The following is a 101,998-nucleotide window of genomic DNA, read 5'->3' as shown; positions in this document are numbered from 1 at the left end:
ATTTTGGGGGACATCAGTGGGAAAACCAGGTGGGAGGGACCCTGTCCTCCTGGCTCCTGCTCCGGGATGGTTTCTTCCTCTCTCCCGAATCCCTCTAATACCCTGGGCTGGTGCAAGGGATGGGGCCATGCCTGGCTCTGCAGCTCCTTTACCCTTGGACTTCAGTACGTGGTGCAAAAATAGCTGTCAAAAAGGGGAGAGGTGACCTTTGTCATTTGAATAACTGTTTGCTTTGTCAGTGCAAGCACAGTATGTTTAGGGATTTTGTGAAAAGTTCCATGGGGCGCTGAGCCAGGACCAGACAATTTTCCCTCTCTCTGGCGGCAGCCGTGAACCGCACCCGGAAAGCGGCCTCCTAATCCCTGCGCAGGGAGGTGTTCGGGAGAGGAGGTGCCTTCCCGGGGGTGCAAGTGGAGACTCTCAGCTTCCTCGTGTGTCTGCATGCCAGAAACACTCCGCTGGTTGCCTGACCATGGGATGGGAAGGGGAGGCTGCCGGAACGGGATGGGATGGGATGGGATGGGATGGAATGGGATGGGATCCGAAGGGAAGGGAAGGAAAGAGGTATGCTGTAGGGATGGGATGGGATGGGAAGGGGTATACTGCAGGGATGGGATGGGATGGGATGGGATGGGATGGGATGGGATCCGAAAGGAAGGGCAGGAAGGAGGTATGCTGTAGGGATGGGATGGGATGGGAAGGGGTATACTGCAGGGATGGGATGGGATGGGATGGGATGGGATCCGAAAGGAAGGGAAGGAAAGAGGTATGCTGTAGGGATGGGATGGGATGGGAAGGGGTATACTGCAGGGATGGGATGGGATGGGATGGAATGGGATGGGATCCGAAGGGAAGGGAAGGAAAGAGGTATGCTGTAGGGGTGGGATGGGATGGGAAGGGGTATACTGCAGGGATGGGATGGGATGGGATGGGATGGGATGGGATGGGATGGGATCCGAAAGGAAGGGAAGGAAAGAGGTATGCTGTAGGGATGGGATGGGATGGGAAGGGGTATACTGCAGGGATGGGATGGGATGGGATGGGATGGGATGAGATCCGAAGGGAAGGGAAGGAAAGGGGTATGCTGTAGGGGTGGGATGGGAAGGGGAAGGCTGCAGGGATGGGATAGGATGGGATGGGATGGGATGGGATGGGAAGGGAAGGGAAGGGGTATGCTGTAGGGATGGGATGGGAAGGGGGAAGCTGCAGGAATGGGATGGGATGGGAAGGGATATACTGCAGGGATGGGATGGGATGGGATGGGATGGGATGGGATGGGATGGGATGGGAAAGGGGAGGCTGCAGGGGTGGCAATGGACTCAGGAATGCCACAAGCTGGTTGGGATTTAACAACAAATCCTCACATCATGCTGCTCCTTTGGACACACAAAAGCCAAAGCTGAAAACTCGGCCCCCTGCCTTCAGGGCCTCGAGCAAGGTGCCCAATCTCTTCTGCCCCAGGGGGGACAAACAGGGTTCCTGGAGGAGCTGAGAGCCCGGCCGGGGGGGCCCGGAGAGCGGGGATCGGGGCGGCCGGCTGAGCCAGGACCCCCCTGGCCGTGCTGGGGACACCGAGCCGCTGCAGAGCGCTGCTGCCCACAGCCGAGCGCTGCCGGATCCCAACAGGTTCAAACCCAGGGAGGGCTGGAGCACTGTCCGCGGGTAACCGAGCCTGCACCTGCCACCACGACCTTTCTGCCCGGCTTGGCAAACCCAGCCCAGAGAATGAAATTAGAAGCAATTAAAAATTAAGCTTGGCTCAGGCTCAGATCAAACTTTCTACCAATTTTAGCTGCTTGTTGCTTTGGAGACAGCATGCACTGGAGTTCAACCAGTGATGCAACACGGAGAGGGGGTTTCTGCTGGCGCAGGGCTCTTCGGGCCAGGAATAGACATGAGGGTGGCTGGTGGCCAGAGTGGGACGAGCCCGGGTTGGAACCAAAGTACACGCTTAGAGCAGAAAGCAATGGGCACGTCCTGAAGTACTTAACATCTCATTTGAAAACTGGCAGCTTTGTTTTCTGCTTCTTAATTAATTCTTGCTCAATTAATTCTTTTCCTCTTCCAGAGGAAAAAAGGAGCTTTGGTGGCCAAGGAGAGAAACAAGACACAGCTTACCTCTTCCAGCAAAGACCCCCAAGACCCACCAGCCAAGGAGGGACGTCTGGAGCCCCCGCGGAGCCGCCGTGACGCAACGCGGGGGCGGGCTGGGGGCCGGTGCGGCGGTGCGGGTTTGCTGGCCAGGGTGTCACCCCAGCAGCACCCAGAGAGCTTCCACGGCCTTTCTGGCCCACCTCAGACGCTGACTCACGGGCGGCACAGCTCGACGCAGAGCAAACAGGCCCGAGGTTGGGAGCAAGGACAGCAGTGGGCAACGATGCTGAGCCATGGCGCACCTGCCCCTCGCCTCCCCCGGAGGGCAAGCCAGTGGCAACAGGCCCCTCAGCAGCACCCACGGGTGCCGGCCGGCTGCAGCCCCGCAGTGAGCCTGTCACTGCCTTTGCCACGCCTCAGCAAAGAAGAAAACCTCCCCCCTAAAGGCATTTCCCAGCTGAGGGGTGTTTGCACCCCAGGACGGGACCGGGCGATGCTGCAGGGGCTCTGCCACCACCCTGCAAACTGGCCCTGACCGATCTCAGGCCGATCCGGTCCCCTCTGGCAGACGCAGAGCCCCTGTCCCGGTGCCACGCCACGGCCCCGACCCCGGCCGGGCGGGTGTGCGAGCCGGTGAGCCACAAGGCCATCTGTCACCCAAGGGATGCTACAGCCGAAAAGAAAGTAAGCCACCAGCTGCCCGTGCCAGCAGGGCTTTGATGCAGAAAAGTGGGAAATTTCAGGCTTTGCAAAGCCCACGAAGGTTTCACTGTCCTCTCTGATTTCACGTGGAAGGGGCTTGGAGAAGGCAAGATGCCATGGTGATGGGCAGTCATCTAAAAGCCCGTGACAGCCAGCAGGCTTGGGGCAGACAGCCTGGCTGGGACACAGCCTTTCTCCTTTGGGTGCCTGCGGTGGAGATGGGTGCGAGCAGCAGTCGTACTTGGCGGGTGTCTGATTCCTCGGGCCAAATGTCTACACGGGGCTGAGCCGAGCGGCGCCCTTGCCTGCGGTGTCTGCACCGACCAGGTCGCCCTGACGTTCAGCGAGTGCCTCGGGTCTTAGACACAGCTCCAGCACTCCAGACGGCTGCTGGGGAGGCAAATGCCACCCGCCATTTACATTACCCTGACAATATCCCCCATAACTGACCAAACGAATCATGCAGGGCTGGGAGAGCTCCCTAATTAGCACAGTTATTATTAGCGATGTCAGGACAGGTTTGCAAAATGCAAGTTCGGAGTCCCTGTCCCCAGCGGCAGGGTGGTGAGTGGGATGGTGGGACCATCCCACATGACCGGGATGTCATCTGTGTCACTCAGGGGAGTCCTGACTGCATCTGGACCATGGGAGCAGGGACATCCCTGGGTACCAAGTGGGTTGGACAGGCTGGACAGGCTCCGGTGCTGGCACGGGAGCCTTTGCATGGGGATGAGAGGCGCCACGTTGTCCCCAGTCTTCCCCCATGAGCCAAGAAGCCGCCCTTGGCTCATACCCAGGCAAATCCCAAGGGAATTGGGACCTTCATTATTCAGGCCAGGACTTCTGGTGATCCCAACATCTGGATGTTCAGGGAGAGAAAGGCGAGAGGCTCCTGCTGTGTGGAGGAAAGCATGCCGGCCGTCCTGCAACGCTGCCCCTTCCCCAGCCCCCAGGTCGCTCTGGCTCTTGCCTGCGAGCCGGCGGCTCCGCAGCCTCTTTGCCGTATGTAGGACATCCCCGGGGCGCCTGCAGCAGCTTGTGCGTCGCCAGAGCTCCTGCCACTTCTGCTCCCCGTTGAGCGCTTGGAGAGGCGCCTAATTCATCCTTTCAGAGCAGAGATAAGATGGATTAAGGCCCGCTGAACGCTTGCCAAAAGAATTGCCATTAGGCCCTGGAGAGCTTAATCTCCACCAGACTAAAAGCAGACAGGCTGCGCCGCAGCTAGTCCTGTCTGCCAGGGGATAAACACCCCATGCAGGATTTCAGGGAAAGCTTTGGAGACTACAGAATGCATTCCAAAGTGTACATGCTGTCCAGAGCACCCAAGGCTGGGTGCTGAGCCCCACATTCCCCCCGGCACCCAGGGGTGACGTAGCCGAGTGTGATGCAAAGGACCATGTCAGCTGCCGGAGTTTCACACCCCGTGCTTGATTCTCCCCTTCCACGAGCTCGTCTCCGAGGCTCCTCCATCCCAGCAGCGTTATCTCCTGCAGATTAGCTCTCCGAAGCTGTCCTTGCCCGCGTGCTTCTCAGCTGACTCACATTTGTTATTTCCTGCCCCTATCTCTGATTTCCTTTTTTGTCCTCACACTACCCCTCCCCAAGGTCCAGCTCCTCTCCAGGTATCCCTGACCCTGCTGCTGCCTGGGGACCAGCTTGTTCCCCAGCCTCCGGGCTGATTTCAGAGGACGGTGATGTCCCTTCCCATGGAGCCGGAGCACTGAGGGGGACAGAGCTCCCTCTCCCCGCCGGTGGTGATGGTCAACCCCAAATTCACCCCAGGTGCGGCCCGGCACCCTGCCCACGGACACCTCCATGGCCACGCGCGGGGCCGGGGTCAGCGCCGTGCCCCGCATCACTGCCGGCCTGGGGAAGGCAGCGCCAGGCTGGCGACTCACCCTCGCCTGGGAAGAGGTGGCGAGGCTGGCCTGGGGTTTTGGACCTCTTTGAAAAGCTGGGCCAGGCAAGCTGGTGTTTGCATTTTAGTCAAATCTTGGTGGTGAGCAGCAGGGTGTGTGCTGGGTGCCGGCCACCACGGGGGAACTGGCCCCACCGGCTTCACACCGCAGCCTCCAGCTCTCGAGATCCAGGAGAGAGGGAACAGTCCCCGTCAACCGCATCTCGCTGGAGACCTCCGGCTGTCTGGCCGTCCTACGAAGGGGATTTTTCTTTTTTGTGCTGGACCCTGGGAAGAAGCAGGGCACTGGTGGCATCCCGGGGCAGTCCAGGAGGGATGGGACTCATTGCGCCTCTGCCCTGGTAGACGCTGACACCCCCGATGCCATTTCCTCCAGGCTTTTGTGGCTGGGAGGGGTCTCACCAGCATCCCGCTCCCACCAGCGCCATGTGGGTAAGTCGGGCTCTATTAATGAACACACACTAAAACCTCCAGCCCCCAGCCCTGAGCCCTTCCCTCCAGTGCCTCGGGGCGCTCCTCGCCCCCAGCTTCTTTCCTGCAGGCAACGAACCCTCCATCTTCACTGCGGTCTCCCCCCAGCCCTCCCGCAGCCGTCCTCTCCCCTTCCTTGCCTGTCCCCTGCCCTCGCGTCCCACCAAGCCGGCAGCTTCCTCTGGCCAGGGGAGCAGACGGAGGCTGGGCACCGCTCTCCCCTCTCCACCGGCATGACGCAACCCGGACTCCGTCGGCGGTGACACACTGTCCCAGCCAAGCAAACACAGCTTGGAGCCTCCTGTTGCGTTGCGACAGCCTGCACGGCCCCGGCACCCACAGCCAGGGACAGCCCATGCCCGCGTCCGGCAGCAGCCCGGGCTCCTGCAGCAGCGGCTCCTCTGGTGCAAGAGCTGTGGTGGCATCCCCCCAGGGCCACTTTCTGGCAGGGCTGAGGCCAACCACCAAGACAGGCGAGGGAGGGCTGAGCTCTCCCAGTTATCCCGCCACAGACTGGGATGCAAGGGACCTGCATCCCAAGCTGTCCCCATCCCCACCGGCGTGGCAGGAGCCCCATGCCGAGCCCAGCCGGGGTTCCACGGTGTCTCTGCATCCTTGCCTGCCTCTGCACCCGCTCTGCCCAGCCCTCTCCTCTGCCCCCCGCAGCAGAACAGGGCTGTTGGGGACATTAGCTGATGCCCCGGGGGCATTTCGGTGCTGCCCCTGCATTCTCTGGGGACACGGCAGGCGGAGAAGGGGCTGAGGCCAAAGTGAAGCTGTGGAGTCCATGTGGCACCGGGCACTGGGGCTCTCCCAGCTCGTGGGATGAGCCAAGGCACCAGCGTGGTTCGGAGCTGGAACCGAGGGCACCGGCTGCCCCGGGAGCGGTGACACGGGGACCGGCATGGCCAGAGCCACCACCGCCGAGCCAAGCCGGCGACAGCAGCAGCATGTCTGGGGTGCGATGCCAGGGCACGGGAGCAGGCAGTGAGCGGCGATGGCAGATGTAGGTGAGAGTTAAGCTGTGCTGGGGAAGCTGAGCCTTCCCCACGCTCTCTTGATGTAATATTTGCGGGAGCAGCATGTTCCAGCAGCACCATAAACACAGGAAAGGAATAAACTCGCCTTTATCTGCCTGTGGGGCCTTGGGACCATCTAAATTAGGAAAGCAAGAAAAAAACAACCACCCCAAAGAGTTTGTTTTCTAACTGAACTGAAAAACAGAGCAGAAGCTGGGAGGGGGAAGTTCAGCCCAGACAGAGCAGGTGGGAGCCGGGACACCTCGCCTGGCGCCGGTGCCACCCCACACCCACTGGGGACCCTCTCCCTGCCACAGAGCCAGCCTCTGCCTGGGGACACGCGCCCAGAGCACTGTCCCCAGTCACAGCAGGTGACGGCAGCCCCGGCATCACCCTCGTCCCAAGGGCGGCAAAGGATGCTTGACTGGGCTGGAGGGCTCCGGTGTCGAAACGATGGGGTTGCTTGTATGCCAACACCCTGCCTGTACCCCCGCCCTGCCTTTTTGGGCAACCTGCCTGGAGCTGTGTCTCCTCTCCTGGGCCCCTCACAGCCCCTCGCTGTCCCGGTGCTCCAGCAACGGTCTATGTGCCATTGCTTCAAGAGTCACACTTGTGTTACAATCCTGGCTGTAAGTTACTGATCTGGCCCTAACTTGGCTCAGTGCTGTCCCTTGCATGGGTACAAGCAGGTCCCCAACCCTCTGAACCTCGGTCCAGCACCTGGCATCTCCTGGGCATGGACTTAGCGTCAGCTCACTCAAAATGTACTATTCTAGGTCATTTTCCTCGCAGAAGCAGCTGGTATTGCAGAAACTGAAGTTCTTACCTAGGGATGATTATGAAAAGTTTTCATCTAGATTTACCCAACACCCCAGCAGGCTGTTACCACTCTTCTCACCCCTTCTGTCCCAAATCTGGGAAGTTTTATGGAACCACCACCAACCATCACCAACCTATTGCCACCCATCACCAACCCCTCACCACCAATTGCCACCCATCCCCAACCCATCACCACCCATTGCCACCATTACCAACCCATCGCCACCCACCACCAATCCATCAGTAACCCATTGCCACCAGCCATCACCACCCATCACTAACCCATCACCACCCACCAACCCATCACTAACCCATGACCTCCCGTTGCCAACCAATGCCTCCCATCCTCACTGGGGACCAGACCCAGCTCCTGGCCGTGATGGCAAGCTGTGGCCTGATCCTGCACAGCACTGTGCGGTGGCTATGAGGACAGTGCCTGTTGGTGAGGGTGAAGCGCTGGCGGCAGTATGCTGTGGGGGAGCCCTGCCGGGCCCCAAGGCATTTTGGGCTCCCAGATCACAGTTCGTGTTATGAAAATCATAAATTATTAATTGCAACTGGGAAATGAAAGGCTGCGTGCTGCTGCCTGCGCAGACCCATCGTTCATCTCTGGGCTCTGCCCACTTAAAGCAGGTCTCACATTTATATTTCATGAATGCGTCCCTCCGAAGCACGTTTTTACAGCAAAAAGAAGAAATAATTCACGCTCTGCGCACAGAGCCCACGTGGACGGTGCATGGCCCCAAGCATCCTCCTCCATCCCAGCCAGATCCCCGTGCTGCTGCACAAGAAAACCCTGCCCCGGTGCTGGATCCTGCCTTCTGCTAAGATTTAGGACAATCCCTCAGGGTTTGTCCTAAACTTTGGAGGCAGGCGTGCCAACAGGTGGGTTGGCGCAAGCCAGCTCTGTTGAGGCGGGTGCAGGGAGTCTGGCACGCAGAAAGCCGACCTCTGAGGAGGTTGTCTCAGCCTGGAAAGCTCATCTGGTCTTGAGCTCCAGCTGCTGGCCTGTCAGAGCAAATCCACATCATGCCTCGTTAAAAATTTGGGGCTCAGCCCAGGCACCCACCCCAGATGATGATGCAGCGGAGGTGGGGGGCACCCACAGAGCACCCAGTGGTCGACGGACACCTGAAGACCTGTCCTGAAGAAACACCTCCTTGGCTCAGGGGTTTGCGCACCTGCCAGGTGCTGGGCTGACCTGGGACCTTTCCCTCCCCCTGCGAGGTGGTTTGGGGTCTCAGGGTGATGCTCTGGGTACCCAGGTAGGACATGTTGGGTTGTGCCCTGTGCAGCTGCAAGCAGAGCGTTCCCCCCTTCAGCACCCAGGGATCGGCCGCCTCCCGTGGGCGGTTGTCAGCTCAGGTTCAGATCTCCTATCGCCTGCTTCAAGGAGACTGTCTGCTTGTTTGCTCTTGCCTGAACCCTTTAATTAACCTGAATTAAAATGTCATTCAAACCGACAGTGCCTGGCTCCCTCCGCGCTCCCTTGCAGCGAGGATGTTCGTTACAATTACCGCCTGTGCAAGGAAATTACAGCAAAACTCCTGCACTGCCAAGGTCCGGGGATGCTCCACCAGCAGGACCCACAGCCCCAGGACCGGGCTGGGATAACGACAAAGAGCCCATTCCCATGCAGCTTGCTGGAAACAGGGGCAGGTGCAAAAACAACCCCTTAAACCTCTGGGAGCACGGGGCCGTGCTACAGGGATTTAGTCCCCATCCAGCCTAGGGATGATGGGGACAAACTCCTGACCGTGGGGCAGTGGCTGCTGTTCATGGGTTTCGGGTGGGACCCACCAAAAAGCTCCTTCCCCGGAGGAGACGCAGCCCTGGGATGGGTCGCCAGAGCCGTGGGCTGTCTCCATCCTTGCCTGGGGTTTCCAAACCTGTAGTCATCCCAACCTGGTGCTGGGACTGGTCCTGCTCTGATGGGCAGGGACATCCCATGGCCATCAGGCTCATGGGGCTGTGACAAACCCTTCCTTCCCTCACCACCCGCCATCCCCTGCCCGAGATGCAGCTTTTCTTGGAGGTGAGTGGAAATGCACAGAAATCCTTATCGTACGAAGGGAGACGATGAGCGTGGCAGGGTCAAGGACCATTGCTTTGAGCTTTTTGCCCCTATTAGTGACCAAATGGTGGAGGCTACTGCGTCATGCAAAGGTTATGCAGCTCCATCCTCCTCCAAGCAAGAGCCCCAGCCCAGGAGCAGCATTAAGGGGGTGTTAATGTGAGCCCCTGTGCCCCACGTCAGGGGCTTCCATCGGAGGCGAAAAGAGTGAAATGCAAAGTGCAGCCCGAGCCTGGCCCCATCTGCCCAGGGTTTGTCCCAGCGCTGTTCAGCCTGCAGCCGGGTGCTCCCCATCCCGCGTCCGCACAGCACACCACCGCGGCTGCAGACATGCAGGTGGACGAAACGCTGCTGCTGAAGCTTTCAAGGGGCAGAAATGCAATGCAAAGGCCAGCCAGAGCCAGATTTTAAAACTAATTTATATCTTGACTTTTTCACTGGTTTTAGCACAAGCTGTGATCCAGTGTGTCTGGATATACTCAGTCATATTTGCATGGGGAGAAAACCCACTTTTCAGTGTACTTCTGCAGCCCTTTTCCAATGCCTTGGGTATCCTGTGGTATTTCTGTGCTGCGTATTCTCACTCGTCCAATGAATAATCAATTTAACTGCCATATGCACTGCTCATCGAGAAAGAAACTGCTTCTTGTTAAAGGTGTGAAAGTCAGTCATGTGTAAAATTAGCTTAGCCTTTTGCTAAGTCAGATGGGAATTGCTTTCAAAGCAATACAACCTGCCTGGACTCTCAAGAGCTCAGCCATATTCCACACCAGCTACTGCTTTGCCGAAATGGAAAATATTTTCCCAAAATATGGGAGGAGGGTGCTGGGGACTGGGGAGGGGAGGGGAGAGCAGTCACCAGCACGAGATCCTAAGCCGTGTCCCTGAGCTTTGAAATACTCAGCCAGCTTGAGAGGAAATGTCTCAATGTCCGGGGGGAAATGAGGGTGGCTGTCCTCAAACAGCACCCGCGGGTGCCCCATGGAGGGTGGCCCAGGGCTGCGGGTGACCCTGGACAGCCCCACTCCTGGGCTGCTGGTCCCGTACGCTGCAGCTTCTGTTTCTTTTTGTTTTGAAGAAAAATGAACTTCTGTGGTGGGATTTGCCACCACTCCAGGGATTTGGACATTGATTTTCTAATGGGGATTAAGAATTCAAATCCCTTAAGCAGCTTTTGCAGCCCCATCCTTCACTCCCCTCACTGCAGAGACCCCCGGCTGGCCCCACTCCAGCGTGGACGGTGGCTGCAAAACCCCCATGCCAGCAGGGCCCTGGGCACGGTGGCATCACCATCGCATCGCCCAGGACCCACTTGCCCTGGGGGTGATGGAGACACGGCTCTGCCCACCCCCGGGGCTGAGAGGCCAAAAGCAGCCTGGCCAAAAGCAGAAGGTCTCGCTGCCTGGCTCCGTCCCTGCTCCAAGCACAGAGCATTTGCTGGGGCTGTGGCCAGAGCAGCGAGAAGGGTTTTATCATCCAAGACCAACATGGGCTTCAGTAAAAGCCCTGATACCCCCTTAAACGTCTTGGGTTCAGCTGTGCCCCTGGAGTCACCCTTCCCTAAACCGCAGGGTTCAGCCTCTGCCCCACTCCGGTGTAGGAGGCCCTTCAGAAATGGAGGTTTAAGGCTGGTTCCCCCAGCATCAGACACTCCTGCCAGGGCTGAGGAGCAAGTACAATGTCTCCACTGCAAGAAGCTCCTATAAATAGGCTGACACCATTTCCTTGCTTAATTACCAGGGACTTTTAGGCTATTTCCCACTATATTTCGGGTTCTGTATGTTCCTTTCCTTCCGACTTCACCCTGGGCGCACATCTCAGTGTCATGGTTTAACATGAGCGGAGCTTGCTGGAAGGCAAGGGACAGCTTCAAAAGGCCAACTTCAAGAGCAATAAACCCAAGAAGAAAGGTTGACTTCCTGCTTCGAATGGAGGGAGAGGCTTTGGGTGTGCTGTTTCCACCCAGGCAGCACACAGGATGCTTTGCAGCTACCTCGAATGCCACGGCAGGTAGCAGAAATCTGGCAGGAGGCAGCTGGCAGGGCTTCCTATCTGGCAGGACTCTCGGCCCCAGGGCTTGGCCTCAGGTGGCCCACGGGTGAGGGGAGCTGGGTCCCTGGGGCATCAGGTTCCATGGATGCGTGTTCCATCAGGAACCATGGATGCGTGTGGACCCCCTCCAGGATCCTCCCCACCAAGTCCTCTCCCCAGCCAGGAGATTTGGAGGAGAAAGGTGTGAATTTGGGGGAGTCCACCTTGGCTGTGCCCCGGTAATGTGGCGGGTCGAGCGCAGGGTGGGGGTGCGGTGTCCCTCTGTCCCCTGGTGTGACAACACTCCTTGTGCCATCGGCATCGCCTCGTCAGCTCCCCCGCCAAGGGCAGAGAGGAGGAGGATGGCCCCAGCTCGTGCAATCCCAGTCTGTCCTCACCCTGCCAGGGTGCCCTGGGACAGCGGGGGCTCCTGTCCCCAAGGGCTTTGGGACATGGGGAGAGGCAGGGGCAGTCCCGAGCCCACTGCCGGCTGCACCATAGCCTCTCCACTAAGTCACAGCGGGAGGAGGGTGAGCAAGCGCCCAGGAACCTCATTAGCAGCCCACCCCATTAATAACCATCTCCATGGTGATGGAGCTCAGAAAGCCATACTGCAGAGCGGCTCCTGCGCTGAGCAGCCCCTGCGGCCAGGCTCGGGCACACCAGGGCCACGAGGCCGAAGGCTGCACTCCTCGGGGTGCAGCGCAGTTCCTCCCCCAGGCCTGGCAGAGCTCCCCATCACGCTGCAGGCAGCCACAGGGGTTGGGGAAAACCAGGGATGTCTTCATGCCACAGCCCTTCTGCCTCCCCCGCATCACTAATCCTGCTGCCCATTCCCAGGGTGGTGGCTGCTTTGCTCTCCCCTCCTCCTCCTCACATTCCCAGTCTCAGCAGAGATGCCCCTTTAGCCCAGAGTTTGCCACTAGTCCCTGAAAAATCCTGCAAGACCCCAGCCGCTTGGTCCTGCTCATGCGTCCTTGCATCGTCCCAGGCCAGCAGCTCCCATTGCTCCTGCCTGCCCCCACATCTCACGGCATCTCATCACTCCCCATGGCATGAAGGAGGTTCCTCCTGCCCTGAACCACCCACAGCCACCCATGAAGCAAAGCCTGGCTTGGGGAGAGAGAGGAAAATGGGCTGCACACCGCTCCATCGGGCTGCTTTTTGCATCCCCCATCGCTGCCGACAGCCCATCTGCAGGCTCTGCCGTGCCTCTCCTGCAGAAACTCCATGGGATTTTGTAACCGTAGCAGCAACTAAATGATTTGACAGGTCTTTCACATGACGTGGGGTGGCCAGTGACCGAGCAAGATGACGATGGGCTGGTGCGGAGCAGAGCTCAGCGAGTGGATGAGCGAGCATGCACCCGCCAGAGGGGGTGGATTTTCTGTGCCAGTGGCCACGGTGAAGTGTGCCAGATCTCACATTAACACAGCGATAAATGTCTGCAGGCACCTCAAACCAGGCAAAAACTCTCCTCTGCCCACTAGGAAGAACAGGCAGCAGCTTACTTGGATTTCCTCTGAAAAAAATGCAACTCCAGACAAGCACGCATTTGAAAAGCGTGCATTTCCCAAAGGCATTAATTGAGCATTTAGGGCCCAAGACAGCGCAGTTAAAGCCATGCACAGGCACCAGTGCTTTGGAGAACAACTGTTACTCACTTACTTCACATCAAGCACGTGTGTAAATGCCGCGTGTAAATGTTCACTGCAAGACTGGGACCGGCCATGGTGTGCTTGGAGCAGCGTCTGCTGAGCCCTGGAGCCGCGTGCTGGAGATGATCAGCAGAGAGACCAGAGGCAACTGCACCGGCCGTTTGCTGGCACAGCGTCCCATGGCAATGCTGGGAATGGAAATCCCTCAGGAACCGAAGCCTGGGCTCACCAATGAATTAGCAGTGAAAAAAGGCCAGGCATATTAGGTTCTTCTATCTAAAAAATGTTCCAGATGTTCACGGCTCTGCTTCGTGCTGTACTGTGCCAACCAAGCCCCCCCCAGACACGGGGAATGCATGGAAAGAAGAAATGCAAGAGAGATCAGCTCTCTGTGGTTTGCACAAGCTCCTCCCCCTGTTTCTGAGCAAGGAAAGCAGCAAATTTGGGGAGTTTTGTCAACGCTGCCTGGAGAAATGCTCAATTTGGTTGGAGGCAGTGAAAATCAGCAGCAAAACTGTACGCAGCTGGGGTGGTAGCAACAGGCTTTGCTCAAAGAGGCATCCTTGAGCTTCCCGGTACCCTCCAGGGAGCACCCTCACCTCCCACCCCAGCTGCCAGGGCAGAGGCGCATCGTTCACCCTCCTTCCCACTGCTATCTGCTGGTGAATCGCTCCTGGTTCGTTGGGTGACACTTCCACGAGGCCTGGACTGAGGACTGGAGTTTCTGCAGCATTTCCCCACTGCTATGGAAGACTCACGTCAGAAAGCTCAGGCTGGGGCCAGTTCCTTCGGTCTTGGGAGAGACTCTTCCCTTGGGGTGTCAGGAAGGGGGGTCACACTGGGGCAGGACCGGGGACCCATCTTCCCACCGGGATGAGCAGCTCACACCAGGACACCAGTGGTGCACTGGAGATGGAAAATGCACCTGGTTCTTGGCAATATGTTAATGGAAAGTCCAAGGTGGACAACGTTAAAATGAAGTGTGATCTCCTGAGAAACAGTCCCGACTGCCCAGAAGCTGCATCTGCCCGTGCAGGATCCCGGGGTTCGGGGGCTGCACAGGGGGATGGTGCTCCCTGCACAGCGCAGCCATGTCTGGCCCGGGGGAGAGCAGGATGTTGCCAAGATTTTGCAAGCACAACAGCAACGTTGGATGTACAGACCTGGCAAACCAAAGGCAAGTACCACTGTCAACACCCAGTACCAGCACCCCATACCCCGTACCGGGAGCAGCTCCCCATACCCAGTACAAGGACCAAATGCTCATCCGCAGTACCAGGACCAAGGCTTAGGATCAATACCCAGTACCATTCCCAGTACCAATCCTCAGTGCCAGTACCAATACCCAATGCTGACTCCCAGCATTGAAGCATCAAAACACTGATGCCCAACACCATCCCCAGCACAAATACCCCATACCAGTACCAGTGCACGAGGCACTGGTGTCCCAGCTGTCGGTCCACCAAAAAAGTTTAGGGTTTGACCCATTACCGCACAGACTTTCCCAGCTCCTCATCTCTGGCGAAGGAAAAGGAATAAATAAAATCCATAGTGCAGGGAAAGGGGCTGGGGGTGGGCACAAGCCCCCTGATCGCCTGGGGCTGGGCTGGATTGAGGCATCCTCCTGCACGTGGCACTGTTAGCAAAGAGCCACGAGAGCTGCTACCCCCTAAACACTCCGAGCACCCCAGGGCCGGCCACGTCCTCCCACGCCTGCGCTGGCCACCCGGCCGGGATCTCCAGAGGAGACGAGCTCACGCAATAACCCTTCTTCCAGGCACTCATGCGGTTGCCTTCAGAGCTTTATGAATATTGTAGCAAGGCCATTCCTTTCATCTCGGTTTCCTTCCAGGGAGCCCCAAACCTTCTGCACATTCGTTTCCACCTCACTATTCCTCTTAATTATTTAAACTCGCCTTCCCGAAAGCGGAGCCCTTCCATTATCACTCCTTCCTCTGCAGCGCACATGGAATTTGGGGACTTGCAAATCCACTTGATTTCTTTGCGTTCGTGCGGAGCGGCAGGTTTCCGCAGGCTCCCCTCCCCGCTCCCCCCCCTGCCTGACCATGGGCCACGTTTGCAGAGGCCTTGGCCATGAAAACCTCAGAGTCAAAGCAGAGCATCGGTGCTTTTTACTGGGGTCCTGGATGCCACGGTGTTTCCCAATGTGACTTGGATTATTGCCATCGCTCTTCTTGCTGCCGGTCCTCCCCCAAAAGCCATGCACGGGCCGGCTGTCCCTGCGCCGTGGTTGTACTGACGTGGTTCACAAGCGGCACGTAAGACACTGGAAAAATCCCTCGCTGCTCTGTTGCCAGCACCCATCAAAGCTAAGAACACCTGCGAGGGCTCCCTGTGGGGTAGATCCCATCCCTGCCCCTCAAATGAGATATCCCCAATTAATTGCCTTTTAACTAGAAGATAGGAATGCCGAGCCCAGCTCCTCACATACTTGAAGTTAAAGCCTGGAGGCTCAAAAAGCTGTCAGAGAAATGCAGTTTTCAATAACATAGATACATAATAATACCTTCTCTGTCTACTTCTGAAAGGCGGCAGCTGCGTTTGGGCATCGCCACGCGTGCCCTTCCACCGGCACAGGGACACCCTGTGCTGCCAGGATCCCGCCACGGCTGAAAAGGGGGGGTTTTGGTGGAGCTCCAGGGGGTGCTGGCGGGATGTGGGAGCTGTGGGAGGGGGTGACTCAGCCGGGTTTAACGCCCTTCAATCTTCTCCCGTCATGCCTGAACCTGCCGGGTGCTCGGCAGCTGGGGCTTCGCAGCCGGTTTCCGACGGCTGCATCGGCCCTGCCCTTGCGCTGTGCCGTGGCTGGGCGCGAGCGGCGTGGCCGGGCCGTTTGCTGGAGCAAGACACCCTCAGTCAATGCTTTTTCTCCCCGTCCTCCTGCTATTTATGGGTTATTCTCTGGTTATCACGTGCCCCGCTAATGGTCTCTTGATTTGGCTCATCTTCTCCAAGGCCACTGTGGGACGGTTGGGGTCTTCTCCCCCCACTGCGGGGCATGAGGAGGGTGAGGAGGTGCAGTGTGTGCAGTGAGACCGGCCACCTCCACCAGCAGCGCTGGTATTCCTGATACTGTTATTCGTGCATCTACTGGCACACAACTGCAGGCTGGAAATGGGGTGGGGGCTCTGAGGGGAGGCCAGCATGGAGGAGCTGCCAGAGCCCTCAGCCTCTGACACCAACAGCAGCATCTCTGGAGCAGGGACAGCCTGCTCTGAGCAGCTCCCGGCTTCATAACCCCCCAAAATACTCCAACAGGGGCACATGCAACACCTCCGGGGCTGTGGCAGGAGTATCCACCAGCACCGGGGTGGACACCGGTAAGTGCCACTGCAGCATCACTGATCTGCGACCCTGTGACACCAGCCCTGCAGGAGCTCCGTCCCTTCCCAGCCTCCTCGCTTGCTTCAGGCCAGTCCCCAGCAGCGGGACCCCCCGCACGTTGTGGCCTGGGCCAGTGCTCGCCTCCGTGCGTTACTCCCTGAATTAATCATCAGCCTCGTTCTGCACCAGGCTCCTTACTTAAAGAGATTTTTACACATTAAAAATTAACAGCACTAAATGATTGATGGTCAGGCACCCCCGCACCCTGCGCTCTGCAGCAGAGCTCAGACAGCTCCAACTTTGCTTTCCCCGAGGGCTGCCACGTGTCCTTGTCCCCAGGTATCCGCTCTTTCGGCATCATCTGGGGAAGAAAACCAGCACGGCAGTAACTCCCCCCCCTGCAAAAGTGACCATTAGCTACATAGAGCTGCTGTTCGTCTGCTGGAGATGTTTTAGGTGGTGGAGCATCCTCGGGGCCCTGGGATGAGCCCATCATGGCAGTCACCCCTGGGAAGGTGCACAGACACCCGGGCTGTTCGCCGGCCCCATGTGTGCATGGCACAACGCACGGTGCGGAACAGCATCGCAGGCTCTGGAGTGGGAGATGCAATTTGGGGCCTTCTGCTTCCCTCTCCCTCATGTCTCCAACTCTCCACGTCACCTCGTGCCGTGGCCAGGCATTTGGGAGCAGCCGTTGAGGGGCTGCGTAGGTCAGGGTGGGGAACAAAAAGCTTCTTTGCACTGACCTAGGCTGTGTGGCCTCTTGTCCCTCCTGTCACTGTCTCACCAGCCGTGAAGAGGTCTTGCCCTCACTTCCTGGCAGGGTCTGGCTGCCTCCTGCCCCCACTCACCCACCTCCAGCACCCACCCCATGCACTCACTTCCAGCACCCAACTCTCTCACCTACATCCAGTACTCATCTCAGGCTCCCATCCTATGCATGCACTCCCTCACCACCTCCAGCACCCACCCTCTCACCTGTCCCATGCCCCCAACTCAGGCACCTGCCCCCAACACGTCCCCACACCTCCAGCACCCACCTATGCACCCACCACAAGCACCCGTCCCCAGCATCCACCTATGCACCCACCCCATGCAGCCAGAACCCACCCCATGCATCTACCCCATGCACCCAGCACCCACCTCCAGCACCCACCCCTCCGCCCACCCCATGCCCTCACTTCCAGCACCCAGCCCATGCACCCAGCCCGGGCACCAGCACCCACGTATGCACCCGCCCCCAGCACACACACCCAGCCCCCCCCGCCGCCCCCGGTCCCCGCAGCCCGGCGCCCCTCCCCGCGGCGGCGCGGCGGTTCCCGGGGCGGCACCGCCCCCTCCCGGCCGCCCGGGCCCGGTGCCGCGGGCAGCCGCCGCCTGCGCGGGAGCGCGGAGCCCTGCGGGAGCGGGGAAGGGGCGAGGGGGACGCGGGTGGCGGCGGCTGGGAACAGGAATGGGGACGCGGCTTCGGGATTGCACCGCCGGAGCTGCGAGCGCGGGGTCACCGCCACCCTGTCACCCCATCACCCTGTCACCCCATCACCCTGTCATCCCATCGCCCCATCACCTCGTCACCCCGCCACCCTGTCATCCCGTCACCCCGTCATCCCGTCACCCCATCACCTCGTCACCCCGCCACCCTGTCATCCCATCACCCTGTCATCCCATCACCCCATCACCTCGTCACCCCGTCACCGCATCACGACTGCTCCCGCTGGCTGCTGCAACCTTCTCCCAAAGCCCCCCTGGCCCCAGCCCCAGGGGTTCACACTGAGCAGGACCCCGCTGTGCTGCCCACCTCGCCAGCGAGCCCAACACCCCTTCCCGCGGACTCCCAACCCCAGTTCTGCCGTGGTGCCCTGCTCCCTACCCCAGCTCCCCCCGCCTCTGCTCCCCTCTGCCCTGGGCCCACGCGCGGTGAAACGTGGGGCTTAGGGCCCCTTGGCCACCCCGTGGCGTTGCCGTCCCGCTCAGAGCGGGGCTAGACGGTCTGCGCCAGCCGCTGCTCCAGCGCTCGGCCAGGTTTTTGCTCCCCATATCCTGGAAGCCACATCGATTCGGGGGACCCTTTCTCAGCTTCACGCTCCCCCCCAACTCACTTGGCTTTGACGTGGGTCCGCACCCAGAGCCTGTGTTGCATCCCCTAAACACACATTAATCGTTAACAAATGCCCCTCTTTTTGGGTGTTTACTCTTGCTGGGTGCCAGCGCTGCTGGGTGTCCCGCGCTCAGGGGGAGACATGCCTGGAGGGCACCCATGGGTGCTGCTCCACCCTGGAGCAGTGCTGGGAGGGCCGGAGCAGCACCCCCGCCGCCCGCAGTGCTCAGCCCGGCAGCCCCTGGGTGCTGGTAGCGCTGTGGATGCTCCCCTGCCCCATGTCCTGTGGGTGCGGGGCTGGGCCATGCTGTCCCTCCTGTCCTGCTCCTCGAGGGAGGAGGGACGCAGGCCCTGCTCCCCGTGTCCCTGCGGAGCTGTCCCTGTCCCCGCGGTGCAAATGGGCTTGGGCCAGCAAGTTAGGAGGCCCCGACTTCACCATGCATCATTTGCAGAAAAACCTCCTGTAAATCGGCCACCTTCTAGCTCCTCTCCGCTTGCCAGCAAAGAAAAACACAGCGGGGTGTCAGCAGCGGGGCCGTTTCCTTCGCCGTGGTAGCCAGGATGCCTGGGCTCCCCGGATGGAGGTTGGCCAGGAGGGAGCTCTCGGAGGTGATGGCGGTGGTGCAATACTTGGGGAACCTGTTTCTGTCCAGCGGATGGGAAGTTCCCGGCGGAGATTCGAGAGCAGAAAGCAACAGCCGGGAGGAGGATTCATGCTCCAAACCAGCCCACGAAGGAGAAGGAGCGGGAACGCTCGTCTCCTTGGCCCCGCTCCCCTGTCACCGACTCAATGGCCCGATTGTACGCTGGGACCAGATGCGCTGCTTCGGGCGGTGGCACAGAAAGGCTTTTCTGCTGCCTTTCAATGGCAGATCTATGCCGTTCCCGCCAGGAAGGTCTCGCTGCACCGCCCTGGCCCTTGCCAGATCCCCGGCGGCCGGGAACCTGCCGGCTGCGGGGCGCCGGGCAGAGAAGGGCGCTCTGTGTCCCGAGACACACGCGGCCTTTCTCGGCTTTGCTGGAAATGTCAAAACGGAGTCGGATGCCGTCAGCCCAAGGGCTCTGCGGCGGTGGGGGGAACTGGAAACAGCTGGAAATAACTCCCCACGGAGAGACTGAGAGGTTGGTTTGCTGGTGGCTGTGGCAGGGCAGAAGGGCATCCGCTGGGCAGGACATTCCCGCTTTGTCCTAAGGACTCGGCTGGCGTCTTTACTGGGTGCTAGAGGCCAGAGAGCCCAGAACAAGAAGGTGTTTTGAGGCTGGCTTGTCCCCCTGCTGCACACCCATCCCTGACCTGCTCTGCAGAGTGAAGGGACGAGCTGGAAATGGGTGGATGAAGCTGAGCCCACGTCACCCACAATGTGGTGGGGACATCCGTGTCCCCACACAGCCAGCGTCCTCCCCTCTCACCAAGAGCTAGGGATCTCAGAGCTGTGCCAGGGCTGCTGCTCCTGTGCAAGAGCATTTCCCACGGGGATGGGGCAGCAGCCTGGAGTCCATCCCGTTGCGGGACCGACGCCGAGGTTGCATGAATTCACGGGAGCAGATGTCCTCCCTAACCGTCCGCTTCCAGGAGGGACCCCATTTGGGGAGAATCAGTGTGGGCACTTGTTTTCAAAACACATTTTGCAGCCCGCCGGCTACAGATGGATATAGGGATACAGCCCCGAAGCCCCAAAAGAAAAATGTCCATTTTTAAAGAGTGCTGAGTTTAAGCCAAGGTCACAACTTTTCAAGGCGCCCCAGGCTGCAAACCCTCCGTGCACAGCATGACCTGGGTACCTGGAAAGTCCCAGACCTGGGAGCATCCCGCTGGCGGCTCCCACCGACCGTTGGGGAGTGTTCATGGCCATGTAACGGCAGGAAGCCGCCGGCCGGTGGGGCAGGCCCCCCCGGTGCTGCTGGCAGGGCTGGCCTCCGGCCAAAGCAAATCCTGGCTGCGGAAAGCCCGCACGGCATTTTCCTCAGCCCTGATAAGGCTGACCTGCAAACGCAGCCACAAAAAAAAGCCGTCCCAGCCTTCCCCGGGCTGGTTGGGTGCTGTGCCAAGCCTGCGAAGTATTGCCCGAGATAAAAGCCTGCGCCCGCTGTGCCGCACAGGCACGAAATGTCACCTGCTGCCGGCTAGATCAGAGGGGACGCAGGAGAGGGGACGGGGACAAGGGCACACTGCACCTGAGCGAGGGCTGGTCTTGCAGGGCCACGCTGGGGACGAGAGGGCGCACAGGGTCACACACATCAGGGGGATGTAGGAGGGAGCGGCGTGGAGCAGGAGGTCCCCAGGGAGCGGGTGACATTGCAGGTGTTCTGTATTTTGATGCAGCTGCCACAGCACGGCCCTAAATCAGGTTCAAGGGAGTCCCCGGGAGGTGATGGGGTGGTGGGAGATGGCAAGGGGGGAGGCTGTTGGCGAGGGGTCTGTGGGGTGGCTGTCCCGCTGCTGGGGTACGGCTTCCCCCAATGGCTTCAGCCTCCGCCATCAGCCCCTTCCCCGCCGGCCTGGCCAGGTCTGAGCCCAGTGTGGGCCTCCGGCAGCCCCTTGAGGACCCTTCCCCAGGTCCTGCCGGCCTGCGCACGGCTGGAGAGCTGGGGAAGCGGCTCCTGCTCCGCTCTCAGGTCCTTTGTTTTGCTGCAGCGTCCCGGGGAGGAAGGATCTGAGCAGAGAGGCAACAAGAGGAAACGAGTTTCCTGCCCGCTCCCAAACCTGCAGGCAGAAAACAAGGACATCCTGCCGCGGCCAGGCTGGGCAGGGACGGCCGAGCCTGCTGGGAGGGAAGCGTGCTGGGCTGGTTTATTTATGCAGCGCGGAGGCGTTCACGCCACTTTCCTACAGGGACTGCCCCAGGCAAAGCCCTGGCCAGCCTTTGCCCGTGGGTACCATGCCGTGCCCGGCCTGGCCAGCCTGTTCGCGGGGCCGTGGAGGGGGCAATGGAGCTGGGAGCCGGGCTCAGGCGGGGGTGGCGGGGCTGGAGCAAGCGGAGATGAACTCAGGCAGCCAGGAAACGGCTGGAACACACCCCACCGGCTGCTCTTCCAGGTGCACCCTGAGTACGCACAGCTTCCCCCAGCCCAGAGCCACCACCCGGACACCCAGGGCTTCGGGAGCCTGCTGCCCATGGAGGGGACCAGGGTGCCCAGGGGTTTGGGATCCCACTGCCCAGGGAGCAAACGGAGTTGTCCAGAGCTGCACGAGCAGGACGGCTCATGCTGCAGCTCACGGGGCTTGCAGCCCTGCCCCACTGGCATCTCCAGCAGCGTTTCTCAGACTCTCTCCATCCAAGGGCCACCTGAATGAGGCAGGATGACAGCAAAAGCTTGCTCGCTGCCAGCTGAAAGCCTGGCCAAGCTTTGTGTGTTTTCTCATGTCCCGACACCACTCAATTTCTGTGCTGTGTGCGGAGGGACATGGACACAGCCTGTTCTCAGCCTGCAGCCACTTCCAGCTCCTGGGGCTCTGTTCCCTGGCACACTGCAGAGGAGCACTCTGCCACGCTGGTGCACGTCACAACACATGCACACACGCACACAGGTACTCCCTTTCCAACTGCCCTGATGGGGAAACTGAGGCACGATCACATGCATGGTCCCAGTCAGGGCTGGCAGAGAGCAAAGGATTGGGATTCAGAGGGAAAGCCATTTTCTGAGACCCTCTTCTGACCAAAGAAAAAGCTTTTAAATGTTTCTGATTAATTGAGAACTCATTAGGTCCCAGAGCTTTTTGTTCAGATGGATGCTCTCAGGAGGGTCAGGGCCAGTTTCCCGGCTAGCGCGAGGTCCAGGGCCGGGGACAGCCGTGCTGGGCCCTGCCACGATGCCATGAAAGTCTGCAGAACCCCAGACAGCTGAACCACAACATTCCAGCACCAGAAAAGTATCGGGTTTTGGCAAAACTTCCCCTACAACAGCAACAAAAGCCTGGCTGTACCTCCTCCTCACCACCCCATGCAGGGTGATGAGAGGGAAGCTGAATACAAGGGCGCAGTCCCAGGCTGTGGCAATCCCTGATCCTTACCTGCATCCTTACCAGGACCGAGCATCCGGATGGCACGAGAGGAAATGGCCTCAAGTTGCGCCAAGGGAGGTTTAGATTGGACATTAGGAGAAATTTCTTTACTGAAAGAGTGGTCAATCCTTGGAACAGGCTGCCCAGGGACGTGGTGGAGTCACCATCCCTGGAGGTATTTAAAAGACGTGTAGATGAGGCGCTTAGGGACATGGTGTAGTGGGCATGGTGTGTTGGGTTGACGGTTGGACTCGATGATCTTAGAGGTCTTTTCCAACCTTAATGATTCTATGATTCTTTGTCTTTCACCCACGCAGCCACCCACCTGAATATCCACAACCTCACGGTTGCACCTTTACTAACTTGAAGCTCGGCACACGCGCGGGTGCAGCAGGAAAGTCGGCAGGCGCTGCCATTTGCCCCCAAGCCTGGGTTCGGCTGCGGCTGCCGGGGGCTGCCGGCGCAGGCAGGCAGGTGCCACAGCTCGGACCGGTCCTGGGTCGGCGTCCCTGGCCTGGGGTGAAGCCGCTGCGCCGGCGACAGTCGAGATTTGGGAAGTGCTTTTCTCCGTGCCACTCCCCAGATGCAGTTGTGATTTACAGGGGGTTAAATCACCAACCAGCCCTTGTGACTTCTCTGGCCACGTCTTCATATTTGAGATTTGCAGAGTTTCTACAGAAAACCGTGAATGTTAGAAACAAGGACTGTCCCTTGGGTTTAATTCTTCTCGGTCACCAGAGCTTAAAGCTGAGTCTGATCGGTGCAGGGAACAGCTCAACACCTCTTGTTCAAAGGCTGCGGTTCAGTTTTACCCTGGAACTATCTCTGAGCTGCCACAGTTCTGTGCCCCAGCACCAAATTTAGGCAGCCCCAGGTCTGTATTTCCTCAGGGGCACTGGGTTCGAGGCCCCCCCACTGTTTCACAGCTCTGCCCGGGTGCTGGGGTGGCAGCAGTCGCATGGGCAAGGCCTGGCACCTGCAGAGCTGGGGTGACATTGCTTTCCTAAGCTCATTTTTCCTCAACTCCTCCTTTACGTTTTTTTTTCCCTACCTTCACAAGGAGGAAACAAGAATTGCTGTCTGCTGATGGGTGACATTTTTATTGGATGTCCAAGAGCAGGAGCGAGGGACCTGGATGTGCGCCCTTCGTGGAGCTCTGAACCAGGACGTGGGGCATGAGCTCTGTGGCGCAGCCGGCAAGCGGACACGGGTGGGACTTCACTTATTGTGCCAGACTTTGCCTTTCCAGATCTGGATGGAGAAGGCAAGCCGCACGGCTACAGAGGACCCGAGCAATTTCTTTGCCAAGCAGTCAGTGAATCGACAAGAGCAGTGCTATTCTAGACCTGCTTTGGAGACAGAACAAGGGCATGAAATCACCAAGTTCATTACCACAGGATGCCGGAGAGGCCAAGTATGTAAATGGGTTGGAGAGAGATGAAGTCTGTCGGTGGAGGTAGATCCATTAGGGCTATTAAGGTACTTCCACCCGGATGCAGACTCTTTCTCAGGAAGTCCCCAAGCTGCCAACCGGCAGCTGGAAGGGACACCGGGAAGCACATCTTGTTTCTCCTGCTCTTCCCGTGAGTAGTGTTACAGAAGAGCCGGCTGTGGAAAAATACCCGGGGGTTCAGCAGCTGAAAAGGAAAGAAGAAGAAGCAAAAATCCTTGCTAAGGGTGTCAGCATTGAAAGGGGTTGGAGCAGTTAGTGAGGGCAAGCTTTAAGGCGTGAAACTGTCAGGGGTCCCTGTGGGATGGAGGATGGCCCAGACCTCGGCGGCTGAGCGACCGGCGCGCGAAGCAGGCGGGGAAGAAAGCTGGCAAGAAAAGGAGACAAACAGCCTGCTGCTGGGACAAGGGAGGGCTGCCAAAAACCCAGCGGGGCCAGGCCTGGGGAGCCCAGCCAGGGTGAGCGGCACAGGGCTCCTGGCCATGGGTGGGACGAGGGCAGGCGGCGCACGGGGGCCAGGCAGGCTGGGGGGGCGGCTGTGCTGGGGGGGCGGCTGTGCTGGGGGGAGGATGGCGGAGCGGGGAGCTGGACCCCAGCCACCCGCAGGCCCCCAGCCAGCAGTGGTGTTCAGCTCAGGGCAGGGGATCCCCCAACGCCTGGGTGACATGGGCAGGGGATCCCCCTTTCTCCAGGGTGACTATCCCCGAGGTGGGCAGGGAAGGGACATCCCCATCCCCAGGGTGACTGGAGTAGGGGCACCCTGTCCCCAGGGGTAACCAGGACAGGGGATCCCCCATCCTCAGGGTGATCGGGGCAGGGGATCCCTCATCCCCAAGGTGATCAGGGCAGGGGATCCCCCATCCCCAAGGTGATCAGGGCAGGGGATCCCCCATCCCCAGGGGTAACCAAGGCAGGGAATCCCCCATCCCCAGGGTGATCAGGGCGGGGACACCCCTTCCCCAGGGTAACCAGGACAGGGGACCCCCGGGGTGACCAGGGCAGGGGACACCCCTCTTCCCGGGCTCACCGGGACATCCCTTCCCCCCAGGTGACCGGGACAGGGGATATCCCACCCCAGGGGGGGCACGGGGACAGGGACCCCCACTCTCCCGAGGAGAGGGGGGCGGTGGGACCTCCGTGCCAGGGGTGAGCGGGGATCCCGCCGGGGGTGAGCGGCCCGGGGGCGGTGCCCGTCCCGGCCGGGGCCCGGGGGCGATCCCCGCCCGGCCCCGCCCCGCCCCGGCCCGCTCCCGCCCGGCCCCGCTGCCGGCCCGCCCTCGGCCCGGGGCTGCGGCGGGCAGCGCTGCCCGGCGCCGCGGTGCAGCCCAGAGCCGCCGGGCCCGGGAGGGCGGCCCCGCGCGGGGCCCGGCTGCAGCCCAGGCGCCCGGCCGGCAAGGTGAGGGGCGGCGGGGACGGGACGGGACGGGACGGCGGGGTCCGGCCGGCAGCGGCGGCTCCGGCTCCGGGAGCGGCTCCGGCGGCGGCGGCAGGGTGGGGGCTCGTCCCGGCGGCGGCGCCCCGCAGGGCCCCCGGAGCCGCCGCCGCCGCCCGGGGCCCGCCGAGGGGCCGCTCCAGAGCCCCCGCGGCCGCGCCGGGACCGCGGCGGGGTGGGGCGGCCCCGGCATCCCCCGCCTCGGGGACTCCGCCCGGGTGGCACCGGGAGCAGGAGTGGGGCTTCTGCCCGCACCCAGGAGGTGCCTGTACCAGGGCCGGCGGTTCCGGGCCGTCGGGGCCGGGCTGGGCCGCCCACCGCGGCTGGCGGGGGCGGGGAGTGCCCGGAGGGTCTCCTGGGCTGGGGGCGGGCGCCCCGACGTGCGGGGACGTGCAGGGTGCTGCGGGCACACCGGGGTGCTGGGGGTGCTATGGGGCTCCCGGGGGCGCTGGGGACCCGCAAGGTTGGGGTCCTGTTAGGGCTGGGGGTGCTGTGGAGCACCCAAGGGTACAGGGGACCCCCAGGGCTGGGGGTGCTGCAGGCTCCCTGGGGTACTGGGCACCTACAGGGTGGGGGGTGCTGTGCACCCCGGGGTGCTGGGGACCCACAGGGCTGGGGGAGTGGCAAGGCATCCTAGGCTGCTGCAGGTCCCTCTGGGGTGCTGGAGGGCACATGGGGTGCTGCGGAGTGCACATGGGGAACCTGCCATGGGGCTGTGCCCGGCACTGTGCGTGTACCCCGACTGTGCCCGTGCACCCTGGGTGTAAATTTAGCCATTTCATCCCTGAGCGCTTCCTCGCAGCAGGGCGATCCCAGGCCGTTGGGGCTCGTTGCTGACCCCATGTGCTGTCACCAGCCCTGAGGGAGTTGGGGAGGTGGAAGGTGCTGGTGGGCGGCTGTGGCAAAGGTGCAGGACAAGTGGTAGATGTTTTCTAGTGGAGATATAGAAGCCCTATGGAGCTATAGGTGTGACGGGGCACGTAAAGTTGATCCCCATGCGGCTATGTCTGCGTACGGACCGTGCGCCTGTTGTCCAGGTGTTGTGTGAGCTCGGGGTGGTCCCCAAGGTGCTGGAGCGGGTGCAGAGCCCAAGGCCTTCCGACCAACCAGGCCAATGATGACGACAACTCCAGAAATAACAGCCCAGCCCTGAAATGAGGCTGTTGAGAAGATCGAAGCGTTTCCCTTTCCCTCCCTGGGTCAGCGCCAGCACACCCACCCGCATGGGATCCGGCTCCTCTGGGAGCAGCCCCAGCCTGGACGGCATGGCCAAAGTGGCCTGGGTGAGCGGGCACAGGGACAGCAGGTGGCACGGAGCACGGGCCGTCCCCTACAGCCCCAGGGCAGGGGATGAGGACAGGGTAGGTGGCCGGGAAGCTGTGATGAGCCCCGGATACCTCCCGTCCACACCCAGCCTGCAGGGCTGGCGGGTGACACTGCAGGTGACGGGCACGCGTGACGGCTGGGTCCGTGCGAGGAGCCCAAATCCCAGCAGGTCGCTGGCAGCGGAGGAAGCCGTGTGCTTGCTCAGTGGTTTCCCTTTAACTTAGTAACAGCCTCGGCCCCAAGCTTCGGGGCTTATCGCCTGTGCGCAGCTTCGAGGGAAGCGTGCCTGGCCGAGATAAATCAAGTCACGCTGGCCAGGGCTGCTCTGGACTCTGTTCTTCTCACATTCCTCATGACCTCAGTATTTTGGCTCAGGAGGAGAGCCGGGGAGAGCCCTCCCCGTGTCCGGCCCCGGCCACGCCGGTGGAGTGGCTCGGACTGCACAGCGGCGCATGGCTGAGCGGGGGCGGGGGCTGCCCCACTTGTGTCCCTGGCAAGGGAAAGGGCCCAAAGGAGTCCCGAGCTTTAAAAATATCTCCCCCAGGCCTGTCCCCTGCCAGTCTGGGACCCAGAGGGGGGATTGATCCATGGACCACAAGGCCGGGGTTCCCAGGGGGCTGGCTGGGGCTGGGGCAGGGGTGCCGGATGGTACCTGAGCTGTGCTGAGGTGCCCAGGCTGCCCCATCCCTGACACGGCTTTTTATTGTAATTGAGTGGAGCGGCTCCAGTTTTGGCCCCAAGTTTCCTGTGTTGGCATGGGTACGACGGCAAGAGGGGGAAATAGAGGTGCGAGCCCAGGGCGAAGCGTAGCCCTGGCTCCTCAGGGAAGATTGGGTCCCTGCGCATCCTCCTCCTCCTCTCGCTGCCAAGCCTCCCCAGCAGCGCTTCGCTTTGTACCATCCTGCGTTTCTGCGGAAACACTGGGGCTAGAAGCAACGCTTTCATTTCTTCTGAAGGAAGCTGGGATGGTGCGGGTTCCCCCGCCTCCAGCAGCCGGAGGTCCCTGTGCCCAGCCCCAGTGCCCAGGGGAGCAGCCGAAGCTGCCAAAAATCAGCCTTTGGCACCAAAGTGGCCGGCACGGTCTTCCCGGTGGGGACTTCAGCCCAGGTGGAGAGCAACTTCTCTTTGAATCGGTGCCGCGGTGATGGCAGCCGGCTGGGGACAAGGCTGGCTTTGTGCGGCCAGGCCGGCAGGTGCCGGCGGTGGCTGGGCCACGGGTGTGGGGACTTAACCCTCTCGCCACTGCTGCACGCCAGGGCCGTCTGCCTCCATTGCTCATCCTCGCTGGCTCAAATCCAGTCTGCCACTCGCCTCACTGCCCAGCCCAGCAGCCCAGGGGCAGTTCTCACATCACGGGGAGCCCGGAGGGGTTTGCACATCACAGGGACCCTGTCAAGGTTTGCACACTGTGGGGACCCGGCAGGGTTTGCACATCGCAGGGTCCCCAGGGCAATTTGCACGTGGTTGGGAGCCTGCAGGTTTCATCTCCCGGCCTGGCCCTTTGTTTTGGAGCTGGGTAAAGGCAGAAGCTGCTGCCCTGGGTCCAGCCCATCCCGTTGTACCAAAAGTAATGGGGGCTGAGAGCCATGGGGGAGCTGCGGGAGGATCTCCCCCGGCTTTGGGGATGGGCAGTGCAGCCACACGGTTGACAGCAGCTGCTGGCATCAGCTGAAGGGGCAGGACGAGGTGGCAGGGGGGACGAGCAGTGCATCCCCGGGTCAGCGGAGGGGACAGCGGGACAGTGCTGGTGGAAAGGGCACCTTTGCCGCAAGCGGGAGGAGCGGTGCAGGAGACATCCCGGCAGGGGTCCCGGCAGAGGCGGCTTTTCCTGGCGCAGCCCCAGGCAGGACAATACCCGGCCGGGCGGCGGAAGGGAGCTGCCGGCCGCTTCCCCTGAGGAAACGCACCCACTGGCTCCGGCTCCTGTTGCTCTCCCTCTTCCTCCTGTTTGATTCACCGCATGCACGGAGCCCAGCGGGAAGTTTGTCCTGGCCCCGGCACTGTTTAATTACCTGCAGTGCGGGCCGTGCGGAGGAGGAAGCCGGCTGCTTCCTGGGGCCGCAGGGATTAGATGAGGTGGGGGGCGTGCGGACCCTCTTAGGTACAAAGCCGGTGGAAATGGTGGGGTGCTAGCACAGAGCTGGGATGTTCCCAAAGGAGGTGGAAGGGGTGCTGGCACAGAGCTGGGATGTTCCCAAGGGAGGTGGAAGGGGTGCTGGCACAGAGCCGGAATGTTCCCAGGAGAGGTGGAAGGGGTGCTGGCACAAAGCTGGGATGTTCCCAAGGGAGGTGGTAGGGGTGCTGGCACAGAGCTGGGATGTTCCCAAGGGAGGTGGAAGGGGTGCCGGCACAAAGCTGGGATGTTCCCAAGGGAGGTGGTAGGGGTGCCGGCACAGAGCTGGGATGTTCCCAAGGGAGGTGGAAGGGGTGCCGGCACAAAGCCGGGATGTTCCCAAGGGAGGTGGAAGGGGTGCTGGCACAAAGCCGGGATGTTCCCAAGGGAGGTGGAAGGGGTGCTGGCACAAAGCTGGGATATTCCCAAGGGAGGTGGAAGGGGTGCTGGCACAAAGCCGGGATGTTCCCAAGGGAGGTGGTAGGGGTGCCGGCACAAAGCCGGGATGTTCCCAAGGGAGGTGGAAGGGGTGCTGGCACAGAGCTGGGATGTTCCCAAGGGAGGTGGAAGGGGTGCTGGCACAGAGCCGGAATGTTCCCAGGAGAGGTGGAAGGCGTGCCGGCACGAAGCTGGGATGATCCCAAGGGAGGTGGAAGTTGGGATGTGCATCGGCTGCAGATGGGTTGGTAGAGGAGTGGGAGGGCCCCAGATCCGGCCCAGTGGCTGACGGGAAGCGTCTCATCCCTACCCCGCTGGACTCAACCCCTCGACCCCGTGCGCCGGGGCTGGCGGTGGGAGGCTGCCACGTCGCCCGGGTGACCAGCCGGGGCTGGGGGGCAGCAGGCAGCATCGTCGCGGGCAGCGGGTGCGAGCCAGGGGCCAGTGCATCATCCTCAAGCTGGGCCGTGTGATGGGGCGGCCACAGCATCTCTGCTAGAAAAGTTTGGATCCTCCAGTCATCACGGGCTTTGGGATGGATGCAGGTGTTTCTCTGCAGCCAAGGCCGGATCCTGCTCCCTTCTCTGGGCAGCACTGAGCCCCAGCTTCCCTTAGGGCTGTGTCTGAGCTGCCTTTCCTCTGCGGCACGCCTCCTCCCCTGCTTTCTTCTAAAAATAGCCCGGTGCCAAATGCTTTGCCCACCGACAGCTGCACAGCCCCACGGCCACCTGCGCCCTGTGGGCAGGGCCACCACATCCCTGCCACGCAGGGACCCCACGGGTCCCTGGAGGGTGACGCCATGCGCGGCGGCAGTGGGTGCTCCCAGGGTGCTGTTTGCCCCCATCCCGCTCCCACCAGGAGCGCTTCCCACCTGGGCCCCGGCACCCAGATGCTGTGCCAGGTCCCAGCTGGATGCTCACAGCTGGTGGCCCCCCCAGCTCACCCGTGGACCACAGCCGCGTCCCGCTGGCTCTCCTCCAGCACGCCCGTGCCTGGCTCCTGGGAAAACCAGGCTCCCATTTCATTCCCCTCTGCCTCCCGCCATGCCTTATCCTGCATTATCGACAGGGAAAAGCAGCCAGCTCCCTCCTGGGGGTCACCGGCCCTCGAGACACCCCCAAGACGGGGGTGGGCAGCGCAGGGCACGCTGGTCCTGCTCAGCCTGGGCGGCGAGGACGGACATCACACCCAGCGACCAACGGGTGCTGGCAGCTGCCTGTGGTCACGTAGCTTTGCAAAAGCATCGATTCCCTTTATCCAAAGCAAACTTCACTGAGAATCGTGCCCGTAAGGGCTGCAGCCTCTTTTTATTTCTAGCCCGCTCCTCCGGTGCGGCCGAGCTCTGACTCATGACTCTGCACCCTTGGAGCTGGCAGCACAAGCGCTGCGGCCGTCCCAGCCTGGGCTGAAGCATTCCTTAAATGTACAAACAATCCCCAGCCCCGCAGGCGGTGCCGCACTCGCCCGCCCGGCAGCCGGCTCCAGCTTCGGCCCCGCGGCACCAAGGCTGGAGGGAGGGGAGGGGGTCCTGGCGGATGGCGGGGGGTGGCCGCGGGGTGCTCCCCGGGCGGGGGGCAGTGGTTTGCAGCTGCATGGGGCTCACCAGCCCCCAGTTTGCCGGGTTTCGCCAGATGTGGCCCCGTTGTTCTTGCAGGTTGATGGTCCCCTGGTCAGCGGCATCCTGGGGAGAAGATGGCTCAGCCTGCACCCCTGAACCAGAACCTCCCAGGTAAAGGGACCGGGGTTGTCACCGGGCAGGGACGGCGGAAGGGGCATGAGGGGAGTGGCAGGGCTGAACTGTCCCGTCCCATCCTGATGGGTTTCCTCACCCCAGCACCGACCCTGGCACAGAGCGGGTGCCCTGTGACACCCGACGGCACCAAGGGTGTCAGGGACAGGCTCTCTGCCGGGCCCACTGCCAGCAACATCACAGTGGGGAGGGGGGCTGCAGGCTGCAAATCCCAGTATAACCCAGTTGGAAAAGCCTTCCTGTCTCCACCAAATCCCTGCCTAACAGTCGCTGCTCCTCTTGCAGATCTCGGGGGCCCGTTCTTGTACCGGGACCAGGATGATGGGGAGAAGAGCTCGTATTCAGTGGAAACCCCCTACGGCTTCCTCCTGGACCTGGATTTCCTGAAATACGTCGATGACATCGAAAGTGGCCAAACGCTCAAGAAAGTGCCGCTGCCTCGCAGGGCAAAAGGGGCCCGGCAGCCGCCCGGTGCCCTGCGCAGCCCCAGCAGCCACGCCAGCGCCTGGACCTCCACCGAGTCCCTCACCTCCACGGCCAGCGAGGAGGGCAGGACCGCGCTGCTGCTGTCCCCGCACAGCCGGGCACCCCTCGAGCCCCCGAGCAAGCCAACCTCCCACTCCGTCTCGCCGCTGCCACCGGTGCGGCTGCTCCCACCTCCCACCCGTAAGTGCCTTGTGCGAAACCCACGGGTGGAGAAGACCTTGCTGGAGACAAGCAGGAGGCTGGAGCAGGAGCAGGGCCATTTGCAGGATACCAGTGGTTCCTCCCGCGGTGGCCCGACGGGTGCCCCGAGTCAGCCTCCCCCCTGGGTGCCGGTGGGCGCCGAGGGCCAGGCGGGCTGGGGATGGGCGAGCCCCGGCAGCTCGGGGCGCAGCACGCCGGCGGCGGGGCTCAGCGCTGCCCCACTGCAGCACGTGCGGGAGCAGATGGCTGCAGCCCTGCGGCAGCTCCGGGACCTGGAGGAGCAGGTGAAAACCATCCCCCTCCTGGAGTCGCAGATCTGCGAGCTGAAGAGGGAGAAGGCGAAGCTGATTGAGAAGCTGTCGGCAGAGCCCGGCGAGGCTTTTGGCCACCCCCCTGGCTCTGAGGCGGTGGCGGGAGGTGAGGAGCTGCCCCGAGCGGGGCTGGAGAGCGAAGCGGAGCCAGCAAAGGGACGAGCAAGCAAGATCGCGGAGCTAAGGAAGCTGACGGAGAAGCTGGCCGTGCCGGAGCGGGGCGGCAGGGCTTGGCCGGGCAGGAGCCCCAGGGCCACTGAGAGGCCGTGCCGCTCCGTGGCAGTGGGCGAGGACCGGGCCATGACCGATGCTGTCTTCTACTACCGGTCACAGCAGGAGGGTGGTGACGTGCCGGACAGCGGGGCGAGGGAGCGCAGGGACGTGGCCGTCTGGGTGCTGGAGTCCTCGCTGGGGCTGGCCAGCGAGGCAGAGCGGGAGCTGGAGCTGCTGCAGCAGACGGTGGGGCACCAGAAGGAGGTGATCGCCCTGATGGAGGGGCACCTGCAAGAGGCCACGCGGGAGCTGGAGGAGCTGCGGCTAGAGGTGTGCGCCCGCCGGCCCCGCGGGCAGGCAGACAAGGAGGTGATGGCCAAGCCGCAGGTGGCCGAGGCGCTGGTGGAGGCGGCGGTGGCGACACAGAGCCGGGCAGCCGGCGACCACCCAGAGACGGCAGAGGCAGGCGTGGAATGCTGCCCGGCGACCGCCTGCATCGGGGTGGGCTGCCGCCCTGACGGGTGGGACGTGGCGGTCGGCCCCGATTTGGCCGCCAGGTGCGAAGACAAGGGCAGCCAGACCGACGTGGGCAGCTCTGTCCCGGCGGGTGAGGAGACGGAGCCTGGCACGGGCGATGCCCAGAGCAGCCCCTCGGCGCAGGGCGCAGGAGCAATGGGGGGGACGTGCCAGGGCAGCCCAGCCCCCAGGGCAGCCGCGTCAGAGACGACGCACAGTGGCCGGGACCCGTCCCCGGCGCGGGATGGCGGAGCTGCCCTGAGCCCTGCGGCCGGTGAGTTGACAGTGGGGATGACACCAGGGTCTGGGTTGGGACATTCCTGCGGGAAGGGAGAGGGTGGCCCCGCTGGGGACAGCGCCTGCAGGGCCAACGCTACCTGTGTCACAGCAGCTGCCTGCACTCTGCCCATGTCCCTCCCATGCCCGCCCCGGGGTCTAGTGGGTTTGGGGTGCCTGGGCAGCCCCGTGGGGAGGTTCCTGCTCGCTGGCCCCCGACACCCATCTCTCTGCCCCCAGGAGCCCTGAAGTCCATCATGAAGAAGCGGGACGGTCCCCCCCGGAGCGAGGCCGAGGGCAGCAAGAAGAGCCTGCAGTTTGTGGGCGTGCTGAACGGGGAGTACGTGCTGAGCAGCTCCGGCTGCCCCCCTTGGGCCAGCCCCGGCCCCCGGCATCCCCGTCCTGGGCTGTGGCAATGGGGGGCGCGGAGGGGACCAGCTGGGTGCCACTTTGCCACTGAGCATCCTCCCTCTGTGCAGGTACGAGAGTACGTCGAGCGAGGAGGAGGAGGAGGAGGAGGAAGGAGACAGCTCCTCCGAGAAGGCTTCGGCCGACAGCTCCGACAGTGAGGAGCAGGGGGACACTGAAACCTCAGATGAGGAAGCCAGGGAAGGCGAGCGCGAGCCAGGACGGGAGTGCGAGGGGGCCGGTGTGACCCTGCCGGAGCCCCCCGAGGTGAAGGAGAAGTAAGTGCCGATGGGGAAGGCTCCCTCGCCCTGCGCAGCTGGGAGCCACGGGCTGGCACGGGCCCTGCCGACTTGGGGCGTCTGGTTTCGGTGGAGCCAATGGGAAAAACACATTCAGAAACCTCCTGGAGAAACCATTTGGCAGGAAAAAATCCTTCCAGCTTCTTGGGTCTGCTAAGGAAAGGATGAGACTGAGGCCCCAGATGCCTCTTTGCTGGAGAAGATAGTTTGGAGGGGGAAAAAAAAGAAAACAGCAGCCCTTAATGGCATTTTTCAACAAAAGGAAAAAAATTGGCCTAAAAATGGGTAAATCGTGCCTGAGCACGTCCGTATAAGGCTTGGTTCAGCGGGGGTTTGCAGAGGCTGAAGCTGCCAGGGTGCAACCACCAGGCTGGACACTGCACCATAGGAGCTCGTGGAGGCTCGCAGGCATCAGGCAGAGGAGCGAAACCTCCACGGCGGGACTTGGGGTGCCCCTTGCCAGCGCGGCTTTGGTGGGGCAACGCAGCCCCGCGCCGCAGATGCCCCCGTGCTCTCCCCAGGTTCGAGCTGAGCCCCAGGATGCGGGAGGCCTGCCTCATCGTCAAGACCCACCTGGGCCACCCCGGTGCCACCAAGAGCAAAGAGGTGGTGAGTGGGGTGCTGCCGGTGGGAGGGCTTGCCCGGCCCCTGCCGGGGTCCCCCCTGCGGCTGGCCCTCCCCAAAGATGGGCCAGCAAAACCCAGTTCAGCACCTTCCCCCAAAACACAGCCCTTTGCTCCAGGCTTTGTCCCAACACCCGTGTGGACTCAGCTCGGGCCATCCCAGCATGGTTTTGGGGTTTCAGGGTCCTGCCTTCATCCAGTCCCCTCTAGAGCGGGATTTCTGCTCCCCGCCAGGGCTGGCAGCAGAGGGGGTGGGTGCAGGGAGGGTGTTGGGGCAGGGGGGAGCGCGGGGCCATGCAGAGGCTCGGGGGCAGCCATGGCCCCCAGCTCAGCGCCACTCGCCGCCCGCAGCTCGCCAGCAGCAGCCTGGTCCTGCAGGAGTGGTTCCGTCTGTCCAGTCAGAAGTCGTCTGTCCCCGACACGGTCGCCAACCACCTCCTGGCCTTTGCCGAGGTCTCACCGGCTCTCCTGGCCCACGTGGTGAACCTGGCAGATGGGAACGGCAACACGGCCCTGCACTACAGCGTCTCCCACTCCAACTTCCACATCGTGCGGCTGCTGCTGGACACGGGTCAGTGCCCCCCACCCCCAGAAACGTCCCCCTGCCACCATCCCACTCTACCCCAGGTCACATCCTGGCCATGCCAGGTATGGGGGGAGGGCGCTGGCAGCAGAGGGGCAGGGAGAGCTGCCCTGGGCTGTGTCCGTGCAACAGGTGGGGGGGTTTGGGCAGCCACCGCAGCCCTTTGCGAGCCCAGATTTGATGGGGGGGACCCATCAGCAGGTCTGTGCCAGTGGGGCTGTGGGACGGCTTGCAGCACCCTGGGCAGGGTGGGAGCCAGGCACGTGGCTCGGTCCGAGCCTCTCACCAGCCCCGCAGCACCCTGAGCCCCCCGGCTCTGCCCATCCCTGCAGGGGTCTGTAATGTGGACCACCAGAACAAAGCCGGCTACACAGCTCTCATGCTGGCAGCACTGGCGGCCGTCGAGCAGGAAGACGACATGAACGTGGTCAGGAGGCTCTTCAGCATGGGCAATGTCAACGCCAAGGCCAGCCAGGTTGGTGTGGGCTGGGGGCCACCACGTCCTGACCCTCTCCCCCCACCCCAAGCCACAGCCACACTCGGCTCCTCCAAGGGCAGGACTGCAGCTCCAAAACCTGGAGTGGCCAGTACATGGGGAGGGCATCACATTAGGAGCTCCTTCTGCCTGGCATGAGGGCTCTCGGGTCTCACCCACACCTCATCTCCAGCCAGGGAGGTGCTCAGAGACCGTGTGGGCACTGGGGGACGGCAGCGGTCCCTCCCCGGGGCAGTGGGAAGAGCAAGTGGCACAGCCAGGGCAGGAACAGTCTGGCAGCGTCCCTTGCCTTGCAGGCTGGCCAGACAGCGCTGATGCTGGCCGTCAGCCACGGCCGGCAGGAGATGGTGGAAGCCCTGCTCGCCTGCGGAGCCGACGTGAACCTGCAGGACGAGGAGGGCTCAACTGCGCTGATGTGCGCCTGCGAGCACGGCCGCGTGGAGACGGTGAAGCTGCTGCTCGCTCAGCCCACCTGCAACATCTCCATCGTGGACAGCGTAAGCCTCTGCCGCTGGGGCCTGGGCCCACTCGCCCACCCTGCGTCCCGTCCCCAGACCTCTTCCCAACTGCTCTCCCTTCCTTTTTAGGATGGTAACAACGCTGTCGCCATCGCGCTGGAGGCCGGCCACAGCAACATCGCCATGCTCCTCTACGCCCACCTCAATGGCACGAAGGCACAACTGCCCGTGAGTACCGCAGCCCCCCCAGCTCCTGCCACCTGCCCTGTCCCACACAAGGGCCACGGAGGTGGCACCGCACCACTGGCTCAGCTGCATGGTGGGCAGGTGGCCCCGTGGGAGGGGACAGGCCTGTGACACAGGTGATGCTCCCCAGGAAGGGGCTGCAGGGGTGAGAGCAGAGCGTCCCAGGTGCCACATGCTCGGTGCATCCTCAGTAGCAGGGAACCAGCCTGGCTGGCCCTGACCAGGAGTCACTGGAGGGGTCTCTGGTGACATTTCATGACTCTGCTCTCTCTGCAGCAGGGGACATCACCGACAGCCACAAAGAGCCCTGGGAGCCCAAAGAAACCAAATTAGAGTGATCTTCGGATCCAGCTGGGGGCCAGCCGTGTGCCAGCCAGCCACCATCAGCACCAGGCTGTAATTTATGTCCCCTCTCCTGCCACTGCTTGTGTGCCGAATTGCTCTCTGCAGCTGCTTTAATCCTCCTGTCACTAGAGCAGGCGCCGTCCCTGGGCCTCACTCATTCACCTCCGCTGCTGGAAGCAGCCCATGCACAGCCACCTCACTCCACCAAGGGACACAGGAGCCAAGCATCAAGTGACCTCGGGGTGGGAAATGCAGCGAGCAGAAGCCGACCCCATCCCCTCTGCTCCCCACCACGACTGCTGGAGCCGCGCCACCTCGGAGCCATCTGCAAGTCGCTAACTCGCTGAAACAGCAGAAAACAAACCCAGCAGACAAAGCACCTGGTTTCTGTTCTCTCAGCCAGCTCCCGGCAGCTCCAGGAAGGCAGCGGAGCCGGTGACGGGGCGCAGGGCTGCAGGAGGGCGAGCGTCGGCTCCTGGACCCTGCTGTGCTGCGCGGTGCCGGTAGGGAAGCGGTGCTCAGCAGGCAGGTCATGTACAGCGATGGGAGAAGGGACACAAACCAGCTGGTTAACGCTGCCTCAGATGCAGGCTGGGAGCGCTTCCAGACTGAAATACTTGCCCTTCTTTTGTGGCATTTCCTTTCCTGGCTGAAATCTGATTTTTTTCTAGCACATGCACACAAAGCAAAAAAATTATATTGCTTATTCAAAGGATGGAGTTAAACATGAAATCACTCAGTGATTTGATTTGCTCAATGGGAGCAAAACTTCCAGGCACTCAGGGCTGCAGCCGAGCTGACAGAAGGGGGCCGAGAGCCACAAACACATTTAGGGACTGAGACTGCCCAGCCGATACCTCGCATGGGGAGCAGGGACCTTCTCCCAAGGGAAAGATGGCAACATTTCCCATTTCCTAAACATTTCCCATTTTAAACAGTCTCACAGCCATTGACTGTGAAGGCAACCAGAGCCCACAACCACGTCCCTTTGCCCACTTTCCTTCCAAAAAAGGACTGTGATTGAGGATGGCTCCAGGAAAAAAAGATCGGCAAGAAGAGCTCAGAGAGAGCCTAGGGCCCGCGGAGATGGACGTGTATGTCAGAGGATGCGTGTGCGTCTGCGCGAGTGTGTGTGCACCAGGCGGGGGGGGAACAGACCAGGTAAGGACTAAGGACCGGGAGGAAGAAGAAAAAGGCTTTTGCATGTGAAGCCGGCTCCGCTCTCTGAATCCTTCACAAAGGTAATGGGTGTCACAGCCCCCATTTCTGCCCCTTGGCCCAGCCTCCCCCCCCCCTCTTGCCCACACAGGCCTGGTGTGAGCCATACTGTAAGCTGGGAAATGCTCCCCAAGAAACTTGTTCTGGGCAACGCGCTGCTGTCCTCGCAGTGGGCCTGTTTCAGCTTTGCACTGAAGTTAACATAGGATGCTCACAGCCACTCTCTAGTACACTGCTCTGTATGTATTCTGTACTCACTGCTTTGGTTTCACAGGTTTGTTTACTGATCTTTTAATACTGATGTTTATTTTTAAGATATAAATAAAATTTAAAGTAAAATTATTTTGAAATATTACAGCGACCATCAGCAGTCTCCTGCCTCCTTGTCTGGCTCAAGCTAAAACCCCCAGAACAGCTTCAGCCAAGGGACAGCCTGGCACAGCCCTCGCCCCGAGCAGTTGCCCGCACGTTTCAACTCATTCCCGGCAAGTTTATGAACTGGCTACGTCCATCAGTCTGGTTTTCTTCCAGCTGAACTGTCCCAGTCAGGAACCAGACTTGGGTACCCTGGTGTCTTCTGGCCTGTTTCACTCCACAGGACCAAGCGGGATGCTGGTAGCCCTTCGCTACTCCTGGTTCACCCTGGTGCTCTGATACTAAGCTGCATTATTGAAGGGCAATCATCAGACTGAGAGTGGGGATGCAGTCACCTCCCTCCTCACGTGGCCAAGGGCCATGCTGACCCCACCGGGATATTCGGGAAGGGCTACAGCTGCTCTGAGCCAGCCCCGCTGGTTTACCTCTCCCTGGCCACCGACTCACAGCTGATGCCTCCTGTTTTGGTCACTCAGCACAGTCAGGGCTGGCAGCCACCAGAGCAAATGCTCTTCGGTCATTGCTAAAGGTGGGCGGGGAACAAACAGCAGCCAGAGAAGTAAACACCGAGGTGGACTTCTTGCACTCATAGCTAGTTCCTGAGAGCTCTGCTGCGCCACACAGATCAGGGGAGCCCAGACTCGCCCAATGCTCTGAAACTGAAGCACCACCAAAGAAGAATCAAGAACTAGATCAAGCAACAGCACAAGCACATACTGACAGGCTTTCTCGAGAGCACAAGATCCACCTCAGGCTGCCCATGAGCTGACCAGGGCACAACTAACACCCGCAGGAAGGGAAAAAACCACAAACACTCTTTCAACACCAGCCCTAAGAGCCATCCTCACTATCTGCTTAAGCTCAGCAATTTGAACATCTATTCCAGAAGTGCTCTCCTCAGCTTTAAGATACTTAAACCCTCAACTCCACCTACCACTGAAGCACCCCCCTGCGTTAAGCAAGTGCAGGACATTGAAGGATGAAGAACACTCCCATCAGAGACTACAGGATCAGGAGCCGCAGACCCGACTCGGTTCAAACGCACCACAAACCAGTATCATTATTACCTTTACAGTTAGAAAATACCAGTACTTAAAAACCAGCCCTTGAACCGTGACAGTTTTCAGGCTCAGTCCTAATCCTTTCAGCCTTACTTTTACTTTATGTAAGAGCCTAAACCAATAAATCTTTCTAGCTGATTGTGTGGTAGAAGGGAAAGCTGAGGAAGAAAATAAATTGGACTGATTTACTAACTCCTCTAAGGGGAGAGAGACAAGCACTCACTCTCTGTGGGTGACCGCCAGGAAAGACAGCAAGGAGGTGTATGTATAGCAGCATTTATAGAATAGCTTACTGAGGACAGAAAGACAAAAGCAGCAGGTTGTTGCTTTGCAAGCTGGTACAGAGCTCGACTTTCAACTTGTAATTAAATTCCACAGAAGTCCAGGAAGTTTAGCAGTGCCACTTTACCAGTTACATACAGAAAAACGCTTACCAGAAAGGTCGGGATTAAGGTTGCTGTAATCAAAACAGAGTTATTTTTGTTGTGACGGGTTAATAAAAATGCAAGAACACAGTAATATCACAACGAAGGCGCTATGTGTAGCCCCAGTAACAAGCAGGCTGTGCTTCTGTCCCTCTGCTGAACCCAACAACAAAAGGCAGGTGCATAAGCACCGAGACACACCTCAGCACTCACGCATTCAGTAAGTGACACCTAGGCAAGGGACTACTGGAAAAACCCTTTATTGCAGTAACGCAACCGCCACGCTCCTCTCCATCCGTGACCCATGTCTGGCCGAGCAGGTGCCAACTGGCCGCTCCGCGCAAACGCCGTAAGGCTTCATCACCTGTAAGAGAACAGCGGGGGCCGCACTGGTTGAGGCGACGGCGCCGTCGCTCCGTGAGGCGGGGAGGCCGCCAGGGCCGAGCGCTCCGCGCCGCGGGCGGCCCCGGGCTCACCGGTTCAGCGCAGCCGCCGGGCCTCGCGCTCCGACTCCAGCAGGGTGAGGACGTCGCCTTCGCGCACCGGTCCCTTCACGTTGCGGATGATGGAGCGGCTCGTGTCGTCCATGAACTCCACACGCACCTGTGGGGCGAGATGGCGTCAGCCCGGCCCGGCGGCACCGCTCCCGGCCCAGGCCCAGGCCCAGGCCCGGGCCCAGGCCCCACCCGCTCACCTGCGTGCACTGCCCCTGGGAACCGGTCCGGCCCAGCACCTTGGTCACCTGCGGGGACAGAGCAGGGGGTCAGCGCCCGGCCCCGGCCCCGCGTCCCGGCCCCGGCCCCGGCCCCGCGCCCCCACCCTGGCCAGCTTGATGGGCTGCACGCGGCTCGTGTCCATGGCGGCTCCGCGGCGCAGGAAGGGGGCGGTGCCCTCCCGCGCGCCCTTATATAGCGCCAAGGCTCGCGAGACCCAGCGTGCCCCGCGCGCTCCCGGCACCCCCCGCGCCTCCCTGCCCTTCACAGCGGGCAAGATGGCGACGGCCACCCGCCTCATCCAGCGCTTCCGCAACTTCTTGGCGGGGGTAAGGGCGGCCCCAGCCTCCAACGCCGCCGCGGGTACCGGGCGCTGCGCCCACCGCGGGCCGCTGCCCTGCGCCGGCGGCTCCGCGGAGCCGCCGGCGCAGGGCAGCGGCCCGCGGGGGTGCGCAGCGCCCGGCATCGCGTGAGACGCTCTCGCCTTGCCTTGCAGCGGGACCTCCAGGCCAAGCTGCCGCTGCGCTACACGGAGATCTCCAAGAGGTGCCGGCGGGGCGGGCTGGCCTGGGGGTTTCGGCGTGAGCGCTGAGGCTCGCCGGCCGCGACTGACGTTCTGGAACCGTTCTCTGTCTAGAACCCAGCCGCCGCCTCGGCTCCCGGTGGGCCCCAGCCACAAGTTCGCCAATAACTATTACTGCAGCCGGGACGGACGCCGAGAGTCTTTCCCGCCCATCGTGGTCGCGGCAGCGCAGAAAACCCTCGCTGCGGGGGCTCAGGCTGACAGGTAGGTCTGACCCGGTCGGTCCCGCAGCTCTGCTGCCGCCGCTGTTAGAGCTGAGCGGGCTGAAGCCTTGTTTGACTTATGCCAGAAATACAGAACTCTTCTAATAAGCAGTTAGATTTCACAAGTTGGTAGAAGAACACCGAACTGTTTCTTTGTGTCTGTGTCTCTTGAATAAGTGAGATGGCTGGAAGTTGGCTTAACAAACCCCTCTAGCCGGAGCACCTCCAAAGAAGAGCAACGAAGCTGGTGAAGGGCCTGGAGCACAAGTCTTATGAAGAGCGGCTGAGGGAACTGGGGCTGTTTAGTCTGGAGAAGAGGAGACCTTATCGCTCTCTACAACTACCTGAAATGTGGTTGTAACAAGATTGCGGTCGGTCTCTTCTCCCAAGTAACAAGTGATAGGATGAGAGGAAATGGCCTCAAGTTGTGCCAGGGGAGGTTGAGATTGCATATTAGGAAAAATTTCTTCACCGAAAGGGTTGTCAAGCACTGGAGCAGGCTGTCCAGGGAAGTGGCTGAGTCACCATCTCTGGAGGCATTTAAAGATGTGTAGATGTGGCGTTTAGGGACATGGTTTAGTGGTGGACTTGGCGATGTTAGGTTTACGGTTGGACTCGATGATCTTAAGGGTCTTTTCCATCCTAAATGATTCTGTGATTCTATCATAAAACCTGTACTCCTGATTAAATCTGAGTCTGGTTTTCATGGTGTAATTAAGGCCTCTTTTTCTCTCTTCCTTTGTCTATCCCAGTTCAGGCTCTGCAGTGACAACAGCTGAGAAAAAACCAGTGACACCAGGACCAACACTTAAGAAGTGGGAAATTTCAAAAGACCAGCCCTATTTGTGAGAAATAAATCGGAGGAGGCTGGATGTGCAGGTTACAGTTCGTTACAAAGCAGCACTCTAATGAGGAGGCCTGTGGTGGATTTTGCGATAGTGATGCTGCATGGAACTTGTCCTAGTGCTGCTGATGCATGACTAATAAATGTATTTAAAGCAGTGATTATCCCACCCCCCCCCCATTTTGTCTGTTTTCTTTGAATTATCCAAATTACTACTCTTTAATATTGTTTTGGGTGTAAGGTTTTCTTGAGGGAATAGCAGCATAGCGCTTGCATTTGAGCTTAGGCTCAGTGGATTTGGAAGCTACAGCTGAGATACCGCTTAAGGACAGAGCTGAATAAAACACACCCCAGCCAAAAAGGACCCGATGCTCTGATTTTGCAGTAAGGGACGCGAGTTAAGCAGCCTGTGCCACTCTTACCACAGGGGCCCGATACCCTGGTCAGGCCGCCCCGCTGCAGCTACGCACTTCTCAGATGCTGAGCGCTGTAGTCCAGTCCCTCCCCGATGACAACAGGTCACCCGGGCTCACGATTGCAGTGAGCTGCGCCGATCGCGGAACCGCTGGAGCGTGCGCCTGTGGAGGCGGCGGGAGGAGTGCCGACGTGGCTGGGCTGCGCCCTTGCGCGGCCGGTGCCTGCCAGCAGCAGCTTTATCCCGCTGCCTCAGGGGGAAAGCTTCAGAAGCCACCGCGAGAGGCAGCGGCCGGAGCGAGCCGCCCTGCCCGAGCAGGGCCCCGGGGCCGCGCCTGCCCTCCCGCCAAGCCCGAGCGAGGCGCAGCGGAGCGGGCCCCGCCGCCGCGCGTGCTCCCCGCGGAGCCCCGCGCGCGCCCGACCGCGCTGATGCTCCCCCGCCCCCGGCGGAGGGTCCCTCGGGCGGGCGCGAGGGGAGGGCGGGGCCTCCTCAAGGGCACGCGCCTGCGCCCCGCCCTCCCGGGCATTCCATTGGTGGAGGTCCTGCCCGTGCGCATGCGCCCTACCAGCGCGGGCCGGCTTTATAGGGGTGCAGCGGAGGCAGCGGGTCCTACAGGTGGCGGGCTCCGGCATGGCGCGGCCGCTGCTGCTCCTGCTCCTGCTGCTGCTCCCGCTGCTGCTGCTGCTGCTGCTGCTCCCGCTGCTGCTGCTCCCGCCGCCTCCACCAGGGAACGGTCAGCGGGGGGCGAGGTTGGGGGCGCGCGCGGCCGCATTGTGCCTATTGGCTCCCCGCGCACGCCCTTCGCTCTAATTGGCTGGTGCCTTCGTACGCCCTGCGCGCGAGCTCCCGTCAGCGAGGGGCGCGGGGGGTCCCGGCGGGCAGCGGCCCGGGGCGGAGGGGGGGTCCCGCGCCTCCCCCGCGCCTCCTCACCCCCTGTCCGCCCCCCGCAGCGTCCCTGTCCGGCTGCCGCCCGGACCAGTTCCAGTGCAAGCCCGGCGCCACCTGCTTCCCCTGGGAGTGGCGCTGCGATGGGCACCCCGACTGCGAGGACGAGGGGGACGAGCAGGGCTGCGGGACGGCGACCCCGGCGGAGCCGAGTCCTGACGGCGCTTGGGTGACCCCGCCGTGGAGCTCGGAGGTGCTGCACACCGGCAGCGTAGGTACGGGGCTGCGGCCGGCGGTACGGTCCCGTCGATCGGCCGGGGGGGGACGGGGAGCGGCGGGCTGAGCCTGCGGGAGGCGGCGCCGGAGCCTCGGCTGTCGGCGGCCGTGCTCAGGGGGTGATAAACCAGACTAAAGCCTTTCATCTCTGTCATTTTTAGCCTCCCTGAGACAGTTGCATCCGTCACAGCTTGCTTTGGGCAGAGGAAGCCCTGCAGGGTTAGCCCCACCTTAAGCTTCCTCCTGTGGAGACAGCGTTTAAACACCCCAGGGCTCCCTCGGGAAGTGCCTTTGAAGTACCTTCTTCCAGAACACGCAATTCTGGCTGCCTCCTTCCAACAAGCCAGTGACATTGGAGCCTCTGTCCACCCTTCTGAGCTCCTCTGATCTCTGGGGAATGGGCAAGCTGAAGGGAAAAGGATGGGGAAAGCACTTATGGGCCATGCGGGCAGGATCAGAGCAGCAGACACTGTCAAGCTGAAGGGTGTGTCTGCATCCCCAGGACTGTTTGTGTCTGCTGCTCTGCTCCAAGATGCTCTGGAGCTTCCTCTGTCACAGACCTCTTGGCTGCCTGAGGTGCTTGAAAGTGCTGTTCCAGCTTCCCTTACCCCAGGGGTTTCTGTGGTGTCTGGGAGCTGAAGCACCGTGGATGTGGAGAGGAGGGGATTACTGCAGGTGTATTTGACATACTAGACTGTATTTGGATTTGATGCCTGCACCGGTTCAGTTGGTAGCTGGGGAGATGAGCTGCATTTTGGTTGTACCTGGGGCTTCCCAGTTCCACGAGGAGAGGTTAGGATGCTGCAGCTACAGCTGGGAAATTTCCCAGCTTTCCCCGTTACGCATTTCCAATAGTTCTTTTTTCCTTTGATGTGGGCTAATCACAGTAACGGCAGATAAGGTTTTGCTTAAATTGAAAAAGGCCTGTTGGCACTCTTGAGGTGAACTGGGAACTCAGCCAGGTTTGGATTGCTTTGAATGTTAACCATAAGGTGAGTTGGAAGCCTGATGGACTTGTTCTTTCCTTGCAGAGGCTTCAGCTACACCTGTGCCCGGGGGCTCTGTGCCATCGAGGAGTCAAGGCTGCACGTGGATCTTGATTATTGCAGGTATGCGAGACTCGGAGTGCTGCACGTGGTCTTGGTCCTGCCTCGGGCTATAAATTTAATATCCTGATGGAGTTAATTCCAGACCTGTATCAGTAGCTGCTTTCGCTGGGCTGGGAGGGCTATGGGAGGCCTTAAACCACAGCTTAGTCATTCCTCTGATTTGGACACACTATGTCCTTGGAAAGGCCATTCCGTGCCATCCAGCACTAACTCACTTACTCTCTCTCTGTCCGTTATCCTTGAGGGAAGCTGCTGATCTCTAGCTGTTGGCTAATGCTGTTGAGCAACAGAGCCCAGTGCTGATGTCCAGACCGGGTGCAGTGAGTGGTTCTCTGCTTGTGCACTCTCCTCTCTAGTGCTCCTGAGCATCCTGGTAGCTGTGGGTTCTTTTGCTGTGTGGGGCCTGTCCAAAGCAAAAAGCAGATCTGACATCTTCAGTTTTGAAAACGCATCCAGGGAACAGCTGATGTCTGACAAGAGCCAGACAGGCTCATTTCCCTGAAGGGTAAGTTTCTTGCACCCCATGCACTCTGTATGCATGAGGGAGAAATGCCTTCTTGCCTTGTGTTTCTAGGCTCTAGAGCTTTCCCCTCTGGGGGTAGCTCTTCCGAGCTGTTCCTGCTGCTGGTCAGCCACATGCTTGGGGTTTCAGTCTGCCCTGAAGCAGCAGAACTCTCCCCTTATCTTCCTTGCAATCAGGCGGGAAGGCTCTTACTTGACTGCACAGCCTAATCTGAGTAGATGCTGGCTTCTTTTGATAGTGATGGGCTGGTCTCTGTCCTTCCTCTGCTGCCAAGGACACTGAGCGCTCATGCTAAGATACTAATCTTCTGGTGTGGGTTGTTTTCCTCCACTTTGCACAAACTGAAGTCAAACCAGGTTTTTGCCCAAAGGACTGTCAATAACCAGATGTTTTTCTGTTCTTGTAACAGGGATCTTTACCATGAGGTGATAAGATGGGACTAGCCTTGTCTCCCTCCTGCTCACCACAGAGGCTGACTGAATTGGACATAAGCTCTCAAATCTGGCTTGTTACACTGGAATAACAAGAGGATGCTCCCCTTGGAAATGAGTCTTTGACTGTGGGATCACTTTGGCTCTGGAAATAGCCCAGGACCTTCCCTGGTGCTGTGAAATCACCCCTCACAAAGGTGGTAGAAATTTCTTGATCATTCTTGCCTCCAGCAGTTGTTAATGCTGATTCTCACCAGTGTGACCTTGGACCCAAAGATTTTATTCTCCATGAAATGACACGTGCTAGGTGCTGTTCAACTGTTTCCTTCCACTTTCAGCCAAGAGACTTTTTTCACCTGCCCCATTCTTAGCCCCTGTTCCCTGACAAAATCCAGGGGGTTCTTATCCGTGTCAGTAGGAGCTCACTGACTCTGCACAGATCAGACATATACTCCATGTTTGCGCTAGTGTTTTGGTGCAGCTCAATCCGAAGTACAGGGAGCTTTTAGTGACAGGTCAGCCACAGAGGTGAAAGTTGAAAAGCTTCCTGTCTGCTCTGGCTTTGCTGCACTGCCGCCCTGAGTCAGCGTGGGCGGACAGCTTCTCAGCACACTCCCTTCCAGCAAGGATCACCACCCTTTGCAGAACTGCAATTTCTACCCCAGTGCTGAACTCTGGACATTGCTTCTCTAACACTGTTAATGGGTCTTCCTTAAAACTGTTTTGACATGAGTGGTGTCCCTCAAGGGTCCATACTGGGACCAATGCTATTTAATATCTTCATCAGTGGCGTGCATAGTAAGATGGACAGGACCCTCAGCAAGTCTGCAGGTGAGACCAAGCTGAGTGGTGCAGTTGATTCACTTGGGGGAGGGGAAGCCATCCAGAGGGACCTTAGCAGACCAGAGGAGTGGGCCCATGTGAACATCATGAAGTTCAATAAGGTCAAGTGCAAGGTCCTGCATCTTGGTTGGGGCAGTCCCTGGAGAAGAGAAGGCTCCGGGGAGACCTTATTGTGTCTTGTAAGAAAGATGGAGAGAGGCTTTTTACCAAGGCCTGTAGTGGTAGGACAAGGGGCAACAGTTATAAACAGAAAGAGTAGTTTTAGATCGGACATAAGGCAGAAATGTTTTACGATGAGGGTGGTGAGATACTGGAACAGGTTGCCCAGAGAAGGCGTGGATGCCTCATCATTGGAAGTGTTCAAAGTCAGGTTGGACAGGGCTCTGAGCAACTTGATCTAGTGAAAGATGTCCCTGCCCACAGCAGGTGGGGTTGGAACTAGATGATCTTTAAAGGTCCCTTCCAATCCAAACCATTCTATGGGTCTATGAGGTTTTGCGTGTTTGGCTTTTTTTTGTTGTTGTTGTTTCAGTTTGAAATAACTTGTGTCCTGGATCAAACATTGTCTGTGCATTGAGGCATGCGTAGCTCTTTCTGAACGGCTCAGTGCTGTACACTTTTCAGAAGAACTGGCAGTGGACGGAGGAGATTACTGACCAGTGCCTCTAGTTCAGTGTTGACCACACACTCCTTGCACAAGTGTTCACTAAGTGCACAAAAGATAGAAAGCTGCTGCCTTGGCTGCTGATCTCTGTGCCTTAAAGGTGAGAGCTTGGCTTGCCGAGCAAACACCGGTCATCAGCCTTAGAGCAGGGGTCTTCCACTCCTGGATAGTGTGTGTGAGCGTGCTGCTGTACCCCATGGGAGAAACTTCTATATGTGGTATGGAGTACTGGGTTATTCCAGTGCTGCTATTTTTAGTACCAAGAGGTCATTTGCAAGGGTGCACACAACCTTGCCTCTGTTTCCATAGGGACGAGTGGACATAGCTGTTGGTGAATAAAGAACTTGAAACTAATGAGCTCTGGATTTTTTCTTTTTCTTGGATTTGTGCATTTGCTTGAATTCTGTAGTCAGGAGGTGGGGGCTGCATCACCTTTGGATTGTCACATTCTGGGAAAGAGGACTCATGGTGGGTGGGCTGGCATGGGCAGATAGGGAAAGCAAGTGCTGCTGCGCCTGCCCGGGACTGAAGTGACTCCAGGACACATCAGCTGTAATAGAAAGAATGAAATATAGGGAGCGGAGTGGGTGGAGAGAAGAGAAACAGCTGGCACTGGCACCAGGGATGCTACTGCAGAATAAATGACAAGCGGAAGGCTTACGCAAGAACAAGGTGAAAAACTTAAGACCGCGTGAGCCTGTTCCTTCTTCGTTAGGGCACGTGAAGGGAGCGGGGTGCCCAGCAGAGCGGGAAGGTGCTTCAGAAATCCCGGCAGGACAGGGCTGAGATAGGGCTGATAGAAGAGCTTGTGCTGTCAGGGCCATGTGGCAGAGGTCAGGTGTCACCAGCTTGTCCCAGATCATCCTCTCAGCTCGAGCTGCTGAGCCGAGACGTGCTGTTCTGTTACACGGGGCAGAGCCCCTCTCTCTGCGATGGGGAGCAAGGACCGTGGTAAACAGCAGTCGCAGCCTCTTCCCACTGCAAGATCATGCAGGTTTTGCTTACTGATCCCTGAGCTGAATGTGTCAGGGTTGAAAGAAACATTTTTATGGGTCTTGGGCCAAAACTTGGGACCGTGTTTGTGACAGCAATTTCCCTTCCTCTGTTTGGTGCCAGAAGCATTTTTGTTGTCCTAATCCCCAGGCTCAAAGACTTCAATTGTGTGGCCTGAGCTTCTTTTCAGCCTAGGAGTAGCTTTGTGCTCCAAGTCTCTGTATTTAATTAGATCAGTTCACAGAAATCAATGTGATGTTTTACATGCTGAGGTAGGGTTGTGTTCCAGGGTAAGACATCAAAGATCGGCCCGTTTAATTTTGGTTCCCCTTTTACTTGCAAATCCAAAGGATTATTTCCTCCTCTTCAGTTCCTGTAGCTCAGGGGAACTTTTACTGCATACTTGCGTTCCCAGTGTCCCATTCCATGTTCCTGCCCCTGCACGTGGGAGTAACGGGGCTGAAGGCCAGTGCGATGAGCGGGTGGCACAGGGCAGCGGTGCAGGAGCAACCTGTCACGTTGGGGATCCGCTCAGGCACTGGTGGAGGGTGAGATGCTTCCTTCGCCTCTTCCCTTGTAAATCTGCGCTGTGGCATTTTGAGGGATGAGCTGGGAGGTAGCAACTGTTTCCCTCCTCTGGGCTATGACAGCTGATGGAGCAGGGGCAGCTGCATTAGCGCTCATGTGCTTAACGAATGACCAGTGCCAAGAGCAGCATCTGTTGTGGGGGTACAAAGCTGATACAAATCCTGCATGTCTGCACCTTTCTGTGCCTGGCAAGGGAGGTCTTTCAGGGTTAAATCAAGGCAAGTTCACACTCTCTGTTCAACTTGCTATCGTGGATGCCCTCCTTGGAAAGAGGGTAGCGTGTGACAAACACAAACAGCTAATAAGAACAGAATAAGGAAAAAGAGAAGTGCAGAGCTGGAAATAGTTCCTTACATAAAGGGCTAGTGCTTCAATCTCATTATTGTCTTAAGGAGCGGACACTTAGCTGCCTCCTACTCCTACGATGCAAACCGCAATCTGATAAGCCATCGGCTTTGGGAACCTGGCAGGTGCCACGTGGCACCATGACACAGCCAGTGCCCGTCGGGCAGCAGCTCACCACAGCTCCTTTGAGCTCACAGCACTTGTCCCAGCCAGCGTCCGCCTGGTGGGAGCGTTCCCATGAAGCCAGAGCTGCTGTCCCACGGCCCGTAACAGGAATCACTGCTTCAAGGATCAGGCACGATGAGGCAGCTGGGGAGGAGGCATGCGAGTCTCTCTGCCAGCCTGAAGATAGGGGATCGGCGGGGCTGCTGCTGGACACCGGAGGAAGAGGAAGTCCACATCCCATTTGCGCAGGACAGCCTGGTGAAGCAATGGAGCTCCATGCAGAACGTGATGGACAGAAACCAGGAGAAAAGCAAGACTCCCATCCAAAGGAACAAGTACTTGCTCAACATTAACGTGGGTGGCAAATTGTTCCAGATAGCTTACAAAGAAGCAGCCCGATATCCCGTCACTAGGCTTGGGAAGCTGGCCCTTTATACAGACCCTATGAAGAAGCTGCAGCTCTGTGATGACTACTCAGTGCAGAAGAATGAGTACTTCTTTGACAGAGATCCTTCAATTTTCCACTACATCTTCCACTTCTACCGCAGCGGTGTCCTGTGGATAATGGATGAGATGTGCCCCAGTAACTTTGTGGAGGAAATCAAGTACTGGGGAATCAATCTGAAATACTCCCAATCCTGCTGCCGGATCCTGTTTGAGGAAAAGCAAGATGAACTCAGTGAGTACCTGAAAATACAGAAGGAGCTGGAGGCAGAACTGGAGCCCCTGGACTCAGCAGAGCAGTTTGAGGGCAAATTTCTGGGATCGTTTCGGAAGATGATCTGGAACCTCATTGAGAACCCGTACTCTTCTGTCCCAGCCAAGATCATTGCTGTCATGTCGAGCATCTTTGTGCTTATCTCCATCATGGGCATGACACTGAGCACAGTGGAGGAGATGAAACACAAGACGGGGAAGATGTGGATGGAGCAGCTGGAGATGATCTGTGCCATCTTCTTCACCTCCGAATACCTCATGAGGCTCATATCCTCCTCCAGCCTCAAGAAATTTTTGCGGGCTGCATTTAATGCTGTAGACCTGGTGGCCATCCTGCCCTTCTACATCCAGATCCTCTTTGAAAATCTGGATGATGGAGACGCGCTTTATCATGAGGAACTGCACAAGGTGGAGAATGTGAGCAAGCTGGGCAAAGTCCTCAAGCTCATTAAGCTCATGAGGATCTTCCGCATCCTCAAGCTGGCGCGCCACTCCACTGGCCTCCGGGCCTTCGGCTTCACCATACGCCAGTGCTACCAGCAGGTTTGCTGCCTCCTCCTCTTCATCGCCATGGGGGTCTTCACCTTCTCTGCTCTCATGCACTCGGTGGAACATGATGTCCCAGGCACCAACTTCACCAGTATCCCCTACGCGTGGTGGTGGGCAGCGGTAAGGTGTGAGCCCCTTCTTCCAGAGAGGGTGGGGCTCTGTGAGTAGGGGCTGCCCTGGTGCTGGAGGGATTCACCACTGCTGCTGGCCAGGAGACAGAAAAGGGCCCAGTCTTCCCACCAGTTCAGTAATGGTGGGAAACCCAGAGCCCTGTATGCTCTGAGAAAAGAAATCAGAGGTTTGGACTAAGTTCAGAGGCTCAAAAGCCGGCACTGGGGTGGGATGGTGGGACAGAGGTGGTGGCCTGGGAACCTCCAGGTCTGGGTTAGTGACAAGGGGGATGTAACTCAGCCCGGGCTGTGTCTGTCATGGGACCCAAGTGTTGGGTGGACATGGTTCAGACCCCGTTGGCTTGGGGACAGCCACCTGGGACAGCCTGGGGCTTGTGCAGCGTTGCAGCCCGGCTGGGCTCAGAAGGCATGAGGGGGTCAGGCCTCGTGGGGCTGAGCCTGGGGACCCAGGGCTGCATGCGGGAACCAAGGAAACATGGTCACACCGTGCCTCAGCCCTTGTCCTGAGAGAGGACACAGGCTGGGCTGTGCTGCAGCCGGGGACAGGCGCCCTTGTTTGCTGCCCTGCTCGTGCCGGGAGCTGGCAGCTCTGCTGAGCTGAGCACTATAATAAACCTGGGATTACCTCCGAGATGAGGAGCAGCTAAAGCACTTGAGAGCCAGGGGTTATGAGGGCATTTTGATTTACGGATTAAATGATCCCACAGATCACTTCTGCTCTTATAATCCCCCTTGGCCACCACAGGCTGCCTGCTTCAAATTCATCCCTCCTCGAGGAAGTGCAAAATCACTTAGCAAAATCACCAGATTTGAGTATTTAAACGTCACAGGCTGATCCTGTCCCCGGTTAGCATGGCTTCGTGCAAAGCCCAAACCATCTGCCTCAGCTCTCACCCTGTCCCCATAGTCCCGCTCCCCTGTCATCCAAACGCGGTTCCTCCGGGTGCATTCCTGGGCAGTGCCTCTGCTTCCCTTGGAGGGAGGGTCTGGGAAGCCTCATTCCTGTGGGACCAGGCAGCTTACGGCCAGGAAGCACCGGAGCCACTGCTCCGTGGGGGCAGGAAGCTCCAGCAGACAGTCTGGCTGCTGGGGCAAGTTCAGCTCGGTGATGTCCAGCTGCTTTTGAAGGGACACACGCGAAGGGGAGGAGGGGGCAGGGAGGCTTGCCTCTGGTCTCTGCTGTTGGGGCCTCATCCTTGGGTCTCCAAGCCTGCCAGGCGCAGCCCGGGGAGCTGAGCCCTGGCCGTGCAGGCTGCTGGAGCAGGGACAGCCGAGCGGGCTGCAGCCATGGAGCAGTGCCGTTCCCAGGCTATACCCAGCTCCCACACAGGGGCAGAGGGAGGTTGGTCCCAGCACGGGCAGGTGGGGTCTGCTGGGCTTGTTCACATAGGATTTTATCCTTTCCCTTCCTCGCCAAGGTCAGCCTCTCCACTGTGGGCTACGGAGACACTGTGCCCGACACTCTGCTAGGCAGGATAGTGGCATTTGGCTGCATCTCCTTTGGCATCATCCTCAATGGCATGCCCATCTCCATCCTCTACAACAAGTTTTCTGACTACTATGCCAAGCTGAAGGCCCATGAGAATGAGACCAGCAACTCGCTCAAGCTCTCCAGGAGGATCTGCTTGAAGGAGCGAGTTCTGCGGAAGCTGTCGGAGTGCTGCAGAGCCGACCCCCGCTGTCACCACTGACCACCAGCCCTTCACCCCCTGGACACCCCCTCTGCCACGATGCATCCTGCCCTGCAGCCTGGCCGTCCCTCCAGCAGGTCCTGTCGCCTCCACAGCTCGGGCAGCGAGCAGTAAGTCACAGCAGCATCGGGGGGGGTCTGCCGTTGTACAGGTGGTGCTGCCAGCTCAGGTGTTCGGAGGGATGAAACATGGCCGTGACTGTGTTGTGACCTCCCTCAGTATTGCATGCTGACTGCAGAGCGGTCAGTAAAGGACCAGCTAAAGAGCGTGCAGTACGGCCAAGGCAGGACGTCTGCCTGTCGTGGTCTGGGGCGTGGGGCATCCTGAGGACACAGGGAGCGAGCAGCGGGACGCACGGGGCTGAACTCTGTCACCTTTCTGCGGGTGGTAGAGGTGGACCCCCATGAGGAGATGAAGCCCGGTGTGACACCTGCGCAGGCGCTGCTCTGCTCCCGCGTTGAGTGGGACATGCGCAGGCTCCCCCTGCCAGGCAGTGGCCCGGGACCCCATGACTGCTTCCCAGCCAGGCAGATGTTCAGCCCAGGCTGAGTCCAGCGTGGGGATTTGGGTGAAGGCCCGCAGAAAAGGCTGCAGCCGTGCATCCTTCCAGCCAAACCCACTTTCCTTCCCAGTGCCCTGGGAGCCTGGGGGCACAGTCCTGGCTCGGGATGCTGCTGCGATGGGAACCACGGGCACCCTTGGGGTGCAGAGCTGGTAGCCAGAGCATCCCCAGGAACAGGCATTTAATAAACCAGGCCAAAACCATTCATTCTCTTGGATTATTGGCCAGCCACTTTGTGTAATTCAGTAAACTGCTCCTAATTCAGGGGTGAGGAGGGGACATCTCCCCAGGGCTCACAACCACCTCTCCTGCCCATCGGTGGGAGGATGGGGCTCTCGTGGGACGCAGGTGAGCCTGTCTGCCTGTTGGTTTTGGGATGAGGTGCCTGGCTCTGGGTGCATTGGAAGAGAAGCTGGGACATCTGCATGTGCTCAGGACACACCGTTTGGCTCTGCCCTGTGTTCACATCCCAGTGGCAGAGGGGGGCAGTGGGGGACATGTCCGTGGGGCCAGGGGAAGGATTTGCCCTCCAGTGTGGGACCATATCTAGTCAATGGGCTCCCAGGGGGGGATTCAACCTTTCCCTGGGTGGGATGGGGAGAGGGACCCCAGGCCGCAGGGCAGGCAGTGGCAGGGAAGGGCCGACTGCTGGTGCTGCTGTCGGGTGAGCAGTGGGAGGAAACTGGTGCCTGCCAGGCCAGGGTGGGATTTGGTCACTTGCAGGCTGAGCTTGGAGATGAAGAGCTGCTGGGGGGTCCTGGTGTCAGCCTGGGACCACGGTTAAGCTGCTGCTGTTGGAAACTGTTGGAAAGAGGCTTGGAGGGGCTGAGCCCTCTGGCAGGGACAGCCACGCTCCCGCTGAGTCCTGCACTGCAGGGGACAAGGGGGCTGTGCCAGTGGGTGCAAGACAGGGACCCCTCCCTGACCCCCAGCACCTACACCCGCTCCCTGGTACCCACATTGACACCCGCCCTCTGTACACCGCCCCAGCACCGACCCGATCCCACAACATTGTCAACTCTGTCAGCCCCGTTTCTCTTCCACGAGGAACCTTCTCTCTGGGCACGGCGCAGCCTCCTCCAGCCATCTTCACCCAGAGCTGTCCTTCCCCACCACCCACTCGCCCCGGCAGCATCACCTCCAGGAACTCTACATCCCCCCTCAACCCCAGACCCCGTCCCCGCATCCCCCCACACGCCCCCATCTCCTGCTCGGGGGCGTGTCCCCCCCACCCCTCCATTGCGGGCTGGCTGATGGATCCTGAGCTCATTCAGCTTCCAAGGAACGGGGTTCAGCAACCGACCCCCCCCTCCGGAGACTGCGCTGCTGCTGAATCCTTATCTCTGCTTGCACCACCCCTCCCTATGCCCACAGGGTGTTTGCTTGCCCTCGGCCAGCCCCATCCCGGGCAGCGGTCCCACGAGCAGCCCCTCAGAGAACAGCACTTCTAAGAGTTCCTCTGAATTCATTTTATAAGTCACAACAACACAGAAATGTACAGACATTTACAGGACACTGTACAGGAGGTTTCTGTCATATATTAGTGCTTTAGCTATATACATATAGTACAGCCTGCGGGAAGCTTCTGCACGGGCAAGGAAACCTGCACCCCCACGCAGGGCACCCCGAAATGGAGCTGTTGCCCCAGGGCTGCTGAGTTGCACGGGCTCATTCAGGTCGATTTAATCAGAGCTTGGCCCTGAGCCTTCCCGGGCACTACCGGGGGGTGACACCACCCGGGGCAGAGCCGGGCACCCCCTTGCTTTGCTCACCCTGGTCTCTTTTAGAGGGTTTTGTGGGAGAGAGACCCCCACCCAGATGCTCCCAGGATTGGGAGCAGCCTCCACTGCGGCGGTGTTTCCACCTTCCCACTCCTCCTGCCTCAGTGGCAGCCGCAGCTCCCAGCCACCATGTCGTCGTACTGCTTGAGGACCACGTTCTCGTCATCGTCGAAGTAGAGGAGGTTGATGGAGTAGAGCTTGTCGGGCACGCAGCAGGGGCTGCTGACGCCCTCGCTCAGCTTGAGGGCGTTGATGATGGACTGCACGGTGGCGTGGTTCGTTGGCCGCATGTTCTCGCCCAGCGGGAAGGGGCAGGAGCCCTTGCAATGGTAGGCGTTGTACCCCCGCGGCGAGATGATCCAGCCGGACCAGCCGATCTCCTCAAAGTCCACGGATAAGGGATGCCTCTGGCAGGGCTGGAGCCGGTCCAGCGAGCGTGTGCTGCGCGGCCCAGTCAGCTTGGGAACCGACATCTTGGCGGGGAGAATGGGAGCCTGAGGCTGTAAATCTGGCAGAAAGGAGCACCCAGTGCCATTAGCCATCAAGTGAGCCTGGGAGGAGGGAGAACATGGTGCAGCCCCCCCGGCCACCCCTCCCCGCAGGTTTTGTCTGCAGGCATCTGATGCAGCAAGCCCTTCGGTCACAGCCTGTCACCAGCCCAGGCAGAGCCACCAGGAGGTGACAACCTCACGGCCCCACAGCCGCACTCATCAGGGCAAGCAAAATCCAGATTTACATCTGTGAGCCTGCACCCCTGCACAGACTAAACCAGAGAGGAGACGGCTCTGGTTTAGAAGAAGCTTTGGATTTGAAGGAGCCCACGTGCGGGGAGCACACCAGCGCCCTGTGGGTGAGGGGACGGCGGCACGGAGGGAGCCGAGCCAGGGCGTGCGGGACCCACCTGGGAAGCTGGCCACGGGCAGGGACGCTCCCCGGCGCCCATCGTCCGTGAACAGGACCAACATGGGCTTCTTGCTCTCATGGTGGTCCCTGCTGGATGCGAACTGCAGTGGTGGGGGGTCGAGCGGGCTCCCGCCCAGGCCCTGGACCGTCACCAGCAAACCCTGGTTGCTGCTTTCATCTTCGGTCCAGTCGCGAACCTGGGGAACCAAACTGGTGTCACCGCGGCACCGCAGGCCAGGACAGGCACCCCGCTGGTGTCCCCATTGCAGGTGCCAGGTCAGCAAACCCCGCGCCCTGTCAGCAGCAGGGTGGCGTGAATCGGGACCCCCGTGGCCACACTCACTTCCCAGCCATGGGAAGGGGCTGTGCTGCTCCGGGGCTGCGGCACAGGGGACATTGCGGCAGGAGCCAGCACCGCTGTCATTGTGGAGCCGTGGGACCGGTCTGGGGCAGGATGGAGCAGCCCCCCAGCACTCTTGGCAGGGCTCTTACCCCCCCTTCCAGAGGCTGTATCCCCCCCACACTGCTGCAGAGGCTACAGATAGGAAATTGCATCGGAGCCCGAAAGGCCGCTGGAGGTGAAATGGATTAAAAAAAGCTTCTGCACGCAAACCTCCAGAGTTTCCTCTGTGCCACCCGAACCAGGGGAAAAGCAACTCACAGCCTGCGTGATGGCAAAGACCTCCCAGCCCGAGCCCTGCAGTGAGACGAGCCTGGCTGCCAGCAGCTTCTTGCCTCCAGGGGCATCTGGCTCGCTCTTCTCCAGCACTTGGTAGACGCTGACCTGGGGAAGGCAGCAAAGGGCCGTTACCAGCAGCACATCCTGCCCGACGGGAAAGACCCTGGACATAGGTACTGGGGAAAAAAATAAGGGGGGAGATGCGAGAGTTGTCAGCCTGGATTTGTCACAACCCGCGGGTGCCTTGGCTGGTGTGTGCACAAACCAGGATGATATTTAAGAACCCACCACAGTTAAATCATCGTGATTCTCTCTGCAACACGGTGACACTCAGTCGTATGAATTTCACAGAGCTGGGCCGTGTTGCCACTGCAGGCGAGCGACCGCAGCATGCCCAGTGGCATCCCCGGGCACAGGCTGGGGCACATCCCCCTCCCCATCCCCATCCCTGTCCCCATCCTGTCCCCCTCCTCACCTGGCAGAAGTGGTGCCTTTTGGGCCCGTCAGTGGCCCTCGGCCAGAGGCGGAATAGATGCAGCTCTGCTGTCAGGATCTTCTCGTTCTTGGCCACGCTGGAGAGGATAAAAAGGAACCGCATCTTCTCGCCGTGAGCTGGAGGGAAGGATGGGTTGAGAAGTGGAGCCAAACAGGGGGGCAGCACCTCCACCAGCTGCGCTTGCCCCCTCCCGCAGCCCTGTCCCCACCACCACCGGGACGACCCCGACCTTACTTTTATCCAAGAAGCTGCGGACCGTGTTGCCCTCCAGGATGCCGGGGTTCTTGGTGACACCATCCGCGTTGGCGACGGTGTTGAATAGATCCACCATGTACTGGGGCGGCTGCTTGAAGTGTGCTGGGGAGGGTGGAGGGTCTTCCATGCCAAAGACTTCCAGGAGCCTCTTCAGCGCCTCAGCCCGCCGGCTTGCTGCACTGGCCGGATTCGGGCACGCCGGCTTGGCCAGGGCCAGCAGCAGCAGGACGGTCCCCAGCATGGCTCTGCTGTCCCTGCCCCAGCTCGACTCCCCCCTGCCTCCCCGGCGCTGCATTTATAACTCGCTGCGAAGATGAGTTAGTCATCTTGGAGCGGAGTCAAATATGCAATTTTTGAGCAATCAAGAGGGTAAAGAGAGCTAACTGCCGTGCTAACAAGGTGCAAAGCTGGGCTCCTGGGCACCCTGCACCAATTAGCCCCAGTACACAAGCGGGAGGGGAGGACGGCTCACCCGAGCGCTCCCAGGGGCTGGCGAGGGACACGGGGGTCTGGGGCCGCGCAGCCCCTCGGCAAGGCCCTGGCTGGGCTGCGTTTGCTCTCCGTAGGAGACTAACTGGTTTTTAATGATGGCACTAATGGGACAAACAGGAGGACCTTTGTGTGGAGGAATGCAGCCCCCCTGAGAGCCGAGCGGGCTGGACGAGCATTCCCTTCCCACCTCTGTCCTGCTGCAGCAGCTTGTGCTGCCCCACGCCGCGGCCACTGCCCGGAGCGAGGAGCATCGGGGGTGGCTCGGTGTCCACCGGTGTCCCCATCCCATGTCCCTGTCAAGCGTGCAGGGTGGGGTGCCCGGGGACCCTTCCTGCAGCAGGGGCAGCCCAGGCTGCAGGTCCTCCAACGCTCCCTGCCGCAGCGCCCGCGCGAAGGCGCCCAGAGAGCTGAGACCTCGGTGCAAAGTGGGTTTCCAGCAGAGAACCGGTGGCCCCGGGGGCTGCAGCTTCTTTCCACAGCGCTGCTTGGCCCTGGACTGTAGCAATAACTCAGCAGCAGGAGGAACCAAACCAAAATTAAGCTTTTTTTTTTTTTTTAAAAGAGCCAATTGTCTTCCTGGGGATTAAAAGGCATTTGCTGCTAATTCCTGAATGCTCAATATTAATGAAATGTCACGAGAACCCTATGGGCTCCAGATGACAGATAAAAGCCAATTCTTTTGCTCTTATTCCCCACAGAGAAACCAGGCTGGTGAAGGTGAATGTGTTGGCACAGTACACTTGGACTCTACATTTGCCGTTTGTTTTAATGCCATATTACTGAACAGAAAAAATTAGCATTATACAATACCCGCCAGTGCATCAGATAAAAAGAGCAGGATTAGAAAAGCCTGTTAGATCTATAGGGAACAGGGAAACCCCCTGTGAATGAGGCCCACAGGTACGGGCTCTGCGAGAGGCTTGGCATGGAGAGGGCAAGGTGCAGGAACCTTCCATCTGTCCGTCTGCTGGCAGGGATCGAGCGGCGCTCCCCGGCCCCCGCAGGCACCCAGCCGAAGCACATCCAGGCCAACGCGGTAGGAGACAAACCAAAGGCTACTTGCCCAGTTCGTGTCTATAACTTATTCTAACCCAATGCTTGGTGGGTGAGAGGGCTGTTAATTATCCAGAATAAGCAGGGAGGCAATGATAGGCTTGAGTTAATTGATAGAGGAAACTATTCGTATCCTCTGGATCCTTTCCTTCCTCTTCCTGGCTCACCAGCAGCAGCGGCATGTCCTGCAGGATAACTGGGGTTGCCTGCAGAGGGGACATCTCTGCCCCACCGTGCCTACCTACCTGTTTCCCTCTCCTCTCCGACTCCTGCTCCACATTTTGTAAATGGGAGCAGCTGGACCTGTGCAACCCCCAACCCCTGCCAGACAGCCACATCCCTCCGCACACCGCATCCTCCTGGGATGCTTGAGGGGCCGTGGAGCTGCACAGCAGAGCCCCAAGGAGCTGTGAATTGCCCATGATGTTTATTTTACAAGCTGCAAAACATTTCGTAGAGGATTCATTTATACAAGCTGTTTAAGATAGCTTTTATTCAAAAAATAACCTTCTCTCATTTACATATGCTACAGACAGTCTGGCGGGGGTCTGCAAGAGCCCCACCTGCAGCTCCCCATCCCCGCTACCCCTGCACTCGCACTGCCGGATGGCAACGACAGCGCGAACGCAGTCTCGTTGGCTCCTGAACGTGCGGCCGTCGTACTGGTGAGGGGCGCAGCTCCTGCCCGAACCAGACATTTCTCTCCCTGCAGTTAGAGACAAAGCCAGAACATCCCCTGGCCCCCCACGCCCCAGGGCCCTGCGTTTCATCACCTGGAAGAAGGGGCAGATGCCCCGGACCAGGGCGGGGGAGAAGGGGGGCAGCTTTCTTCCGACGGCATCTATTCCGTACTCCTGGTGTAACTCGGCGAACTGCCTCCTCCCTCCCTGCCCGCGCAAAGCAGGAGTTCGTTCTTTCTTTGTGGTTTGATTTGCTTCCCTTTGCATTCGCCACGTTTTTGTGTCTGCGAGCAACACAAAGTGCTGCCCCCCCCCCCGCCCCCCCAGCCTGAAACAACTGTCTGGCCCCACCCTGCCCCAGGGCATCCCCCTCCTCCTGCCCCACCGCATCGCCAGGGGCGGGGGGCAGGAATGGCCCATCCCAGGCTGGAGGAAGCCACTGCCAGGACCCATCTGTGTCTGCTATCATGGGGGACCACACGCTCTATGACCAGGGGCCCAACGGGCCAAATTCGGCATCACGGTCGGCACGTTATCCTTTATCCCTTGAAGCAAGGAGTAGTGTGCTGCTGCGGCACCGCTACAAACGCTGCTCTGCTTCAGCTTTGTGCCTGCATGGTTAGACACAGCCCAGAGGGGAGCTGTGGGTGCTACCCCAAACCCGCTCCCGTGTTACCCTCCCAGGCCCTGCCCCGGCAGCAGCAGATGCATTGCTCAGAGGAACGGGAACAGCTCAAACCTGCCCCTGGATGTGTGCGGGTGAGCCCGGGACCGAGAAGGGCCGGATCCTGGCAGCTGTGCTTACCTAAGCAAGCCGCGATCCCCCGAGGAGCCGCTGCCCGAGCACCTTCCCCCATCAATTTCCTGCAAAGATTTGCAAAACAAAGGCACGAAACCCCCCCGCAGCACCTCACTGGGGACACTCCAGGGGACCGGCCGCCGGGCACTGCACCCTCCGCCCGCCCCCCATCCTCAGGCTGAGCACACACCCCTGAGAAAGGGCAGCAGCGAGGCAAGCTTGTAAGGAGAAGAATTTTGGGGGCACACCGGTGGTTTTTGAGTCAGAGGTACCTGTGCACAAAGGCATGCTGAAGTAGGAGTAGAGTCTCCTTTGAACTGAGCTTAAGACATACTCAACGATTAAATAATTTTTAAAATAAATACCTCACTGCTCCCTTAATTATTTTTTAAAGAAATCCCCACCCCAAAGGAAAGGCCATTTGTTACTTTATGGCACTGACGTATACACAAATTAAAGGCAGTAAAATACATTTTATAGCATAAGATAATATAAATGTGAGATTTTTAAGACTCTAGTTTTTTGCCAGGGTGTGCTCAGCTTTACCAGGGTAAAGCTGCCCATGTCAGAGCATCCACCCGGCTGTTCATACCCCACGTGTGGGCCCAGCAGCACAGCTGAGCCCAGCGCAGAGGAGGCCGAGCCACGGGAAACCAACCTTGAGCCGTTCCTCCCTGTGTCCCGCAGAGCTGTGCACAATTTCATAATAATATTCCACCTGGGAAAGGCAATAGCATTTTTCCTTCATTTCGCAGTTCTCCAGTGTCCGAACCACCTCCCCACCTTGAGGGTTTTTGACTAGAGCAGTGTTGAACTTTGTGGGCATGCAGAAAAGTCCATCTGCAAGGAAAGAAGAAGGAAATTTAATCTGGGGCTGCACGGAGGCCAGAATGGCTGCAGCATCTTCACCCGGGGTCTGCCGTGCGGCACAGACACAGCGTCAGGCTCCGGCACCCAGCACCCGGTGTGGATAAAGTGCTGTTTTCTGTGTCAGGGTCCCCAGCTGAGAGTTTGGGGCTCATTCCTTCACCAGCTCAGGGCCCCAGCAACAGGTTTTGTTCCTCCATCCCAGTTTCAGACCACAGGGCAAAGAGAGGTTATTCCGGGTGCAAATTGTGAATCCTGCACCCGACCCTGTGAAAGCCCCATCTCTGGGGAGACAGCCTGAGCTATTACACACTACCTTCGAGAAAAAAGGTCTTTGAACATAAGGCCCTTTTCATGGCAGTGCTTTTTCCAGAGACATGCTCTCACACCTGGAAGCTGGTGAACGTTATTTAACATTTACTCATTCAGCATTTCTCTCTGGATTTGCCAGGGGGCTGTGCCCTGCACCGGCTTCTCTGACGCTGGAGCCAGTGTCACCGGCTCTCCTGGAGATATATTCCCCAGGGCACCTCCAAAGGATTTGCTTTGGGCTGGACTCCCAAGCAGACGAGCCGGCCGGGGCGATGGAGGCAGCATCCCCCCCCGTCAGCGTGAGTTATTACATCTGCCCTGCCCGCGTCACGGATGGAGGAAGGCTGGTACAGGAGGGGAGGGAAGGGAAGGCAGGCGATGGCCCCGGTTCTGGGGGTGCAGGACCGAGTCCTGCTTTGCCTGTTCTTTCCCTGTTCAAGCTTTAACTCAATGAAAAATTCCCAGGGCAAAAAATAGTTACGTTCGGATTTGAGATACCTGATCTGATCATTAAGGAAGCCATGCAGAGGGCAGGGCGAAGGGGGGCTTTGGGTGGAGGTGCCGAAAGCCCACGTCTTCGCTGCCGTGTCACCTCCACGCCAGGACACGCCGCCTCCGTGGCAGGTCCCGGCTGGCCCAGGCAGGGCTCCGCAGCTGGAGAGGAGAGGCAGGGGCTCCTCCAGCGATAACCCATGTCCAGTTGGAAGGAAACAGGCACAGACTGTCCTGCCTGGCCCAGTCTGAATGTATGTTCTGTGCAGAAAGAAACAGTTCATCTGCTAAATGTCCCAGCTTTTCTCTCCCTCACCAAGTAAATTAGGATTAAAATTGCCGTTGCATGAGTTAGAGGAGGGGAAGAAGGATGGCTAAGTTAGCCTTGGTTTTTTTTAAATAGGACCTAGTCCAGCCCCGTCCCAGCCCTTGGGTGTGGGTCCTTCAGGGTTTGTGTTTGGTTCCTGGCTTTACAATGCTTGTGAGAGTTTCCTGCCCCCTCCATCAGCTGCTGGCGGAGATTTCCTTGTTCCAGGATGGGGCTGTGTTTCATTTTCTGAAAGTGAATCTTTCTGGGATGCCTTAAGGGGGGACACAAAATGACAACTGATTTCTGGAAGCCAGTATTTCTGGGTGAGATTTTAAGATCCTTCTCCAGGCCCCCCCCGCTGCTCCTCTGACGTTGCCACTCTTTAACACGACACTGAAAGTCAGCCTGACTTCACAGGGGAAAATCCATAAGGAAAGTGCCGAGACCTGCCCTAGGGCAGAGGCAAAGCTGGGGGCGAGTCCACATTTCCCAGCCCTGGGCCATTACCACTGAATGAGCCACTGCCCATCAGCTACCCGGGGACAACAGCATCGGCCAGCACCTTCCAGTCACACGTCTGGGAAGTAAATGCTGATTCTCCCACCTCTGGAAAAAAGCACTTCACACCGCCTAATTTTCTTTTCCACTTGCTGTGTCTTGCAGCTGGATTACGGAAGCCGCAGGGCTGCTGATGCCTGTGTGCGGACCCTCCTCCAGCTCTCGGAGCATGGGACGCACATCCGCAGGCAGAGCCCCTGGGGGTTCTGCTCTCTCCGCCACCCATCTGGCTTCCCCAGACCCTCTAGCTCAGGCCCCTTCGCTGCTTTCCAAGCTCACACGAGGACTCGCATCGGTCTCTGTCCCTCTCTAGTGGCTGTTGTACAGCTGTGTGACAGGAGCTGCTGGGAGGGTTTCAACGGGACAGTTTTAGATGCAGAAATGCCAATAAATGACATCAACAAATTCCAGGAGAACAGATTTTATCAAGCAGTCGTGGAAAATCATTTCAACATGACTTTCCATTCTGATAAAAACAAATCAGTTCATCTTCACTGATGTGACTCTCGGGTTATTTTCCGTGTGAACTCACAAGACAGCACGCCAGTTCAGGATGAACCAATTCAGCTTTAGCCCAGTGGAAGGTTTTGACCTGTCTGGAACAATTGAGTTTGGAGTTTCCATTTCTGAGTGATTTTTGAAAGATCAGTGTAGTTCACTGGTGCCGAGAGGAGAGGGCATTTCAGACCGTCAGAAAGGAAACTCCATTTTTTAGTGGTTGCTAAGTGGTCTGATTTCAGTAGAGCTTTTATCATCAGGTTGTTTTTCTTGCTTTGAGTGGGGGGCTTGGAGCGAAAACCCCTGACGCCCCTCCCAGCCTGGGTTACTCTGATTCTATGATCTCTGGTTAGAGGACACTTCCCCGTAACACGCGGTGGTTGTATTTCCATCTTCACACCATGCACAGGGGTGGAGAATTATCATTTCACCTGCAGGCCTGTGCTGTAAGGGCCCAGCAACAGAAGGGAAAATAAAACCCAAACCCCGATAGTATAAAATGCGGTCCCATTCCCTCCTAAGGCAAAGAGGGTTGGCGTAGCAGACCGGAGCATTGTTAGATCATGCTCTGAGCTCTGACGTTGGTGCTGGTCACACAGAAGGGCTCGTCCCCATATTCCTGGAAGGAGGGGAGCTCTCCACCATTCCCATACCTGCACTGTAGGTTGGGTCAGAGCATTTCCCCACGTCGACCGTGACCTCCCAGGGAGAGTCTGGAAAGAAGGTTTTCAGAGCTGGGAGTCGGAGACATTCCTTGGGCCACGTGCTGCAGTGACAGCCGTTGACCACCTCCACCTCCTGAAAGCCTTCGAAGAGCAGGAGCTGCTCCACGTGCACGCTCGCAGCAGGAACCCGCAGGGCAGGAACGCGGGGCTCCCGGCTGCAGCGGTGAGTCAGGGCGCCTGACCTGCAGCAGCGCAGAACAGGGCGAGTGGCACGTACCCTGGTAAAAACATGTCACGGAGAACAACCTCCAGCATCAGCTCCCTGATAAAAACCTCTTCTGACCTAGAACGGACTCAGCTTTTACTCCTTTCTCCCTGCATGGCAGCACTGCGTTGCTGTGATGCTGCCCTTCCCAGTGACACATTGATGAAGAAACAGTTTCTTCCCCAAAACCCTGCTACAACCAGCTGAACTGTACTGGCTAAAGCGGTCCTCATTTCACCCCAGGCTGCTGATCTGGAGGGTCAGGGTGATGATAGCTCTGGGGAATGAATGTGGACCTGCCTGCCTGGAAGATGTTGCACCAGCAGTGCCACAGTGGTGGTGACAGTAGTGGGACAAGTGGCAACAAGATTTTTCAGTTACAGCCCCCCAGGTGCAGAGTCGTGCAGCAGCCTGCAGAGCTTGTTTCCATTCCCTCTCCAGGGTTAGTTATCCTGCTGGAGATGGGACTTCAGGCAATGCCAGCTCTTCTGGGATAAGGAGAGCATCGCAGCATGTGCATAGCTGTGTCCCCAAACGCACAGGCTCCTTCTAGTCCCTCCTAGGAGAGATGCATGACATGTGATAAGGGAGTGACATAAGGACCTCAAAGGCCAGATACTCGTCATGAAATCATGGGTCCTGCCAGTTTTGCTCAACCAGAAAAAGGCCTCCAACCCCTCTACATATAGGACAGATGTGTCCACCAGCAGATGTGGCTGAAAGAGTTGGTCTGGCTGCTGGGCTGGAGCAGGACAGAAATACGCTTGGATGCTGCCTGGAGCAGCTGCGTAGGTGCTGCGATAGCCCTTCAGCTGATCTCTGGTCCTCCTCTGCCGTGAGGTATCCAGCATTGCTGGGCAGGTTCCACTGTCTAGCCTGCATAATCCGCTGCTTGCTGGCTAAGGGAGGACAAGAGGCTCAGTGACGGGTTTTCTGCAACGCAGAAGCCAGAAACAGGTATTTTAAAACATGTGTAAAATCACAGCCCCAGGCACCAGTGTATGACCTTCACCCAGATCCAACCGCTCCTGCCATGGGGAGGACACAAACACACTTTTCTCACCTTCTTGCTTCTAAGGAAATCGAGCACGGAGGAGTGTCTGGAGAGCCCCAGGAGGCGGGGGCGGGGGGAGCTGATCCACTGGGACAGGCAGCTGGACCAGCACTTTCCAACATCCATGCTGACAGGATTGCCAGAGACATCTGTGAAACCCAACATTGACAAAAGGATTATTCCTCACTATTTGCATGATGCTGGGGAGGCCCAAGCTCAAACCAAGGCCGAGTACGACACAAACACCGAACAAAAAGACATGGCCCACCCCTGGGAAGTCTGCCTGCGAGAGACATTCCCTCAGCCTGAGCACCTGCAGAAATCCCAGAGAGAAAGCCCTTCACTAGCGCTGCAGACACGGCTACTGTGTTTGCAGACCAGAAGTAAAACATTTCATAGCAGACTGGTAAGTGCACTACAGAATAAAAAGCATGCAATTAAAAATTCACTAGGAAACAGTAGGTTTTGTTTTCTTTAGTGAGCTCATGAAGGATGGGGTGAGAATAGAAGAATACATTGGTCAGCAAAGGGAAAATATGAATGCTCGGCTGTCGCTGAACTGCAGACCTTGAACGAACTGAACAAGCCTGAGCACCCAGCGGATTTAGGGCAGAAAGAAAAACCCAGCTCTCCTTGCCTAGAGCCCGATGAACCTGTTCATGGAGCTGCCTGAGCCGAAAACAAATCTGCCCCCCACTGCGAAATCCCAATTTCACAGCTCCCCAAACCTGTGGCATTGCCACATTAGCCCTACAGGGAGAGGACGGGAAGGTGGGAGTGGGTGTGGGAACAGGGGAGACATGGGACCAGGGCATCCAGGTTTTACTCTGCTGTATTTTGAGTTTGCAAAATATCAGTGGCTAATGGCTGTTTCTTCTGCAAATCCTTCTAAAATGAGCTATTTTTCCCCAATAGTGCTGTCCATAATCAAAGGGTTGATTGATGTAAATCCTCATTTTGAAAACTGGCCTTAAAAGTGCCCACTGAGTAGTTCAACACCGCTATAATTCATTTGCTTTAACCTGCTGGAGTTGCAGACCCAGTGCATGCCGCAAAACTTTAATTTTGCATTGATTTAAAAACTGATCTTCAGTGTCAGTGCGAGAGACAGCCACCGTCACCATGCTACACAACACCAGGAAACACGTAGGGACATTTTAAACTCACACTTGGGTTATAGCTGCTGCTAGCTGCTTGAGGAGTTCTTTGCCCAGGGAAGCGAGCAAGCAGTAAGCCCGGTAGCAGCTTGCAGCGTATCAGCCATTCCCGGGTGGTGATCCCTGTGGATGCTCCTCACCCACAGCAAGGGTGCAGACAGCTGGCCACTTTGCAAAGGACACTTTGCCAGCTGAAGACACTGTTAACCCCTGCTCTCCCATCCCCGCAGCAATACAGGCCGTGTTTATTATTTTTATCTCTATCTATCACTATTTTTACTATTTTCATCATTATTTACTCTTCTGAAGTTGTTTCCTCTGGAGATGACAAGCTGTCACTGCTTGTGACAGTTCTTAATTTGGATAGGATCATTTTATAATTCCTACTGTTCACATAAGAACCTGATATTTTGCAAACACTAAAGGCTAAATTTGTACAAGTACTGCTCTCATGCACTGAAAAAACCCTAAGAAACCCCAGACTTCAGGCTATACAGTTTAAAGCCATTTTCACGTATCTGTGCTAGGATCAGCTGAAGCTGTAGCCTTACGGCCGCTGCAAGGGGGACTGAGACCAAAGGCTGCTGCTGAAGGCCACAGACTTTGTTCTGGTGAACAAATGGAGCTATTTCCTACTCTCTCTGCACAGTAAAGCGGGACACCCTGTTGTCTTGCTGACAGCCCTTCCAACCTTAATCCTGGGAACCAAAAGCCTGCAGTAGTCCTGAACTTAGGCAATACCAAACAGAGGTGAACGCAGAATTCAAACGCAGACTTCAACCACATTGCAGCACGCTGGTACTGAAAACGAAACCTCCTTCGTGCAGATGAACAGACCGAGGGGCCAGGCCACTCATCAGTTCCTATTCTACAAAACACGCTTTAAGCATTGGATTATTTGGGTGACGAGTCCCCAGCGTATTTCTGTCCTTAATCCCCTGCGGAAAAAGCCACTAGGATAATTTCAACATAAAGAAGCATCCGAGGGACGATGGGCAGGATGCGAGTGGGGAATCTTAAAGGATCCAGGTTTCTTGTGGGCGAAGGTGGAACTCACCATGACCGATGTGGAGGAAATGGCTCTGCCTCCTGCAGCAGCCCCTCTCTGCAAACAGGTTCCCTTGCTCGTCCTCTCTGCCGATGGCTCCGGCACCTGCAGGCACAAACCACCAAGCCCAGCATTACCCCAGTTTAATTCACTGCCTTTCCTGCTTGAGCTGGGAGGAGGCACTGGGCACCGAGCACAAGTCTCCAGCCACCTGCCATCCTGAACGAAACGGCTTCAGCGTAAGGAAGCGATTTAGAGCAGTTATAAATGGACATGACCCATTTGACCTCTCAGACCTGGCTAGCTGGGCTAAACACCCTGTTTAATTACTCCAGGAAAATGCTGTGTTTAGCAGTGTTTTATCTTAGGACATCAGTCCCCTGCTCTCTTCTACTTCCACGTTACTGCAGTGCGAGCTCGGGTAAGAGGAGTAATCTCACACAGCACAAAGCAGTTCACAGGCACTAAACTCCCCAAAGATTTCTGCACAGCAGGTTCCTTTGAGACAAACCCCAAATTATTTCCTGAGCGCAGACACGCTGCTTACAGTGAAGCACCAGAGAAAAACATGCCCGTACAGCAGCATTAGATACAGACGAAGCCCACGCGCAGCCTTGCACCACATACCTGCGCAAGCTCTTTCCTCTCCTGTGCAAGAGGCCAAAGCAGCGAGAAGGAAAAAGGAACTTACTGGCAAAGATGGGAGCATGCAAGAGCCCTGCGAAGAAGACTACAGCTAGCGGGTCCTGCGTACTGCACCTTGGGAAACACAAGAAGGTCTCCAGTATCTGGTACTTATACCGGGCCCTCCCTCAGCAAGAAGGTGAACAGCTCAGAGACAAACGGGTTCGTATCGCCGGCCAACGGCCCCGGATTTTACACAAACACCTAAGCAGCCTGGGCAGTGATGGCGTCTACAGGGATCAGGCTTTGAGCAAACCTGGAAGTGTTTCTTGAGAGCAACTGGTTTTGCTCTCAGCCTGGGGAAGCTCCCCTGGGGGTCTTTGTTCTTGCCACCACTTTCAAACTAATTAAGTTTGTGGTGACTCGGAGTCACTTTCAAGTCCCCCCATTTGAAAGGAACTCATCGCATTCAATGGCCTTTCCATCTAGGGACAACCCTCTTTTGTCCCTCCACAACACTAAACCTGAGACAAAGCTGGCTCTTTCATAAAGATGGCAACAGGGTAGGACTCAGCCACATCAGCAATGACCGCGTGCTCCCCACGACCGCAGGGAGAGGCCTGCAGCTCTGTTTTCGCCTCTTTTCGGTGCGACTGAGCCCTGAAGCCAAGAGGAGGCATCTTTCCTTCCAGCTTGTTAAATGCATGCAGGAAAGTACCAGTCTCCCGAGTCCTGGACACTACTAGTAGAGGCACAGATGGTGCTTGTGTCACGTAAGGGACTCGACACGCCGGCCGAGGGCAGCAGCATGTCCTGAACACTTGCTGCTGTGGCTCTTAGTTACAGAAGTCAGGATCTCTGCACCGACTTGGCCAAGTGCACATGGCAGGGAACAGATCCAGCCCCAGGGAAATTTTTTTTTGCCAGATTCAGGAATGAGAGCGCACAAGAGAACAGCGATGGCAGCGTAATGCATCTGACACCACTCTGGCGTTCAAAATAGGGCTGGCGGGGGGCTTGGGGTGGTTTTTTGGCTACAATTACTTAACAGGTGCAGCAATCACAGAAATTTGTGGAAGCTGTACACCCCTAGGAAGAAGCCAAGTCTCCCTGGAGCTCATACATAGTTCCTGAAGGACAGCTGGACTTCACTGGGGTAGATGCCTTGAAGAAACAATTAGCAAAAGCAAAATGCTATTAAAAGGCATCCTTTCCAAACTACGCCATTTACCACAGTGCTACAGGAACACCATCCGCTTCACCCCAGCAGCACAGAGGAGAAATCAGGACAGATGTTCAAGAAAAAAAAAAAAATTTAATTGTGTTCGGCAAAGAAACAAACATATACAAAGAAAAATACATTTCTGTAAAAAAAATTCACCATGCCTGGGCATCTGGGCCGAGCCACTCCCCATTCACAGCTTTGTGGCGCTGCAGAGTACCCGGAGAGGCAGGGACCGCTACTCTGAGCAACGGCCGTGTGAGCTGGCCAAAGCTGGAGAGCGGTCTGCACCATGGCGGCAGGGCACAGTCAAGTGACATACAAAATATTCATGAAAAAATATGCATTTTAAATAAAGAACTTACAACAACTGAAACTTTATACAAAATATTATGGTTGCCATTTCAGTGGCAATTCTAGGAACTATTTTCGATCTCTCAATGTCCTGTTTTCCACCCCACGTCCATCTCTGCAGTCTCCTTCTCCAGAGAGCTCCATCTCTGTCCAGCTCAGTCCAAAGTACCTAAAAATGAAAAAAGAAAATTATAGTCTCAGGAATCAGAAATGCAGTTACGTGAGCAAATGAAACTTGTTTACAAGCTGCCAAAGGAATCTGCAGTAACTTCTTAAAGTTTAAGCAAACATGAGTAAAACCAAATCTAGCTAAAAGGTACTGTACGTGTCTCAGGGTCCACTTGATTTGTGTTTCACCTCTCAGAGAGGGGCGCAACAAGTTACACTATAAATTATTAAAGATGTGGAAACCGAGGGCTCTGCAAAGTTATTTCTCTCTCAAGAAGGAGATTTCACAAAATACTGAAACCAAGTGAAACCAAGTAGAAACTCACCTTCCAAAAAAGCGAATTCATCAATAGCTTCAATGGCATTATCTGCAAAGCAAATTGAAAACAATTAACATAGATAAACCGACTCCATATTTGTATCTGCTTCAAATAGCAGCATTTGAAATTACATCACAGTACAGTGACCAGTTTCAAAGAGGTTTGTTTTGGAGCTGGTGTGTGAAATTATTAGTGTAATATTTGGTAGAAGTTTTTCTCTCCCATCTTCAAAGAAAGAAAGAGAAGCACCTATGATTGCTTCATCACACCAGGACAGGTGGAGAAATCCTCCATCCTAGCAACCCTTCGCTAAAGATAGCACAGAATATGCTGTCATACCCAGGTCTTTTCTCTGCAGAGTTTTCCTTTTTCCTTGCTGAGCGTACACGTAAGCATCTTTGGCTATGGTTTCAACAAACAGCTCCTGCAACACAAAAACAAGACAGTTTCACACAGGGGATGAGAGAGAGAAGAGAGAATATCCTGAGGAAAGGAAAGATCCTACAAAACTTCAGGAAGAAACCAGAATCTCCATCTTAACATTCTTCCTTTCCAATAAATAGCTCTGAAAATAATAAATGGAATTGTTGGACAGTGACGCACATGAGAAGTAACAAGGGAGGAGAGAAGGCCAAGCGTGTATTGGACAGAGAGGGTTCCTCTGAACACGTCTGGGGGACCTGCTGCACACCAGCTGCCCCCAGGGCACCTTCCGAAGGAGGAACGGCGTCCTGCGCTCAGCGGATGAAGTGGGTTGAGCAGGACTGTCCTCGCGTGCTACCCAGCGGATACCTCAGCTGCGGGAAGCAGACGCCCAGCAGCAGGCCTAGGAGTTACCGCAGGGAGATGCCGAAAGGGAGAGACCAGAATCTGCACACCGATGCTTCCACATGATGCCAAAGCCACCCCACCAAACGCTCCTCGCCTGTGCAATGGGAAACACTTTCCAAAGGACGAAAAACCCCTCTGTTACACGTCCTGCGCATTGCAAACCCCGAACGTGCATCAGGGTGAGCTGGAAATCCACCCGAGCAGGCACAGAGCCGTCTGGCAGACGCAACGGCCCGGCGCTTCCCCGAGAGCAGGTTTCCACAGCCACGTTCGCATCGTGGAGACAGCGGCAACCTCAGGGCGTTTCCTCCCACCACCGGGCAGGCTTTGGCGGGATCCCTGTCGAAGGGAGACGCCCTGCCGCTGCGGGCAGCGCAGCCGGCCTTTCCCGCGGCTTCCCCAGCTTCCTGCTGGTGCCGGCCCTCAACGCGGGGCCGAGCGGTAGCAAACCCGGCACCGCCCCGCCGCCAGGATGCTTCCAGGCGGATCGGCGGGCGGCAGGGCGCGGGCGGGGGCTACCGTCGCGCCTCCCGCCGGGAGAGCTCAGGACGGGCGCCCAGCTACCCTCGCTGCCCGCAGCGTCTCTGCCTGCCGACCGGACCCCCCAAACCCTCCAAAAAAGAAAAAAAAACGCTTAGAAAAAGCCCAGCGAGCGGCTCCACGTCCCACACAGCGCAGCGCCGGGGGCTGCGCCTCCCAGGGCCTCCAGCACCGGCCTGGCGCGGCCCAGCCGGCTCCCTCACCCGGGGACCCGGCCCCGGCGCCGGCCCGGCAGCAGCTCCGGGGGGGCGCGGCCTCCCAGCCGTGGCAGCCGCCTCGGGGCCGCCTCACAGGCCGCCGGGCCTCCCGCGCCAACCGGGCGCCGCCGCCGCCCCTCACCGTGGCCCGCGCCAGGACGAAGACGGCCTCCTGGCTGGCCAGGCTGACGTCCGGGTCCGCCTTCACCAGCGCCTTCACCCGCGCCAGCGGCAGCCGGGCCAGGCGGGCCGGCCCCGGCCCCGGCGGCCCCGCGCCCGCCGCCTCCTCCCCCGGCCCCGCCGCCTCCGCGCCCGCCACCGGCACCGGCACCGGCACGGCCCCCGCCGCCGCCATCCCGCGCCCAGGGCCGCGCCTGCGCGGGGCCGCCGGGCGGAGCGGGGCCGCCGCGGGGAGGGGCCGGGGGGGGGCCGGGAGGCCCCGGCCCCGCGGGGCGGGAGGCCGCGGCGGAGCCTCCGCCCGGCGGGGCCCGGGGCCCGCGGAGCGGCTGTGCTGGGAGCGGGGCTGCCCGCAGAGCCGGGGGGCTCAGCCCCCTCTGTCCCCCCAAGAGGGGCCTTGAGCTTTCCGTCACCCCCCACCCCCAAGCATGGCCCTTCAGCTTCATGTCGCTCGCACCGCCCCTGAACACAGCCCTTCTGCCTCCCCGTCGCCCCCGGCCCCCTCGAGCACGGCCCTTGAGCATCCCTCATCCCTGTCCTCCTCAAAGATGGCCTTTGGGGCCTCCCCGACACCCCTTGTCCCCCAGTCACGGCTCTTTGGCCTCCCTCTCCCCCCAAGCAGGGCTCTGCCCCACCCGTGGCAGCGGAGCTGGAGCCGTGGGCCAGGCGGTAATGGGGACCCACCTCTCCAAGGAGGTGGCTGTCACCGCTGGCCGCCTGCCCTGTGCCCCCACGTCGGCTCCCCGTTGGTCCAGTGTGGGACCTCCCGACACCTCCCTCTCCGTCCCACCTCCAGCTGGTGGGATCAAACCCTCCAGTGCCCCCTTGGGCACCCACCACCCTCCGCAGGACCCCCGGGGCCGCCACTCTTAGCCAACACGTGCCTGTCCCAGCCTTCCTGACATCCTCGACGCACTCTCTTACCCTTAACACCATCTGGAGGCAGGAGCCGCTGCAGGCACTGCTGGTGAGACACCTTCCCAAAGGGCTGGAGGGACAAGCCACCGCGGCAGGGACATCAGTGCCCGCCCGCAGCTGGCCAGAGCATCCCAGCCACAGGCCTTGACTCAACCTCTCAGACCTTTCCTGCCTCTGAGGCAATAAACGGTGAAAAGAGGACGTTTCAACACAGAGATGGCCCAACTCGGCGCCGCGCCGTGCAGAGCGCTTCCCCTGCTTCCCAGCGGAGCTCAGCTCTTCAGTGGAGTCAATGTCCCCTGGTTTCGGACACGCTGGAAAGCCGTAGCCCTCACCCCAACCATCCATCGCTCCCGCAGAGCTCGGCTGCGCGGGGCCGTGCTGGTTTTGCCATGCAACCCCCGCGAATCGCCTCCACCCTCTGCAGGTCCCATGGGGCTCTGAAGACCTGACCTGCAGCGGGTTCACGTCGGCCACCATCAGACGAGAACGTAACCCGCCCTCACGGTCCTCGTGGCAGCCTGTCCCTCACATCCCGGACTCGCTCCCCGAACCCCAGGCTCTTTTCTGGATGAGACTGTCTTATGGACAGCAGGGCTTGGTGGGCTTCAAGCTTCCCAACAGCAGCAGAGTCCAAGTCCAGTGCACCAAGAGCTCCTCCTCCTCCTCCTCCTCCTCCTCCTTCTCGTGCTGTTTCTCGGTCAGGCTACAGCGACTTCCTGGCATTGCACACAGCTTGTCACCAACCGTTAGGAAAGAGCTTCTGGTTTCGGGCGAGGGGGACTTCGGAGAGGCTTGCAGAAGTCATTCTGCTTGGATGCCTCCGGTGGCCTTTAGAAAGGAGGTGAGCACGCAGGAAAGCGTCTGCTGATGGAAAATGGTGAGTAAGAACCGGACCTGGGCTGCGCTGGACCTGGGGATGGGGAGCGGAGCCATGTCTCCTGCTTGGAAAGGCGTCGGTGGTGTCCTTGTGAGGGGCTGGATCCTGCTGAGACCGTCGCTCCTCCTGGAAGACAAAGTCCTCCTGTATGTCTGAACTGGTTGGAGCTTCAAAGGTCTCTGACCAGTTCCTGGGCTGAGTGTGAGATTTGCTGGGTGATGTTGGGCTGGATATAAAATCTGTGAAAGAGGAGGAGGCCACACTCTGCTCCTGAGTCCAGGAGAGCACCCACCAGTGCAAAATGTATTGAAAAAGCTGGAATTGATCATGGTGACAGTGGTGCTGTATCCCACAGGTACACCTGGGGGCTCTGTGCAAGTCCCAGCTTATGGAACGTCTACAAAATTGATGGTTACAAACCTCTGAATCATTCAGGTGCCAAAAAACCCAGTGGCATGTTTGGGAATCTGGAAAAAGTTGCCTTTTTTCACTAGTTTGGGTGAAAGCCTGGTGTGCCTGAAACAGCGAATTCGCACTGGTTTACCACAGACTCCGCTCAGAGTGCTGCATTTGCAGCCTTTAATGGGGAAATTGGGGTGACTGCCTGGGGATACGAGGGGAACTTGCACTTATTTAGGTATATAAACATTTGAGCACTTATGTCTAAAAATATTGCACTAGCTTCTTTGCATACTAACCCTTCTGTTGTGAAAGAAAAAAATTATGCAAGCACAAACCCAAACTGAAAACCCAGAGAGAGGAGAACTTCAAAATCAAAGCCTACAGCTTGCCTACGGCTTGCCAACAGCAAGCGGAGCAGCCAGCTCCTGTGCAAAGGGACACTGTGGTCTGGGAACAAGGCGGTGGGAGAAAGATGGGGGAGGGCAAGATGATCCCTCCCCTCCCATAAGGTCCATCTGAGAAGCTTAGGAAAAATGTAACCCCATCCCACCTGACCTTTGTGCTGTACCTCGAACCTGGCACTCTTCTTCCAAAAGTCACCCAGACCCCTCCTGGCAGCCTTTTTCTGGAGGCTTCAGAAAAAGGTGCTTTTTGGTCATTCAGGAAGCCGCGGGCAGCTCTGCGCTGGGGCTGACATGTCCCAGTTCACGTGTGCACGGCGTGAGCAGCACAGGAAACGCACTGGTCGGAAAAGTAGGGCAGATCTGCTGCCTCTTGGCCTTTTTTTTACACGCAGGCTTTGGCAGGATGAGTTTCAGCAGTGCCGTCCCGGATTTTCCTGCAGGGAGGGATGCTGACAGCTCTGTGTGGTCTCTCCCACCAACTCCTGCCCGACTGGATGATCTTAAAGGTCTTTTCCAACCTAAATGATTCTGTGATTCTATGAGTGCCCCAGGTTCACCATGGATTTCACAGGAACCAGGACCAGGGCAAGGCAGGTTCTTCCCATGTGAGCCCTGGGCAATCTCTAGATCTCAAATTCTGCCCTCAGGAGCTTTGCTACTAGTAGGGTATAATCCCCTACCCCATCTCTCTGTTTTGATGGTCCCTGGAAGCAGATGAAGGGTGGATCAGACCAAAAGACTCCATGAAACGCCTCCTGGATGCCCTCACGTTGGTGGGACCTGTTCCCGATCTGGTGCAGCCCACTGTTGTTTTCTCAGACATGTTCCAGGACTGCTTTGGGCAAAGACCACATTTCATGGAGGAGGCTTAGTTTCAGGCCATGTTGAAGAAATACTGCATTCCCCAGGGGGCTCTTTGACTCATTTTCCTCCATAGTGTTTTAACTGGAGCTTTTCTTAATGGTCGCAGACACATCTGGAGGGGAAAGAGGCCGTGGTGAAGCACCTACAGGCAAAGCTCCAAGGGAACAGGAAAGATCCTCCCAAAGCGGGCGGCTGGCCAGAGAGTCGCTCTGCAGCATCCCCTGCAACAGAGCCCACGCCGGGCTCCAAGGGTGAGCCGCCTCCCGAGCCTCCCAAGACGAGGAGGGTGAACTTCAGCACGGCTTCTCCATCTCACAGTAAAGGTCAGAGTGTGGGACAGCATTCGCCTCCTCATACCGTCTGTGAGACCCCGGGATGGATGGTGCAACTGAAGAAGGGGATTGCTCAAGACACCAGCTTCCACCCAGCCCCTGCAAAGCCAGGAGGAGGAGACGCATTGAACAAGGAGGTGGGAGGCACCTCCAATCCTTCCCAGAGAAACGCCCAGCAGACATGGCCACTCGCCAAGGACAAGGGTGCTCCAGTGGTTCCTGCCAAAGGCGCAGCTGTCGCAGCCTCCCTGGATGCTGCGGGAAGCCCCCATGGGACAGACCACCCACCTCCGCCTCGGAGGAAGCCTTTGCCACATGTCAAGGCGCTGGGAGCGAGGCCGGCCAAGCCCAGGCGCCCTCCTGTCGTGGATCTGGAGAAGTTCGGTGTGGCTACACATCCTGGGACGCCTGTCCGTCCTGCCACGGAGCCACCAAGGAGCGCTCAGCCAGGTATGACCAGACACCTGCAAGTCCCCCAGTGAAGGCAGCTGCTGGTTCAGGAAGGAAGATCTCCCCAGTCAGGGTCTGGAGCTCCTGGGAGATGGAAATACTGGGCGGGCTGATGGAGAGGTGGGGGCTGCTAATACCAAAGGGGCTTTTATAGGCATAGCATGAGGAAAGAAATGAGAGAGGACAGCAGGTGAAGAAACGAAGGGGACTAAGTGCCCTGTTCCTGGCTGGGGACAGGTAGCAGGCTGTGGGGTGCTTGTAGGGAGTAGGGTTGGAGTAAGTAAGACGAGGGATGCTGACAAACGGGAGTGAGCCCAGTGCAGGGCACTAAGATGGTTGGGGGCTGAAGCATGTGGGGAAAGAGAGGCTGAGACCCAGGCTTGTTTGGCCGGGAGGAGAGTGAGTGAAGGGGAGATCCTCTCACTGCCCACAGCTACCTAATGGGAGGAGAAGATGGAGCCAGACTCTTCCCAGAGGTGCCCGGGATCAGGACTGGAGGGAACAGGCATGAGCTGCAGTAGGGGAAATTCCAGTTAGATATTAGGAGAAGTTTCTTTCCTGTGAGAGTGGTGCAGCCCTGCGGCAGGCACCAGGAAGATGGGTATCTCCATCCTTGGAGATATTCCGTTGTCACCTGGATGAGGCCCTAAACAACCTGCTCTAGCTCTGAGCCCAGCCCTGCTCTGAGCAGGAGGTTGGATGACACTCCAGAGGTCCTTTCCAACCAGTCCACCCTCGTGTGGCTGTAAGAGCAGACAAGCCTGACTGGTGAGAAGCAGAGCTGTTCTCCATCCCATGGGCAAGAAGCACTTACACAACCTTTGGCCAAGAGGCAGAGGCTCTCTGAAGCTGGCAGCACGTTGCCTGCAACACCATCCGCCCCCAAGCCTGAGGCAGCTACCAAGACTCCCCAGGCAGAGAAAGGCAGATTTATTGGTTTCTAACAGCTGCCACTCTGCTAATCCACACTCTGGCCAATGAAACTCGTTTCAAATCCTGTTTCTTCCTCAAATCCTCTAAGTTCTTGTTCACCACCCCGTTTAAAGGATGGTTCCTTATTAACCAGCTCATGTCATAGCTGCGGGGTAGAGGGCAACCGTGAGAGTAGAGCCTCTCTTCCTTTCCTTATGAGAACTGCAAAACCTAGCTGGTTTATATAATTATTATAAGATGTTATTATTGTATTAGCACTCAGAGGCCTTTCTCAGGCTCGAACGTGCCATTGTGCTGGGAGACGCTGACCCAGCAAGACCGGCCCCAGCCCTGGGCTGAGTGGCCCTGGCAGAGGAGTGAGTGATCTGCTCTCCGCACGTCCTACAAACCAGCAGTTTTCAAGTATTTATTTGTCTTATAGGTACCGAGGCAAGTTTGAACATCTAGAATTACACCCCCACCCTGATTTGGTTATTTTTGTTGATTTTTAGGGCAATCTTACAATTTTTAGGGCCTGGTATATGATTGCGCATTACTTGGTGCAATAACCCAGCAGAGCTGTGATGTTGTACTGCGGATCTTCGTGCCAGTTGTTGGTTGGTCTGGTTGACCAGGGTGGTGATAAGAATAACGGGATCTTAGCAGGGATGTAGGTATGCCGGTGATTGTACAGGGTGCAGCAGCACCTTCTGGCTGATGATGCTCCTGAGCACATGGAGTTATCCAGGACTTGCCCTGACTTTGGTACAGATCTGGAGTTTAGGGTTTTCACCACATTCAAAATACCCATTTTGGCCTCTTACCCTCCCCTTTTGTCATTTGTCCAAGGAGAAAGTAACATTAGGGACATAAGAATGGGAAAATATATATTAAAGCTCTCCAGTGAGCTCCCCAATGAGCTGTTCCCCAGCGTGCTGGGAAGGAAAGAAAATCCCCAGGCAGGCTGTGGAGTAAAAACTCCTCGCTGGATCCAAATGTGCAGTCAATTTTATCTCCCCACATCCCTCTGCACTAAATCTAGCGCAGGGCAGCTCTGACCCTCTGGGTGGGTGATAGAGTCGAGGAGAAAATGTGAAATAATCCCTCGCTGCTCCCTCCCCTTCGTCTTTTCACCATAGGTTACCTGAAACGAGGGTACGTGGTGTCAGCCCCGGCGCGGTTCCCACTGCAGGATGCTCCGAGTGTAACGGGGTAAGGACCGAGGCAGCACTTTTATTCCAGGTGGTTTCCAGGCTGTCCTGATCCCGTGGGAAGGGCACGAGAGGGAACAGCAAGAGGGTCCTCGCGTTCGCCTGCCTGCTCCTGGAGCCCAGCGTGGGGCGGCACCTTGTGCAGCAGCTCCCGCGGTGCAAAATGCCGTCCTTCATGGGCTGCATTACCGCACAGGTCCGGCTGCTGCCATCGCACCCCGCTGCCCATCTCCTGCACCCCAGGCTGCTGTGCCACGTCACTGAGCCTTGCGAGGAGCTGCCGGCACGTGGCACAGAGCTGCCCTCCTGCTCTGCCCCTGACCCACAGGCAGCCCAACCATCTGTTGCCCACCCCTCTCCTGGCAGCCTTGGTCCTGCCCTTGGCCCCCAGAGCCGTCACTGCAACAGGGCTTCCTAATCGCCGTCTGCCTTGTTGCAGGGATGAAGATGAGATATACGATGACGTAGAGCCCGTTGGGCTGCTCGGGAGAGGCCAAGGCTTTCTGCTGCCCCCCGTGTCCCGGGCGCCAGCGTATCCCCGCCCCAGAGGAGGTGGGTACAGGAGGGGCTGGGATGCTGGTTGGGGTGAGCGCTGCAGCTCAGAGAGCCTCAAGGCCCCAACGAGCCATGGGCAGCAGCGGAGCCCGCTGCTCCCATGCGCGGGAGGGTGCTGGGTTTCTCTGCTGCCTTGTAGATGGGCATGGGAAACCCTGACCCCCCCAGCGCTCAGGGGGCAAACTCGGGGTTTGGTCCCAGGAGGAGAAAGCTCCTGCTGCTGTTTCAGACTTGTGTCCTGTCTCAGCGGGTGTCTACACCTTACAGCAGCCTCACGGCAGCACCTCTCCTGGGGTTTGGTTTTACAGGTGGAGATGCCGGTCGAGCCTCTAACAGGGTTGCCTTGCTGGCAGCTGCACAGAGGTAACAGGGGTTTTTACTCTTTCTAAGGGTCCCAAAATGGCCAGGGCTCCTTGCTGCTTTGACAAAGCTGGTGGTTTAATGGTGTCTGCTGGGCTTGCGATAGAAATGTCCATGGTGAAGAGCACAAGCGGCAGGTTTAAACCTGGCCCGGAGCCCCAGCAGCCCTGGAGGGAGGCACCTTTGGGTGCTGGGGGAGAGCTGGTGCAGGGAAATGCGATGGGGCAGCCGCCGAGGGGGGAGAAGGGGAAGGGAGGAAGCAGAGCATGAGGTCACCTGAGCTTTCCCGTGACTCGCAACGACTCTGCAGAGGCGGCCAGGTCTCCCAGAAGATGAAGCCAATGACACTCAAGGAATGCAAGAAGGAAGAGAAGGCAGACAGGGAGTTTCAGAAGAAATTCAAGGTGAGCAGCAATGAGCGATTGCTTATCCCTCTAAGCTCCCCCTCACCTCCCGGGAAGGGCGCAAGGCAATGGCAGAGAGGAGCTGTGCTCCCCAGAGACCAGCCGAGCCGATACCCAGGTCACACCTGCCCTGTTCCCCACCGAAACATCCCCAGATCAGACCAGTCCCACAGACCATTTAGCTAGAGAGGGATCTGCTTTTTCCAAGAAGGGAGAGCGGTTGGAGCTGCCCAGCTCACGCTCCCCTGGGGTGGCTGCTGAGCTGCAGCGCTGCTGTTTGTGTTTCAGTTCGAAGGAAGCATCAACGTCTTGACTCAGATGATGGTCGACCCTGCAGCAACAGAGAAGAGGGGTGGAGGGAAGAACCTGCCACTGAGACGAGGAGAAATTCTTGATGTCATTCAGTTTACAAATCAGGAGCAAATCCTCTGCCGAAATAGCCAGAGGAGGTGTAAGTCTGTGGGGCTGAGGCTTTGCCCAGAGCACACAAAGTTTTGGGAACAAGTTTCTTCATGCGCACACTCCCCAGTAGACAGCAGGAGACACCCCCTTGCTGTTAGGCAGATCTGACATGTACCCTGGGTCTTAAACGTTCCCACTTCTCTTTGCACAAACGTCCTGCTCTTCCTCCCGCTCAGCACCAGCATTTCTGCTGTTATCCGGGCTTGTCGTCTCCCTCTGCTAAAAGCCTTTGCAGTTCCCAGAGCCTCTCGGCCACCAGCCTGGCACACCAGGCTTTGCCGTAGGCACGGACTGCAGAAGCCGTGTTTGCCCTGAGGGATGCTCAGGTGAAATAGGCTGCAGATCCCCCAGGCAGAGAGACGGGGATCAGGCTTTTCCCAGCCAGCTGGCACCCAGCCTGGCAGGCTCATTCCCTGCACTGCCCAGAGCAGGTTCCTCCCACGGGTCCAGCTCGGCTTGCCAGAGCCGGGCTCCTCCTTGCCCCCAGCTCTCCCTGGGGATGCGAGATGTTGCTAAACTCTGCCTGTTCTGGGCAGGGGCGGGTGCTGGGATGAGACCTCGCTTGTGCCCTGGCTCCCAGCACAACCTGACATGCTTTTCCTCGCTCTGTTGCAGATGGCTACGTGCCCCGGGCTGTGATGCTACACCTGTGAGTACCTCTTCGCCAGCCCCTTCCTCCCCACTCCATGAGCTGTAGCAATTGCCCAGCCAGTGCCTGGCACTGAACCAGCCCTGACCATTGAGTGCCAACTCAAAACCATCCAACCCATGCAGTGAACATAAGCGTAACACCGGCTAGTTACCCTGGGGGTGGCATCTGCCGTTTCTGGTGTCAGGAGAGGTTCTGGCACTGGGAACAACATCCCGCGGTGCTGTGAGCCCTCCCTAAGCTGCGGTCCCTCACGTGGGACCTGCCCACGCACTGTTCAGATGCTGCTGGTGGCACGGCACGACGGGCCAGTGCGCCCCTCTGTGCGGCCGGGTCTGCGGCTCCCAGCAGCCTCGACAGGGCCACCGTCTGTGCGCAACGTGAGAGGGGCCAGAGCCGTGCTCACCCCACAGTGGAGGATCCTGTCTCTGCGGGGAGAGCACGAGGCTGGGAGGAGGCAAACGGGGCTGTGTGGTGGACACCAGAGCCCATAGACATGTTAGGAGAGGCAGGACAGACGCGGCAGCAGGAGCTGGCCCTTGCCTCAGTGTCGAGAGGCGGTGGGGACAAGGGAGACCAGACTGCTCACAGCACCCCGTCTTTTTCCTCGCAGGGACACTGACATCTATGATGACGTTGAGATTTACGGTAGGTGCAGAGGGAACACCCTTTCCCTTCTCAGTTTGTCCCTCCACTTGCGGCCAGCCCCAGGGATTCTTTGACGTCCTTTGAGACGTCCCTGATCCCCCAGACAACTCGGGATGCCCTTTCCCAAGCAGTTGCTCACTCCTGGCATGCAAACTCCATCCCCTGAGTTGCAGACAGCTCTGAAGATGGAGCTGAATAGAGACAACTGTATTTTAGCTGTGCCGATGAGCAATCATTTTATCTAATTCTGCCTGGCAGGTTGAGCGATCCATGCTAAAGCCAAAAGCACAAGACCACACCAAGAGACCTCCCCAAGGGCTGAAACATGAAAAGCTCTATATGCCACGCTCCTGCTTTGGAAGGAGCTCTGCTTCCTCTGAGATAGCCTGCAAAAGCCACTGTGTCCCTGCCGAAACAGCGGCGAGGCCGTGCAGCATGCTGCAGGGCTGCAAGGATCCTGTCCCACAGGGGCAGGGGGTTCAAAGAGATCCTCAAGTCAAGCCTTCTCTGTGGCTTTGTTTTGTCTGTGTAAAATATGGCAATGGTTTGAGACGGTTTCGTGGTCTTATTTGTGGGTGGGGCAAAAATCTGGGCAGAGAGGTTTTAATTTGGACGATATCAATTTTAATATTTCCCCATTCCCAGAGCATCCTCAGACTGGGAACAGCGCTGTATCCTTAAACCCACCCACCCCATCCTTCAGCTGCCTTCTGCACTGCTCTCCTGCCCCAGTGAGACTCCTGGCCTGAGCCAGAGTCAAACTGGACATAGAAATACCCTAAAATATTGTGGGCAGCAATCATTATTGACCAGGCATCCCAGCAGCATCCCGTGGCCTGGGAGCAGCTTCCCTGCAGAGCTGGCGAGGGGGGCGGATCTGTTGGGGTAGATATTCTGGATATTCAGCATCATCTGTCGGTGCCTTGGGCTGACAGTCTGTGCAGATCACCATGGGAAGTTCTTAATTAACCGGGAAACAGTCTTCCCTTCAGGATTTGCCCTCACGAAGCTCTTACAGATGTGGGGTAGGAAGGGGGTGCGCTCGCAGCCAGTGGGAGCACAAATCCTGTGGCAGCCTCCGGTGGCAGGACCCAGATCCTTTTGGATCAGGAACGGTGACGGGAAGGGAGTTCCAGGGCTGAATCCCTGCTCTCAGCCTGCAGCACGAGGCCCTGATCCCAGGGGTGGAGGGTTAACCCGGGAGGGTTCAGCACCAGCACTGTCGGGATGCCAAGCCCAGATTAACCAGTTGAAGACGTCACTTTCCATTACGAGAAAGACTCCCAAATAGCCCTGAAGCTTTTGGTCCCAGGGATTAGCCACTTGCACGCTCAGCTCCCGGCAAAGGGCAGGGGTCCGTCAGTGCGGTGGTGCCCAAGGCGATGAACGGGGCCCGGAGCTGCTCCGAGGGGCATCGCCTGGGCGGCTGAGAACGACCATGTGGGAGCGGGTCAGGAGAGCTTTGCTGAACTCGCTGTCCACGACCCTCCTGCACATCTGGAAGTGGGTACAGACTTTCTGGCGTAAAAATGGCCTCTTGACCCTGTCGATGCTGTCGGTTGCCACCGGGTGCCTGCTGGGGTTCCTGCTGCGGGCGCTGGAGCTGACGGAGTTGGTAAGCCTGGCTGGGACGGGGACGGGAGCCAGGGGGATGGAGCGGGGCAGTCGGGGCGACCAGCCCTGGTGCCAGCAAGACACACCATCAAGGGGCCCAGATGGGCACAGCCCCAAAAGCAAAGGCTCCTGCCCAAGAAAACCACCTCTCGGGGCAGGTTTCTCCCTGTGGCTTGCTTGCTTTTTTTTTGACCAAAAAGCTGCCAACAAATGTCAAACTTGTAGGACAAGCCTGCCTCCCTCCACTGGGAGTGAGGGGCTCAGGGACAGACCCTGTGGGGCTGCAGGAGCCTCCAGGCAGGGTGGGGATGGGAACGGGCGGAAGGGATGCTCAGCTGCTGGATGCTCGGTAACAGGCTCCCCCCAACACAACCAGCAGCGCTGGGGTCCAAGGGATGAGCTCCTCCTGTCACCCTCCCCAGCTGCGCAGATGCACAACCAAAGCACATTTCCACTCTCTGGAGAAGGCCCAGCAAATAAATACAGGGTTGGTGGAGAGCCCGGGGGGCTTCCAGGGGCCACCTTCCTCCGAGGGCCCTTGGAGACAAACACATTGGAGAAAACGCACCTAAAAGATGCGTTCGCTCAGTGCTTTCTAGGAGCGTTGCGCTGTTAAATGTCACTGCACTGAAATCCACGTGGCTTTAGTGACATTGGGCGTCTTGGCTGTGGCTCAGCCCTGATCTTCAGCTGGGCTGGCTGAGCCCGGGAGGGGGGATGCTGCTTCTGGGAGAGCACGGCTCTTGCTGGAACATCCCCGTGTCACCCGCAAGGATTTAGCAAATCTTGTCACTTCAATTACACCCTTCAGCATCACCACCCGCAGCGGGGATGATCTTGTTACTTAATTGAAGCTGGGTGTAATCTCCCTGCGCCCCGGTGCACGTGCCCGCGAGAGCCTGGCAGCCTCCTACACCAGGCTTGAGGCCAGCAGAGCCTGGGGGCTCCTGCCCCTCGCCCAGCCATGCACCGAGTTCATCCATCCTCTGCCCCCAACCCATCCTGCCCTGTTGCCACAGCCCTGCGCGTGGTCCCTGGCAGCCACTTCCCCCCACTAGAGACTTCTGTCCTGAAATCCACCGCAGATGAGGGGCTGGAGAAGCAGCCGGTCTCCGCTTTCCTCCCCGCGATGGGAAAGTGTCATGAAGCTGAGAAACCCACTGACAAAACAGATGCTGTTCAAATCTGTTATTACTCCTTGCACCCAGCTGGACCCATTGCAGCTCTGCTCTTCATGAGCTCCCTGGGGAAATCAGCCGAGTTTAGGCCACACGGGTGGGTTAGTGCAGCGACAGCACTGTGGAGCATTTATTTTAATAGCTTGCCTTGGCATCCCTCAAAGCCTGGTAGTGTTGGTTACTTCGGAGTAACCAAACGTACCTGCTTGGCTTGGGGCCATCTCAGATCTGTCCCTGACACCTCTAGAGTGGCACAGTGAAAGACTGGGGGGCAGGGAGGGAGGGAGGGAGGATGGATGGATTGATGGAGTGAGGGAGGGATGGATGGATGGATGGAGGCATGGAAGGAACTCAGCAGCCAGAAGGATGGTGGATGGAGAGATGGATGCAGGGATGGTGGATGGAGGGAGGGATGGATGGTGGATGAAGGGATGCTGGCCAGGTGGCTGCTGGTGTCCCAGACCCCTCACTCTTCCCTTGGTCATGGCTGTGGGATCCGGGCTTTGGGGGTCTCTCTCCAGGCAGCCCTTCCCCATGCTCATGTGAGGAGCGTAGGGGGTGGATGGATGCCATGGGATGGAAAACTCCCTCAGATGGCCCAGACACCTGGGCTCGGCTTTGCCATTTGCAGCCACAAGGTATTTCCACCTTTTGCTGCCGGCACCAGGCTGCACCCGACAGCTTTGGGGCACATTTGCACGTGCAGTCAAGCCTCTGCTCCCCAATAAGAAATGCAACAACGTTCAGAAGGAGCCAGCGGTGGGGCCATGGGGACCATTCCCTAGAGGGCGATGGACCCAAGGATGTTTTTGGGAGGGGACCAGCCCCACACACCTCTCTCCAGTTCACAGCTGGGTTTCCCACGTGGCCAGCATTTCCCATCCCTGACCCAGCTCCCGGTAAGGGACAGCCAGAGAAAGTGTCTCCGAGTGCCACAAGGAATGGCTGCCGGCTGGGAACCAAGCTCAGAGCTGGGTCTGGTTGGGAAAAAGGCAAATTTACCAAGTTTGAGCCCCTAACCTGTGATGAGCATCCACTTCTCAGCTCTCACCTGACACAACGGCTCTCTATGTGCAGGAGAAGCAGTATTTTTCCTTTCCTGGAGAGCTCCTCATGAGGATGTTGAAGATGCTGATCCTGCCATTGATCACCTCCAGGTAAGATATCATCTTCTGCTTGTAAAGTACCATCTCTGCATCACATTGAGGAGATAGCCCCGTGATCCCCTGTTGAGGAGATCACCCCAAAACTGCCTGGGGTGAGAATAACCCCGGCCCCAAGCAGCCAGCAACCAAGCAGCATCCCCTGGCTTGGTGTCCATCAAACCCCATCATTTCCCAGCAATGGTCTGGGACAAATCCTCACCTGGATTTGGTAGACACCTGCACCCAGGTCAGATACCGGCACTGGCTGGGGTGTTTCTCTTCTTTTTGGGCCCAGCCAGGTGGCGATGCTGGGACCATCCAAGGGCAGTTGATAATGGGCAGCTCTTTAAACTCAATGCAGATTTCCTTATTTAGAGGTTTTGAGAAAGTTCAGGTAGAAACCACAAGCATCCCTCAGTGTTGTGTCTATGTTTGCAAGTCCCGCTTTTATCAGCCCATCCAGATCCAGAACTATAAGAAATAGAGCTGACAGAGTCACACTCAAGTCTAAGCAAAGTCTTGCGGCTTTTAAACAATTGCTGGCACATGCTCATTAGAAATACCCAAACAATTAGCTCTTCATTCCCTTGAGCATGTGTCACTTCTCTATTGTTTTTCAGAGTTTGCTTGCTGTCCCATTTGCCTTTCTTTTATTTTTGGGAGCAGTGTGGTCTCTATCCTGGCCACACTTGGTCTTTTTGGTATCAGCCCTTGTAGACCTCCTTCCTTTTCCCCTCCAGTATTTCACACCCCCTTCCCTGATGTGCTGCCTGGGTTCTCCTTCGCTCTCGGGGTGCTCTCAGCCCTCCTCACAGCTCAAGGGTGCTGGGTCATCCCAGCCGACCGCTCTCCTGCCTGCGGGCGCAGGGTCTGCACAGGGCTCCCAGGATTTTTCTTGCACGTTGAATTGAACCAGGCTTTTTTCATATTTAATTACTGAATGATGGTGAAGTGGTGCCTTCCCTCTATGCACCGTCCCAGAGGGGACTGGGTGTGCTCTGGGGATGGATTTGTCCAGGTTGGGGCTCAGCTTTAGAGCTCCCCAAGCCTCACATTGGAAAGCATCACCCACCTCCGCGTTGCTTTTGTGGCCTCTCTTGAGCTTCTCAGAGTCTCTCTCCTCCTGGACACGTGGCTGCTGCAGGGGATCTGTGGGCTGGCCACCACCTCAGCGACCCGTCCCTTGTGTGTCCCGAAGGGTGGCATTAACCTTCGCATCCTCGGTCTCCATCATGTCCCACCCAGGGGTTGTCGGGCCACTGCCGAATGCCGCCGGCAGAATGCCCAGGGCTCTGAAGGGCCCCGGGGGAGCTGGAGCAGGGAAAACCAGCAGCCAGGAGCTCAGTGTGGGTCTGCGTGCACATGGGGCACGCTGCACCCCCCAAATGCTCCCGTTTGCCCCCAGTGCCAGCACTGCCGCCCGCCAGCTCTCCTTGCTGGTAATACCGTCTCTATTTTTAGTCCAGTTTTGTTTAAAAGTAGCTTATGCGCTACTTCTTAGGAAAGCTTATGTGTACACGAAGTCTGAACCAGCAGCTCTCTCCTTGGGGGAGTGGGGTCCATCCCCACCAGGGTTTTATAAACCTCGCTAATATCTTTCTTCACCGTTCACAGTGACACGCAGCAGCGGCACAGGGTGTCGGAGATTTAAGAGAACAGTATAACAAAAAAAAAGAGGAGCGTTAGTTATTCACCGTAAAAATACACTAAGAATATTTACTTCTTATCCCTTGGAGAAAAGAGAAAACATGGCCAGACCTTGAAAAGGGAGCCAGAGAGGTGTCTCCTCCCCTTCGCAGCTCAGCCTGGGTTGCCACAAGCCCATCCTGGGCGTGAGATCCTGCAGATGCAGGCACATGAATGTGCAAGAGCTCGGTGATGCCCTTAAGCATTGTTTAAAAAAATATCTATGGAAACTTCTCCTACCTTGGAGATTTTGCCCATCAGATGCATTTTGTGCAGTTTTGGGAGCAGACGATGACCACAATCTTTTCGGCTACAGCCTCATGTCTGGGCTGGCCACCATGGACTCCAAGGCCTGCGGGAAGATGGGGATTATCACCATCACCTACTACCTTTGGACAACTTTCATGGCAGTGACTGTCGGGATCATCCTCGTGGTCAGCATCCACCCCGGCGCAGCTGCCCAGAAGGACAACTACTCTGTGGGGAAAGTGGTGCTCAGCTCCGCCGATGCATTACTGGATTTAATCAGGTACGTTGCAGGATTTCAGGAGGAGCCAAGTTTATGATGGTGTTCCACAGCCAAGATCTTCCCACAAGGCATTGAGTTCCCGGGAGATACTGGGATCTCAAGGGAAACGGGAGAACCGCTGGCCATGCTGACCAGGCACCGGTACCTCCGAGCCCAGCGGCGTGGGGTTCGTTTCTCCCCACGCGTGTCCCTCTGGCCGCTCTGTCACCCCCGTTGCTCTCCTCCCAGAGCCACCAGCCACGAGGGGTGCGGCAGCAGCGAAAGGAAGATTTCAATTCCCTGCAAAGCTCAGTGGTTCTCCCTCGGCAGCCCCAGCCGGGACATGCCAAGCCCTGCAGCGCCTTGGGCTTTGCAAGGTAAAAATGAGCAGGAGTTGGCCCAGGGCTGGATTAAAGCAGAGGACGAGGGTTAACTGGGAGGGGGTGCAGCACGGACCCAGGGGCTGGGGGGGAATCTCCATTTCTAGAGGCGTTCGATCGACTGGACAAGGCTCTGAGCATCCTGCTCCAGCCTCGCAGGCGGTCCTGCTGTGGGCAGGGCGCTGGAGATGGCAGACGTCCGTCCCAACCTCTGGCTTTCTCCGAGTCCAGTTTTCGCGTGGCTCACAGTCCTGCTCTTCCTTCACCTTCCAGCCTGTCTTGGCCCTCAGCTTGCACAGAGGACATCGAGCTGGTGTTGGCTGTAATGGCCCTCCCCTTGGCCTCGTGCCCGCCAGAGGTGCTTCACAGGTTGTTCCCCGTGTTCTCATGACACGTTTAACCCCTCGGCAATTGCTCTCTTACAGAAACATGTTTCCTTCTAATCTCATCGAAGCTTCGTTCCAGCAGGTGAGTTCCCCCGGCCCCACCGCTGCAGGCAGCTGGGATGGTGCTCGGCTCCAGACGGGGCTGCTCTCCCCGTCTGGGGGCTCTTCCCCACCCACAGCCTGGACACGAACCCCTTCCCTTCCCTCTGCCTCCCTCCCCACCCTGCCTGCTCCCCGGCTGCTTTCTGCTCACCCCAGGGCGGGCACCCGAAGGCGGGAGGGCGCTGGTGGGGGCACGGGCTCACCGGGACACCCCTGCGCGCTCGGCCCGGGCGGGCTCCTGTACAAAAGCAGCACAACGCCTCTTCCCTCGGACCCCGCTCTTGTGCGGGGGCTTCTCGGTCCCTGGGGATGGGGGAGCAGAGGCAGAGGGGTGGGCAGGCAGCGGGCATGCGGAAGGAAAGCTTGGGGTGGACGAAGGGAGAGGCCGAGGAGGGCCAGGTAGGGTGAAGGGGAGAACGGAAAACAAGCAAACGCACGGCATTGGGAAAGCATCTGCAAAGCCCCCAGAAGGAGAGGGATGGGGGGTGAAGGGGCCCGTGGGGACCACAACGCTTACCCAGTGCTGCACCAGGCTCCTGCAGGGACCTGACTCACAAATGCCATGCGTCTGCCCGGAGAAGTGCAGCCTTGCCCAGGGATGGCTGTGCTGAGGTCTGCAGGGAACAACCACCGTTCCCCTTGCCCGTTTCCTGCTTCTCTTCTTTTCACCCCCCTTTTACTTCCTGAAGAACAAACTTTGAACCTCCAGGGCCAGTGAAGGCTAGTGATGGCTTTGCCTCTGTGTTCAGAGCAGGATGGAGCCCATTGCCAACGGGACACTAACCTTTGGCTTTGCTTTTGTTCCAGTATCGAACTGTTCTTGTCCCAGTAGTGAAGTCCCCCGGCTTTCCAAAGATCCCAGGGAAATCTCTCAGTTTTATTTACTTTGCACCCGACGATGAAAACCCTGAAATTCATCGGCCTGTGCTCCTCGAGCTGACGCCGCCGCCTGAGATGACCTACAGGACCCTGCCCGGGACCAGCAATGAGATGAACGTCTTGGGAATCGTCATCTTCTCAGCAACGATAGGTACCTGCTCCATAGAGGACGGGGCTCCGCACCGCGCTCCCACCCAGCTCGCAAGGCTGTTCAGCGGCGGTTGCAACCCAGGGTGGTAACTGCCGCCGCCACTGTGCTGTAAATGGAGGTAGGGATGCCCAGGGGGACGAGGTTATTTTAGCTCTGACTGCTCAAGTCCCTGGGGAACCAGGCACAGCACGGAGCTTGTACCAACACCTTCGTCAGTACCTTCCGTAACGGAGCTCACAAAAGGTATCGGGCACCGAGAAGGCTGTTTTCTCCCCCCAGGTTTTCCATATGAGCCTTCACAGCCCAAGGACGGGTCCTGAGGGTTTTCAGATTGTCAGGTGAACTGGAGGGTCCTTCTTGTCAAGTCTACTGAAGGGAACTTTCGCAGAGGCTACCTGGGACGCAGCTCGTTACAAATGGTCCGAACCCTTCACACTGGCAGTGTTCAAACTCCCTGAGCAGGCAGCAGGTGAAAGCTGGGTCAGACTTCGTGCCTGTCACAAATGTACGGAAATTTATAACAGGACTTTCTGAAGAAGGTAAGAAAGCGTCCTGCATCCAACAGCTTGCAATCCTGCGTGGACGAGGTGCTCAGCAGCAATTTCGGGAAGGAAGAAGGCCCGGAGGTTGGATGGAGAGAACATGCAAGGGAGAGGGAGGAAGAAGGTTTAAAGGGGAGAAAGTCACGGGAAGGAGGAACGTGGAGCTGACTCAGAGCGCAAGGGAGAAGGACACCGGGTGCAAGGCTGAGTGAGAAAGGGAGGAAGGGAGGAATCAGGAGGGAAAAGAGGCGATGAGATGAGCATGGGGCAGGATTATGTGTAGGTTAAGAGGTGAGGGAAAGGAGCTTGAACTTAGTGTATACGGAACCAAAAAGCCAATTAGAGGATTTGAGGGGCGGAGGCAGTGTGGCCAGCACAGCACTGGAGCACACCAGTCTGCCGTCAGAGCCAGGGGAGAGAGGCCAGATTTAAAAGCTAGGGTACAGTGGGTGCCCAGAGGAGATGGCCCCAGTGAGACCGGGCAGAGGCAGACCCGCTTCAAGATCCTTACGCACGGAAGAGATGTCTATGGCAGCCTCCTGTCCCAGAGACCCACACCATCTGCAGACCACTTAGGGAAGACGCCAAGCTCCTGCTCGCAGGACACGTGCCCTCCTCCAGCCCAGCCAAACAAGCGAGGAGAAGCCGCTTTTCTCTTCCGAGATTACCACCCCACCACCCTGCCAGCGTGGGGGTGAGGATCAGCGCTGAGTTAGGACGCAGCGGGAGATCAGCTGAGCAAGCCCGGCCACCAGCTGCACTCCCCAGGTTTTGCACGGGATGGATTAGAGCTCCACGAAGCCGCAGACCAGCAGAGCATCACCTGCACCAGGGACGGGCAGCTTGGAAAAGGGCATCCGTACATCCGCGGGAAGCTTTACCTGCGAGGAGAGGTTGAATTAACGGGGTTTGCCTGGCGGAAAACAGGAGAGGGACAGGGACAGCCCTGTGCCGCGGGAAACAGGGATCAGCTCCTCCTTGCAGCAAGGCGGGGGAGGCCAGGCGGGAGCTGGCTGAGGTCTCGGCAAAGGGCGTTTTAGACAATTTGTGGGCCTGAGACCAAGGCATCCATGCAGCGCCCGCTGGCTACCCGGAATGGCTCTGCTGTGGATGGTAACCCCACAGAGCTACCACGGCTCCAGCGGTCTCTTCGCTGACACCAAGCATCTCCAGTCCTCTCCGTTGCTTTTGAAATCCAGAAAAAGGCAGACATTTAAAGTTACTCAAAGCAAGCTGTTCATTTGCTAGGGCGATCTTTTCCAAATCAGCTGTCTTAGGACCTGAAGAGAAATTGATTTCTTTCAAAGCAGCTGTTACGGCCATCAAATACTGGATGAATATCCACAGAGCTGAGATTTAAATATGCCAAGCCTTGTCTCACTTCTGAAAGTCCTGGCAAAGGTGACCCTACCTCTTCTCTCTTCTGAGCAAGCCAAGAGATCCAACTGCCTGCCAAGGGTCTCTAGGAGTCCTCCGCCCTGAAGACTGAAGAGGGATGAGAGGGACAAGACAAGATCCCGACTACACTCTTCCTTTCCAAGCTAAAGCAGACACTTGTACAGTGCTTCAGAAGTCATTTTAGCTAATGGGACCACACAGATAGTACATGCACTGGGCTGGAAACTAGATGGGCAAATACTCAAAGACTCATTTTTCTTTTTCTCAATGGGTAGCGGGGGAACCTCCTCACCAGTGAAAGCAATGGGATTTAGCACACTGGCCAGTTCTGTGCTGGCAGAACAGAAAGCACCATAACCCCCCTACCCATTCACGTATTTCTGCTCTACTATTCCTTCAACAGAAAATTAGACTGGAATTAGGTTAATGCGAGAACATCAAAAGAAAAACCAGAATTAATACAGGACGCTTGTACCTAAGCAACTCAGTTGGACCCTTCCTGACGTACTACTGTACAGCCGCGTGTGTTGTCACCACCACGGTGCAGTCTGTGAGCCACCGACAAAGCCGTCTGCGTGGAGCAGCTGGTCGGCAGCCAGCACAGCCCGTCCCACGGGGGAACCGAGAACTGCCACCACCCACGGGGATTGGGCAAACCCCAGCACTTCTGAAGCAGCTCATCCCAGTGGCAGATGTGGCGCCCGCTCCAGAGCAAGGGGAGGGATGCAACATATCATCACATCCTCAGCTATATATAACCCCAGCGAGTTTTGTCCTTTAAAAAAACAAGTCAATTTTTGTTTCCGAAGCTACGTTATTCTTGTATTACCAAATAGCAAAAAGGCAGCTTATCCACCTCGAGAAGTGACTCTTCCAGTACTGAGCAGCAGAGAAGAGTTTATCAGTTATCTGTGCAAGGAATAGTCCAAATCCTGGATTTGGGTTTGGTGGGGTTTTCTTGAGAAAAGGCCAGATGCTTGCATTTGCTTGGAGCAGAGAATTACCGTGACCCGTCAGAGCATGTGGAAATCTGTATTAAGTCTGACCTGCTGTGAATTTGCCCAGTGAAACCCATTCTGTGTCTACCAGAGCCCCGAGACACTCGCCATGACACCCACTGCTCCTGCGGTACTCTTGAGTAACATAAACCCATGTGCTTGCTTGCAGGACTTCTCCTGGGAAAAATGGGCGAGCGAGGAACTCCGCTGGTTAACGTGTGCCAGTGTCTGAATGAAGCAGTTATGAAAATTGTCTCGATGGCAGTTTGGTAAATCTGTTTTTGATTGATTCAGTTATTTTCTTACCAGTTTTCTAATGGTAATGCTGGTCATATGTCTGCAAGTATCTATTGAGAGCACTGGATGTATTTTCGTATGACTGTACCACATGGTACCAAATACTGTAATGACTGTCGTGTAGTGCCTCAATGATTGCTGCAGCCTCATAAATTATTTTTTATGCTTATTCTTTGCAGGTATTTCCCCTTTGGCATTGTATTTCTCATTGCTGGCAAGATCCTGGAGATGGAAGATCCATCAGTTATAGGACAGAAGCTGGGACTATATGCCATTACAGTAGTGTCAGGGCTAGTCATCCACGGACTTGTTCTCTTACCTCTGCTTTTTGTGCTCATCACCAAGAAAAACCCCTTTGCTTTCATTCAGGGGATACTGCAAGCCTTGCTGATTGCCTTGGCTACATCTTCCAGGTATGAAAACGTGGCTGAAATATGCTGATACAGCTGAGAAGGCATCTGGTTTAGTCGAGGGAGACGTGGCTGCGTGTGCGGCCAAGGGAGCTGTGGGAGAACAGGCATAATCCAGACAAAGAAAAATTATGCTCCAGCACTATTTGAAATGAGACGGCTTCCAGTTTTAGCAGCAAGTGCGATGCTTGGCACTGCCCTGGTCCTCAGCGGGAGGAGCCTCAGTGCATCTTCAGACCTGGCCAGCTCGCGTTGCTCCTCCGCTCACCCTCTCCTGGCGTTTTCCCAGCAATGTTTGTGCATGTGTGTGCTTCTTTTAATTGCTGCGGTCGGTTTTCTTTCAAAGAATTCAAAATAGGATTGTTGTAGGTGCTTTATAAAACAGCGTGGGGTTATGATCCTAGGTTTTAATTGAAAACATCAAAAGCTCTTCTGAACACTTTACTGAAAAACTTAAATCAACTCCTGTGTATCCCAAGCTCCTCCAAAGAAAAGTGTTGTCTACTTTGATAGGATTTTATAATTTTAGATTATTTTTATCTATTTTATTTTCATTGAAAAACATTCTTTAGAACAATGAAGAAACCTTACATTAGAAACTACCATCCTTTCTGGAAGACACACAAATTAAAACATTTTCTTAGAAAATATGAGACTAGGCAAAGGGTTTTTCTGGCCTCCCTAAGGTTGCTTCTTCACCTAATCCCAAGAAAACCACCTAGGATCGTGCCTCCCTCCCCCAGCGCCCACCGATGCAGGTCTCTTCTGCTACTCTAACTACCTGATCTCCTCCTGAACTTGGGTCTCCAGCTCTGCCTCCGTCAGGCCTCCCCCCTCTCCCTGCTCTCCAGCCAGCTCAGCGCGAGAGCGGCTGCGCAGGGGACGGCGGGAGCACGCTGCTCCTTGTCCCAGCCCTCGCCCTGTGCCAGGGGCTGGGGGCCATCGCGCTACGTGCTGCAGCCAACTCCTTTCAGAAGAGCAGTCCCTGCCTCCAAGCGCCTATCGCAATCCCATCGACTTCTTTGCTGTGCTTGTTTCCTTTCTTCCACTCGGTCTTCTCCCTCCACGTCCTTATCCCGACTCCTGCGTGACAGCTCACGTCTTCATGCTAGACGGAAACAAGAGAGAAAGGTCGGGGGGTGCAAGAGCCAAGGCAGCTGCTCCTTTGCGTGCGGCACGGAGGAGACAAACGAGGAACAACGGGGTCTGGCTGGACCCCGGCACGGCCAGCGCTGGCAGATGCTGCCCCGTACCATCTGAGGTGCTCCAGGGTTAACGTGGGGACCAGGGAGGTACAACAAAGCTGTAACCGTCACACAGAGCTATTCATAGAGAGCAGTTTATCTTGCAGCCAGCAGCTAACTGACTACTTGGCTAATTACGTATATTCCCCAGGCAGTGCAAGTTGAAGGAACTTTCACCGCTATAGCAATTTGTATAATACTGCCACTGCATTTACCCTCAAGAGGACTTGTATTTCTATACCGTTATGTTGATTCTTATTTTTAAAGCTCAGCGCAAACCATAGATAGAATTACTGATCATTTCTTGTTCTGCAGCTCAGCAACCTTGCCCATCACCCTGAAGTGTCTCCTGGAAAACAACGGGATAGACAGACGCGTGGCACGATTCGTCCTCCCTGTCGGTGCCACCATCAACATGGATGGCACAGCGCTGTACGAAGCAGTCGCTGCTATCTTTATTGCCCAGGTCAATGAACATGACTTGGATTTGGGACAAATTGTAACCATAAGGTAAATGTTTCTTTGCAGCAGCTGAATTATTTCTCTCTATCCATATTTATAGACATTATAACAATCTCTCACACTTTTCCTGTTTGGCAGAGATCTTGCTACTGCAGAGAGTGAACTTTGCTGGAAAACTGAGGGGTAGGGAAAGGTGCAGCGTGTACCAGCCCCCTGCGCTGTGCACCTCGGGCTCTGCACCCACAGAATGTGCAGCAGCATCAAAGACTTTGCCTGTAGGTACAAGCCATACTGTGAAGTAACAGCACGGCTGGAACAGGTCAACACCTGCAGTGCGAATGCATTATCTTAGCACAGAAGGATTTGTGCAGGTATATTCAGGAATGGAATATCCTCATTTTATAAGCAGGGAAATAAAGCAGCTATCTAGATAAAAATAAGTAAGTACAGTTGCAACCATTTAGCAATTTTATGCAGGGGCTACCTACACTGGAAGGCAGAGGGGGTTGTGTAAGCACAAAGCCAAGAGTACCTGCTGCAAGCCCTCGGCCATGATGGGCACAGGCAGGGCTTTGGGATAGCATCAGGGAGCAGGAAGGTGGAGGAAGCCAGATCCAATCCAATCTCTCCATACAGCAATAACTTACTTTGCCATGCAAACATGCTTGCTTTTTTTTTTCCCCTAAAAAAAACCCCACCACCACAATAATTGCGCAGCCGCCTTCTCTTTGCAGCATAACAGCAACAGCAGCAAGCATAGGGGCGGCCGGGATCCCCCAGTCGGGACTTGTTACGATGGTCATCGTGCTAACTTCTGTTGGGCTGCCGACCGACGATATCACACTCATCATCACTGTTGACTGGGCTCTGTAAGTATTTTCAGATGCAGTGTTATGGGCACTTACTGCTAAGTGCCAATTCATGGTGACATATTTGAAGCAGCTCTCACGGAGGCAAACAGAGATTAAGGGATCACAGAACAAGGCCAGGAACCAAGTGTGAGATTCTTCATTTTATGATTATTTTCTTGAAATAGCCCACAATAACGATAGGCAAACAGTCTCCTAAAGGAGTGTTTGACTCGAGGCGTTTCTGTTCCGAGGTGCCCATCGCTGTCCAGTGCCTCATTAAGGACTGTATGTGGAAGAAGTGGCGATGGTATTCAGCCACTCTCTCAAGTAAGGTCCCCAGTTTGAAATGCCAGCTTGTCCTGATCTTTTATCTAAATTCCTGATTGTACAACGTATCTTTGTTGGAGGTCTCAAATAAGTAACAAAATCTATCCTTCTGAAACATAAATACATTTATATGTACAGAATGCTACTTTCCTCCGTAGCAAGAGGTAGAAAAGGAGGAAAGTAGGTGCATAGTCTTGTCGTCATGAAGCATTACTGTGTAAGGCTGTTAGTGAATGTATTACCGAGAAATACCTCAAGTCCTAGTCTTCTCCAAGCTGGCTGCTCTGTGAACAAAGGAGGACGGACAGCACAAGAGTCAGAGCAAAGTGGTGGATGGTACGGTATTTGTTTTGGTGGAATATTCTCCCTGGAAGAGGAACAAGGTTGGTAAGGCAGGGTAAAAGGTATCTGGCTTCATACAAGGAGAAATTAAAATTAGCCAGAAAGATGCTAACAAGACAGCAACAAAAAGGGTGGAAAAATGAAATTGTTTAGGAAAAGAGCATGATCTCCGGGGGCGGGGGAGGCGGGGAAAAATCAGAGAAGCCAATAATAAACCATAAACTACTGGTAATTATTTACAATATGTGCTCATCCAGTTTTCTGTTTCTATTTCTGAAACATGGGCATTTTCATAATTAAGAAGTAGAAAGGAGACAGAAATAGATGTCACATCGAAACAGTAATAAGGTACAGTACAAGTTGGTTGCACACCAAATTGTAGCAGAAAATGAGACAGTCAGTTCTTGAACAGATGCAGCAAAACCCCCTCTTGCATTTAATAAGCAACTTCTCTCTCCAGAGGGAAGTTCTCTCTCCATGTCACGAGAACTAAAACATCACTGGAGATTCTAAAAGTAAGGATGACATTTTCAAAGGACTGCACCCAACACCAAGGAAGTCTATCTTCCAACGAGACCATCTTCATCTTGATGGATGAAGACCAGATTGATCCTGAGACAAAAACTGATGCTTGATTACATTTGTCACAGACAAACAGACTAGAAGTGAAACATGGGCAGTTTGTGAAATGTGCCATTTTAAAGTACTAAGATAAAAAAGAAGCAAATTAGCTAGATGAAAAAACAGAGAGTAGACGCTGACTTCTACATAAGTGACATGTGGGTTGCCGGTTTGTCCTTCACAGCCACCCTGGACAGAGAAGAAACAGCATCGAGTATCCTGGCTGCTTTTCTTTCTTTCACATAAAAGGAAGTTTTACTTTTCAGGTGAAACTTGTAAAATCAGAACATAACGCGAGTTCAATCTTTGAGCATCACAGGGTACACGGCACCATCACCTGCCACAATGTGCTGGCACTTTCTACTGATGTGAGAGGTGCCTGGACAAACAAGAGAGGTGCTGTGGCTGCATAAACAAGATTTTCTCCCCGAGAGGCATGTCAAGGAGTTTTATGACTCACTGAGGCAGCTCACCCCCACACTGAGCAAAAATGGTGACGATGCATCAGTTTGGGAAGCTGCACAGGCAGGTCTATGCACTGGAGACAAGGACAATGAGACAAAACAAGCCCCATCGCCTTCACGGTACTGGGCTCACACAGACATTGCGGGTACCATTTTCTCTCCACATTTGCAAGAACAATACTGCACTTGTCTCAACTTGCCATTAGCAAAACCAGCGGTAGCGACATTAGGGATGGAGGTTGACATGTTTCAAAGCCATAAAAGACCCCGGACACGTTGGCTGTGGCCACCGACTGCATCCTCACGGCTCTCTCTCACCTAGGGATCGATTTCGAACTATGACCAATGTCCTTGGTGATGCTCTGGCTGCTGGCATCATAGCACATGTCTGCGAGAAAGACTTTGCCCCAAAGCCCCCCACGGTATGTATAGCTTGTCTGGGAGAGCAGGGGAACGCAGGAGAGATAATGACTGCACAGACACAACGCATGTGCTTGCTTCAGAAATTAAAATTGTATTTTTTTCTTTTTGCAGCAAGATCCAATAAGCAACACAGACAAGTTTCCTTCTGTAGAGACCTCACATCTGCATCCCAAAGATAACGTGATTGAAATGATTGAAGAAACTTTGTTTGATCAGACAGGAGTTCATTATAACATCTGTCAGGTGTAGATCACGGCACTCCTGCTCCCGGGAATGGGATCTTGGTGCTAAACACTGACATTGTGAGTGTCGTATATGGATGCTCTCCGAGATAAAGGCCTTACTTGGCACAAAAAGTGGAAAAATCCTCTCTGTCCTTTGAAGACTGCAGGACTCTCCAGCAAGCACCCACGGCTGCCGTTCAGGGGGAAGGGAGCCAACTCCTCCTTGCAACCGAGGATACAGCTGTGAGCTTGCTGCCCTGCCTGTCAGAGCAGCTGGGATTTGAAGGTTTTATGCCTCACGTTTTTCCAAGCCCAGTTGTTTTGAAGGTTAGGGAGGTAAGCAGGTATTAGAAAACTGGCCCTGGACTAGATGAGAAAGCAGTAGAGATGGGACAAAAATCTGACACCTTAGGTCAGTAGCCTTTATCTGCTGGCCAGGCTGCACTCTATGAGGTTTTATTTTCTTTATTATAGATTAAAAAAAAAAAACAAATCATTAATTTTTTTTATTACTAGGTTCTCATCTAAAAACTAAGATTAAGTGAATTTTTGTGTAGAGCTCAAAATCCGAGTTGGACATAACTGGATTTTCCAGCCGTTACACAAAGCCAGCAGAGCTGGCTGAAGCGTCACTCGGCATGGACAGCGAGATTCACCTGAACTGCAGGGGTGGAAGGACCAGCTGTACGCGTGTTTTGACTGGCTGTTTCCTTACAGTGAAACTAATTGACCAGGCCAAATTGCAACCGTGTTAATTTTCCCAGCTAAGGATCTGTCCCTAAGTTCAAATTCCAATTACAGCCTTAAAATCCAGGCTTCTCAGGGCAGCCTTCTCCACAAAAGCCTTTTATGCCAACTACTCACGTCGCTGAATTAATTTCTCTCTCAAAATGCCATCTCATCCCCTTTCTCCCTCTTGCTTTGTCTTTACTGCCACAGCGTTAAGACTCATGGAAGTAGCTTAAACTCCCACTAACATCACTTAACTATTCTCCAATTGCACATTAAGAAAAAATTTCCTGTGCATAATCCTTCATGCTGGAATCAGGGGTTTTAAAATATTTTCTGATTTAGAAGAAACATTAATTCCACTTTTGCCAAATGAAAAGCAGAAGTCATTAAATATCATAAACCAGCCTTTGCACAAAAACTAGTCATCTTCTCCCTACTAACTTCAAAAAGCCTTCAAAGAATCAGAATCACGGTCAAGGGAAGCTTGAGGTACTGCGGTTAACTTTGGCCTTTCTTACCCTCTCCTCCTAGGTTGGTTAGTTTTTTTATACCTTCTTAAACGTTTCTGTCCAACTATTCTTCAATAGGAGCAGTTATGTCGTTTGCAAAAAGAAAAATAATCGCATTTCAAATCCAGAGATCTCTGCGGCATCCCAGGTCATCCTGCCTCCCCTGATCACTTACGATCAGCTGGATGTATCGTGCACATCAGTGCTTAGCACCGCCTGTCTGTTAGGTGTTTTGCAAACTTAATGCCTGCAGGCTCTTCCTCTACACCCGGAGCAAGCTCGGGCACACAGAACCCCCACGGGGAGATGCTGGTGAAGGCGGGGGGGCTCCAGGCAGCTCCCGGTCCGGGGCAGGGCCCCGAGCACCGCTTGCTCCCAGGCAGACGCCCGTCTGCACCGCTACTAAAGCCCCAACTGCGGATGGAGGAACAGACGCCTTTGAAGCCTGTTGTTCCGAGGTAGTAATTTAAACCAGGCAAGGCTAAAAGATAAGTTATCAGACCTGTTTAGATGCCTGCTTTACGGGTTTAGATAAGTTTAGATGCCTGCTTTACGGGGCAGTAACTGGTGCCTGAAGTGTCCACGTCCCTCGCTGGCTGCCCAAGGGGAGACCAGCCAACCAGCACACGTACCAGCACCAAAAAGCAGCCGAGATGAATCCTGCTTTTCACATGTATTCCCCTCTCATTAATGAGCTCTGGACATGACAACACCGAATCTTTATCCCGCAATAAAAGACAGGACTGAATGTCCACAACAGAGGTTTCTTAGGTCAGTGGTGGGGATGCAGGATGAGTCCCCGAGCACTCACTCACGTCACAGGGCTCTGCCTTCTGCAGAGCAGCCAGATTTTCTCCCCTGCCTCCAGAGGCTGCAGTCCTACTACGAACGACTTAAAACAGTGCATCCTCAAGCTCACTGCAACTAGAAGAACAAACTATTACTGCCAAAATTGAGAATTATATCTTGGGAATAAATCTAGAGCTGGTGAAGTAAACACAACTCCGCGCAGCTTGCCTCAGGAGTTGCAAGTACTGTGGTTTATCAAGTGCTGGTAACGCCTTCCAGTACCTAGTGAGATCCATTTTAGCAGAGCAGTTTTGATTTGTGAAATGAGCAGCAAGGATGTTGTTCTATTGAGGTTGAAAAAAGAAAGTCACGTCAGAGACAATACAGCCTCGTACCTTATGACAAATAGAGTAAGAGAGAGCTTTAACCACTCAGCAGTCTCAAAACTGGGCCGTAACCACTTGGCCCCTCTAATAGGATAAAGGAAGGGAAAAAAAAACATTCAAATGCTTCTGAAAGTCTGTTTGTGGTCTGGTAAAAAGCGACGCCATCATTATTGATGTGAAAAAGCCAAAGGCAGCAAGGACAATCCATCTTCTTCAGCGCTGCAAACAAGCACAGAAGAGGCAGCTTAATACCTTTTAACAGGAAAAAGAAATTGTGGAAAAGTTAAAGAAGCAGATACACTGAATGCCCGACTTAAGTGGCTAGTAAGGCATCCACTGTCTCAGCTATGTCCTTGGGATGGTACCATCCCAACCCCACTTGTATTTTCAATAATCTGCTGCCAGGGGGAACATTTACACCACTTTGTATCTGCTGCTCAGCAGGGAATAGCAGCCTCGACTTGCCAAAACTGAAAGCAGGCAGGCACCCACCTAACCCCAAAGCATCAGCACGACTTTATGTGAGGAGAGTAATGAAAACTTATCAGTGGTTGAAGGACAAGAGATTTCCAGAAGAGATTTCTAGAAGACAAGAAAGTAGCACAGAGTCTGGAACTTGGTTGTTACACAAGTATTTCCACTGAGGGAAAAAAAAAAATCACAGCAAGCTACTTCCAGGAACTAAAATCCCTGTGAAAGATATTTATGGGTTTTGTGGTTATTAAACAACGGGAAAAAGCAGAAGCAGCCCTTGGCTTTATGGCACCTCCCAAATACCGGCAGAAAATCCACCTATTTGGCCATACCAGCTTTGATTAGGGTTCACCAATGGTTTTGGTGAATTTGAGGATGTGATTCACCATAAACACTAAGCTTAAACGAATTCATCAAACTGACCCTTCAGCTCAAGTGTAAGCTTTGCGCAAGAGATACCAGCTTGTTTCTACAGTCCATGATTAAGTTGCCTTGATCTGAAAGAATGGGTTCCTTTCTGTGCTATTAGATGTCTTCCAGAGCATGAATTATTTTTACATACCAGAATTTATAAAAGTGATGAGTTTTGATCAGGGACTTTCATTTGTATATTATTTTTACATCTTTTTAGGATTTACAAATAGAGTGACCATAGCACAGTGCAGCATGGTAACATTTGAAATGGTATATATAGTCAGTAGAGAGCGCTGCTACCTTTGTCTTTTAGATCAAAATGTATCTTGGTTTGTGTTTTACTGAAACTGAAAAAAAGAACAAAATAACTCAATGTTGTAGCATGTGGCAAAATAAAAATCAGAACAACAGATGTGAAAAACAGCCCAAACCTTCCATTTTTTAATTTAAAATACTATCAGTTTCAAAATTACTCTGTGCAAGTTTTCTAGAATAACTTTTTGAAAATTCCATTCCACAAGAAGTTTTAAAAGTTTTTATTTAAATCTATTAAAACACCAGGCTTCTCTGTAAAATCAGATTTCCAAAGCAGCTCTAAGCAATACATGTGGCTTAACTACCTCTTTTGTTGTGGTGGTTTTTTTGTTTTGGTTTTGTTTTTTTTTTTAAATTAGCAGCATGTAACCCACACTAAACGCTCCTTTAAGGAGTAAATGCCTCCCTAGTGAATGTGTGCTGAGAGTTGTCTACCTTTGCCTCTTCCCTTCTAATTCACTGTACATATTTATTTCTTTAAGGAATTTCTCATTTTGTCTGATGTGATAATAAGACTTTCCAGAAAAGCTGAATAAATAATTTCAGTCCTTACTGCAGGCAGGTGCTCCTCACCACATGACCCATCAGTTAACCTCCCGCACGTAATTCAGTAGATCCTACTAACGATGCAGTGGTACCAGAGCAAAGTAAGACACGGCACGGCAACACCTGAGTTCATAGTATCATTTGCAAACTGTTTCACAACAGAAGTTCAGACCTACTTTATAAATTCTTTATGTAGTGCTCAAATGCACCTGCAACGTTGTTGGGCACCCAGGATTTATTTCAGATGCGCCACCACCGTGCAGAGCTGAGCGCGTTAGTCCTCAGCTAAGCACAGAGCACAGTGCAGAGGACTCACTAGCTTGGATCTCAACAAGCCTGGGTAATTCTGCACCGTGTTGCATCTCACCGTGTTTGACATTCTCCATTTGCAAACTTCCTAGGTTTTCAGCGTGGGGAGGAAGCCGAAACACCCCCGGGTAAG

General features: G+C 56.9%; 10 protein-coding genes across 19 annotated transcripts; 6 read left to right on the top strand and 4 right to left on the bottom strand.

Moving 5' to 3' along the window:
• Positions 1-24,987: 24,987 nt before the first annotated feature.
• On the top strand, positions 24,988-37,781 carry KANK3 (KN motif and ankyrin repeat domains 3). Of its 6 annotated transcripts, none has more exons than XM_075175355.1 (11): positions 24,988-25,078; positions 30,646-30,720; positions 31,027-32,742; positions 32,985-33,084; positions 33,224-33,430; positions 33,973-34,057; positions 34,426-34,645; positions 34,990-35,132; positions 35,450-35,650; positions 35,741-35,839; positions 36,134-37,781. In XM_075175355.1, exons 2-11 carry the CDS (start codon positions 30,684-30,686, stop codon positions 36,188-36,190), a joined length of 2,865 nt encoding a protein of 954 aa, XP_075031456.1. In that variant the 5' UTR covers positions 24,988-25,078; positions 30,646-30,683; the 3' UTR covers positions 36,191-37,781. The 6 variants fall into 6 exon arrangements, with proteins under 6 accessions (XP_075031456.1, XP_075031455.1, XP_075031450.1 ...); XM_075175354.1 differs by having other exon boundaries at positions 33,973-34,060; positions 36,137-37,781; XM_075175349.1 differs by having other exon boundaries at positions 33,973-34,060.
• A 1,744-nt stretch (positions 37,782-39,525) lies between these two features.
• Positions 39,526-40,204, bottom strand: RPS28 (ribosomal protein S28). 2 transcript variants are annotated; one of them, XM_075175361.1, is made up of 4 exons: positions 40,101-40,204; positions 39,976-40,023; positions 39,758-39,884; positions 39,526-39,670 (listed from the first exon to the last, which is right to left on the bottom strand). In XM_075175361.1, exons 1-3 carry the CDS (start codon positions 40,137-40,139, stop codon positions 39,762-39,764), a joined length of 210 nt encoding a protein of 69 aa, XP_075031462.1. In that variant the 5' UTR covers positions 40,140-40,204; the 3' UTR covers positions 39,526-39,670; positions 39,758-39,761. The 2 variants fall into 2 exon arrangements, with proteins under 2 accessions (XP_075031462.1, XP_075031461.1); XM_075175360.1 differs by having other exon boundaries at positions 39,526-39,645; positions 40,101-40,203.
• A 29-nt stretch (positions 40,205-40,233) lies between these two features.
• On the top strand, positions 40,234-41,781 carry NDUFA7 (NADH:ubiquinone oxidoreductase subunit A7). 2 transcript variants are annotated; one of them, XM_075175363.1, is made up of 4 exons: positions 40,234-40,323; positions 40,503-40,540; positions 40,632-40,781; positions 41,533-41,781. In XM_075175363.1, exons 1-4 carry the CDS (start codon positions 40,273-40,275, stop codon positions 41,627-41,629), a joined length of 336 nt encoding a protein of 111 aa, XP_075031464.1. In that variant the 5' UTR covers positions 40,234-40,272; the 3' UTR covers positions 41,630-41,781. The 2 variants fall into 2 exon arrangements, with proteins under 2 accessions (XP_075031464.1, XP_075031463.1); XM_075175362.1 differs by having other exon boundaries at positions 40,491-40,540.
• A 740-nt stretch (positions 41,782-42,521) lies between these two features.
• On the top strand, positions 42,522-45,378 carry CD320 (CD320 molecule). 3 transcript variants are annotated; one of them, XM_075175359.1, is made up of 5 exons: positions 42,522-42,772; positions 42,990-43,199; positions 44,232-44,309; positions 44,666-44,814; positions 45,242-45,378. In XM_075175359.1, the coding sequence occupies exons 1-4, from the start codon at positions 42,670-42,672 to the stop codon at positions 44,809-44,811; spliced, it is 537 nt and encodes a 178-aa protein (XP_075031460.1). In that variant the 5' UTR covers positions 42,522-42,669; the 3' UTR covers positions 44,812-44,814; positions 45,242-45,378. The 3 variants fall into 3 exon arrangements, with proteins under 3 accessions (XP_075031460.1, XP_075031459.1, XP_075031458.1); XM_075175358.1 differs by lacking the exon at positions 44,666-44,814 and having other exon boundaries at positions 42,604-42,772; XM_075175357.1 differs by lacking the exons at positions 44,666-44,814; positions 45,242-45,378 and adding an exon at positions 44,554-44,657 and having other exon boundaries at positions 42,604-42,772.
• Positions 45,379-47,236: 1,858 nt separating this feature from the next.
• On the top strand, positions 47,237-52,532 carry LOC142093819 (potassium voltage-gated channel subfamily V member 2-like). The gene is made up of 2 exons (XM_075175356.1): positions 47,237-50,247; positions 51,677-52,532. The coding sequence occupies exons 1-2, from the start codon at positions 48,997-48,999 to the stop codon at positions 51,947-51,949; spliced, it is 1,524 nt and encodes a 507-aa protein (XP_075031457.1). The 5' UTR covers positions 47,237-48,996; the 3' UTR covers positions 51,950-52,532.
• Positions 52,533-54,093: 1,561 nt separating this feature from the next.
• Positions 54,094-56,866, bottom strand: LOC142093862 (bone morphogenetic protein 2-like). The gene is made up of 5 exons (XM_075175424.1): positions 56,605-56,866; positions 56,350-56,486; positions 55,857-55,979; positions 55,194-55,392; positions 54,094-54,800 (listed from the first exon to the last, which is right to left on the bottom strand). Exons 1-5 carry the CDS (start codon positions 56,864-56,866, stop codon positions 54,394-54,396), a joined length of 1,128 nt encoding a protein of 375 aa, XP_075031525.1. The 3' UTR covers positions 54,094-54,393.
• Positions 56,867-58,646: 1,780 nt separating this feature from the next.
• On the bottom strand, positions 58,647-68,309 carry LOC142093684 (uncharacterized). Its single transcript, XM_075175078.1, is given in 10 exon segments — positions 58,647-59,312; positions 59,527-59,563; positions 59,656-59,714; positions 60,308-60,489; positions 63,340-63,524; positions 63,526-63,588; positions 64,669-64,819; positions 66,885-66,980; positions 67,567-67,634; positions 68,218-68,309. Coding segments are annotated over 10 exon segments (1,584 nt in total). The 3' UTR covers positions 58,647-58,661.
• A 485-nt stretch (positions 68,310-68,794) lies between these two features.
• Positions 68,795-71,486, bottom strand: POLE4 (DNA polymerase epsilon 4, accessory subunit). Its single transcript, XM_075175077.1, has 4 exons — positions 71,274-71,486; positions 69,903-69,987; positions 69,570-69,611; positions 68,795-69,244 (listed from the first exon to the last, which is right to left on the bottom strand). Exons 1-4 carry the CDS (start codon positions 71,484-71,486, stop codon positions 69,231-69,233), a joined length of 354 nt encoding a protein of 117 aa, XP_075031178.1. The 3' UTR covers positions 68,795-69,230.
• Positions 71,487-72,967: 1,481 nt separating this feature from the next.
• On the top strand, positions 72,968-81,308 carry PRAM1 (PML-RARA regulated adaptor molecule 1). Its single transcript, XM_075175063.1, has 10 exons — positions 72,968-73,106; positions 74,883-75,558; positions 77,610-77,682; positions 78,121-78,233; positions 78,545-78,599; positions 78,907-79,000; positions 79,289-79,451; positions 80,078-80,111; positions 80,725-80,759; positions 81,018-81,308. The coding sequence occupies exons 1-10, from the start codon at positions 73,104-73,106 to the stop codon at positions 81,020-81,022; spliced, it is 1,251 nt and encodes a 416-aa protein (XP_075031164.1). The 5' UTR covers positions 72,968-73,103; the 3' UTR covers positions 81,023-81,308.
• Positions 81,309-82,169: 861 nt separating this feature from the next.
• On the top strand, positions 82,170-99,039 carry LOC142093989 (excitatory amino acid transporter 5-like). Its single transcript, XM_075175759.1, has 11 exons — positions 82,170-82,374; positions 84,629-84,708; positions 86,699-86,911; positions 87,696-87,738; positions 88,566-88,788; positions 91,896-91,995; positions 92,203-92,436; positions 93,993-94,187; positions 94,874-95,008; positions 97,067-97,166; positions 97,279-99,039. The coding sequence occupies exons 1-11, from the start codon at positions 82,198-82,200 to the stop codon at positions 97,414-97,416; spliced, it is 1,638 nt and encodes a 545-aa protein (XP_075031860.1). The 5' UTR covers positions 82,170-82,197; the 3' UTR covers positions 97,417-99,039.
• Positions 99,040-101,998: the final 2,959 nt, after the last annotated feature.

The sequence above is a fragment of the Calonectris borealis genome, chromosome 28 (genome assembly GCF_964195595.1).
Source record: "Calonectris borealis chromosome 28, bCalBor7.hap1.2, whole genome shotgun sequence".
In the NCBI taxonomy this organism is placed as follows: domain Eukaryota; kingdom Metazoa; phylum Chordata; class Aves; order Procellariiformes; family Procellariidae; genus Calonectris; species Calonectris borealis.
Note: the sequence above shows the minus strand (reverse complement) of the source record. Positions and strands in the feature narration are given on the sequence as shown.

What these genes read in the sequence shown, in the direction of transcription:
- KANK3 (XM_075175349.1), top strand. Translation starts at nt 30,684, where the DNA reads ATGGCTCAGCCTGCACCCCTGAACCAGAACCTCCCAG. An exon ending in CCACCAAGAGCAAAGAGGTG is followed by an intron (nt 34,061 to 34,425) that starts GTGAGTGGGGTG and finishes CGCCGCCCGCAG; the next exon opens with CTCGCCAGCAGCAGCCTGGT. An exon ending in GCGGCTGCTGCTGGACACGG is followed by an intron (nt 34,646 to 34,989) that starts GTCAGTGCCCCC and finishes CCATCCCTGCAG; the next exon opens with GGGTCTGTAATGTGGACCAC.
- RPS28 (XM_075175361.1), bottom strand. Translation starts at nt 40,139, where the DNA reads ATGGACACGAGCCGCGTGCAGCCCATCAAGCTGGCCAGG. An exon ending in AGCCCATCAAGCTGGCCAGG is followed by an intron (nt 40,024 to 40,100) that starts GTGGGGGCGCGG and finishes CTGTCCCCGCAG; the next exon opens with GTGACCAAGGTGCTGGGCCG. An exon ending in CCCAGGGGCAGTGCACGCAG is followed by an intron (nt 39,885 to 39,975) that starts GTGAGCGGGTGG and finishes CTCGCCCCACAG; the next exon opens with GTGCGTGTGGAGTTCATGGA.
- NDUFA7 (XM_075175362.1), top strand. Translation starts at nt 40,273, where the DNA reads ATGGCGACGGCCACCCGCCTCATCCAGCGCTTCCGCAACTTCTTGGCG. An exon ending in TCCGCAACTTCTTGGCGGGG is followed by an intron (nt 40,324 to 40,490) that starts GTAAGGGCGGCC and finishes CTTGCCTTGCAG; the next exon opens with CGGGACCTCCAGGCCAAGCT. An exon ending in TACACGGAGATCTCCAAGAG is followed by an intron (nt 40,541 to 40,631) that starts GTGCCGGCGGGG and finishes TTCTCTGTCTAG; the next exon opens with AACCCAGCCGCCGCCTCGGC.
- CD320 (XM_075175359.1), top strand. Translation starts at nt 42,670, where the DNA reads ATGGCGCGGCCGCTGCTGCTCCTGCTCCTGCTGCTGCTCCCGCTGCTG. An exon ending in GCCGCCTCCACCAGGGAACG is followed by an intron (nt 42,773 to 42,989) that starts GTCAGCGGGGGG and finishes CGCCCCCCGCAG; the next exon opens with CGTCCCTGTCCGGCTGCCGC. An exon ending in GTGGATCTTGATTATTGCAG is followed by an intron (nt 44,310 to 44,665) that starts GTATGCGAGACT and finishes TCTCCTCTCTAG; the next exon opens with TGCTCCTGAGCATCCTGGTA.
- LOC142093819 (XM_075175356.1), top strand. Translation starts at nt 48,997, where the DNA reads ATGAGGCAGCTGGGGAGGAGGCATGCGAGTCTCTCTGCCAGCCTGAAG. An exon ending in ACGCGTGGTGGTGGGCAGCG is followed by an intron (nt 50,248 to 51,676) that starts GTAAGGTGTGAG and finishes TTCCTCGCCAAG; the next exon opens with GTCAGCCTCTCCACTGTGGG.
- LOC142093862 (XM_075175424.1), bottom strand. Translation starts at nt 56,866, where the DNA reads ATGCTGGGGACCGTCCTGCTGCTGCTGGCCCTGGCCAAGCCGGCGTGC. An exon ending in AAAGGCACCACTTCTGCCAG is followed by an intron (nt 55,980 to 56,349) that starts GTGAGGAGGGGG and finishes TGCCTTCCCCAG; the next exon opens with GTCAGCGTCTACCAAGTGCT. An exon ending in GCCCGTGGCCAGCTTCCCAG is followed by an intron (nt 54,801 to 55,193) that starts GTGGGTCCCGCA and finishes CCTTTCTGCCAG; the next exon opens with ATTTACAGCCTCAGGCTCCC.
- POLE4 (XM_075175077.1), bottom strand. Translation starts at nt 71,486, where the DNA reads ATGGCGGCGGCGGGGGCCGTGCCGGTGCCGGTGCCGGTGGCGGGCGCG. An exon ending in TCGTCCTGGCGCGGGCCACG is followed by an intron (nt 69,988 to 71,273) that starts GTGAGGGGCGGC and finishes TTTGTGTTGCAG; the next exon opens with GAGCTGTTTGTTGAAACCAT. An exon ending in TCTGCAGAGAAAAGACCTGG is followed by an intron (nt 69,612 to 69,902) that starts GTATGACAGCAT and finishes TTTGCTTTGCAG; the next exon opens with ATAATGCCATTGAAGCTATT.
- PRAM1 (XM_075175063.1), top strand. An exon ending in TTGCTGGCAGCTGCACAGAG is followed by an intron (nt 78,600 to 78,906) that starts GTAACAGGGGTT and finishes ACGACTCTGCAG; the next exon opens with AGGCGGCCAGGTCTCCCAGA. An exon ending in CCGAAATAGCCAGAGGAGGT is followed by an intron (nt 79,452 to 80,077) that starts GTAAGTCTGTGG and finishes GCTCTGTTGCAG; the next exon opens with ATGGCTACGTGCCCCGGGCT.
- LOC142093989 (XM_075175759.1), top strand. Translation starts at nt 82,198, where the DNA reads ATGTGGGAGCGGGTCAGGAGAGCTTTGCTGAACTCGCTGTCCACGACC. An exon ending in TCGAAGCTTCGTTCCAGCAG is followed by an intron (nt 87,739 to 88,565) that starts GTGAGTTCCCCC and finishes CTTTTGTTCCAG; the next exon opens with TATCGAACTGTTCTTGTCCC. An exon ending in ATTGTCTCGATGGCAGTTTG is followed by an intron (nt 91,996 to 92,202) that starts GTAAATCTGTTT and finishes TATTCTTTGCAG; the next exon opens with GTATTTCCCCTTTGGCATTG.